Source organism: Schistocerca americana, chromosome 8 (genome assembly GCF_021461395.2).
Source record: "Schistocerca americana isolate TAMUIC-IGC-003095 chromosome 8, iqSchAmer2.1, whole genome shotgun sequence".
Classification (NCBI taxonomy): domain Eukaryota; kingdom Metazoa; phylum Arthropoda; class Insecta; order Orthoptera; family Acrididae; genus Schistocerca; species Schistocerca americana.
This window is the reverse complement of record NC_060126.1, coordinates 373,700,361-373,844,539: the sequence shown is the minus strand read 5'-3', so window position 1 is coordinate 373,844,539 and position 144,179 is coordinate 373,700,361. Positions and strand designations below refer to the sequence as shown.

General features: G+C 42.7%; 1 protein-coding gene across 1 annotated transcript; it reads left to right on the top strand.

Moving 5' to 3' along the window:
- Positions 1-30,086: 30,086 nt before the first annotated feature.
- Positions 30,087-134,673, top strand: LOC124545162 (UDP-glycosyltransferase UGT5-like). The gene is made up of 8 exons (XM_047123995.1): positions 30,087-30,202; positions 40,196-40,336; positions 70,502-70,771; positions 82,456-83,033; positions 105,133-105,355; positions 112,505-112,724; positions 133,283-133,532; positions 133,611-134,673. Exons 3-8 carry the CDS (start codon positions 70,513-70,515, stop codon positions 133,704-133,706), a joined length of 1,626 nt encoding a protein of 541 aa, XP_046979951.1. The 5' UTR covers positions 30,087-30,202; positions 40,196-40,336; positions 70,502-70,512; the 3' UTR covers positions 133,707-134,673.
- The last annotated feature ends 9,506 nt before the right edge of the window (positions 134,674-144,179 follow it).

Below are 144,179 nucleotides of genomic sequence, written 5' to 3'. Positions count from 1 at the left end.
TCGTTGTAGCATTTAAACTGTTCCGATCAAATGTTTCTTTACAAAAAATGGGGCAGCTGCAGATGCCTAGCTCATTCCCGGCGCCAAGCTGGAGCCTTGGCTTCCAATTCACTTTTTTCAGTTATCTGAAAAACCGAATTGACGAGAAGGAAAAAGAACAATACCGGCTCGCTGGCGGCAATTTGTTTCGACAAGAATAGCCTGACTCTCGCAATTAAAACCAATATTTCGTCGCTTTAACACAAAAAGTAGGAACAGTGAAATTAAATTCACTGTATCGTTCACATAGTCACGGGACGGGTCACATTTGAGAAGGGTGCAGAGAAATGTAGCTGCCAGGCGTTACTGCTTCTCCATTCCGGATATTCAGCCCATCAATTCTTTTATTATACCTAAACAATGCGCACCCACATCGAGTAACAATGGCTCTAGGTTTATTATTAAAAACTTGACGTATGCAGAAACCTATCGTCCTCTTATTCAGGTTTATTCGTAAATGTCTCTGGCGTTTTACCATACTATTACACAATAAGTAAAAAGGATAATTAAAAGACGCGTATCAGTCGACAGAGATTCTCTTTAAAATTTTCGTTCTTAGTCCCCACGTTAGCACAGTTTGAGAGCCCAGTTCGAGGCAGCTCTATTAAGACACGCGAATGTGTGTACGACAACATGCTTTCCTGTGTTCCATGAAATCACTAAATACAAGTTAACTGTCTCATTTGAGTGGAGATGTACAAGCAAATCAGATGACATACTTATTTGCTTTATAAGATGCTAGACTATGTTAATTGAAAGGGACTTAGTAGCGAAGGCTAGAGTTCTCTCGAAAAACTACTCCCAACAAATGGATGTCAGGGCAAAAGCTGCAAAGATAAAACCTCTCATGGTGTCATACAGACAACTTTTCATCTCACATTAAATCCGTGAATGAACCCTCCGGCAAAATGTATCCTCCTACTACAGTATTAAGACGCATATGAAATTATGTACTTTGTGAAAACTGAAATTTATTTACTAAAGATAGCCGAGTCTGTATTTTCCTTTTATCCAGTGGATATGGTGTCGCTAGCTTTCATTTCTATCCGCCCATGTTGTATTCCTTCATATGTGTTCGTATTCCCAAGCAAGCGTATCAATTATTTATTGCACAAGAACCAAACATTGCGCAGATATCATACATATGTCATTTTGAAGAGAAAGATAAGTGAGTCAGCTGTTCCAGCAAGTTACAGAAATGCTTTGCTCTTAGCAAAATACCTGCGCCCATTGACGTATGCCTAGTTAGTAAGGGAATGTGTGGTAATTATAGCGGAAAATTTGTGCACATTTCGAATACATCAGTTTCGGATGGTGCCATTGTCCAACATGACCACTATGCGTCACGTACAGGTCATCACAGACAGCGTCCAGAGCCAGCCGACTAATATTTGGAAACATTTTGCGCCAAGTTCTCTAGTCTGGACGAAAGTGCTGATATCACATTAACATTTTGGGTTCGTCAGCTGGAAAAAAGAAATCTAGCTCGATGTCTCATCGTAGTCTAAACTGCAGGCTGCGTCTGCAACGCACAAAAAGAAGCAGTTGTTAAGGGGAGATGGTGTAAGAGAATTAAGAATCCTACGTCTTAACGATTTAATTTTTGTATAACAGCTCACATAGTACACTAAGGAAAATGTGAAATTATACTTCAGTAAAATTATGTGGTGTACTGTATATTTTTATTTCCTTTATTTGTACCAATAATAATTCATCTAGGGTTTTCCAAGCATTTGGCTGCGGATTTAAATCGACTGATGAACATGAGATGGCAATCGCCCCCAACCGACTCGCCAGTAACCCCCCCTCCCCCTCCCACGCTCCACCATGTGCTGGTAGCGGTAGTGGAGTTACAGTGCCCGCCGCTCTACGTGCTTGCGCCCTGCTCCTCACAGCTTGCTCCGCCTGCGTGTTTGTTGTGAAGAGCTGATCTAGAGCATGTAACATATGTAAATGCACATATTTTTATATACAGTAACTTAAGTGGTGGTGATTAGTGTTTAACGTCTCGTCGACAACGAGGTCATTAGAGACGGAGCGCAAGCTCGGGTTAGGGAAGGACTGGGAAGGAAATCGGCCGTGCCCTTTCAGAGGAACCATCCCGGCATTTGCCTGAAACGATTTAGGGAAATCACGGAAAACCTAAATCAGGATGGCCGGAGACGGCATTGAACCGTCGTCCTCCCGAATGCGAGTCCAGTGTGCTAACCACTGCGCCACCTCGCTCTGTTGCAGCAACTTAACATATACAACTGAAGCTTCCTGGCAGATTAAAACTGTGTGCCGGACCGAGACTCGAACCCGGGACCTTTCCCTTTCTCGGGCAATTCTGGTTAACATGTACACATACTGCATCGTTATGTTGGTTGTTTTTTCCCTGCATTGAACTGCCTTCCTTACCATGATGACACAAAATTTACCACCTGATGTTTTCTACACGGTTGTAGCTACACCACGAAGTAGCCTAGGCCTGCCAGTATAGACTTCCCATTTTGCGTCTACGTGTCTACACTGCAACACCTGACCTGTTGCCCAGTATTTAGCATTGATGCATTACGGCTTGTTGTTGCCACATGCTCTTAGAAGTACTACCCAACCTAAAAACATATGACTTGTAATAGCTACAATAATCAGTCTGCTAATGAGGTAAATACTGCTGCAATGTTGTTCAGTACGTCGCCCTCATTCATTAATAGAAACATCGGCACTTATGCCCATTGTACCTTGTATAATAGCAAAACTTTTCTTGACCGTGACGAATCCATACAGTAATAATCTTATGTTGCTCTCTTTTGTATGCTGACTACTCAATAGATTCAGTCATCCACAAAACTCTATATATCTGTAATTTTTATACAACAAAATTCTTACATTGAGGAACATTTAAAACTTAGAGATAATATATTGATCTAAATAGCTATATAAATATAATTTTAATTTCATATTTGTACCTGTTTCATAAAGTGTTAGTGCGTGTGCGTGTGCGTGCGTGTGTGTGTGTGTGTGTGTGTGTGTGTGTGTGTGTGTGTGTCAAGTGAAAACAAGTGGTCACTCTAGTCATTCTGGCGCACTTCAGTGGCATCAAAAGCATTATTCCACCGTCATTAACTTGGTCCATCAGTATCAGTCAGCATATTAAAATTATTCATCGCCTTAGACTTGCCTGGAAGCTTCACTGAGCTGTTTTCCTTCCCTATTCTTAGGACACGTTTCAGATTTCAGGATACGCCCTATGACACTGTTTTCACCTGAATTCCAATACGAGGCACGTATCAGGTGTGCCCCTGTGGTTGTTAATATGTGTGACGGGAGTGCCGGAAGAGAGGGGTGAGTATATCTGACACACAGATCGAAAGAGGGAGAATGTTCTAGAGATGGTGCAAAGGGACAGGGGAAAAAGGGAGAGAGGTGTATGGCGAGAACTGATGGGCCATCCGATTTCCATAATTCCACCATCGTGAACACGACTGTGAGGCAACTTATTGAGAAGGTTCCTAGTTAATTAAGCTATGAATGTACGCAAGAGGCGTTTCTCTGGTGAGGTACAATGGCGGTGCCATACATAACAAATGGTTCAAATGGCTCTGAGCACTACGGGACTTAACATCTGTGGTCATCAGTCCCCTAGAACTTAGAACTACTTAAACCTAACTAACCTAAGGACATCACACAACACCCAGTCATCAAGAGGCACAGAAAATCCCTGACCCCGCCGGGAATCGAACCCGGGAACCCGGGCGTGGGAAGCGAGAACGCTACCACACGACCACGAGCTGCGGACACCATACATAACAGCTCTCCTGGGCAGCCCATAAGCCGAATAAAAGTTTAGTGCATTGTTACAGTCAGACACAACGTATTTGTTTTAATAGTTCAAAGCTGCTCTGCCTTTTTCTACAGGGAACTGGTACAAGAAAGTACCAAAGTTAGGAGGTATCGTTTCGTGGTGACAAAGATGTGTTGGTAATCTCCTCTACGCGGCGTTTCAATGTTCATGTTTAGATTAAAATCGGCATACATCGGGGATACAGTCGTTCTCCCCTGATGCTCAGCTTGTACAACGAAGAAATAATGATAGAAGTAAAATAAAGTTTTGGAAGAGGAATTTAAATTCAGGGTGAAAGGATATTGCATTACAGGATACATCGATTATACAGCTACCCACAGTGAAAATGAAGAACAAGAGCAGGACATACTGAATAGAATGAACAGTCTAATAGGCAGAAAATACTGATTAAGAGTAAACCAAAGAAAAAGTAGTGAGAAGTAAAAGAAACAAGGTTAGCGATAAACTTACCGTCACCATTGTGGACCGCACAATAGAAATTTAAGAAGCTGATTTTAACAACTAAACAGGGCATTCTTCGCTAAAATAAGCCTATTATTATAATCAAACATGGGCTTTAATTTGAGGAAGAATTTTCTGAGAATGTGCACCTGGAACACAGTATTGCTTGGAAGAGAATCATGGATTGTGAGAAAACGAGAAAAGAAGGGAATCGAAGTGTCTGAGACGTGGTGTAACCGAAAGATGCCTAAAATTAAGAGCACTGAAAGATATGCGATGAGGAGGATCTCCACCCACATGTATATGCGGGCAAACTGCCTAAGCTCTAGTAGAAGGGACAAGATGACATGAATCAAGACATCAGGGAACAACATTCGTTGTACTGGAGGGAGCGATAGAGAGCCAAAACTGTAGGCGAAGACAGAAATAGAAGTGTATCATACTAATAAGTGAGGGCCTTGTGTGCTACTCTGAGTTGAAGAGGTTGGCATGGAACATTGTAGAAGAAGAAGTGGTGGGTCACATCAAACAATTCATAAGAATGACGTAAAACAAACAAACGTATTCTGTAAGGTGTGACAGAGAAATCACCAGTGTAATTAGCAATTTACTTTACTTACGGTGATCAGTAATGGGTACGTTAATAGAGAAACTGGCCAGAAGAATGAGACTGAAGTGTATTGAAGAGGCGAGCTATCTGCTTGCAGTCGGTGGCGCTGGTTACTCGAAAAAGTCCCACGAACGGAAACATAACGGTGGAATTTTTAAAATCTTCAAACGCTGCTCGTCCAATACTGTGATGCGTGGCATTTTGCGTGCTATTTTTATTGATGCTTATCTTGTTTTCCCCTTGAGCTGCTTGTACATATGTGTTGTTATCTGTTGCACTCCGTACTAGAGTAAGTTCCTCTTTAGCATTAAGAACAGTTCGTCGCCTGTAGTCAAAGTATCCCATATAGTCATTTTTAAAGGTACGCACGCGGTACATCTCTTTTACTTTTCCATTGTTTTAAGTACTGCCTCGTCAATGAACCATCCAGAATTTTCCCATTCATTTCAGAGGCAGAAGCAGAGGCATACATTTTAGAAGTTAATGTCATGCCTACATTGTGTCTACGGTCAATTTAAGTTTATGTCATATCTCACGGAACGGGAATGCTTAAGCATTACGCATAAGGTTCGATGCCACTGTGGCAATACCACCCCTTTTCGTAATGATACATCAACATGCCCAGAAGCGCGAAAGAAACTGGTATACGCATGCGTATTCAAATACAGAGGCTTGTACACAGGCAGAATATGGTGCTGCTGTCGGCAACGCCTGTTATAAAAGACAAATGTCTGGCACAGTTGTTAGGTCGGTTACTGCTGCCACAATGGTAGGTTTTCAAAATTTAAGTGAGATTGAACGTGGTGTTATAGTCGAAGCACGAGCGATGGGACACAGCATCTCCGAGGTAGCGATGAAGTGGGGATATTCCCTTACGACCATTTGACCATTTCACCAGTGTACCGTGAATATCAGGAATCCGGTAAAATATCAAATCTCCGACATTGCTGCAGACTGAAAACGATCCTGCAAGAACGGGACGAACGATGACTGAAGAGAATCGTTCAACGTGACAGAAGTGCAACTCTTCCGCAAATTGCTGCAGATTTCAATTCTGGGCCATCAACAAGTGTCAGCGTGCGAACCATTCAACGAGCCGAAGGCCTACTCGTGTACCCTTGATGACTGCACGACGCAAAGCTTAACGCCTTCCCTGGGCCCGTCAACACCGACATTGGACTGTTCATGACTGGAGACATGTTGCCTGGTCGGATTACTCTCACTTCAAATTGCATTGAGTGGATGGACGTGTACAGGTATAGAGACAACCTGATGAATCCATGGACCTGCATGTCAGCGGGGGACCGTTCAAGCTGGTGAAGGCTCTATAATGGTGTGGGGCGTTTGCAGTTGGAGTGATGTGGTACCCCTGATACGTCTAGATACGACTGTGACAGGTGAGACATACGTAAGAAGCCTGTCTGATCACCTGCATCAGTTCATGTCCATTGTGTATTCCGATGGATTTGAGCAATTTTAGCAGGATAATGCGACACCCCGCATGTCCAGAATTGCTACTGAGTGGCTCTTCTGAGTTTAAACACTTTCGCTAGCCACCAAACTCCGGAGACATGAACATTATTGAGCATATCTGGAATGCCTTGCAACGTGCTGTTCAGAAGAGATCTCCACCCCTCCTGCTCTTACGTATTTAGGGACAGACCTGCAAGGTTCATGGTGTCAGTTGCCTCCAGCACTACTTCAGGCATCAGTCGAGTCCATGCCACTTCGTGTTGCAGCACTTCTGCGTGCTCGTGAGGGCCCTAGACCATATTAGGCTAGTGTGCCAGTTTCTTTGGCTCTTCAGTGCATATAGAACTCTTGCATGGGTTAATTAAATCTAACGACGTCATTGCATCCCTGCAGACCTACTGATTTAAGAAACTCATAGTTTGCACATATTATCACCACGCTGTTCTATGGCGCGAAGTGCCGCGTTCCACGTTTTGCACTTTGGCTTCACACCTACGCCCATTCTGTCTTCGTTGACAATACGGGGACTTTGCGATCCCTGACTGCTTGAAGCTCGCCGCCGACGCTTCCGGTCCCTCAAGTTAAAGGTTTTCGTTTCTGCCTCCAACAGGTCCCGTCTGATTGAAGACTGACGACGCTTCTGGGCCTCTGCACGTTCAAGGTCACTGCTGGTTCTGCTTTAGATGTAACCGTACAATGATTTCCTCGCCGCGAAAATCCACAGGCAGACTATACTGGTCCACGGAATGCAACTCCTGATAGTCCAAGGCTTGAACCATAACTCGGAGGTAAAGAGCTTTGGTAGGGGTCTCAACGATCTTATAACCTGTTCCCATTGATGGAAAGAACGTAAATTGTATGAATCAATCTGTTGCTGATATAAGAGTTTGTTGCATTGTTACACTCGACACGGATTGTACTGATAAGGAGTATATCCACCAACTGGTCGGGTTTTTAGAATTTATCAGAGCTTTTCTGAAAAACATGTCCTTTTATGAAACCTAGTAGCTGTCCTGTTGCTCCTTTCTGGTTGAAATCAATCGTTACACTCATTGTCTTTATTTCAGATTTAAGTATGCTGAGGTTTGCACATAGCGCAATCCCTTTCCCAGACTGTTCTAAATTCCGTTCAAATCATCAATATCATGTGTACCAGGTTCTATTTCCACAATTTATTTTACACCATTAATTTCCAGATGAAGTTTATTGACAGCCTCTGTGATATTCGGAATGCTGGTGTAAGTCTCCAATCCAATCAGCGCAGTACTCCACTTCCTGTTGCTTAACTCAATCAGTGGAAACCAATTCGCGCCTAACACTGACGATCGTTCTTTTAAAGTCAGGTCATATGACAGTGCTCCTGAATCTCGACTGATGGCTGGATGCTTATTGGACTGATTTGATTTGTGCTGTTTCTACAAATAAAGTTACCTTGTTTTTCACTGTGTAAGACTGACTCATTAGTATTTTTCACTGAACAAAAGATTGTTTTGAGACGTATGCGTAGGTAATCCTGTAGATAGAAGATAGTAGCTCATTGTAGTGACTAGTTGGTGATGGGAGTAGACTTAGACCAACGTTTAGCTGTGCAATATGTGGGTAACCTTAATGTAATGCGAGAATTGTTTTAGTGTTCTATGCGTGATTCTTGGAATATATTCACTATAATTGTCATTGTTTTCCGAGTCTGTGGACTGGGACAGGCTGATTTCACTTCTGTATAAATTATATTACATTGTGTTGAAGACATTTTAATTGTTCTTCTCTTGTTCAAACCTCGGTTTCAATAATTGTTGTTGTGTCTAGACAAGACAGCCTAGGCACAATGAGAGGAAGCCAAAAGGCACGCGCTAAGCCAAAGCATGGTGCGTGAGGTCTGAAACAGGATACGTTATGAATGCTATAAAGAAAAGTACGTAGCTTCTGGAATACTTAACTTTAATCCATCCTTTTGGTACATCTGGAGATTGTGGCGATACAAGTGAGACTCTTTAGATACATGCAATGTTACTAATGGCGCCTTGCTAGGTCGTAGCCATGGACTTAGCTGAAGGCTATTCTAACTATCTGCTCTGCAAAGGAGCGAGGCTTCGTCAGTGTAGTCGCTAGCTACGTCGTCCGTACAACTGGGGCGAGTGCTAGTCAGTCTCTCGAGACCTGCCTTGTGGTGGCGCTCGGTCTACGATCACACAGTGGCGACACGCGCGTCCGACATGTACTAATGGACCGCGGCCGATTTAAAACTACCACCTAGCAAGTGTGGTGTCTGGCGGTGACACCACAATTGTATTGAGCTGAAAATTAAGTTCTGTTTAACTGTCACTTTTCTGTTTCCAGGAAGATTTTATATTTATTAAATCAATTGTTAAACAGAACGTACATCTGCAAAATCTCGAGCTTAAATCCCACTTTGACCAAACCTTACACTACATATTTCTATCGGCCCACAAATGCTAGGAAGGAATCATATTATTTCTCCATTCGGCCTCCATTACTAAATGCAGTACTACTCTTGTATCTTTTCCCTTTCTTGAACAAAATTGATACGCGTTCAGAAAGTCCTCAGTAATGCTTCCACTCTTCTGTTTACAATTCTAGTAAGTAGGTTATAATAGTGAGTGGTTTGGTAATGTGGTAATGCTTTTATGGTGATTTTATAGTAAGTAATAACTCTTTGTTATGGAGATATATTTTGTTGTATTAAAAAACTAGAAACCCGCCTCGATTGCAAAAAAACACCTAGTGTTAACCTATGTTTCGGCGTAGATAACTACACCTTCTTCAGAACAATAAAACCCACAAGTGCCTAAGAAGACCTTTGTCAGTGATTAAAAGAACACCATAGCTATACATTTATAAACGAAAGAAAGGAAAACACAAACAGTACATATGTACAAATTCTAAACCTTTACTTGACTCAATGGTGTAACCTCCACCTCACACCGGCCTAGTTCGATGGACCATGACCCGCGATGTTGATGGTTCTTATATTGTGTTGTATCGAACTTTCGATATAACTGCGGAAGGATATTTTACTCGTCGTGCCATCTGGTTCACAGGTGTCAACCGCGATCCTGGCTCCTGGCTGCGTGCTGAATTTTCAAAACAAAACACAGTGGCAGGCTCACAGAGTCCCAGAGGGCGAAGCGGATTCAGGTGATCCTGTAGGGGAAGAAACTAAGAACATGTTGTGTCTAAGGATACGCTAAGGTCCGCTGATGCCACCCCTGTCTGGGCTAGAAGGTCCTGAAGAGCACTGCATCTTGAATCAGGAAACGAGAATCTTTGTACTGTCTGGTACTCCTCTTTGGTGGCTGCAGCAGACCAAACAGGATGCGTTGCCGGCAGAGTACATGAGGTCAGCTGGCGAAGTTCCATCTCGAAGCATTACACGGTAGGTGGACAGGATGAGCTGCAACGCTTGCTCCCATGAGTGAGTCAATGGAATTTACTCATCTGCGCCTTGAATGTTCGTGGAAAGTGTTCCGCTTCACCATTTGATTGTGGATGGAACGGCGCTGTGGTCACATGTTCAGTACCATTCGCTATACTAAATTGTTCAAATTCCTGTGAGGTAAACTTCTGTCCATTATCAGACACTAATGCTTCCGGCAAGCCCTCAATGCAAAAAATTAAATACGTGTCTTGACAATACTGGCCAACGTCGTAGATTTCATCGAAACCACAAAAGGTAAAACGACAGAAGGGGGGGGGGGGGGGGAGGGGAGAGTTGGGTTGTTTGGGGAAGACCAGACAGCGAGGTCATCGGTCTCATCGGATTAGGGAAGGACGGGGAAGGAAGTCGGCCATTTGCCGGGAGCGATTTAGGGAAATCACGGAAAACCTAAATCAGGATGGCCGGGCGCAAAACGACAGAAGGCATCCACTACAACAAGCCATCATGTGTTCCAGAAAGATACAGCAAATTCAATGTGGATGCGTGTCTATGGACCGCAGTCAAAAAAGCGTTGAGGTGCAGCCACCTTTTGTAACATGCAAGCGGTCCAGCGTGACGTCATATCTTAACGTGGGCGTCCATCCTTGGCCAAGACCAGTGACGTAGAGCAAGCTGCTCTATCCTCACAATACCCCAGCGTCCCTGATGCAACAACCATGAAACATCCTGCACGAGGATGTGTGGGATGATGACCCAAGCCTGGTCATTCTCAATGTATAACAGTAAAACACCATGCTGCACTGACAAGGCTTCACAGTGACCCAAGTACTGACATACTTCCAGCCAATCAATATCTTTCACTCTCCTTGGCCACACTATGCTCATGTAATTCAGCACAGCGCATAAATTTGCATCCGCAATCGTCTCCTGTGCTATGCGACGTAAGTTCATGGGAAAATTGTGAACTGCTGAAACGTCCAGAGCATCTACCTGGCAACACGCTTCAGAAAAATCGAACTGATCATCCTTTCTCACCGGTAACCTTGACAACACATCAGCGTTGGAATGTTCAGCCGATGGTGGTACAAGATTTCATAGTTGTAGTTCGACAGCAATAAAACCCGTCGATGCAGTTTCTGAGCCATGTGTAGTAGAACAGATATGATTGGGTGGAAGAGTCAAGGGAGTGGCTTATGATCCCTGACCAAGTGGAGCTTCCTTCCATAGTAGTAACGATGAAACTTGGTAACACCATAAATGATATTCAATACTTCTTTTTCAATTTTATTTCAATTTTCCTGAGTCTTAGTCAGATTCTTGGAGGCAAATGCTATTGGACGATCCGTTGATCCCACACGATGCGACAGAATGGCGTCTAGGTCAATAGAAGAATCATCAACCACTAGCACGCCTGGTTTAGCCAGATCAAAATGTACGAGGTATATGTAGCAAAGTAGCGCCCTTGACCATCACTAAACTGGCACACAATGTTTTTAGCGCAACGCAGTCTGACTTTCAATAATCCCTACAAAAGAATAGCCCTGGCTAACTATTACCTATACCCTTCATGAATCACTTACCTCACAAAAACCTTCCGTTATTCGAGCTACTGCAATACAGCGAGCGCCAATACTGCCAGCTAAATAAAAGATTCTAACTAGTGAAGGCACTAACTACTGATAGGCATATAGTTAGCAAATGAAAGATTTTGATAGAGAACAAACAATTTATTTACCTTAATGGTGTTGGCATCCAACTGCCCAACACTACACTAGCGAATATTCCAACAGTGAGTCCAGCCAACCACAGACTGCACACAGCGCAGTCAGCGATTATCATACAGAGCGCTACGTGGCGTAACCGACATAAAAACATAAACAGCCTACTTACAAAGTTTGCTAAGGATGACAAATGGGAGGACCACTGACTTGCAATGATTGACTTGATGACTCCATCAGCTTGGCATTGCCGTAATTGTTCAGCGACGTGATTGCTAATGGCAATGTGCGCTTGGCTCGACAAAACATTGGCTGCATTGTCTTTGAGTGACGCAGGAGCTAAACAATTGTTCGCAAAATCGAGGCTGTTGCTAAAAAGTTCACTAAATTTGTCGCGCAGAGCTTGAAGCTTGTCTTTTGGCACATCTTTTCAAATTTGTAACACTGACTTGTGGACTGATAATCCGAAAATGTCAGAAGCATCTAAGGCAAAAATATTTTGCGAAAATTTGGCAGATACACAACTGCCTTCCTCACACTTTGAAAAGTAGCTGGTATACTGAAAGTTCCAAGAAGTGGAATTTCCTTTCTGTTATAAGCTGACAACACAAATAAGTGGACTCAGTATCGGTGAACCTAATCGTTCATAAGTGATAAACCTAAAATGGCTCCTACTAGGCTTTATTGCGATGTTCATTTGCAATCATGCTATTAGCTAATTTCGAGTAAGCATCTATGTCAAGCACATTTGCAACATTTGTATTCCATGTCATTTTCCAATCACTCTTAATGACAGTTAAAAAACAACCATATTATTTGTAATTAAGAGTATTCTGTGCCATTTTCAAACCACTCTTAATTACAGTTCGCTTAATCGAAATTAGCTAATCGCAAAATTAAATAAACATCGCATTACAGCCTACTGCGAATCTTGTTTACGATTATTAAGCGTCTGACGGCTGTGGATTGCCACAAATACAACATTTTAAGTTCATTACTAACCACAACATCATAATTGCCTCTCTCGTGCCTTTGCCTTTGCTAAACCCAAACTGATCGTCATCTAGCGCATCCTAAACTTTCTTTTCCCTTTTTCTGTATACTATTCTTGTAAGCAACTTGGATGCATGAGCTGTTAAGCTGACGGTGCGATAATTCTCGCACTTGTCAGCTCTTGCCGTCTTCGGAATTGTGTGGATAGTGCTTTTCCGAAAGTCAGATGGTAGGTCGCCAGACTCATACATTCTACACACCAAAGTGAATAGTCGTTTTGTTGCCACATCCTCCAATGATTTGAGAAGTTCTGATGGAACGTAATCTATCCTTCCACCTTATTTCATCTTAAGTCCTCCAAAGCTCTTTTAAATTCTGATTCTATACTGGAACCCTTTCTCTTCTAAATCGAATCCTGTTTCTTCTTCTACTACATCAGACAAATCTTTCCCCTCATTGAGGCTTTCAGCGTATTCTTTCCAACTATCCGCTCTCTTCTATGTATTTAACACTGCAATTCTCGTTGCACTCTTAATGTTACCCCCCACCCCCTTAGTTTTAATGTCACTGAAGGTTGCTTTGACTTTCCTGTATCCTTAGTCTGTCCTTCCGACAATGAAATCTTCCTGGATGTCTTCAGATTTTTCCTGCAGCTATTTCGTCTTAGCTTCCCTGCACTTCCTATTTATTTCATTCCTCAGCGACATGTCTTTCTGTATTCCTTAGTTTCCCAGAACATTTTTGTACTTCCTCCTTTCATCAGTCAATTAAAGTATATCTTCTGGTACCCATGGTTTCCTCACAGTTACCTTCTTTGTACCTACGTTTTCCTTCCCAACTTCTGTGATTGCCCTTTTAGAGATGTCCATTCCTCTTCAACTGTACTGCCTACTGAGCTGTTCGTTATTGCTGTATCTATAGCTTTAGGAAGGTCAAGCGTATCTCGCCATTCCTCAGTACATCCGTATCGCACTTCTTTGCGTATTGATTCTTCCTGACTAATGTCTTAAACTTCTTCATCATTGCTATATTGTGATCTGGCTCTATATCTGCTCCTGGGAACGCCTTACAATGCGATATCTAGTTTCGGACTCTCTGTCTGACCATGATGTAATCTACCTGAAATCTTCCCGTATCACCTGGCCTTTTCCAAGTATACTTCCTCCTCTTGTGATTCTCGAACAGGGTACTCGCTATTACTATCTGAAACTTGTTACAGAACTCAGTTAGTCTTTCTCCTCTCTCATTCATTGTCCCAATCCCATATACTGCTGTAAACTGTTCTTCTACTCCTTCCCCACAACTGCATTTCAGTCCCCCCATGACTATTAGATTTTCATCCCCCCTTACATACTGTATTACTCTTTCAATATTCTCATACACTTTCTCTATCTCTTCATCTTCAGCTTGCGACTTTGGCATGTAGACCTGAACTATCGTTGTCGGTGTTGGTTTGCTGTCGATTCTGATAAGAAAGAACCTGTCACTGAACTATTCACAGAAACACACTCTCTGCCCTACCTTCCTATTCATAACGAATCCTTCTTCGGTTATACCATTTTCTGCTGCTGTTGATATTACCCTATACTCATCTGACCAGAAATCCTTGTCTTCTTTCCACTTCACTGACCCCTTCTATATCTAGACTGAGTCTTTGAATTTCCATTGTCAGATTTTCTAGTTTCCCTATCACATTCAAGCTTCTGACAGTCCACGGCCCGACTCGTAGAACGTTGTCCTTCAGTTGGTTATTCAATCTTTTTCTAATGATAACCTCCCCTTTGGCAGTCCCCTCCCGGATATCCGAATAGGGGACTTTTCTGGAATCTTTTGCCAATGGAGAGACCATCATGACACTTCTTCAATTACAGGCCACATGTCCTGTGGATACACGTTACGTGTCTTTAATGCAATGGTTTCCATTGCACTCTGCATCCTCATGCCGTTGATCATTGCTGATTCTTCCGCCCTTAGGGGCAGTTTTCCACCTCTAGGACAAAAGAGTGCCGTGAACCTCTGTCCTCTCCTCCACCCTCTTTGACAAGGCCGTTGGCAGAATGAGGCTGACTTCTTATGCCGGAAGTCTTCGGCCGCCAATGCTGCTTATTAATCAATATTAATCAAAATTTAAGTAGCGGTGGGATTCGAATCATGGAAACTACCCCTAGACCACGGGTGTATTGTCTTACTTACAAAAATTAAAATGGTACGTCCACAGTGTCTTAATATCTTTCCCATACGGCACATCCAAGCATTGTGATGGTTAACTCATTTTTGTCAGCACATCTTTGCTTAAAATTCTGGGGAGTAGCTGAATACCTTGAGCCGACATTGTCCTGCCTTGACACAGTACATGAGCATCTGAAAGTACATCCTCAGGAAAATGGCGAGAGGCTGCTTCAATGTGCTATTTTTTTTATGGGCAACTTGTTTCCGTCAAGCGACCACGGATTAACATTACATTAAGCTAAAGGAACATAACATTAGGCAAAACACACTGAAAGACAAGAAAAACGACAAATCACGAAGGAGTTACAGGAATGGGATGGAAATCGGTAGATATGATGATATAATGTACATGTCGCCCCCCGTGAATAATGGACCTTGCCGTTGGTGGGGAAGCTTGCGTGCCTCAGCGATACAGATAGTCGTACCGTAGATGCAACCATAACGGAAGGGTATCTGTTGAGAGGCCAGACAAACATGTGCTTGCTGAGGAGGGGCAGCAGCCTTTTCAGTAGTTGCCGGGGCAACAGCCTGGATGACTGACTGATCTGGCCTTGTAACACTAACCAAAACGGCCTTGCTGTGCTGGTACTGCGAACGGCTGAAAGCAAGGTAACTACACCCATAATTTTTCGCGAGGGCATCCAGCTTTACTGTGTGGTTAAATGATGATGGCGTCCTCTTGGGTAAAATATTCCGGAGGTATAATAGTCCCCCATTCAGATCTCCGGGCGATGACTACTCAGGAGGGCATCGTTACCAGGAGAAAGGAACCTGGCAATCTACGGATCGGAGCGTGGACTGTCAGATACCTTAATCGGGCAGGTAGGTTAGAAAATTTAAAAAGGGAAATGGATAGGTTAAGGTTTGTAACCTCCCCACACAATAATAATTAAATGAATTTTAAATATTGTACCCTCTGAACAAAAGTTGGTTGCGATGTCTTGCTGATTGTTGTTAAGAGAACGAGATAGTGCGTCTGCTACAATATTTTGTGTACCGGGAATGTGAACAATTGTAAACTTAAATTACTGCAAATAAAGTTTCCATCTACTTAATCTGTCGTGTGTAAATTTAGCTGAAAGTAAAAACTGTATCGCTCTGTGATCTGTGTAAACGGTAGTGTGTCTTCCATATAGAAAATGCCTAAATCTCGTAAAAGCCCATACAACACATAATGTTTCAAGTTCTGTAACAGAATAATTACGTTCAGCAGGTGACAGAATGCGACTTGCAAAAGCGATGTTTTTAATTACTGTACAACCATCTTATTCAATTTCCTGAAAAATATGTACGCCTAAAGCGGTGTTAGAACTGTCGGTGGCAATGGAAAAATTTCTGGTAAGATCTGGGTGCGATAAAAGTGGTGCATTCAACAAGGCTTCTTTCAGGTTCACAAATTCAGAATGTGCTTGCCTATCCCAGGACCAAATAGTGTTTTTACCTGTCAATTGACATAATCTAGGGGTGTCTAAAGCAGAGTAATGAATAAATTTACGAAAAAAGTTAATTAAACCCAAAAAACTGCGTAGTTGTTTCTTCGTAGTAGGAACAGAAATGTCACGTAAAGCTTGAAGTTTTTCCGGGTCAGGCGTAATGCCCTCTGCTGAAATTACATGTCCAAGAAATATTATAGAAGTTTTACCAAAGTGCGATTTACTGAGATTAACTGTGAGTCCTTGTGCACGAAAAGTTTGCAACAGTCGTTCAAGAATCATATTGTGTTCAGACCAGTTAGCTTCGTCTACGTACGTTGTGATTCTGTCTTTAAGTTCTGTCGGAAGTATTGTATTCAAACCGCGAATAAAAGCTGCTGAAGAAATTGTTAAACCGAACGGTAATTTACAAAATTGATAACATTCACCAAAACAGAGAAATGCTGTGTACTTTCTGCAGTTCGGATGGAGCTGAATTTGCCAAAATCCCGATTTCAAATCTAATGTGGAATAAATAGCAGTACCATGAAATTTCTGTAGAAGTTCTCCTAGTGTCTGTGGGCGATCTGTTTCTTTAATAATAATGTCGTTGATGCGACGCGAATCAAGTACGAGGCGAAGTGAGCCATCCTTTTTCTTAACAATATGGAGCGGGTTTATGTACGGACTAACTGCCGGTTCAATAATTCCTTGGTCTAGCATAGCTTGCAATTCTTTCTTAACTTGTTCTCATGAATATATGGAATGGGATAATGCTTGGCTTTAAATGTGTCGTGCTGTTTAACTTGAAATTCATACATAAAATCGGAGCTTGCTGTAAAAGAATTTTGTGTAGTTGCGTGCGTTCGTCGTCTGTATTTGCACTGCTCTGTTTAACTTTATCAGAAATCGTCTGTATAACGTCATAGCCGGCTTCGTCTGGAGTATTATAGTTGTGTACGTACGTATCTGTGAACAATGTGGAATTACAGTCTATGTTACGTGAATGAATTTTGAAAGTCAATAATTGCGTCGTGTTGTACCAGAAAATTCGTACCTAAAATAACGTCTGTTGTCAATAACGGAACAATCCAAAAATTTGAGTGAAATGTGTGACCTGCAATACAAAATGATAAATGTGTCTGTAATTTTACATCCACTCCTTTACTCGATACTGCTCCTTTTACTTTAGTTTTGCCTAATGGTAACGTAGGATAGGTATTCTCTTTGTTACACTCGTTGAAAGTTTCTACATTTATAACTGACATAGGTGATCCAGAATCGATTACTGCTGAAAATTTCGATGATCTAATTTTAACTTCGATGACAGTGTGTGAAACGGTTTTTTGAACAACTGGTCTTTCCTGCAAAAGAGTGTCTCGGATGTCGTCAAAAATAATAACATTTTCGTGAACAAGATTCTGTGTATCTGAAGTATTGCTTACGTTGCTGGAAGGTGCAACCTGTACTGTATCTAGTCAAATTCTATCTGACGTGTTATTATTTTCAGGAGGATGCTGTGGCATTTCCACTATTTGTACTGTTCTATTATTTCTTCCTGACGTAGTACGTTCGGGATGATACCTACTGTCTGGTTCATTCATGATAATATGTTGTTGCTGATCCTCTTGCTGCTGATAAGATCGACTGTTATTAAATGTACGCTCAAAATTGTGCTCATTATTTTTACGTCTGTCATGATAATCATTTCTATACGGCGCATTGCGATAGGAATTGAAATGGTGTGGTTTTTGTACGTAGTGATTTCCTTGTTGCGGTTCGTTGCTATTTGGTGGAGCTGACGCTATACGTGCAGGCGGCGAAACATTAAAGCTTGGTTGACCTTGTACATTACATTGTTGGTTAGGCATGCTAACCGGTTGGTTTTGTTGCTATTGCGGTGAAAAACCTCTATTGTTACCAAAATGCGTTCGCTGTTGCAGATAATTTTGACGATTGCTGAAAATTCTGAACATACTGATGATTTCAATTTTATCTGTTATTAAAATTCTCGTAGTTTTCATTTCTGGAGCGTCTAATGAAAACTGTCACTTTCGGTAAAACTTGTCTTATCGGATTTTCTTTACTCATTCTTAATCCTAGATAGAGCGATAGTTGAAGAGCTGTTTTAATAGATATAAAGGATAGTAGAAGAGAAGGCAGCAGTGCAGAAAACTAAAGATGAAACAGCACTACTACGGCACAGAGCCCTGTGCACGCTACGGCACGTATTCATCGAGGCGTAATGAATCCCCTGAGGTTTATTAAGCGCTGCAAACAAATTTAACTTTTGCGTTATAGGCAATGCCGGTGAAAATTCAAAAACAAATTGCTGTATCCATGCCAATGCTAGTTTCTGCATTACAGGCAATGCTGTTGAAAGTACAAAAATAAATTGACGTATCCAGTTCAAAGCGTGTACCTGTGCTCTGTCATTTTCAAATACCTTAGACTTTCTTGCGGATAAAAATTGCTTATAATCAACGTTATCGTCACTCAATTTGTGAACAGATTCACGATTGCATAAGAATCTGTTTATCTGTATCCTTTCGGATTTTAAGTCGCGTAGTCTCTGTAAATTACCCAAGTTATACTGGCTGTGTGAGTGTGAGAAATGTTCGGAATGTGGCGTATGCTGTGACATGTTATTAACTGAAATATTTTTTATCTCTGTAACCTCTTGCTGTAAAGTTGACAATTTTCTATGTAATGTATTATTAGACGAATCTATCTCACTGATTTTCTGCTGTAGATTTTCAAATTCAGGTGTTTGATTAAATGAAATCGGTGAAGTATCGTCTGATTTGCTGTCATTATTACTTTCAATAACGTCAATGCGACTGGCCAATTCATCATATTTTTCAGTTAGTATTTTCACCTGATCATCGTTTTTAGTGTCACAAGCATTAATTTGTTTTTGTATTTTACGTGTGGTTTCGTTCAATTTTTTAACGTCTGCTTGGATGACATCGGGATCCTGTATTAGTTTTAATTGTTCAAGTCTGTCGGTCACTGTCTGAAAGTCTACTGTGTGTGTATCTGTTTTTTTATTTAAGATCGGAAATTTCATCATGCAATTCGGTTTTCAACATTTTGATAGTGTTAATTTCGTCTGAAACTGTAGCAATATTGTTGTCTACGTATGTTTTTGCTTTCGTAAACAATTTACGTTTATCTTCCATGACTTGTCGCTTTACTTTATTCTGTTCCTGTATAAATTTACGGAAACGCGTTTCACTGTTTTGTAGGTGATAATTAAAACGTTCGTCAATTTGACTGTTCTGTTGGTCAAATTTCGCGTCTACTTTTGCATCCAGTGTGCGTGAAAGTTCTGCTGACATTAATTTAAACTCGTCGCGTAACTGTGTTGTGTTTTCAGAGCATTGTTTAGCGACTGCACTAATTTCGTCTCCAAGTGATTCTGTTGTAGCTGTTTGCATATCCCTTAATTCTTGAGCACAGATCTAATTTCTTCACTACTTTTCCTAGCACAAGCCTCAATTTCCTCACGTAACTGTTCTTTAGTACCATGACACTGCGCGGAAACGGCTGTAATCTGTTCACTAAGCTGTCTGGAATTGTTGTCTAATTTTTCATTAAGGTTGTCATGTTTTTCATTAAGTTGTTTAAAATTTTCATTAAGGTTGTCTTGTTTTTCATTAAGTTGTTTAAAATTTTCATTGAGATTGTCTTGTTTTTCATTAAGTTGTTTGTTCTGTTCACTAAGTTGTTTGGAGTTTTTCGACTGTTTAAGACTTTCATTAAGTTGTTTGAAATTTTCATCAAATTGTTGTAGCAATAGTGCCATAATTTGATCCAAGCCAATGTTACCTACTCTATTCTCTGTGCTGTATGGTGTATCTGCAATTGTCACGTTTTGTGTATACATTTGGATATTCTGTGATTCTTGAAAATGTTTGCTAATCGGATGTGCACTGTTAGTCACTACCTCGGAATCAAATAAATCTGTCCTACTTTTAGTATACTGTTCATTTTCGTTGGAAACAATTATCTGTTCGCTACGTAAATTTTGCAAATCGGGCGTGTCGAACTGGGCAGCCTTCATTGTAACAGAACGTCCCGCGTCATCAATTAACAGACGCACAATCGAATTTGTTTGCTCATCACTAGGATAAAAATCAAAATTAGTGGTCGGTACGCACTGATTGTCTGTAAATGGAGGATTGTCATCATTACACTGAGTGTCGCAAGTATTATCGGTCAAATTATTAGAGTCGGCTATTTCATTCATTGCACATCGCGATGTACTGTTAGCAGTTTTTCGCGGCATTTTTCATAAATCAAAATTATTCACAAACCAAACAAAGACAATGCAAAATGCAACAAAACACAAATACAACAAGAGCAACAAATTGCCGACGATCTGTGAAAGAAAAAGTGACAAATTAGTAAATGCGTTGCGCCAGATGCAAACTACATTTAAGTAAATAAGAGCAGATATATGACTACTTATCAGAAGATTCACAAAGAAATACGATCCTGGCCGGATGTCGCCAAGTATAACCTCCCCACAAAAAATTGAAATAAAAAATTAAAATGAGCTAAACGTAACCTCCCCAAAGAATTGTTTGTATTTACAATTATGAACCAAGTGTAACCTCCCCACACAATAATAATTAAATGAATTTTAAATATTGTACCCTCTGAACAAAATTGGCTCCTATTTATTGTCTGTGTGCAAAATGCATTCACATTTAATGTCACCACAAAAATTTTTTCTCATTCAATGTCAAGTTCGAAACAGAAAAATTCCTAAACACCAAAATAATAAAAAAGTTTAGTAACCTAATGAATTTTGTGAGGACAGCAGCGCTGCCCTTCGGTCCTGTATTCTGAATAAAAAAAGCAAAAATTCTTACCTCAATAAAAACTGCAATTATATCTGCTCTTAATTAGACATTTTTCGACACAGCTTTGTGCAATGCTGGCATATATATATATATATATTTTTATTCTTGGAAGGAATGATCATGCGTTGGAAATATTCTTTAAATTGAAGTGAATGCTTTTCTTTAAATGAGTTACTTTATATTATAAAAGTTATTATTGGGGCATTTTTTGGAACAAATTAAATTACAATTAACATACATTATTAAATATGCGCAATGCTGCTTCTTTACCTTCTACAACAATACTTATCCTCCAGAATCCGGACCAGAGTCGCGAGCAGAGCACACAGCCGACGCATGCCAACTCCCGCCGACTCACGCAAACTACTGTCGACTCGCGCAGATAAGCGCAGACAAGCCACAAGCAACAACTAACGGTAAACTACTCTCTGGTCAGAGATTCTGTCATGCCTCGCCCATCGCCGGCAAAGCATACGTCTTACAAGTTAGATATAGTGGGAATTAGTGAAGATCACTGGCAGGAGGAACAAGACTTCAGGTCAGGTGAATACAGGGTTATAAATACAAAATCAAACGTGGGTAGGTTTAATAATGAATAAATACAATAGGAGTGCGGGTAAGCTAATACAAACAGCATAGTGAACGCATTATTGTGGCCAAGATAGACACGAAGCCCCCGCCTACCATAATATTACAAGTTTATATGCCAACTAGCCCTCCAGATGACGAAGAGATTGTTGAAATGTATGATGAGATAAAATAAATTATTCAAGTAGTGAAGGGAGACGAAAATGGGTGACTGGAACTAGATAGTGGGAAAAATGAGAGAAGGAAACGTAATAGGTGAATATAGATTGGGGGGGGGGGGAGAAATGAAAGAGGAAGGCGCCTGGTAGAAATTTGCACAGAGCATAACTTAATCGTAGCTAACACTTTGTTCAAGAATCATGAAAGAAGGTTTTACAGATGGCCTGGAGATACTGGAAGGTTTCCGATGGATTATGTAATGGTAAGACAGAGATTTAAGAACCAGGTTTTAAATTGTAAAACATTTCCAGGGGCAGATCTGGACTCTGACAACAATCTATTGGTTAGGAACTGTAGATCAAAACTGAAGAAATTGCAAAGAAGTGGGAATTTAAGGAGGTGGGACATGGATAAACTGACAGAACCAGAGGATGTAGAGAGTTTCAGGGAGAGCATTGGGGAACGATTGACAGGAATGGAGGAAAGAAATACAGTAAAAGTAGAATGGGTACTTTGAGGAAAGAAATAGTGAAGGCAGCAGAAGATCAAGTAGGTAAAAAGACGAGGGCTAGTAGAAATCCTTGGGTAACAGAAGATATTTTCAATTTGTTTGTGGAAGGAGAAAATATAGAAATACAGTAAATGAAGTAGGCAAAAAGGAATACAAACGTCTCAAAAATGAGATCAACAGGAAGTGCAAAATGGCTAAGCAGGGATGGCTAGAGGACAAATGTAAGGATGTAGAGGCTTATCTCACTAGGGGTAACATAGATACTGCCTACAGGAAAATTAATGAGACCTTTGGAGAAAAGAGTACCACTTGTATGAATTTCAAGAGCTGAGATGGAAACCCAGTTCTAAACAAAGAAAGGAAAGCATAAAGGTGGAAAGAGCATAAAAAATGGTTCAAATGGCTCTAAGCACTATGGGAATTAACAGCTGAGATCATCAGTTACAACTAATTAAACCTAACTAAACTATGGACATCACACACAGCCTGCGACCGTAGCAGCAGTAGTATATAGAGGGTCTATACAAGGGCGATTTACTCGAGGACAGTATTATGGAAATAGAAGAAGATGTAGATGAAGATGAAATGGGAGATGTGATACTGCGAGAAGAGTTTGACAGAGCACTGAAAGCTTGAGTCGAAACAAGGCGCTGGGAGTAGACAACATTCCATTAGAACTACTGACAGCCTTGGGCGAGCCAGCCTTGACAAAACTCTACTATCTGGTGAGCAAGATGTATGAGACAGGCGAAATACCCCAAGACTTCAAGAAAAATATAATAATTCCAATCACAAAGATAGCAAGTGGTGACAGATGTGAAAATTACCGAACTATGAGTTTAATAAGTCACGGCTGCCAAATAATAACGCGAATTTTCTACAGACGAATGAAAAAAACTGGTAGGAGCCGACCTGGGGGAAATTCAGTTTGGATTCCGTAGAAATGTTGGAACATGTGAGACAATTCTGACCCTACGACGTATCTTAGAAGATAGATTAAATAAATGTAAACCTACATTTCTAGCATTTGTAGACTTACAGAAAGCTTTTGACAATGTTGACTGGAATACTCTCTTTCAAATTCTGAATATGGCAGGGATAAAATACAGGGAGCGAAAGGCTATTACAATTTGTACAGAAACCAGATGGCGGTTCTAAGAGTCGAGGAACATGAAAGGGAAGCAGTGATTTGGAAGGGAGTGAGACTGGGTTGTAGCCTATCCCAAATGTTATTTAATCTGTATATTTAGCAAGCAGTAAAGGATACAAAAGAAAAATTCGGAGTAGGTATTAAAATCCATGGAAAAGAAATAAAAACTTTGAGGTTCGCCGATGACGCTGTAATTCTGTCAGAGACAGAAAAGGACCTGGAAAAGCAGCTGAACGGAATAGACAGTCTTGAAAGGAGGATATAAGATGAACATCAACAAAAGGAAAACAAGGATAATGGAATGTAGTCGAATTACGTCTGGTGATGCTGAGCGAATTAAATTAGGAAATGAGACACTTAAAGCAATAAATGAGTTTTTGTATTTGGGGAGCAAAATAACTGATGATGGTCTTAGTAGAGTGGATATAAAATGTAGACTGGCAATGGCAAGGGAAGCGTTTCTGAAGAAGAGAAATTTGTTAACATCGGGTATAGGTTTAAGTGTCAGGAAGTAGTTTCTGAAAGTATTTGTATGGAGTGTAGCCATGTATGGAAGTGATACATGGGCAATAAATAGTTTGGACAAGAAGAGAATAGAAGCTTTGGAAATGTGGTGCTACAGAAGAATGCTGAAGATTAGATGGGTAGATCGCATAACTAATGAGGAGGTATTAAATAGAATTGGGGATAAGAGAAATTCATGGCACAACTTGACTAGAAGGGATCGGTTGGTAGGAAATATTATGAGGCATCAAAGGATCACCAATTTAATATTGGAGGTCAGCGTGGAGGGTAAAAATCGTAGAGGGAGACCTAGAGATGAATGCATTAAGCAGATTCAGAAGAATGTACGTTGTAGCAGGTACTGGGAAACGAAGAAGTTTGCACGGGATAGAGTAGCATGGAGAGCTGGATCAAACCAGTCTCTGAACAATCATGTTGGTATTCCTTTGCCGTACGGAGCGTCTCCAGACCTTGTTCGGCTTGGGATCTGTCTGTAGTGGAATTGCCTTCAGTGATGAGTCCCGCTTCGAAATGAGATCCGATGACCAGCGAAGACGTGTCTGAAGACGCCTCGAACAGCGATGGGATACCAGCCTGGCTGTCACCATGTGGACCAAAAACCAGGGAAGATTTGCGCGTATGACCCCAGCTGTTTTTGGGCCCTAAAGTAAAGCAAAACAAATCAAAATAAACCAGGGAAGATTCTCTGGGGTGACATTTCATTTTATAGTCATCTGGCATCCTTATAGCACAGCTGTACGTCGAAGATAGTGACTTCCCGTGTTGTTTCCCTTTATGGCAAGCTAGTCGAGACAGCTAGTACAATGGGACGTAGTCTATGCCATCATCTCAATTTGCTTTGCGAAATACTGACGTAGATGAAGATATGAAAGGATATTATCATTCAGTATTTAACCGACAAAACTGATTGTTATAACTTACGTGATTGGCACTTTACACGTATCCTGTTTCTGTTAATAGATTCTCCCATCAAGACGAGACAGGATTCGGCTGAGACGACCACATTTGGCATGTTGTACTCGCCAGCGGCTACAACAGAGCTTCATCCCGAACTACGTGTTCCTGGCTTGGTCTGTCTGTCTGTGAAACATCCATCCTCAACCGTTCGGTAACCAACCTGTTAGGTAATAATTTACTTCCTTCATCATCTACATGGTTACTCTGCAGTTCACAGTTAAGTGCCTGGCAGAGGGTTGTCAATGTCGTAAACTGTGCTATTACTGTTACGCCTTGTGTGTTTAATACTGTATGGACCCCCTGCTGCCAGAATTTGAAGACAATGGAATGCAAAGGGAAGGGGAAGTAGTTAAAGGTTAGATGGGACGGATGATTTTGCGAGAAGAATTAGACACACGACTGAACGATGTGGCAAGAAAGAAATGTGAATAGATATCATTCCCCGAGAATTATTGAGATCCTTGGAAGATACATAACATGAAAACCCTATTCCACCTGGTAAGCAAGATATATGAGACAAGTGACATAACCCCAGACTTTAAGAAGGATGAAATAATTCGAGTTCCAATGGATGCAAGTGTTAAAAGGTCTGAATATTACCAAATGATCAGTTTCATAAGGGATGGTGGCAAAATATTAACACGAATTATTTATAGACGCAGGAAAATATTAAAAAGGCCACGTCCAGTTTGGATTCTGTAGAAAGATATGAATACGTGTGGCAATGCTGACCCTACGATTTGTTTTATAAAAGCAACTGAATAAGGTAAATTCTGTAATTATAGCATCTGTAGCGATAGAGAAAACTATTGACAATGTTGGTGGAGTACACTCTTGGAAATTCTGAAAGTAGCAGAGATAAAATACGGGAAGCGAAACATTATCTACAACTAGTACGGGAAACGGATTGCAGTTGTAAAAGTCGAACCACATGAAGGAAAGGTGGTGATTGTTGAGTTAGTGAGACAGGGTTGTAGTCTATCCACCACGTCACTCAATCTGTAGATTGAGCAAGCTGTAAAGTAATCCTAAGGGGAATTTGGAAAATCAAATTTGAGGCAGAAGAAATAAAAACTTTGACACGTGCAGAAAGGAAGAGGAAAGAAAGCGAAAAGGAAGAGGAGAAACAGAGGAAAGAAAGAGGAAAAGCATAGGAAATGAAAAGGTACAGCGGAGAAAAGGAAGAGGAAGCAAGAGGAGAAGAAGAGAAAAGGAAATGGAAAAGAAGAGGAAAGGAAAGGTTCGAATACTAAGTTGTGTCAGACTAGAAAACTGAAGAATTTTATTCATTATTCAATAGCTTTTCGGATTTGTTTCTGTTAATTATCCCTTCTCTTACTTTGCATGATATTTTGTATGCAACAACAACACACCAAACGCCAACAACAACCACTACCATATTTAATATAGTGTAGGAAATACTTTGGCGTGCAAAATAGCTTCCCGTCGTCTCTGAATGAATAAATACAGATCTTCTACAGTTTTCAAGGGAATCTTATACCATTCTTCCAGTAAAACAGTGCCAAGTTCAGGTGGCAATAACAGCGGTGCATGGTGATCTTATCTTTTGGGGAACAGAAACTTCCTGTATAAAAAATCAACATGGATTCCGCAAATAGGAATCTTGTGAAATTCAACTCGCTCTTTCCCTGTCAGTAGCGCTGAAGACAACGGCGCCCATGTTGATGCCGTATTCCTTGACTTCAGGAAGGCATTTGTCACCGTCTGGCACTGCCGTTTAATGAAAAAACAACTACGAGCATATCGAGTATCGGACCAGATCTGCGACTGGATCCAAAACTTGTTTGTCGGTAGAAGATGAGGCTCTGAACGGTAAAGAACAGCCAGCTGTAAAGGTAATTTCCGGAGTATCTCCTGAAAGTGTGACAGGACCGTTGGTGTCTGCAGCGTATATGAATGATCTAGCACAAAGACTCGAAAATTCTTTACCACTGTTAGCAGATGATATGATGTCTATAAGAAAGTAGCGACGTCGGAAGACAGTATCGATTTACAGAATGACCTGCAGAGGACTGATGAATCGGACGTAAATTTAACATCCTGCGCATGAATAGGCAAATAAATCCACTACTGTACCACTATACTACTGATGAGAATCTGCTTTAAACAGTATCTACCGTAACATATATATGAGTGACTATCCATGGCGAACTTGAGTAGAAAATGGCTCTGAGCACTATGGGACTTAACATATATGGTCATCAGTCCCCTAGACCGTAGAACTACTTAAACCTAACTTAACCTGAGGACATCACACAACACCCAGTCAGCAAGAGGCAGAGAAAATCCCTGTCCCCGCCGGGAACTTAAGTAGAAAGACGACATAAAACAAACAGTAAGAAAATCAGATGCTAGACAGATTCTTACGAAGAATCTTAATGAACTGTAGCTTATTCATGAAGGGAGTGGCCTACATGGCATTTTTTCGACCGAATCTTGGGTTTTGTTCATCGACAAGGGATACTTATCAGGTAGGACTGATACAAGAGAGAGAGAAGAAACAACGATGAGCAGCTCGTTTCGTCACGGGATCGTTTAGTCGGCGCGAGAGCGTTATCAAGATGTTCAACAAACTACACTGGCAGACGTTACAAGAGAGGCGTGGTACACCACGGAGAACTTTACTACTGAAAAAACGAGAGAGCGCTTTTGGAGAAGAATCGTTCAACATATTACTTCCTCCTACGTGCATCTCGCATAATGACTACGACGAGAAAATTCGAGAAATCAGAGCTAAAGCAAAGGCTTACCGACAGTCATTCTTCCCACGCGCCGTTCGCGAGTGGAACAGGGTACGGTGGGGGGGGGGGAATCAGTTAGCTATAGCGGAAGTGCCCTGCTCCACACACCATTAGGTAGCTTGCGGAGTATCACATACATGTAAATCACGCTTCCTTCTCTCCAAAGCAGACCACAAAGGCTCAATAATATTGATATCGGTTCACTGTGATGGCCAGGGAAAATTGGGAGTATTCATAGTCTTCCTCAGAAAACCAAGCCTGGAAGAAGCGACCTGTGCCAACATTGGCATGTCGTCTCAGAACGCAGCATCACCATCAGGGAACGAATTTGTGCCATGGGATTGATCTGATCAGCCAAAATGGTAATGCTACCCTGCACAGTAACCATGCGGCCCATGATGTACCACGATATTGCTGCCTAAATGATAACTGAACACCCATCATGTTTCACTCCTGGGATGTAATCTCCCCAGAAGTTGCAAACAGTGCGCAACAAGACTCATCCGACCAAATGACTTTCTTTCACTGATCCACACAAACTCCAGGTCTTATGACTGCGGCAACACCTTTCTCTTTTACGGGCATTTTTATCACTGATGAATGGTTTTGCGATTCCAGCTAGCCCTGGGATTCCTTGCTTATGGCGCTCATTTCGTGCTGTTTTGGTGCTGACAGTATTCGCGAGAGTGACCCTCAGTTGTGTAGGTACTTTTGCAGTTTGTTTCAATATGTTTCGTCACAGTGCTCCTCAATGACCATCTGTCACGATCGACCAACACACACTTTCGTCCGCGTTGTGACTTAGCTGATCATGTTTTTCCGCTTTCCCTGTATCCGGTTATAGATCTTGGATACGATGCGCCTCGTAACACCGAACACTTGAGGTTCTTGACTACGGAAGCACCCACCGTACGAGCAGCAATAATTTGTCCACGTCTGAATTCGCTTCTCTACGACATAATGCACCCACAATTACAGGAAACTATGTGCTGATCACGACTGACGCTCGCAACGTAACGAGGTCAGAACGCAAGTGTCGTTCTTGGTCAAATGAAACCTACAGGCTTGGCTGGCATGTACATTAATTACGTTCCAGCATGCATTTTGCGCGATGTTTTTATATTGGGTCCAAGCTTTGTATATGAGTCAAGCCATGTTTCACCGCGGTTTCGGAGTCCACTCTGAACTATGACGATGATGAGGTCCCATACTCCGAGGAGCGCAGGGGACGATGCGTGAGACTCGCAACGCTGTACTAGACAAGGTCCTAGTGGATTTGGTTTGCCATTGCCTTCCTCCGACGGTAATGGGGATGAATGGTGACGATGAAGACGACACAACACCACCCAGTCATCTCGAGGCAGGAAAAATCTCTGACCCCGCCGGGAATCGAACCATGGACCCCGTGCGCGTGAATCGAGAACGCTACCGCAAGACCACGAGCAGCGGTCTGAACTATAGGACGCCTTATAACTGATTGAGTGAGTAAGCTCATACCCCCAGAAAGACGAACCCTGTAAAGCACTGTAGCGTGCAAACTAAATCGAACGTTGAGAGGAGCTTTATCATTTATTATTCGTAAGACGTCTGACTACGACGATAACTGGCAAGCGAATTTATTGAGGTGTTGAAAAACCGGAGGTCCTGCAGCTTTTTTGGTAGTGCGATTACTTCAGAATGTATCTCCTGTAGGCAAAATTTCCAGTTCTAACAGTATCGATAAAGATGCGAAAATTGGTCAAAACTGGACAGTCCGTGCACAAAAAAAAAAAAAAAAAGTTCTTGTGTTAGACACACAGCAATGAATTTTTGCTCAGGCCATACGTATTACAGAAACTTTCTTTTAACTAATGTTCGATAACTTCGGCTTGAAGCCATTTTCAAGGTGGCGTATGCAATGTACGTTACCAATCAATTACAAGACAAACTCTCTTGACCCATCTACACAGATAGAGTAAAAATAGACAGCACAATAATCTACTAGTGAATCTCACACAGTTATTGTTCCAGCAAAAATTTTTAAGACAATGCCAGTATGATTGTTTTGGAAACGAGCCCCGCCACTAGACAAGGCTGTGCTACGCTGCCCCCTCCCTCCCCCCCCCCCCCCCCCCCTTCCCGACCCATGTTCGCGTCGTCGACGGGGTGATAAACTCTAATCTCCCCACAGTTTATTTTTCCTGTCACACGAGTGTTGTGGAATGTTTACCTATTGCACTATCTTTCACCTTTAATTGTTTGCGTACTGCGCACAGGCACTACAGGACCTACAACACAATTTTTTTCCGTTCGCTTGAAGATAAACTGCACGTGTTCTTGTCAGAAAGTACAGGTAAATTGCTAAATTAGCTTATTGCGTGCATAAATAATGGGGTAACTGGTGCATGACATTAGCGAAGGCTCGGGAAGTGGGAGTGAAAGCTAGCAGGTAGACCACGAGCACGGAGGGAACTTGAGAACAACCGTGGTGACAACACAGTTAGCAGAAGCACAATTCGGTTGAGCAGTCCCGTCTGTCTGGTAAGATTTCTGTAAATTACCGTCTGTCGAGATGTTCTAAACATCGAGATGTTCGATCAAACTATTTGTCAAACTACCTAACCTGTCAAATTATTTGCCAATATGTCACCGTGTTTGAAGTTTTGTACATAAATTTTGATTGACGGCCGATTCGGCAAGGTGTAGGACGTTGCTTGTGTTGCTGCTCCACCGTGCATTTTCAGCGAAAGAGAGCTTTTCTTACTGTGCGGGCCGGCCGAAGTGGCCGTGCGGTTAAAGGCGCTGCAGTCTGGAACCGCAAGACCGCTACGGTCGCAGGTTCGAATCCTGCCTCGGGCATGGATGTTTGTGATGTCCTTAGGTTAATTAGGTTTAACTAGTTCTAAGTTCTAGGGGACTAATGACCTCAGCAGTTGAGTCCCATAGTGCTCAGAGCCATTTGAACCAGCCATTACTATGCCGCGAGTATACACAGTTGTGGCTACTACGATCAAAAGAGTATATGGATAAACACAAAATAGTTCTGGCTATTACCACAGTGGTAGAGTGGTCACGTCTTTCCCAGTCATGTACAACATTACGCAGAAGCACGTTAAGAAGAAAACACACTCAAAGACAAAAAAAAAAGGAACATCACGAAGCAACCATCCGAATCGAACGGAAATCTGTAGATGTACATGAAAAGATAAACAAATGAGAGAAGTTTACTTGGATGAGTTATTCAGGAGAGAGAGCTTCAAATCTAATGGTTCAAATGCCTCAAAATGGTTCTGAGCACTATGGGACTTGACATCTCAGGTCATCAGTCCCCTAGAACTTAGAACTACTTAAACCTAACTAACCTAAGGACATCACACACATCCATGCCCGAGGCAGGATTCGAATCTGCGACCGTAGCGGTCGCGCGGTTTCAGAATGAAGCGCCTAGAACCGCCCGGCCACACCGGCCGGCGAGAGAGCTTCACAAACATAGCAGCTCAGTAATGCGGTGGTTCACCTCTGGCGCTTATGCAGGCTTGTTATTGATTGATAGAGTTGTTGGATTTGCTCCTGGGAGACACCGCGCCACATTCTGTCCAATTGGCGTGTTAAATCGTTATAATCCCGAGATGGTTGGAGAGCCGTGCCCATAATGCTCCAAACATTCCTAACTAGGAAGAGATCTGGTGACCTTTCTGCCTAAGGTAAGGTTTGGCAAGCAAAAATAAAAGCAGTAGAAATTCTCACCGTGTGCGGTAGGACGCTATCTTACTAAAATGTAAGCCCTGGATGGCTTTCCACGAAGGGCAACAAAAGCGGCGTAGAATATTTTCGACATACCACTTTGCTGTAAGGGTTCTGCTGGTGACAACCAAACGGGTCATGTTATGAAAAGAAATGGCACCCCAGAACATCGCTTCTGGTTCTTCTGGCCATATGGCAGGTGACTGTCAGGCTTATTTTGCACATGTGCAACACATCTACCGGTTTCCGTGCCATTCGGATAATTCCTTCGTGGACTCTGTTTATTATTATTACGGAATGAATTAATGTCGTGTGACGGGGACCTCTCGGCGGGTAGGCCTGATCGCCTGGTACAAGTCTTTTGAGGTGACGCCGGCGACTTGCGCGTAAATGGGGACGAAATTATGATGATGGACACGACACAAAGACCCAGTCCCTGAGCAGAGAAAACTTCCAACCCAGTCGGGAACCGAACCCCGACCCCTCTCCCCCCCCCCCCCCCCCCGGGCATCATGCATGACAAGCTGGCGCCCTGTATACTCAGCTACGGTGGCGGACATAATTATTACTATTACTACAATTATTATTAGACTGTATTCTGTTCAAAAAAAGGTGTCCGAAGATACGCGTACACGGAGATTTTTCTGACACATCCGTTTCCCAGAGGGATCTACCCCGCCTCCTTCCCATCCTTTCGGCCACTGTACAACAACAGTTGTTACTCATGGCCATTTTTCTGAAACTTCACTCTTATCTACCAGGTTAGATAAATCCTGATTAACATTGCCACCACGAAAATGCTACCAAAAATGACATAGTGGTGTTTAACATAAAAAAGACAAATTGTTCAAATAATAGTCCATGTTTTCTCGTTCATAAACAAGCGACTAGCGTTATTTGGCCTCACAATATTCCTGATATAGCATACTTTATGATACATGTATGTCTTCGTGCTACACATTTAAAACAAAACTGCAGTTCCTCAGTTGGGATTTCTTGCACAGTATTTTAACACAGCTGCAATAATAATTATATTCAGCACTTCGTAATGAGGTTAGCAAATGATTCTCTTGAACATTGCTTTCATTTCAAACAGTGAAACTAGTTTCAGCTTGTCGACTTGAATCACAACAGTATTCCACATTGCAGCTGCAGAAAATTGCTTCTACTTCGAACAGTAGTTCATACTTACACAAAAATTGATAGTCTGTAAAATGCGCATGAGTCTCATGAGATTATCACAAATGACTGAGGTATCTCTACATACAGCATTAGTAATACTTCATTACTTGCTTATCAAAATGTGAATCTGTATATATTTAAGATTTGCCCTTAGTAACTTATATCTGCTTATTGTTCTACATTAGTATTCATCTTCATGCTATACAAAATAATAATCATAAAACAAAAAATAGCGTCTTTGCTTTTTTTGGCTAGAAACATTATTACCTGAGCGATGTAGTTGCTTTGCAGGTTTTCGTGACAGTTTCACTGCTAGCATTTGCTGATAATATAACACTGAACATCACTCAAGTGGCTTTCCTGTCGCCGTAAATATCAGCTACTCCAACACTTTTATCAGTTTCAATTACCTCTATAATTACCACTTTATGTTTCTCAGTTCTGTCATGTGACATCATAAATAATTTTTCATGACTCGCAAGAGACATGGGCTTTTAGCGAGCAAATTAGCATGGATTATTTCGTTCCTTTCTCTCAATCATTGATGTATTTATTTTTTTTTGTTATTAATTTTTTGACAATCATGCTTCATCGTTTGTCAACATCTTCGCTTCTTCAAATCGTATTGCCAAATGAAAATACTTGTGACGACGCTCGCCTGCTTTTTGTCTCTTCGTTGATTGTCCTCGGTGTCGACGTACTGCTGCTACACTGGCTGAAAAATGGGTTGTGGAAGTACAACTACTGCCTACTGTAAATGATGTAGCCAACAGGTGCACAGTTTTGTTTCACAGTCTTTTACGCTCATAGTTCACAACCCCCAATATTATATACAGTTATATGGCCAGTGCACTATTATTTAACTTTCGATAAGCCTCATTAATAGTTTGCAGGCGAACATCCACACACTGCTACAATAATTTCCTGTTGAACATCTACGAGCAGTAAAAACCTAACAACAAAGTTCACAGTTCTTGAAGAATAGAAAGTACGTATGGAGCAGACACTGACATTGTTTTAAGACACGGCCTAATTGTGTAACACTTATTTCACAGTGAAACTGTAGCATTGTTGTGGTTCTAACTAACACACGTTTCTCGTCTGAAACTCGGCCATGGACTGACTGTCTCGTGACCAAAAATCGGGCCCTTATATATCCTCACAATAACAGGGACCGAAATTACACATTGTTAGAAGTTAAATTAACAGAAATTACAATTAAAACTTAACTCATTAAATTAACTGAATACTTCGAAAACTTCTGTCTTTTTAACAGTTTCTTCTATTACAGGAGTTAGGCCGAATTATTTGTTTAAAGGATGAAAACAAATATAGGTACGCATAAAATACTTTTGACAAAATTGTTAATTACTTTGGAATTAATTAAGGGATGACTTCCCTAACATGTTTTCGAATAGATCCAGATTGATTAAGAACATTAGCATTTCATCATCCAAATATTTACAATTATTACAGAATTTATATTTGTTTATATGTCAACAATACTGACTAGGTAAAGTCAAAATAACTTCGAAAATCAATTACATAAAACTAAGCACTAAATTAGATCTGGTGTTAAATTCTTTAAAACTGAGGGCCAACCTTTCTCTTATATGAAAATGCAGATTACACTCACGTATGTTACTGGTAATTAGTTCAAACTGAATTTTAAGGACGCAGATGGCGAAACAAGAGGTGAAGTAAGAATATCCCAGCTAGCTTCGTCACATACTGACAAAAAAGTAGGTGGTGTGACGGTACCGGAAAAATTGTATCCACCAATCAACGGCAAACCCTGCAGTATGCATTTCTGTGTACCGTATTTCTCTAGCATTCCATGAAATATGGAAACAGAAGTTCTGCAAAATAGAAAAATGGAAGCACTCCAGTACCTTACGAACTACATACACAAATCAAAAATAATTTTGCATCACCTCGGTTCCGAGAGTTCCGGAACTTGTAAAGAAAATTGGAATAGAGGTCAAAATAAACATCATTTCCGCCCTTTTTATTGCTCACGAAAACCACACATTGCATGTTGTACCACCATACAGCGAGACATTCAGAGGTGGTGGTCCAGATTGCTATACACACCGGTACATCTAATACCCAATAGCACGTTCTCTTGCAATGATGCATGCCTGTATTCATAGTGGCATACTATCCACACGCATGTCGATAGGGTTCATGTCTGGAGAACATGCTGGCCACTCTAGTCGAGCGATGTCGTTATCTTGAAGGAAGTCATTCACAAGATGTGCACGATGGGGGCGCGAATTGTCGTCCATGAAGGCGAATGCATCGCCAATATGCTATCAATATGGTCGGAGGATGGTATTGACGTATCCTACAGCCATTATGGCGCCTTCCATGACCAGCAGCGGCATACGTCGTTCCCACATAATGCCACCCCTAAAACAGCAGGAACCTCCACCTTGTTACACTCGCTGGACAATGTGTCTAAGGTGTTCAGCCTGACCGGGTTACCTGGAAACACATTTCCGACGATTGTTTGGTTGAAGGCATAAGCGACACTCATTGGTGAAGAGAATGTGATGCCAGCCCTGAGTGGACCATTCGGTATGTTGTTGGGCCCATCTGTACCGCGCTGCATGGTGTCGTGGTTGCAAAGATGGATCTCGCCATGGACGTCGGGAGTGAAGTTGCGCATCATGCAACCCACTGCGCGCAGTTTGAGTCATAACACGACATCCTTTGGTTGATCGAAAAGCATTATTCACCATGATGACATTGCTGGCAGGGTTCCTCCGATCCATAATCCGTAGGTAGCGGCCATGCACTGCAGTGGTAGCCCTTGGGCTGCCTGAGCGAGTCATGTCATCGATAGTTCCTGTCTCTGTGTATCCCCTCCATGTCCGAACAACGCCGCTTTGGTTCACTCCGAGACACCTGGACTCTTCCCTTCATGGCACAAAGTAACAATGCGGATGCAATCGAACCGCGGTATTAACCGTCTAGACATGGTTGACCTACAGACAACACGAGCCGTATACCATCTTCCTGGTGAAATGACTGGAACTGATCGGCTGTCGGACCCCCTCCGTCTAATAGGCGCTGCTCGTGGGCGGGTTTAGTGACATCTCTGAACAGTCAAAGGGACTGTGTCTGTGATAGAATATCCACAGTCAACATCTATTTCCACAAGTTCTGGGAACAAGGGTGATGTAAAACATTTTTTGATGTGTGTATAAACACTAAGACGCAAAATTCGCGCCATGACAGTATCACCCGAATGGGACGGAAATCGATGGATGTACTTGTACAAACAAACAGATGATTACAATTTCACGAACACTCGATCATTTATTCGGGAGAAAGAGCTTCAGGAACTGAGCAAGTCAGTAAGACACTGGTCCAACTCTGGCCCTTATGCAAGCAGCTATTCGGCTAGACACTGATTGATAGAGTTAATGGATGTCCTACTGAGGGACATCGTGCAAATTCTGTTCAGTTGGCGGCTTACGTCGTCAAAGTCCCAAGCTTGTTGCCGGGACCTGTCCATAATGCTCCAGACGTTCGTAATTAGGGAGATATCCAATGAGCTTGATGCGCGAGGTAGAGTTTGGCAAGCACGAAGATAAGCAGTAGAAACGCCACGTGCGGGCGGCCGTCATCTTGCTGAAATGTAAGCCTAGGATGGTATGGCGTGAAGGGCAACAAAACGAGACGTAGAAAATCGTCGACGTACCGCCGTGATTTAAGAATGTAGCGGATGACAACAAAACGGATGCTTCTTTGAAAAGGAACGGCACCACAGACCATCAGTCCTGGATTCCGTGCCGTATGGTGGGCGACTGTCTGGTTGGTATCCCTGGGGCGTCTCCAGTCCCGTCTTCGGTCTGGACTCTCGTTGACTGGAACATAATTGTTTTCAGGAATGAGTCTCGCTTCTAATTGAGTCCCGATGACCAGAGAATGCGTGTCTGGAGACGCCCTGGACAGAGGTTGGACACAAACTTGACTGTCGCCCTCCATATGGCCCGACAATCAGGAGTAATAGTCCAGGTTTTCATTTCTTTGGGTATCAGGAGGCCTTCTGTTATCATTCGCCGCACCCCTACAAGACAGTAATATGTCGACGATATTCTACGTCCAATTTTGTTGCCTTTTATAGCGTGCCATCTTGAGCTTACGTTTCAACAAGATTACACCCGCCCGCACACGGCTAGTATTTCTACTGCTTGACTTTTTAGACGTCCCGTCGACAACGAGGTCATTGGAGACGGAACACAAGCTCGGATCAGGGAAGGAAATCGGTGGTGCCCTTTCACAGGAACCATCCCGGCATTTGCCTTTTAGCGGTCTAGGGAAATTACAGAAAACCTAAATCAGGGTGACCGGACGCGGATTTAAACCGTCGTTAGGTTTACCAACCGCTCCGCCATCTCACTCAGTAAACTGGAAACGCACTCCAATGATGAAGTAGTGGGACAGAACTATTCTTGTTGATAAAACTTCTACATTCCAAAGTGATTCAACGTGAAATTTCGGTGGTATATGGACCAAAAGCAAATGTCGCAACCAGAAGGAAGTACCAATGTTTCACCACGTCAATACAGACGTCGGTGATACTGATCGGTAAGCCCACGTCTTGCACCAGGCAGTTTACATTTTTTCGGCAAGCTGAAACAATGTCCAGGAACAGAGATTTTCCGAAGATGAGGACCTTCGAAGAACAGTTCTCGAATGGTTCCACGACCAAGGTGTGGATCGCTATCAGCGAGAAACGGAATGACTGGTAGGACGTTGCGACCGTTGTTTACGGAGACTTGGTAACTGAGCAGGAAAATAGTGTCATGTATCTGTGTCACTTCGTAGTGTATTGCAGCATTCAATAAAAGTTACTTGGCCTACCATCATAATGTAACTTTTTGGAGATCCGTCTTAGGTCTGAACAATTTGTTCGGATTTGAGTCACAAGCTCGTTAAGTCAGATTTTGCACAGTGAAATCAAAATTTTAGTATTTCGTCATTGGTCTACACCAAATTCTTAATCCAAATGTCGTAAATGATTTGGCTGGGAGAAGCATCAAGCAACTGAAGGACTACAACAAAACGAAGAACAGAAGCAGCACATAGGTTGTATCTCACGCCACAAGCTTCCAAGGTATAAAAATCGTATCAGAAATGAGAGTTCTTAAAATAATTAGGTGTTTTTTCCTGATATTTGTTTGACAGATGTTGTGCGTAGTCACTTTATAGAGAGAGCATTAATGACATTAATGTAGCAATAACAACAATTACTTTGAAAGTAATAAATTAATTAGCTAACCTTCTTCATTTGAAGAATAATTTTAAAAATTGAAAAATCAGTTGGTGTGATTTTCCGTTCCTTCATGTTCATGGTACTACAGCACGCCTTTCGTATTCCTGTTGGGCCTATATCACATACAACTTATTTTTATTTTTTATTTTTATTTTTATTTTATTTATTTATTTATTTTTTGCAATGGAACCCAGGTCTGGAGAACCACAAAAAGGTCAAACTTCAGAAATAAGAGCCTGTCATTGATACACGTATCAGTTGGGACCTACATGGAGCGTAAATCATAGGCAACGCAGGTCACAGTTAAGTTTAACTGGCGAGAGAGTAACGTAAATGTTGACGAATCTGAAATGGGGAACACGAACAATAAGTCACTGTAATCTCGCAATAATGTGCTCGCAAAACTTCAAGAACTGCCTTTAAGGGCAGAAACTACTAATGTTCCTCACCGTCTCCGATGGAGATTACGAGGATAAAATTAGAAAATCATTTGGTTTCCAGGGGTTCTAGCAGGCCGTATTCCCACTCTGCATACGCGAATGGTATTGGATAAAATTTTAATATACACTGGTGAACAAAATTCAAGGACGAAAGTAGCTTTCGCGTGCTGTGTCACTGCCAAGAAACATAGGTCGATAAAATTTCGGCTACAGTACAGTGCAGAAGGTAACAGAAATGGCCGCGCGGGATTAGCCGAGCGGTCTAGGGCGCTGCAGTCATGGACTATGCGGCTGATCCCGGCGGAGGTTCGAGTCCTCCCTCGCGCATGGGTGTGTGTGTTTGTCCTTAGGATGATTTAGGTTAAGTAGTGTGTAAGCTTGGGGACTGATGACCTTAGCAGTTAAGTCCCATAAGATTTCACACACATTTGAACATTTGGTAACAGAAACAAATACACAATGAGACGAACAGGAATTACACTTTTGTTCAAAGGCACAGCGATTTATGATGTCACCCTCGATTTTCAAAAGCTGGGACACGGTTCTGAATAGAGCGTGTGATCGATCACCACGGACGGCAATGTATTCTACGCAAAGTGTTTCTGGCCACAAGTTTGGTAATGAGTTGTCGTAGTAGCGTGTTTGACAGCTGCAGGATTGTCGTTGGTGCATGCAGACCTGATGCAACAGGAGGTTCTCCACCTGCGCTGCTCAATGCGATCGCTCATCGTCGTCCCTAAAAGTGAACTCGCGGGCTAATGCACGCCTGAAAATACGCACATGGGGAAGGGGTACGCTACCACAATAACATTAGCCGGTGACTGTACCGTTTTCAAAGAGTGGGAGGTCAGTACGTCCACGCAACATTACGCCTTCCCACACCATAGTATCTGGATCACCAAACGATCATGTTCGACATGGTTCCTGAGAGAACTAAGTGTTTCCATCTCCAGCCATGTGAGTGTACGTCCAGATTAGCTGCTCAGACTGAGTTTGCTCTCGTTCGACAAGAGCACCACTCCTCGGAGGTCCAGCCGTATGCTCTCGGAAACATGGCAAATGGTGTCGCCGATGCGCGCGTGTCAATGAAGCTGCAGCTGCGCCTACTGACTGAAGTGGGTGTGTTCTTGGCCGTTGTATAATATTGTGATCATCTGCGGCTATAGCTGACCATGTTATACCACCTCCTACTCTCCAAGATGTTACTCCAGTATGGTGTAAAACTGAATGTACGCAACGGAAAATACTGAACGCGAAAATTAAGATTTCGCCCTATCTGACTTCCCCCAGAGGATCTCTTATTGGTGATATTATTTCCTCCTTCTTGCTCTTTAACATATAAATTACAACACGAGACATAAATGAATGATTAAGGGAACTAGTAACTACCAAAGCGTTGTTTCTGCTTATACATTTGTTGTAGATTAAAACCCCTCTATATACCACAAATGTTTGTACATCAAAGTCCAATTGACATAAAGAGATAGTAATGAGTTTCCTAAATAATATTACTGATGAATTTCCAAAATCTGCCCTTTTTATGGTTACGCCACCTAATATAAATAACGCGAGACGACTGACATCATCTAGGCACCAAATACCATAAGACACTATTTTCAAAGATGATCTGCAGTGGTGTGCAACCTCAGTGGAAATAAAGTTACGTGATGACAGCTATTTAGCTTTATAGCCCTAATAAGCCGAAGCGGTTAGCAACATCACCGTATCTACTGCGACAGGTGCGTCGGAGTGATGGTTCTCGTACACGTCTGCATCGATGGAAGAAAATATCGAAGAAAATCCTCATTCAAACACTAGGACGGCTGAAGGCGGTCCTCTGACTAGTATAATCTAATACTTTCTCCTCTCTGTGTTCCACAGACGAGGAAAGCAAACTCACAGCCACAAGGACGGAATTCAAATAACGCCTCAACGTGAGAAAGGACAGAAGAAGTGCTCTCAATCACTGAACGCTGCGTACTCAAGGACGACTTCCTATACGGAGGCGAAGTCCAGAATCTTGTAAGTTTGCTACACTGCATTGCCCAACCGTTCACTAATTATAAAATCTCCTGAGAGCAAAGACAGCGAGTCCGTCTGTACCAACAAAAGCTGATACTGAGCGACCGTCAAACGCGGAAATACTCATTCCCATTAATTAGGAATTCGCACAAGAGCACGGAAATAACCCAGCCTGCGTGATTTCCGAGATAAAGCTTCCTCGTTACTCTCTGTCGCGTCCACAGTTTTCAGAATTTCCGAAGTATTATCCGATTATCCTTCCAGCCTCATTACAAGACGGGCCGCCGCTCTATTGTGCTTCAGCACTCATCCCAATCGTCCATCTTGGGCTACTTCCTGTGTCAAGCAGGACCAACACATCTGTGCGGGTTTCTCCACCCAGGACCTTAGTTACGCCTGGTGTTTCGTTTCTACTGGCGTTGCAGCCTCTGCTAGTATAAGCAATCATTCATTACGCTATATTGGTAATTAAGACAATCCATCACCTTTCATGCAATAAGCGTTAACAACTATTTACAAGGTGTACTTGACAATGTCAGTCTTATTTAAATATTCATATATACGATGTGCAACTTACCAAATGATACCTAATTCTGGTTCTAAATCACGACACAATCTTGTAAGGTGCGAAATTGCAGCCACCATACACCTCTTGTAGCAGCAGTATGTGTGGTTCGGAATGCTCCCCAAGCACTTGAAACTATGCTGTGAGTAATGCAATAGTCCTGGGCTACACTCATCACACTTCGTCGTTCTTCCAATTTCTCCATGTTTCTTTCCCATGTAAAGTCCTCTATATGTTGACTCTGGGCCATGCTGGAATCAAGGCCACCACCGCAATTCACTGTAAGTGCACGTTGTTTTCCTGTGTTGTGTAGCCAGCTCTATTTGGCTTGATAGTCAGTTTGATCTCACACCATGTGACATCAAACGTCTTGGGCGAAGCTGGGAGATCTCTGTCAACGCGTTCCCGTACTTCCATTCATTTTCTCAGAGTTCTTAATATGATGCGTTGCTCTACCTAGCTCGTTCTTAAGTTATGCAGAGATAAATAGAAATATTCCACAGCCACACACTTTGCAGTTATTTGTAGATTTTTGCATCACTGAACAAGTACTTCGATAACAATCTAAGTCTTCTCCTGCTCGTCTGTATTTCGATTACATGCAAATACATATCATAAAGATTTACTGAATAAAGCTGTGTTCTAAGGTTTAGATCCAGAAACGATACTTTTGTAAAGGAATACAATTAGAGAAAGATAGCAATAAGTTACTTTGTGCAACTTAATAATAGTGGGTAGAATGAACATTTGAGTGAAATCTACGAGCATACTGTCTTCTGATAGGTTCGTAGCCTGATTTCAACATCATGTAAATAGTTCTGCTTGTAATCAAGCTATGCACAGTGAATGTGGTTGACTCAATCCGTTACACTAGCTTTTCTATTTATAAAATTGAAGTTCAAAGACACGAAGCACTCACGTCGTTTATAAACTAATGAATCGCCCGCTCTCTATCTGAAACTCCATCCTCACAAGTACCTCCTACCCTGTAAAACATGGAATGAAATAGACGAAGCTTACTTCTGACTGCAGTTTTAAGAAATGGATTTGCTAATTGCAATAATGGTGCAGGGAACTTCGTATATGTGCTGGAGGCAGAAAATGAGCAACATTACATGATGCGGCTCGATGCCGAAAGCAGAATGCATACTCAGATATTAGAATTTTAAAGCAGTAGCAAGAATATATAACAGCATCTAAACCACAATTATGGCTACCATGATGCATACAGCATCCGTTTATGGGACACGCGGTGCAGTACTAACGCAAGATTTAATCAGTAAGAATTAGAAATGGTTTAATAAGTACTGAAAAAGGCTCGGATGGGCTAAGGTAAAACCGATTCTGTGCAGTGCTTCGAAAACTACCAAGCACAACAAACGTTGGACGTAGAGTAGAGATAAGTGCTCGTTAAAGATCTGGCACTACTATAAATACCGTTGCATCGGGCCTTGAAATGCAAACCAGAACCTTGGCAAACATTTACAACACGGTATCTGGTGACAAACAATAGACACCGACTTCAATTCTACATATATCTTACTCAACCATAGCAGTCTTTGCACACTAGCGCAAGCAGACACTTTGTGAATTGAAACTAAACGTTTCCCGTGAATTACGCAGTGTGGGGTCGCCATAACCGCCATTTTTCCCTTTATTGTTATTTCATCTCCCTCGTCCCAAAGGGTAGGACGTGGGCTGCCAGCGATATAATATGCCGCTTTCAACCAAGGGCATTTGAAAATGCAGTAATACGAAGAAATCATTAGCACTGCTCTTCTATTTTAAATTAAAAATCAAAAATAGGCAGCTAAACGATATAATTATTTTGAAAACGATCGCCATTGAAATTCCCCTCAGAAAGGAAAAAGTCTGAAGCACCGCACTTTCACTTAAAAATTCTGAAGAACCTGCGCTGGGCAAGAAGTATACACATCAAAAACGTTTTTCCATCACCTCCTCAATTCCCAGAGTTCCGGAACCTGTACAGAAAATTGGAATAGAAATCAACATAAACATAATTTCCGCACTTTCTATTGCTCATGAAAACCGCACATTGCCTATTATACCACCACACAGGGTGATATCCAGAGGTGGTGGTCCAGATTGATGTACACACCAGTACCTCTAATACGCAGTAGCGCATCCTCTTACATTGATTCATGCCTGTATTCGTCGTGGTACACTATCCACAAGTTCATCAAGGCACTGGCGGTCCAGATTGTACACTCCTCAACGGCGATTCGGCGTGGTTGGTGAGCCACGTCGTCCATAAACGGCCCTTTACAATCCATCTCAGGCATGCTGGATAGGGTTCCTATCTAGAGAAAATGCTGGCCACTAGTCGAGTGATGTCGTTATCCTGAAGGAAGTCATTCACAAGATGTGCACGATGGGGGCGCGAATTGTCGTCCATGAAGACGAATGCCTCGCCAGTATGCTGCCAATATGGTTGTACTGTAAGTAGGCTGTTTAGGTTTTTATATTGGTAACGCCACGTAGCACTCTGTATGAAAATCACTGGCTGTGCTGTGTGCAGTCTGTGGCTAGTTTGCATTGTTGTCTGCCATTGTAGTGTTGGGCAGTTGGATGTTAACAGCGCGTAGCGCTGTGCAGTTGGAGGTGAGCCGCCAGCAGTGGTGGATGTGGGGAGAGAAATGGCGGAGTTTTGAAATTTGTAAGACTGGATGTCATGAACTGCTATATATATTATGACTAATGAACACTAGTAAGGTAAATACATTGTTTGTTCTCTATCAAAATCTTTCATTTGCTAACTATGCCTATTAGTAGTTAGTGCCTTCCGTAGTTTGAATCTTTTATTTAGCTGGCAGTAGTGGCGCTCGCTCTATTGCAGTAGTTCGAGTAACCAAGATTTTTGTGAGGTAAGTGATTTGTGGAACGTATAGGATAATGTTAGTCAGGGCCATTGTTTTGTAGGGATTTTTGAAAGTTTGATTGCGTTGCGCTAAAAATATTATGTGTCAGTTTAAACACAGTCATGTATAATTGTCCTAAGGGGACGTTTCATATGTCAACCCTTAGCCGAGGATACCTCACTGGAATCTTCTGATTTTTTCTTGTAGTTTGTGTAATTAGTGTATATTTTGTTTATTGCTAGCGCGTAATTGAAGAGAAAATCTTCTTTGTAGTTGCAGTCTTTCATTATTCTACAGTAAAACAGTTGTGGCATGCATGTAGATTGGCACCAAGTATTTCGCAGCTGCGCTTGCGATTAACTAGATATTATTTTCAATGCTATGTTAATGTGTTTTCTTATTTTGCTCTTCAAATTGTGCTTTTCTGTGTTATCGTGTGAAATATTGCGACCATAATGGCGTGTGAAAAATGTAATGCTAGGCTCCAAAGTAAACTGAGAAATGACAGTGAAGACGTAAGCAGTGTGTTAGCGCCACCGTGTAATGAATTAACTAATGTTCAAAGTAGTAATTTGGCAATTGTACATAAGGAAATGGAGCGGGCTGCAAATAATGGCGTAGACAGTGAAACAATTAGTAAACAGGGTAGCATTATCGATCGATCGGTCGGCAACAGCTCGCCTCAGGAATCCGAAATGACAGGACACAATCTCGCAAATACTGTAGATTCAGGTTTTGGGTCCTCACCGTTTTCTCAAATAAGTCAAGACACATTTTCTGCTTGTCAAAATGTGAATGTTGCCGGTGCAAATTCACTGCCGAAAAGCACTGAGGAACATGTTTCAGACACCAGTGCATTGTTATCACAATTAATAGAACAAATAGGACAAACACAGCAAAAGCTTCAAATGTTAGACACAATGGAACAAAATCTTCATAAGTTAGACACAATGGAACAAAATCTTCAGAAGTTAGACACAATGGAACAACACCAGAGACAAACACAGCAACAGTTAGATGCAATGGAACAAAATCTTCACACCACGCTTGAACAAACACGTGAAGATTTAACTACTGAGTTACATAAAATAGAATCGAAATGTCAAAAAGTCTGTAATGACGTAAAAACACAAATTTGTGAGCATTTCCAACCTATTTTTTCGCGTCATGAAAATGCATTACAGAATCACGAAGCAGCCATAAAAGAACTGCAATCTATTGTTCATGAAAATTACGACACCTTGCAAGCTAAAATTGACTCAGTTGCATCTACCGATTCGGTTACGCAACTTGCAAAAACTCAGGAAAACTTAAAGGACACAGTAGATACGATTTCAACACAAATGGACACTCTCAAACTTGGTTCAGAAAAACACACAGAGAAAATAATTTCACTATCGGATAATACAGCCGAACTTTCAGATCAGTTCACTAACTTAAGGTAGATGATGATCTGAATGACACAAGACCGGTAGCCTTCACGGACACTGAAGAGTATGAACAAATTAGAAAATTCAAACAAAATCAAAATCAAATCAATACACAGCACAAAAGAGAAACCCGGGAAGTACTACAAGATCAGTTGGCACAAGTAATACAAGAATTACATATTTCAGAGGACACTAGCGCTCCAGTATGGGAAGAGGGACATAGAAATACGGAACAACCACAATATAATAACTCAGGGCACTTCGGAAATTATGAAAGAAATTGGCAAGGTACATCGAATTTTGAGATGGAACCACCGAAACGACGTAACAGTGACCGACATGCGACTCGCCGACATGATGATTTTGACTATAAGCTGTTCATTACTACACGTAAATTTACAACATTTAAGAATTCTGGCAACGACATTCATCCACAAGCGTGGCCCCATCAATTCTCTCATTGTTTTCCTCCCAACTGGTCATTAGAGCACAGATTAGAATTTATGTGTGGCTATTTAGAGAATGAACCAGTTGTAAGAATGCGATCCCTCATTCACGATTGTCACAGTGAAGGAGAATTTTATCATTTCTTCCTCTCAGCGTATTGGTCTCAAGCTACACAAAACCGAGTAAAACATAGCATCATAATGATGAAACGTTTCAAACAATCTGAATTTTCCAGTCTTATGAAATATTTTGAAGACATGTTGCACAAGAATCAGTACCTGTCAAACCCATACAGCCCCTCAGAACTCATCCGCATTTGTTTAATCAAACTACCTGAGCATTTACGACTTATTATTTTGGCAGGACGTTGCAATGATGACATTGAAGCTTTTCAGGGACTGTTACAAGAATTGGAAATTGACACTGACAATCGCGGAACGCGAAAACAGGAACACAACAATTACAGGTCACATCCCTCGCAATTCTGTGATGAAAGAAATAATAACTGGACACGACAAGGCTACTCTCACAACACAAATCGTGACCAAAACAGACACCACCCGTATGACAACCACTGGCAGAATAATAGTTACAGAGAAAGATCGCATTTCCATAGTAATGAATATGACAGAGACAATCATAGAAACAGACAATATGGCAACCAGAACTATTATTATCACGGGAGACACAATAACTTCAGACGCAACAGTTCAGCGCGCAGTTACGATTCCGGTAGAAATTCTCCACCACATGACCGACAAACAAGAAACTATGGAATCTACCGACATGACAGACGATATAATCGTAACGACAGATCTGAATTGCATCAGAACTGGCGAGCTTCAAACAGGGCAGGGCCTTCTCGTCAAGGTGAATTTATAAAAGTTAGGTCTCCTAATCCCAATAAAGACGCACGCCAACAAAGAGATAGCAGACTATGACTCGCACTGCAGGCAACCACGTGCGCCCGCTGGCTCCGAGAAAAATAACATAAGACGCTAGCCTTGAGAAAAATTTTAGCATTCCTTACCGACGTATACAACATGATAATTGCTTTGAAGTTGAAACTCTGCGCACTAGCGAGTAAAGGTTTACACCACATTCCTCATGTAAAACCGTTTATTGAAAGATAATCTGTTTTTTAACTTTGTCTTTGCCATAAAACTTTTCACTTCACATTTCTAGTATGCATTGTCAGACTTAGAAAATGTTACCATGCAACAATGTTTGAAGTTAAATATCCAATCAAGAACAAAGAGAACTTATTTAAACAGAAATTACGAATGCATTGTTATAGTGAACAGCTGACACAGTGTTATTGTACGTGTACATTCTTGCTTGTTAGTTGCATGATTATGTAATGACTATAAGGCTCACATACTTAGAACATTTACCAATACTGCTAATGAGATTTTCATGCAACATTTTGGTTTACTTGAAAAGACATTCTTTATTTGAAGTACTTTCTGTGGGATTAAATATGACTTAGCCCTTTGTTTCTTTGACAGCTACACAATTATATCACGACGCTACTAATGTGTGACACAACTTACATTGTTGCTTTTGTGCTGTATCTCATATCTGCACAGTTTTTCTGAATTCTTCTGGAAAGTAAAACATGTTTAATAGTAACTTTGTGGTATAGATACGCAAAGCATTTCACTTTTGTTTATCATGAGGTAAGTACATTGGCTTCTGCAGAACTTATCTTTCGGAAGACAATCACTACGACACTTCCACAGAGATTATCATACAGCAAGACGCACATTTAGCTCTACAGGACACGTATTTGAGTGATTAATTTTGTACTTAAATCAATTATTTTTAAAGATACTTGAAGTACAATGATACAAAGGTTTTCCGTGATACATTTCATTCCATTGTTGTAATCTGTAACACCTGAGGGTATAATTACATTAATCCTCAGGGGGGTACACTATTACTTTGTGTACCATGTGTTTGGCAAGCACAAGGAGCCCTGGCTAATATGGTATTTGCTTATACAACTTTACACATCGGTACCATATTTCTCTGACACACAAATTACACAGCTATCTGATCATTTAACTGAGAGAGACAAATATTTATTTTACTACATCAGTGACAGATGTTTACGTAATTACACCGTTGGATAACTTCACACTTACGAAATTGTATTTTGTGTATACTTTGTGAACTGTTCATATTTTTTTGGAACCATTGTGATACTATGAGAGCTTTGAATGATGTATTTGGTATGGGATCATGATTTTTAAAGTACGTTTGAGGTGGATGACACTACTGAAATGAGCAGAGAATTCTTTTTAGGTTTTGAAATTATTGCAGAAAGCTACGACGATTTTGGGATTTGGCTGAGGTGTTATGATGTTATTATTATGACAACGATGTGTATTATGCTGTTGAGGTATGTTTATGATCAATAAGCTGATGCTATATGAGGAATCTGATTATGCTATGTATTTATTATGATGAAATATTGAAGTGTCGTCGCAAGATTGACGTGTCGACGAATATGTTCATGTGTAATAAGGTAAGGAATAGGGAGTAGTGGTTAGGAACTCTGATTTATGAAAAGGATGTTGGAAACCAAGAAACGTACTTTAAGAGTTATGAAATGTGTGTGTATATGCGTGAATGTATCACAACGCCGGCGAAAATTTTTTGCACACTGTTATATTTATAGGATTTTGTTTCTACACATTTGCAACGCAGATTCTCGACCTGTGAAATTTTTATATGAGACTGTTACTGTAGTGCAAACTGGTGTTGTAAATATTTCGGTAAGAAAGTTAAGTGACCTTCACATAATGCGACATGGGCACGATGCATTGCATGGGCAGCTGCGTGACAGTCGCATGGAGAAAAAGCCATTAGTGTGTACCTTTCAGAGGCACAGGTGGAGAAAAAAGGAGGCCATTATCCTCGCCATTGACATTTCTTTGTAGAAAGCATCGCAAATACGACACGCTCAAACTTGGAAACATGATTACACTGTAGAGTTCTTAATTTATGATATTTACTGAAATGAAATGATGAGAAACATTTCATGTCTATTGTCTTATATTAGTTGTAATATTGCAATTGCTTTGCCAATTTGCATTTTTTTGCCCTTGTGGTTTGTGTTAATTGTTTTGTACTGCTGCATTGCCTTGTCCCTTAGTTTAGCATCTGAGCTCAGTAGATTTAAGTTAGCTTAAGAGGGGGGAGATATATGTGAGAACGAGTTGTGATGAATTGGAAGAAATGCATAGAGAAGCTATAAGAAAATGGTTTGGCCAAAACAGCATTTTGAAAGAGGATATGAACAAAAAAGTAGGGTTTATGGACAACAGCTTTAGGTAGGATTTTCTTGGAAATAAATGATGAGGTAAGATAATGGAAAATAAATAATGAGGTAAGAAATATGTGAACATATAAATACAGAAAGCATGCTTGGATAGGATTTTTTTGGCTGGAGCAAATGTCGAAATAAGAGGAACAATCAAGGGAATGAAGTTTTGGGTTGGACTGCAGTGCCAAATGTTACACTGAAAACAAACCCTGTCCTTTCCTTTTGTGTTATCCCACTATGTGTTTGTGTACCCTTGTGTATTTGTTTTCTTCCTGTCTCTGTGTAGTTTCAAAGAATTTTTTCTTCTTCTAATACTAAGCTACATTCACTATGATGAGGAATACTGTTATCCTCAAATATAATGGGCATTAATAATATGTTATTTACCTTGTAAATATGCTTTGATATTATTTATTCTGTTCTGTTTTAATGCTCATGTGTAAAGTTGATGTTTCAAAAGTTATTCCGATCTTTTATGTATGTACTTATGTCATAATTCTTGTAATACTGATGTACATGTTTATTTCTACTCTTTTGTAAAGCCTGTTTTACTACAAATGTTATCTGTATTATTATGTTCTTTAATGATGTATTTCGTACCTTTGTAATTGTATTCTTATGTTGTAAATTTATAATTGTATAGACACCAGTTCTTCAAATTAAGTTACATTTCACTGCACACGTTTCTGTTGGTCATAGTAATGCACAATATGTGAGAAGTAGGGACTGTTAGTGTTTGCACGTGCGTTAATAATTCAGCAAGGGACTGGATAACAGCATTGCTGGTTCTAAGGACAATTCCAAAAACTTTTTGAGTGCACAAGTGGTGGTTATGGACTTGCTATATTATCCGCAAGACTCTTCAATGGTGATTGTGCACCTGCACAGTCACAACAGATGGCTGCTGGCCATCTCTACAAGGACTACAGTGGGTCTGCATCTTTGATGACCCACCAATACCATTATTTCTACAAGGACTACAATGGGTCTACACCTTTGCTGACTCACCAGTACCACTATTTCTACAAGGACTGCAGTGGGTCTGCACCTCTGGTGGCCCACCAATACCACAATCTCTACGAGGACTACAGTGGGTCTGCACCTCTGGTGGCCCACCAATACCACAATCTCTACCAGGACTACAGTGGGTCTGCACCTCTGGTGGCCTACCAATACCGTAATCTCTATCAGGACTACAGTGGGTCTACTCTGTGATGACCTACCTACCAATATTCTTCAAAACTTCGAATGACTCTGCTGTGGGTTTGCTCTGTTGTGGCCCATTACCTGTCAGCATGTCAAGAGTCAGCACTGTCTTTCCGTTGGAAGGACTACACTACTTCTTCAAGTCTGCATGGAAATCCACTACTTCTGTGTGCATTGTCTTTTACTGCTCAGACTTTGAGAAAAGAAACGGCAGTTTTACTGTGATGAATGATCAGGACTGTCTTTATGGACTATGAGAAAATTTTAGCTTTTGACAAACATTGTATTAATAAGTGTGTGCATTTGATATTTTTCTTACTGTAATTATGAAAAGTTTTTTCAAATCTGTATTGGCCAGTGCCCAAAACAATTTGTAAAATTTTTTGTGGGGAGCATGGGGGCTATGTAAGTAGGCTGTTTAGTTTTTTATATTGGTAACGCCACGTAGCGCTCTGTATGAAAATCACTGGCTGTGCTGTGTGCAGTCTGTGGCTAGTTTGCATTGTTTTCTGCCATTGTAGTGTTGGGCAGCTGGATGTGAACAGCGCGTAGCGTTGCGCAGTTGGAGGTGAGCCGCCAGCAGTGGTGGATGTGGGGAGAGAAATGGCAGAGCTTTGAAATTTGTAAGACTGGATGTCATGAACTGCTATATATATTATGACTTTTGAACACTAGTAAGGTAAATACGTTGTTTGTTCTCTATCAAAATCTTTCATTTGCTAACTATGCCTATTAGTAGTTAGTGCCTTCCGTAGTTTGAATCTTTTATTTGGCTGGCAGTAGTGGCGCTCGCTGTATCGCAGTAGTTCGAGTAACCAAGATTTTTGTGAGGTAAGTGATTTGTGAAACGTATAGGTTAATGTTAGTCAGGGTCATTGTTTTGTAGGGATTTTTGAAATTCAGATTGCGTTGCGCTAAAAATATTATGTGTCAGTTTAAACACAGTCATGTATAATTGTCCTAAGGGGACGTTTCATAGTACTGTCAGTCGCCTGATGGCATTCGCGTATCGTACAACCGTTACGGCGCCTTCCATGACCATCAGCAGCGTACGTCGGCCCCACATAATGCCACCCCAAAACAGCAGGGAACCTCCAACTTGCTGCAGTCGCTGTGCAGCGTGTCTAAGGCGTTCAGCCTGACCGGGTTACCTCCAAACACATCTCCGACGATTGTCTGGTTGAAGGCATATGCGATACTCATCGCTGAAGAGAACGTAATGCCAGTCCTGAGCGGTCCATTCGACATGCTGTTGAGACCATCTGTAGCGCGCTTCATGATGTCGCGGTTGCAAAGATGGACCCCGCCGCGGACGTCAGGAGTGAAGCTGCTCATCATGCAGCCTATTGCGCGCAGTTTGAGTCGTATCACGGCGTCATGTGTCTGCACGGAAAGAATTATTCGACATGGTGGCATTGCTGTCAGGGTTCCTCGGGGCCATAATCCGTAGGTAGCGGTCATCCACTACAATAGCAGCGCTTAGGTGGTCTGAGCGATGCATGTCATCGACAGTTCCTGTCTCTCTGTATGTCCTCTATGTCCGAACAACATTGCTTTCGTTCACTCCGAGACGCCTCGACACTTCCCCTGTTGAGAGCCCTTCCTGGCACAAAGCAACAATGCGGACGCGATCCAACTGCGATACTGACCGTCTAGCCATGACTGAACTACAGACAACACGAGCCGTGTACCTCCTTCCTGGTGGAATGATTGAAAGTGATCGGCTATCAGACCCCTTCCATCTAATAGGCGCTGCTCGTGCATGGTTGTTTACATCTTTGGGCGAGTTTAGTGACATCTCCGAAGTGACTGTGTCTGTGATACAATATCCACAGTCAACGTTTATCTTCAGTAGTTCTGAGAACCGGGGTGATGCAAAACTTTTTTTGGTGTGTGTGTATTTTTTGGGGGAGGGGATGTTCTATTGAGTTCAGTGGAGTGGATGGAAATGATCGGAACAGTTAGTTAGAAAACCATGGAGACAAGGTATGGTTTGGAACTGGTAGTGTGGATACAGAAGGTGGAAAACACACAGATTGTGGAGGAATTGATGCGTAAGGATGAGGATGCAGGAGAGGGAAAAGGCGGGAGGAGCCTTGATCGAGTAGGATCGGTGTGGAAGAGTTAAGGTTGGTTGGAGAGATAAGTATCGTAGGGGAACTCGTTGTCTGGGGAAGGTAGTTGGTTAAGTTTCGCTGGGATAAGATATGGAATGTGTGTAGGTGCAGGGTGGGTGGGATGAGTGTGTAAAGGCCGGAAGCATACCTAGGTTGATGATTAGACTGAGACATTGGTGTTATTGGGATCTAGTTTCCGAACAGTATAGGAGAGTAAGGGTTTTCGACGTGGGTTAGGGAGAGTGCGTCTTTGGTGAAATGGTAAAGGGCCCATGTGGGGGAAGGTAAACAGATGTGGAAAGCAGGATGGAGTGCATGTCGTTCAATGGTTTGGAGCAACTTATAGAACTTTGGATGGGTGGATATCGATAAAACATTAACATAGCAGTGAATGGGTCGCATCAGGATTTTGTAAGTGTAGAGATTAGTGGTGGGTTGTAAAACCAACAATCGACCAGTTAGTAGTTTGTAACCGCTCGCCAAAATGTTTCCTAATATATCTCCGCTGAGTGTGTCAAAGACACCTATGCGATCAGAGTGCGATTACTCGGCACAGAAACATCTTTGCAGAGCATCTGCGATTTTATAATACGTGAAAGAAAAGACATTGCTAAAAATTTTGGTTGTGACAAACAAGTTTCAAACTTAGCAGTGAAATTTGCAGTCGGGTACCTCACAAAAGGCATTGGCTCCCAGTAGCACCTGAGGCTGCAATCTTCAGTGGTCAAACAACAGCTGGACCATATCTCACTGGACGTGGTGGTGTTTTCCTGCGAAGTCCGATTTTGCCTCTTTTTTCGGATGGTATGAGATGTCGTGCCCGCTGATGATTCACTGATCCAGCGTGCGAATGGTGTACTTCAGGTTCTGTGTTGTTTTTCGTATCGTGACTTGGGTCCACACACTAAGGTTACCATGAACATGGCTCGGGCAGGATGTTTTATTTCAACATTTTCGGTGACCAAGTTTTCTTCTAGATCGTCAGGATGAGTTCGCCGTGCACACTTTAGTCTTTGAAGACGACAAGAGCCGTGTTCACAGGGTTCCGTGCTATTGTTCCTGGTTTTACGAACAGTCAAACTCCACATGTTCCTCGTCTGGCCCGCGTAGCCCCCTGCTCTTAATTCCGCAGAAAATGTCTGGGACCGGGGCCAACAATTGGTGAAACGTTAACGATCAACCTTACTGTAATTTTTTAGCTCTGTGTGTTCCAGTCGTTCATAAGGGACTTCTGTTGTATATGGTGTAGATGAAGAAACTCGTGAGCTCCGTTCCTTGACGAATTTAGTCAATCCCAAGGCTGTGGGCGGGGGTTACTCTGTACTAGCGCGCGTCTGCTGAGGTACGCGACTGATTTCTTGTTCAGTGTGGTTCAAAGCACTGTGAAACCTGGATCACTGCGAAAGCAGAGTGAACTCTTCTGAACGTATGTTTTAGTGCAAAAATAGATTACTTTTACTTAACATGCATTCATGTAGTACAGTCTAAGACACCTAAAGCGAGGAACCACGAAGGGTTTATCTGAATTGGACGGAAGTATGATGTACATGCACAGACAAACAAATGATTGCAATTTCAGAAAAGCTTGATAATTTATTCAAGAAGAAGAGCTTCTCAGATTGGGCAAATCAGTAACGCATTGGCTCAGTTAGGATCGCTACACAAACAGTTATTCGGCTTGACCTTGATTTACACAGTTATTGGATGTCCTTCTGAGAGTTATCATGCCACATTCTGTCCAACTGACGTGTTCGGTCATCAAAATCCCGAGGTGGTTGGAGGGCCCCGCCCATAATGCTCAAAAATTTCTCAACTGGGGAGAGATACAGCCACCTTGCTGGCCAAGGTACGGTTTGGCTACCACGACCCTCTCGGCGTGTGCGGGTGGGCATTATCTTACTGAAATGTAAGCCCAGCATTATTTGCCATGAAGTACAACGAATTTGGGCACAGGAAAACGTCGACGTACCGCTATGCAGTAGGGGTGCCGCGGATGACAACCAAAGGGATCCTCTATGCAATGAAATAGCACGCCAGACCATCATTAATGATTATCCGGCCGTATGGCAGGACACAGTCGGACTGGTATTCCACCGCTGTCCAGGGAGTCTACATACACGTCTTCGCTGCTTGTCGAGGCTCAGTTCGAAGCGAGACTCATCACTGCAGACAACTGTACCAAATTCAGTGAGAATCTAAGCCGAAGACAGCGATGGAATACCAAACTGACTGTCGCCCGGCATCAGCCAGATAACCAGGAGTGATGGTCTTGGGTGCCAATTCTTTTCATAGCCGGACCTCTTTGGTTGTCATCCGCGGCGCCCTTGCAGTACAGCGTTACGTCGACGATATTCCACGCCCCGTTTTCGCGGCCCTCGTGGCAAACCGCACTGGGCTTTCACTTCAGATGGATAATGCCTGCCAACACTGGGTGACTTTTCTACTACTTGTCTTCGTGGTTCCAAAACCCTACGTTGGCCTGCAACGTCGCCAAATATTCCCCCAATTGAGAGCGTCTGAAGCATTATGCTACAGCAACTCGGGGATTTTAACGATCGAGCACCCAATTGTTCAGAATTTGGCACAGGACGACGTCCAACAACTTTATCAGTGCCATGTCAAATAGCTTCTTTCATGAGGGCCAGATGTGGCTGAACACGTTATTAATTTGCTCAATTTCTGAAGTGCTTTTGCCGGCCGTTGTGGCCTAGCGGTTCTAGGCGCTTCAGTCCAGAACCACGCTGCTGCTACGGACGCAGGCTCGAATCCTGCCTCGGGCATGGGTATGTGTGATGTCCTTAGGTCAGTTAGGTTCAAGTAGTTCTAAGTCTAAGGGACTGATGGCCTCAGATGTTAAGTCCCATAGTGCTTGGAGCCATTAGTTTTTAAGAGCTTTCTCTTGAACAGGTCGTCAAGTTTTTCTCAAATTGTAACCATTTGTTTGTCTGTACATGTACATCACGCCTATTGATATCTGTCCCTCTCGGATAATTGCTTAATTTCTTCGTGGTGCATTATTTGATTGTGGAAGTAGTTTAGATGTTACAGCTTGTTGACTGGAACCGTGTAACGAGGGAAATATAGAGCTCTGTAGGAAGAAAAGAATCGACTAGTATACGAATTGCCAACGGCCTTGTCGAAGTGGTAACACCGGTTCCCGGTTCACCGAAGTTAAGCGCTGTCGGGCTGAGCTAGCACTTGGATGGGTGACCATCCGGTCTGCCGAGCGCTGTTGGTAAACGGGGTGCACTCAGCCCTTGTGAGGCAAACTGAGGTGCTACTTGATTGAAAATCAGCGGCTCCGGTGTCAGAAACTGACATATGGCCGGGAGAACGGTGCGCTGACCACATGCCCATCCATATCCGCATCCAGTGACGCCTGTGGGCTGAAGATGACACGGCGGCCGGTCGTAACCTGTTAGGCCTTCACGGCCTGTTAGGGAGGAGTATAGTTTAGTTAGTATATGGATTTGTCGTCGATGAAGAGTTGCTTAATAGACGCGCCGATGACAACATGCAAAATGACAAGGTGAGCTTTAACCCGTGCGTTTGGCAAATCGTCCTGAAACCCCTTCATTGTGCGCTAAAACTGTTGATTTAGCAGCACACACAGCTGCGGGTGTACTCAGCGAAGGTTATTCATCTATTCTGAAGACCATGAACGTGTTAGGAATCGTCATAGGGACGAATAGCGGAAACTTGGATGAATTACCTGACAGGAAACGTGTGGCCGCCGCGCAGCAGAGAATGTCCCAGTTTGTCAAAAGAGCGTGGACTGAAAAAATACAGCACCACATTCGGAACCAGATGATGTTTGAGAAGGATGTCTCTATAGTCCTGGGATCTCCAGATAATTGTGTTTTGAAAGGATTTTTCTTTTTTTTATTAAGCTTGAAACGCGTTTTTCGCGAAACAGCATTATTCAGCGTGCGAAGCGCTCTAGAGGCTCGACAGATTAACAAATTCATTTTTTACGTAAACTCCCCCCGAACAGTCCATGAAGGCCCAATGGTATCAACCGCCCGCCGTGTCAATCTCAGCCCATAGGCATCACTGGATGCGGATATGTAGGGACGTGTGGTCAGCACACCGCTCTCCCTGCCGAATGTCAGTTTCCGAGACCGGAGCCGCTAATTTTCAATCAAGGAGCTCCTCAGTTTGCCTCACAAGGGCTGAGTGCACCCTGCTTGCCAACAGCGCTCGGCAGACCGGATGGTCACCCATCCAAGTGCTAACCCTGCCCGACAGCGTATAACTTCGATGAGCTGAGGGGAACCGGTGCTACCACTGCAGCAAGGCCGTTGGCACGATTCAATTGTTAATGAAAGACAATTAACTTTGGGGGGCATAGAATCTTTTTCACTTTTGATCTTAGAAAAATATGCCAAGAGATCGATATGTTTTTCAAACATGATAAGTTCTCAAAAGAAAAATTGCGAAAGAACACTTTGTGTATAGATGAAGTCTTTATTCAAAAGCAATCACCAGACGCCTGAGCACAGCTATCCCACTGTTTCACGAGCGGATGGATTTCCTTTTCCCTGAATTATTGTGGCTGTGACAGAGATATTTTTTTAGTGGACCAAAGGTTTTGAAGTCACAGGGTAACGTGTCTGGCCTATAGGGCCTATGTTCAAGCCGTTCCCATTTGAACTTTGCCATTACACTGTGTATGACCTTTGAGACATGAGGACGAGTGTTATCACGAAGCAGGATCACTCCTTCCGTGAAGCAGTCCAGGCCGTCTGCTCTTGGTGGACTTGCTTAGGCAACGGAGTGTCTTACTGTGCACGTCAATGTTAATGGCTTTTCATGGTCATGGAGTTCGGTAACTATCGGACCTCGAACGACGAAAAAGTCGGTGAGCATCACGTCGCCTGCTGAGGGCAGAGATTTGAAATTTTTAGGCGGAGGTGCTGAAACTCCATTTGCATCTCTAGATGTCTCACTACGTTATCCCAGCGAAATACGAGATTTCAACCGGTTTGGATATTACGACGTTTCGTAACTTTTCCTTTGGACACTCCTTATATCCGCCATTTGTTTTTCGAGTTATTTTACGGAGTCCCGCCGTGATGGTACCTCAGATTGATTTTAGTTGGATAATTTTCAAGAGCTGCGGCAGCCATTTTTAACTTGTTGCGAGATACAGAAAGTTTTCTTACGCGAATGTCTCTGTAATAAAGTGGTAAAACTCACATTTACATAAAAGCACTGTTGTATGAAGAAATAATTCCAAATTTCAACCATTTTTCGTGCCTCTCTACCAGAACCTGTCCTAATAAAAGTGGGAAACAGAAAGTTTCTTCGCCTGTATTAACTTTTCCTTGTAAGAATGACGTCAGTCGCTTCAGTGCTTTGTTTTTCCGCCCACATATGTAAGATAAGGTTGCAAAACTGTGTCGTGCGTAAGAAATGAGTACAAAAGTTGATAAGAGTTGCATTCAGAATTTGCAGATGTTTCCTTACTTAGAAATAGGCTAATTATCGGGACGAGTAAAAAAGTGAGATAGCTGAAATGGATAGCGTCGACTGTCACGTTTACGGAACGGAGCGACAACAACCGACTTCCGAACTACGCGGTCTCCTTCCCGGCTTTTATGGTTGGGTTGACAAGTGCACCGAAGAAGCAATTAGTCATTACAAGGAGGAAACACGCTAATAGTCTGTAATGGCAGCAGTTCGACGATTCCTCACTGTTTCAAATTGTCCCAGACCGTTTCCTATGGAAATAATCTCGTAAGGTTTAGCGGGCCGATCGAGTTACGACCGCATGCCCGTGTGTTCCTCAAACCAGGAACGTATGTGTTGAGCCCTGTGAAGGCGGATGTTGTCATCGTGGAAGACGGTGATGTCCACGGTCTATTCATCATGACGAGTTGGAAGAAAGGACGAAACGTTTGGTCACCGACAATGCTGAAATGAGTGGACCCAATTCAGGGTACCTCACAGAACTACCTCTTATAATAAACGAAGATTCATCAAGTTACCTTCCACCAGGAATGTGGGTGCACTCAACTACTGTGATATGACTTTCAAATGATAGAGCACAGTAATCAATCATCCTTTCAGGGGTTAATTGGCAAACCTAGATTTCGGCTAGTGCCCTAGCTATTATAAAAGCACTGTTCCATAGTATCAACGCATGTCCTAACATCTCAGTCCCCTGTTGTTCGGGCTTCTGTCACAGTTCGTGGATCATCCGAAGGTTGCGATTCCATCTTCGCATCGGTAATGTTTATTTCGACTTCTACCTGTAAAGTATGAGGGTCATCTTTCTCACATAACTACGCAGTAGACTGGTGCTTTTAAGAAATGTTACGCCATTCCAAATGTGTTCATAACGTAACATTTTTATATTTCTGCGTGATAATGTTGTAATATGAAAGCTAGTCAACTTACATATTTCACTTTACAATAACCTACATTCGAAATAGAGTACCTGGCTACATAAAACGTAGTCTGATTTAATTTTTTTCCATAACATTCCTAAGTAATGCTACGTGGGCATTATTATTTTCCAAATTTAATTTACATAGTGAAAGAAATTTATTGTTCGTGAAACTAAGAATCATCATTATATTTCAAAACCACATTTAACGTCTTCAGAAATAAATTATCTTGATTTAAGAGCTAAATATACACAAACCTTGTGACATGGTATATTTTGAAACTGTTAAATTTATTTTCGTACGTATTCCTCATATTTCATTGTTGAATGTGCTTACTGTCCGTTTTATCTGCAGAAACTATATTGTCTATAAGAAGAGCCAGAAAAGTACATAATTTTTATGAAAAACGGCGTAAATTTCTAATAGAATTGGAAAGTGGACCCATTTCACTGTATCTTAAACTGAACCATTGAACGCATATCCGTCGATGCTCTAGACGCCTTGATCCATTTGAAAAGAGGCAATATTACGACTTGTCAGACGGCACAAAATGCTTCCAGTCAGCTACCGTTCAAATTTTGTCCTTCGTTAACCCATTGAAGCCGTTCAGTTTTATGTCCCGCCGTGAGGAATTGTCGCACACCAGATACCTGATTCCAAATGTCCATTTCATGCAATTAGCTTCGGAACCTACCCTCGGAAAATGGTTGAGACTGATCTAAATTCGCTGCAGCACCAATTCCTGTCCAATTCCAAAACCGATTGACATTTAGAAGTTGTATCACTTATCTTCGATCCCTGCGATTAGAAAGTATTACATAATGCAATATTTACGAAACTATAAAGATTAAAAAAAGAACTGTAAAATCAACAAATTCTCATTTAATATAAATTGTGAAATTGATTCCACATTCTACCGCTACTTGAAAAGTTAATTTGAATCATATGACGACGAAAACTTAGTGTAAATGATCAGTATCAAGAATAGACTTTTTTAACAGGTTTTCACATTAAAATACTTAAAAAGATGTAAATTCCAACTTCCAGTCACCAATCTTCACAGTTCAACACAACACAGAATATCAGGTACCTAATGCACCACCTTAGCACTACAGTGCTATGGAGTCTGCTTTCTACACATAAATGTATCACCCAACTTCTTTCGCATCAGAACTTAAACAGCTTAGCGCCCCTGAGGAAAGATATATATTGAAATAGACCAGCTTAACAACATCCGATTTGCATAGATACCACTTACGATATCATAGAAAACTAGCCTAAGGGAGCGTACACTACACCTAAGTTGTAATTAGGGGACAGCTCTGTTTGGTGCAAGGAAATTCCTAATACTCGTTTTTTTTTAATTACACACCGGCAACCACTATCAAAAAGCCACGCCTTGTTCCTTATCACAAATTACCAAATCATCAGTTCTTTCTTCACACTCAAAGTGGCAAACCGCCAATACACTTCCTGGTACATTTCACCAAGAATACGTAAGGCGTGTAATACTTTCACAGGCACTGCTGCTAATGGAGCAATCTTCCGTTTTTATCTCGCGTGTAGCGCTGTGAAAACAAGCCAGAACAAGAATCAGAATAGCAATGTTGCATGATCAGCTCACATGCATAAATCAGTAACCACGCCCCAACAGGGGGTGTAAAACGTCAATACTTACAGCACTGAATTAACGGCCCACTGCTTGCTACTAACCTCAAGCCAGTCAACCGCAATAGTAGCAGTACACTGCGACAAGGTTGGAACGACTGCTATCACGTGGCAACAGTCACAGACAACAATGGCCCTTTGTATGTCCATTCTTTCGACTGGAGGTCTTGGGGACCACGGTCGTTGACTACTGTAAGAAAATGAAACGCCTACAGCCATCCCTGTGATCTTACTTATTGTGTAGCTGCCAGTTGGTAGCTTCAGCCCATAGTTTATGCTGAAAGGGTTATCACGATCCATATATACTCTCCAACAGTGGCCAACATAATTGGTTTACACAGGCTGTGATGCACTCCAACCAACAACTACCAACAGTTGATATCACAATTACAGATAATCTACGTTAACCGGTAATGTCGGCCACTGATGCAGCATATATATGGATCGTGATAACCCGTTCAGCATAAACTACAGTCTGAATATAGCGCACTGAAGCGCCGAAACTAGTAGCTACAAAATAAATAAGATCATAATGGAGGCTGTAGGAATTTCATTTTCTTACGGGAATGACCTTGTTCCACGTCTGTTGATGGTGTACATAACTCACCACACAGAGATCATAGTTAATTTGTAGCGTCTGCTGTCCAGGAGCTTCCACAGAATCCCACTCGTGGTCTATGCACACCACTCACAATTTCGCCGATTAGAGGAAACTGTTACCTTCTTCGGCAGTCACGCTAAACTAAATAAATTCAACATGATGAATAGTCTTGATTCAATAACCAAGAGTCTGCCTTTTGCGTCAACGACCCTGTATACTGTTACAGTACCCTTCTATCAAATTGATAATTCAATCATGCAGAAACCCACCACCCACTGCCGTCACGGCTGCACAGATTTCGCTTCGCCCCCCCCCCCCCCCCCCCCAACCCACCACCACCCGGCAGAGTAGCTGATCTCAAAAGTTTGTATATATACTGTCCCGGCTAGTTAAGAAACATTAGAACCATTCCGTGCCGTGTGGGTCGGTCATAAAACATCTCTGAATAACGTCGTGGATCTAATTGTGCGAACTAGTAGTTGAAAATTGATCTCGTTTTCTATTTCCAGAGATATTTCATACACTTTCAACCACTAACGATCCAAAGATAGTGATTTTATTACTCGGGAATAACATAGCAATCGAGTTCCAGTTTATTTTTCTAATTTTTGTTTCCCAAATGATTTGATTAAGTTACCTTCGTAGTCAATATGCCTTCGCTAAATCCTATTATCTCTTTGTAACAGGTTGATGAGCTTTTCTCAATAACCCCTGAATATTCACAGATATAATTGTCTATGTACTAGCTTATTTTTGGGATTTAGAAAGCACCGAGAAAGTCTCGTATATATTCAATTTTATTGACACATTCCATTTCTTAAATTAATGAGAGATGGCACTGGGAAATTAATGAAGAAGGAGTAGATCCAAGTGTGCATCGTTTTGGCATAATAACAGTGAGTTCGTATCACATTCATTCGCGTTCCCATCATCGAAGACTGAGTTCCCATGAAACTGTCCTTTACTATTAATACACTCCTGGAAATGGAAAAAAGAACACATTGACACCGGTGTGTCAGACCCACCATACTTGCTCCGGACACTGCGAGAGGGCTGTACAAGCAATGATCACACGCACGGCACAGCGGACACACCAGGAACCGCGGTGTTGGCCGTCGAATGGCGCTAGCTGCGCAGCATTTGTGCACCGCCGCCGTCAGTGTCAGCCAGTTTGCCGTGGCATACGGAGCTCCATCGCAATCTTTAACACTGGTAGCATGCCGCGACAGCGTGGACGTGAATCGTATGTGCAGTTGACGGACTTTGAGCGAGGGCGTATAGTGGGCATGCGGGAGGCCGGGTGGACGTACCGCCGAATTGCTCAACACGTGGGGGGTGAGGTCTCCACAGTACATCGATGTTGTCGCCAGTGGTCGGCGGAAGGTGCACGTGCCCGTCGACCTGGGACCGGACCGCAGCGACGCACGGATGCACGCCAAGACCGTAGGATCCTACGCAGTGCCGTAGGGGACCGCACCGCCACTTCCCAGCAAATTAGGGACACTGTTGCTCCTGGGGTATCGGCGAGGACCATTCGCAACCGTCTCCATGAAGCTGGGCTACGGTCCCGCACACCGTTAGGCCGTCTTCCGCTCACGCCCCAACATCGTGCAGCCCGCCTCCAGTGGTGTCGCGACAGGCGTGAATGGAGGGACGAATGGAGACGTGTCGTCTTCAGCGATGAGAGTCGCTTCTGCCTTGGTGCCAATGATGGTCGTATGCGTGTTTGGCGCCGTGCAGGTGAGCGCCACAATCAGGACTGCATACGACCGAGGCACACAGGGCCAACACCCGGCATCATGGTGTGGGGAGCGATCTCCTACACTGGCCGTACACCACTGGTGATCGTCGAGGGGACACTGAATAGTGCACGGTACATCCAAACCGTCATCGAACCCATCGTTCTACCATTCCTAGACCGGCAAGGGAACTTGCTGTTCCAACAGGACAATGCACGTCCGCATGTATCCCGTGCCACCCAACGTGCTCTAGAAGGTGTAAGTCAACTACCCTGGCCAGCAAGATCTCCGGATCTGTCCCCCATTGAGCATGTTTGGGACTGGATGAAGCGTCGTCTCACGCGGTCTGCACGTCCAGCACGAACGCTGGTCCAACTGAGGCGCCAGGTGGAAATGGCATGGCAAGCCGTTCCACAGGACTACATCCAGCATCTCTACGATCGTCTCCATGGGAGAATAGCAGCCTGCATTGCTGCGAAAGGTGGATATACACTGTACTAGTGCCGACATTGTGCATGCTCTGTTGCCTGTGTCTATGTGCCTGTGGTTCTGTCAGTGTGATCATGTGATGTATCTGACCCCAGGAATGTGTCAATAAAGTTTCCCCTTCCTGGGACAATGAATTCACGGTGTTCTAATTTCCATTTCCAGGAGTGTATATGATGAGTCATAATTTTTTTTTATATCTATCCTTGTAGCAGAAGGTCTCTGGGACGACGCCGTTTACTATCGTGACAAAGAATAGAAACACCTACAGCCTTCTTTATGATTGTAATTTATTTTGTCGCTACCAGTTTCAACGCTTCATTGCGTCATCTTAAGGCTGTCATTGACGCGGTACAGGTTGATGGGATCCCCATCAGTTAACATTACTGAGTTGGTACTTGATGGTTGGAGTGCTGACACATTTATGCGTATCCGGTAATGCTGGCATCTGATGGGTTATGCGTGGGGATGATATCAATCTGTACCGCATCAAAGACAGCCTGAAGATGACGCAATGAAGCGTTTCAACTGGTAGTGACCAAATAAATTAAAATCATTAAGATGGCTGTAGGTGTTTTTATTGTTTGTCACGAATCATAAATATGTCTCTGGCCTTACAATGTCTAAGCTTCTTAATTGTCACAACACGATATTAATTATAGGTTCGAGTTCTTTCAATGTCTGTTCAGCACAAATTCAGTCTTTTCACTGCCACTACATCTCAGGTCTCGTTTATTAGCATAATTGCCTTGACAACCATCGGCAAAGATATTGGTATGAGAAGGTCCAACTATTTTCTGTCCCAATAACTCAAAATAATCTAATCACCACCACTCTAGTGTCTAATCCAGTTATCAGAATGATATTTAATTAGGCTTACAATCCCTAACTTTTAGCCGGCCGATTGGGCGAGCGGTTCTAGGCGCTACAGTCTGGAACTGCGCGACCGCTACGGTCACAGGTTCGAATCCTGCCTCGGGCATGGATGCGTGTGATGTCCTTAGGTTAGTTAGGTTTAAGTAGTTCTAAGTTCTAGGGGACTGATGACCTCGGAAGTTAAGTCCCATAGTGCTCAGAGCCATTTGAACCCTAACTTCCAACTACAACGGAAGACTGCGAACGGGCACCATTGAAAACAAAGACTCAAGAGAGCTAACAATGCTGCGCATTGGTTTATATATTATATTCAAAACAAAACTCAGCTCTTTTATATCTGCCTTGGATTCCCTTTGTAATACTTTGCGTTATTCTATTTCAAATATATACTCTTTGTAAAATTTTAACCAACAATTATTCCGAAATACAACTATCGTTTTTTGGCTCTTGGTTCATTACAGAATTTTAATCTATTATTCGTTCCTGAATACCCACTCTCTAATGAGCGGTTACACCACGGACATCAGCCATTAACATTTTATCCTATTCTGCCGGGCCAGTACCACACGGCTTCCATGATGAACAGTGAGGTCTCACTTCCACTAAGACACGGGACCCACGAAGAGCTCCTTGCCTCGGCTGTTCCGTGCGTGTTCGCCATAGAGGGTGGGCGCTCCATGGACAGCCTACGTTAACTGACGATCAGCGCCCCCATGTGCAGCAGCTGCCACACAGACGTGCGAGTTTAGATCGCCATTTGGCACAAGAGAGTATGTGAAATAAACTATTCCACTTCTTGTAGCAGCGTACCATAGGTCGCTCGTGAAGCGAAGCATTTCTAATGACTGGGAAAAAGCTGTCACTCCAGCCGTCAAAAAGGGCCGTCAAACAAACGCACTAACATTTCTGGATACCGAAAAACTGCTCTGTGGGAATCAACATACACGTCGAAAACAAAGATCATTAGTAACCCAGCCCGCTCTTTTCGTCCACAAGAAAGCACTCCATATGATCGCCCTAGTTGATGCAGTATACCTTGACATCCAGAAGGTGTACGATATAATTCAACGCTGACGCATAATGAACGAAATATGAACGTATGGCCTGAACAGCTTCTGACAAACAGGCCGCAGAATTATGTACCCAACGGAGAGCCATCTTCAGACGTAAAACTCCCTTCAGCCGTACCCTAATTCTCTACATCTACATCTACATGATTACTCTGCAATTCACATTTAAGTGCTTGGCAGAGGGTTCATTGAACCACAATCATACTATCTCTCTACCATTCCACTCCCGAACAGCGCGCGGAAAAATCGAACACCTAAACCTTTCTGTTCGAGCTCTGATTTCTCTTATTTTATTTTGATGATCATTCCTACCTATGTAGGTTGGGCTCAACAAAATATTTTCGCAATCGGAAGAGAAAGTTGGTGACTGAAATTTCGTAAATAGATCTCGCCGCGACGAAAAACGTCTTTGCTTTAATGACTTCCATCCCAACTCGCGTATCATATCTGCCACATTCTCTCCCCTATTACGTGATAGTACAAAACGAGCTGCCCTTTTTTGCACCCTTTCGATGTCCTCCGTCAATCCCACCTGGTAAGGATTCCACACCGCGCAGCAATATTCTAACAGAGGACGAACGAGTGTAGTGTAAGCTGTCTCTTTAGTGGACTTGTTGCGTCTTCTAAGTGTCCTGCCAATGAAACGCAACCTTTGGCTCGCCTTCCCCACAATATTATCTATGTGTCTTTCCAACTAAAGTTGTTCGTAATTTTTACACACAGGTACTTAGTTGAATTGACAAGCCTTGAGAATTGTACTATTTATCGAGTAATCGAATTCCAACGGATTTCTTTTGGAACTCATGAGGATCACCTCACATTTTTCGTTATTTAGCGTCAACTGCCACCTGCCACACCATACAGCAATCTTTTCTAAATCGCTTTGCAACTGATACTGGCCTTCGGATGACATTAATAGACGGTAAATTACAGCATCATCTGCGAACAACCTAAGAGAACTGCTCAGATTGTCACCCAGGTCATTTATATAGATCAGGAACAGCAGGGGTCCCAGGACGCTTCCCTGGGAAACACCTGATATCACTTCAGTTTTAATCGATGATTTGCTGTCTATTACTACGAACTGCGACCTTTCTGACAGGAAATCACGAATCCAGTCGCACAACTGAGACGATACCCCATAGCCCTGCAGCTTGATTAGAAGTCGCTTGTGAGGAACGCTGTCAAAAGTTTTCCCGAAATCTAGAAATACGGAATCTACTTGAGATCCCCTGTCGATAGCGGCCATTACTTCGTGCGAATAAAGAGCTAGCTGCGTTGCACAAGAACGATATTTTCTGAAACCATGCTGATTGCGTATCAATAGATCATTCCCTTCGAGGTGATTCATAATGTTTGAATACAGTACATGCTCCAAACCCCTACTGCAAACCGACGTCAGTGATATAGGTCTGTAGTTCGATGGATTACTCCTACTACCCTTATTAAACACTGGTGCGACCTGCGCAATTTTCCAATCTGTAGGTACAGATCTGTCGGTGAGCGAGCGGTTGTATATGATTGCTAAGTAGGGAGCTATTGTATCAGCGTAATCTGAAAGGAACCTAATTGGTATACAATCTGGACCTGAAGACTTGCCCATATCAAGCGATTTGAGTTGCTTCGCAACCCCTAAGGTATCTACTTCTAAGAAACTCATGCTAGCAGCTGTTTTATGAGGCCATTACTTCTCACAATATGTATAAAGTCTTAGTAGATAACATCAGATGTTTTATGAAGCTTTTCATGGGTAATGCTTTTGTACACAGAGAAGTCACAAAGCTAGGAAATTGAAGCGAAATCCAGGGAGGTCTGCAGAAGATCGATGCCTGGTGCAGGCACTGGAAATTGAGCCTCAACGTAAACAATTATAACGTACTGTGAACAAATAGGAACGAGGGGTGTATTACTGCTCTGTGTCACGATTGTTGCCCCACAGAATACATCAAAAGCAAATGAAATATTTTCTTGCAGTTATTCCAGCCATCACTAAGTCAAGTCAGACCAGGCCAGAGTACCGTGTAGCAATGACAATCACAAACAGGCAGCTATTACTCCACCTCGCCCGAGGAAGAAGTCTGAACAGTTAAATCAGCAACGAGATCTCACTGAGGAGGGATCATAACGTCATACTGAAAGCAAAGCACGATGCACCAAAATCGAGTAAAAGTTCCACAAGAATACCTACCAGCCTGCAGACGTGGCAAAAAAGTACAAAATTGAAGCACTCAGAACCAGTGCTGTGATACTGAGGCGTGGCGAACAACGCTGATGAACCCAGGAAATGAGGGCACATGCAGTCTTTCACAGGGAGACCCGATTCCATTACCTCAGACTGTCGGCAGTAAGTTCTCAGGCATCCAAGTCTATATGCTATTCAGTTACAGCGAGCCAACTATAATGCAGACCCTATTAGATGCTTCCTGCCATTCGCCCTACCACCTTCGAGATTGCTGCCCACCTTGTCTGTTGAACCTGGTTGCTACGAGCTGCAAACAACTCATATGCTGATGTGAATCTTCGGGACTTCCACCTCTTGTTTGCTAAAAGCTCAACTGACGGTGTTTGGTTCACAGTCAGCCTGTCACTGTATCCAGGAGGTGTGCCGGAAGGTGATTTGCATCTGCCAGCAGACGCTGGCGGTCAGGGCCTACCTCTGATGGAGGCCATGTCGTAACTCTGCATTACTATCCCCGTGAAGAGCTACTGGAGTTTACTCCGACACTCAGCCGATATACACAAGAATTCCCTAATAAAAAGCAGTCGACGATCTGGTGGTCGACACCGTATACAAGCTATGAATGCCACCTGCTGCCCTGCAGGCTGCCAAGGCGTCACTTAAGCAGCCATGAGAGAGGCAGTGACCTGAAATATCTGCTGAAGTGGATGAGTCAGCAAATTCAAAAGCTGAGTGCTATGTCCGCTGCCCTTGCCATGGCTGTGGAGAAGAAGATTCAACTTTAACACCTGAATCGAATACATGAATGTCCTGCAAATGGTATATCATTAGCACACAAAGCTCCATCTCGAATTCGCCACCATACTCCACGCTTCACCATCCTGCAATTGTAAGGGTTTCAGCACAGGCTCTTACACGACTGAAGAACCAATACTGAGAGTGGTCAGATCCACAAAATGTTACATTTAAATTGGAGCAATCACATAAAACTAATCGCAGCTATGGCAGAAGCCAGATATAGATTCATTGCAAGAATCCTTAGAAAACGAGGTCCACATCTAAAGGAGCTAGCTTACAAAACACTCGTTCGACCAGTATTCGGATACTGCTTGCAGTCTGTGATCCATACCAATAGGATTAATAGAGGAAATAGTGATGACCCAAATCATATAAGCTTGTTTCAGTACACGTTCATTTAATAAGCATGAAAGTTTCATGGAAACGTTCCGCCAACATCAGTGGCATGTGTTTCACGAGAGCTGTCCTGTTCCACAGTGTGCTTTACTGTTAATGTTCTGAGAGTCTACATTCTTAGAAGAGTCAACCAATATATTGCTTCCTCCTAGGTATAATTGACGAAAAGGTCATGAAGGGAAAATTAGATTCCAGCTCACACGGAGGTTTTCTAGCACTAGTTCTTGAAACATACTCACGAGTGGAACGGAAAAAGAACGAAGTGACAGTGGCAGAGTATCCTCGGCCACACACCGTAAGGTGACTTGCGGTGTATAGACGTGGATGTACAACATTCATTGTAGACATGTTGGAAAGTCCTCTTTGGCAGACCAATAAACTGGACAAGTTATGTCACTTTGAGGTCATAGGCTTGTCAATCCACTAAAGCACCTTTCTGTCATTCTTCCAGGTGTTCTGGAAAACATGTTATTGCACTGATTCTACACAACCGACCTTTTTGAAGTTGGCGAGAGATTTCACCAGCCGCAAAGCAATAGCAACATGAGCAGTCTAACTCACTTTCGTGTTAACATTACAGTATTTGATGTTGTTGAGGGATACTAGCACTCAGTTTCACTTTCCCACTTGGTTGAACCGCATTTCATCTGTCTGTTTCGACATGTAATACATTCCTTTTGTGCCTACACCAGATAAGATGGTGCTAGACTTTAGTGTATTCCATCTATAGGGGATGGACAAAAATATGGGAACACAAAATCCAGCACATTACCACGCCTAATATGGACTAGGAACAGCGTTGGCGTTCAAAATAAGCTTCCAGTCATCTCGGAATGAGGCTGCGGTATTTAAGGAAATCGTACACCATTCGTCCTTCAAAACAGCGGGAAGTTCAGGTAACGGTAATGGAAGTGGAAAGCAATCACGGTCCCTTCTCTCTGAAGTAGACCACAAAAGCACAATAATACTGAGGTCTGTTGACTGTAGTCACGGGGAGAGATGCAAAAATTTCATCCCTGTGCTCACGAAAGCAGCCCTGGACGATGCGAGCTATGTGAACAGGAGCCGTGTCATCTTACTACGCACCATCAACATTTGGGAACCAACATTGTACAACTGAATGGACCTGATCAGACAGAACCACTACATAATCTTTTACGATAATGCGACTTTGCATAACGCCAATGGGGTCCACGGAATACCATGATACGACTGCCAAATCATCACGAAACCCCACAATATTTCACTCTAGGGACGTGAACTCGGCTAGAAATTGGAAGTAGCATGCGACAAGACTCATCCGGCGAAATGACTTTCTTCCATTGTTCCACTGACCATGTTTCCTGGGTTCAGCACCATTTTCTCCTGTTACGGGCATTTGCATCACTAATGAGTGGTTTTGGAATTTCATTTCGCCCTGTAGATCACTACTTCGTGTTATTCTGGTGCTGACAGCGTTTGTGACAGCGTTTTATTTGTCACAAATCTCTTCTGTGATCATCTGTCATGACCACTCAACACATACTTTCGCCCGCGTTGTGACTTAGTGATGTTCTTCCGCTTTCCTTGTATGTGGCATAAATCTCCGATACGAGCACCAGTCATATGCCCACATTGGATTCCCTTGACATAATACACTCACAATTACGCTGAACACTGTTCTGACCACGACTGATGCTCACAACGTACTGAGCGCATTTCACAGGTGCCATTAGTGGCCAAATACAACAGGGTAACCTGCAGGCTTGGCTAACATCTGCACTTATGTCCAAACATGCATTTCTCGCGGTTTTCCCATATTTCTGTCCAACCACCCCTCCTCGCCCGGTATATGTCACCTTAATCATGCTGAACAACTCATCTTTCCATTTTTCGTCCAACATATCTTCCGAGTTTTCGTTCAAACCGTGTGTCTGGGTGTTGCAGTTGTCTAATTTTTAGTGTCATGTACCATCCGACGTTCAACGGAAGATACTGTGTGGCAGGTACCGCGGCGATGTGTGGTATTCGCGCAGTAACGCTGCTGCTTACCTTGGTGGGAGCGGTGGCACTGGTGGCGGCGGCTCCTGGAACCTGTCGCGTCCTGCTGATCTTCCAGATGGGCGCGCGCAGCCACTGGACCCTAGGGAGGGCGCTGGCGGCGGGTCTAGCTGCCCGCGGCCATCACGTCACAGCCGTCACGCCCTTCTCGGAGCAAGGCTCCTCGGACAATTGGACACACGTGCCGGTACCCAACACTATGCATCTCTTTGGAGGTAAGTGGCTAACCTACTCGTAAAATTACAAACATATGACGCCAAAACACGTTGACAGATATGAAAATAAATAAGCGTCCACTTTATAATGCACCGAGCTGTTAAGCAATGGTGTCCGCCACCGATACGAGAGTACACGGTAGGGATCATGTATGCGCTGTAGGAAGCCGTGCCGCTGACGTCAGAGTGAACCCAAACAGCGCTCAGAAACCCATAGTTGGTGTAACGTATTCTGCTCTAATTGTGTTTACGAGCGACAACGAAGTAACTTACGACAGTGCAAAGTTTTATTAATGACTGGTGGTTGAGTACAGAGTTGCGCTGTAATCATTGCGGAATTGAGGGATTTTAAACTAAGTTTTTAAGCGAAAGATAATGATTTTCTGCGCGTCTTAAAATCAGTCAGACAAAAGGAAAATGTGTAAATGTTTGTAAACTTGCAAATTCTGTTTCAGTTGAAAATGCTCATGACAGCTCCCTATATTTTACTGCCTCATATTATGAAAGGGATTTGTAAAGAACTGTTGAACATTCCTTCGAAACACAAGCTGATGACTGACTGATGCTGTTCCAACTCTAAATCTACCACCCTCTGGTGATGATTTAGGAGATAGTAAAGACCTTAATAATCAGAGAAATATTTGGGCCCACAAACGAAGCCAGCGTATTCAAGTAGAAGACGCAACTAATGAAGAAATTTATACTAGAGAAAACGTCAACCATGAAAATAAACCCTGCTGTGAATGCGACAATGCGTGCTTACGCCAAAAATTAAAAATTAAGGAAACATAAATGAAAGACATTAGACAAAAAAATATTTACAGGATCGTCTCTCTTAGTTTAACATGTTTTAAAGCATGTTAGAAGGTGATTCTGGGCTCTTTTTCTGACTTTTAACAACAAGTAGCTGTGAAAGGACGGTGAACTATCTGGTCATCTGAAGATATTGTAAAGGCTACGAATTTTCGTTGCCTCTCTTACCAAGCATCATCATTTGTCGGAACTTCCCTGTAATGTTTCGTAAGGACACACACTGTCTTCAGAATGAAACCTATCAAAAAGGAAAAAAAAATCGAAGGTAGTAAGCGAACTAAGACAGAGAAGGAAAAAATGAAAATACACTCCTGGAAATGGAAAAAAGAACACATTGACACCGGTGTGTCAGACCCACCATACTTGCTCCGGACACTGCGAGAGGTCTGTACAAGCAATGATCACACGCACGGCACAGCGGACACACCAGGAACCGCGGTGTTGGCCGTCGAATGGCGCTAGCTGCGCAGCATTTGTGCACCGCCGCCGTCAGTGTCAGCCAGTTTGCCGTGGCACACGGAGCTCCATCGCAGTCTTTAACACTGGTAGCATGCCGCGACAGCGTGGACGTGAACCGTATGTGCAGTTGACGGACTTTGAGCGAGGGCGTATAGTGGGCACGCGGGAGGCCGGGTGGACGTACCACCGAATTGCTCAACACGTGGGGCGTGAGGTCTCCACAGTACATCGATGTTGTCGCCAGTGGTCGGCGGAAGGTGCACGTGCCCGTCGACCTGGGACCGGACCGCAGCGACGCACGGATGCACGCCAAGACCGCAGGATCCTACGCAGTGCCGTAGGGGACCGCACCGCCACTTCCCAGCAAATTAGGGACACTGTTGCTCCTGGGGTATCGGCGAGGACCATTCGCAACCGTCTCCATGAAGCTGGGCTACGGTCCCGCACACCGTTAGGCCGTCTTCCGCTCACGCCCCAACATCGTGCAGCCCGCCTCCAGTGGTGTCGCGACAGGCGTGAATGGAGGGACGAATGGAGACGTGTCGTCTTCAGCGATGAGAGTCGCTTCTGCCTTGGTGCCAATGATGGTCGTATGCGTGTTTGGCGCCGTGCAGGTGAGCGTCACAATCAGGACTGCATACGACCGAGGCACACAGGGCCAACACCCGGCATCATGGTGTGGGGAGCTATCTCCTACACTGGCCGTACACCACTGGTGATCGTCGAGGGGACACTGAATAGTGCACGGTACATCCAAACCGTCATCGAACCCATCGTTCTACCATTCCTAGACCGGCAAGGGAACTTGCTGTTCCAACAGGACAATGCCCGTCCGCATGTATCCCGTGCCACCCAACGTGCTCTAGAAGGTGTAAGTCAACTACCATGGCCAGCAAGATCTCCGGATCTGTCCCCCATTGAGCATGTTTGGGACTGGATGAAGCGTCGTCTCGCGCAGTCTGCACGTCCAGCACGAACGCTGGTCCAACTGAGGCGCCAGGTGGAAATGGCATGGCAAGCCGTTCCACAGGACTACATCCAGCATCTCTACGATCGTCTCCATGGGAGAATAGCAGCCTGCATTGCTGCGAAAGGTGGATATACACTGTACTAGTGCCGACATTGTGCATGCTCTGTTGCCTGTGTCTATATGCCTGTGGTTCTGTCAGCGTGATCATGTGATGTATCTGACCCCAGGAATGTGTCAATAAAGTTTCCCCTTCCTGGGACAATGAATTCACGGTGTTCTTATTTCAATTTCCAGGAGTGTAGTTGTAACGTAACTTTACACAATAGAAAAAAACCTTAACATACAAAAATCAAAAAAAGTTTCATTCACCCCGGCTGCCAGAACTCCACGTTGACTGTGGATATTGTATCACAGACACGGTCCATTTGGCTGTTCAGAGATGTCACTAAACCTGCCAAAAGATGTAAACAACCGTGCATGAGCAGATCCTAAAAGACGGAGAGAATCCCACAGCCGATCACTTCTAGTCATTCCACCAGGAAAGAAGTACACGGCTTGTGTTGTCTGTAGTTCAACCATGCCTAGACGCTCAAAAAATGGTTCAAATGGCTCTGAGCATTATGGGACTTAACATCTGTGGTCATCAGTCCCCTAGAACTTAGAACTGCTTAAACGTAACTAACCTAAGGACATCACACACATCCATGCCCGAGGCAGGATTCGAACCTGCGACCGTAGCAGTCGCACGGTTCCGGACTGAGCGCCTAGAACCGCGAGACCACCGCGGCCGGCTAGACGCTCAATATCGCGGTTCGTTCGCGTCCGCACTGTTGCCAGGAAGGGCTCTCAACAAGGGAAGTGTCGAGGCGTCTCGGAGTGAACCAAAGCGACGTTGTTCGGACATGGAGGAGATGCAAAGAGACAGGAACTGTCGCTGGCATGTCTCGCTCAGCCCGCCCAAGGGCTACTACTAAAGTGGATGACCGCTACCTATGGATTATGGCTCGGAGGAAACCTGACAGCAACGCCACCATGTTGAATAATGCTTTTCATGCAGCCACAGGTCGTCGCGTTACAACTCAAAGTGTGCGCAATAGACTGCATGATGCGCAACTTCACTCCCGACGTCTATGGCGAGGTCAGTCTTTGCAACCACGACACCATGCAGCGCGGCACATGTGGGCCCAACGACATGCCGAATGGACCGCTCAGGATTGGCATCACGTTCTCTTCACCGATGAGTGTCGCATATGCCTTCCACCAGACAGTTGTCGGAGACTTGTTCGGAGGCAACCTGGTCAGGCTGAACGCCTTACACACACTGTCCAGCGAGTGCAGCAAGGTGGAGGTTCCCTGCTGTTATGAGGTGGCATTATGTGGGGCCAACGTACGCCGCTGGTGGTCATGGAAGGCGCCGTAACGGCTGTAAGATAAGTGAATGCCATCCTTCAACCGATAGTGCAACCATACCGGCAACATACTGGCGAGGCATTCGTCTTCATGGACGACAATTCGCGCCCCCATCGTGCACATCTTGTGAATGACTACCCTCAGGATAACGACATCGCTCTGTTAGAGTGGCCAGAATGTTCTCCAGACATGAACCCTATCGAACATGTCTGGGATAGATTGGAAAGGACTGTTCGTGGACGATGTGACCCTTCTGAGGATCCTACGCTGAATCGTTATTGAGTAGTGGGACAATCTGAACCACCAGTCCCTTGATGAACTTGTGGATAGTATGCTACGACGAATACAAGCATGCATCAATGCAAGAGGACGTGCTAATGGGTATTAGAGGTACAGGTGTGTACAGCAGTCTGGACCACCACCTCTGAAGATCTCGCTGTATGGTGGTACAAAATGCAATGTGATGTTTTCATGAGCAATATATGATGTTTATGTTGATCTCTATTCCAATCTTCTGCACAGGTTCAGGAACTCTCGGAACCGAGGTGATGGAAAACTTTTTTGATGTGTGTATACGCAGGGTAAAGAAATAATACCGCACGTGGACGTTAGCATGCGATTTCTCATCCAGATTCAAGACGAAAGCTTACCTACGAAAATCAGATCTGGTGAATTTTGAAAACGCTTGTATGAAAACGACAAGCTGACAACACAGAGCATCGTAATGTACAGAGGAACGCGCGTCACTCCACTTAGCTGTACGAGCCGTGGTAGCTCAATGAGAAGATTGGATGGACATCAAACCCACATCAACCTTGGAGCTATGGTCCGCATCCTTGTCAGGTTTCTTTTTTTATTTTTTAGACATCCGTTCCCCAGATCTCGTCGTTTATAAGCGGGACAGTGGGAGCCAATAAATTGCATGCACGTGTCTACTAATAGCGCAGCCCACAACCATTACCGGTCCTGTCAGTTTGTGTATGGCGACTTCCCGATGGAGTTCACAAACAGGTGTTGGGTGCATCCGATAACCAAGCTGCTGCTGCTGCTCTTGCGTATTCTTCACGATACCCTCAAAGGCGCCATCCCAATGAGGAAGTTTTTCGTTGCCTGGAGCAACGTCTTCGTGAAACCATCAGTCTTCGTCCAAAAGTAATGGACAGATGTCCTATAAGCACTAGACGTACTACACAAACCCGTGATATCGCAAGGCAAGTCCAAATATCTCAAAGAGTGGTTGCTGAAGAGTTGTGCAATGAAAAACTGCGTCCATACCATTACACGTTAGCTGAACACCAAGGGCCACAGGACCGCATTCGATAAGTATAGTTTTGTGAATGGCTTTTGCACCAGGTTGAAGATAACGAACATTTTATAAATAATGTGATATTGACTGACGAATCTAGCTTCACTCGTCAAGGTATTTTCAACCTCCTCAACAGCCATTAATGATCGTAAAACAACCCACATTTCACCCGCGAACGTGGCTTTCAGGCACACTTTGGCATGGGCCTACACGCTAGAATCGAGGGAGGAGTGCTTTGGGTCTTTCTGTATTGTCGGACAAGTCGAATCTACCCCTGCATCGCACGTTTCTTTGCATTATTTTACCTGATGTAATATAACATATTCCAATTGGTGTCTAGCGATAGCTACGGTTTCAGGATGATGATACACCGCCACACTTTGGAATGAATGTGCGTAACAATTTAAATAAAGTGTTTCCAGGAAAAAGGATTGTTTGTGGAGGTCCAATGTAGTGGCTTCCACCTTTCCTGCACCTTAATGTACTAATCTTTTGTTTCTGGGGACGCTTAAAGGAGCAAGTCCAACCATGGATGTGCACGACCAAATAACTCTTGTGCATGCCACTTCGGCTATGCTGGATGTAGGTGTATTGCGCTGAGTCCTGCAGAGTAGATCCAGCGAGTGGCGAAGTGTTTGCAAATACAAGTTGGTCGCTTTGAACATTTTCTCCAAAGTAAAAGTTGGTCGTACATGTACGTATAGTTTCTGTGAAGATAATCCTGATAGTCGAACATACAGAGTAATATAACTGAATAGCGTAATGTTCAGCATAGTGTAGCGTACGTATTGTGTTTTTTGTACTTCATCGGATACAAACGATGTTACTGTATCCAACAACCAGCCCATAGGAAAGATCCATAAAAGGACGAGCAAACACCAGTTTTCTCGCCTAAGCTCTTATTAAGTGCAGCTGGCTGGCTATGAACAAGTTCAGAAAAAATGAAGCTTTGGCTTGAAACAAGTAACTTCGTTTTCCCCTTACGCGTTTACCACTCTGCTGATACTCAGGTGCAGAGGGCGCCCGAAGTAGTGGCTGAGAATTCTAAGTTTAGCCCCAGTATTTGTCCTGACATAAGCTCTGAAGTGGTGCCTCACGAAAAAGAAACGTATTCCTTCATGCCCTAACATGAAGTGTCTTTCTCCTCTCCTCCACAAGATCTAGCTCGTTCTGCCATGCCAGGATCTCGGTAGCCAATCGCAGTATACATTCCGAGACCCGACCAATGAAAATTTTATTACAATTCCAACAATTTCCCCACTCCAAACTAAACTGCCGTGGTTAACCAAACATGTTCAGTTCTCTCTCGGAGAAGGTGGCAGAAGACAGAAAATCTGTCTCACAGTGTGTGTGTTTTCGCGTTTGCTCCAGTCAAAACGTTTGCATGAATGCACTTTGAGTTCTTATCCTTGCTGCCAAAATAATTGCTATGAACCAATCCAAGGCTTCCTTACACAATTTAACCACCTACCCCTGTGACCTCCTTCGATCCGCAACGTCCATCTCCCAAGCTGAGTGTGTCGTATTTTCCTCCTGCCGTTGCAGATGTAACCTTTTCTGAAGGGCATTCTGTAAGCTCCTCACTTTCTGAAACACCAACTGATGTTTGCGCGCCTGCTGAAGAAATAGCTCTTTGTTCCCGGCCTATACCTGCCCGATTCCTGGTGTTCAGCGGAAACGTTGTTTTTGTCCAGCTACCGAAATCTCCGTAAGTGCACTTGTCTGTTCCCTATATCTGGCTGGTCGTCTCAAGTATAAGAAAAACATTACAATTACAAATGGTTCAAATGGCTCTGAGCACTATGCGACTTAACTTCTGAGGTCATCAGTCGCCTAGAACTTAGAACTAATTAAACCTAACTAACCTAAGGACATCAAACACATCCATGCCCGAGGCAGGATTCGAACCTGCGACCATAACGGTCGCTCGGTTCCAGACTGTAGCGCCTATAACCACACGGCTACTCCAGTGGGCTTACAATTACATGTCACCGTACAAGAGACAAAGAAAACATTACTACTTACACCTGACGTCATTGGTATTGGTTTTAATTGAGTCCATACTTCCATGCAGCGTTAAAAACTGAAATCTATTGAGTTTCCTTATCTGAATACTCGAAATTTGGAAATTTGTGGTAAGCTCCTATGGGAGCAAACTGCTGAGCTCATCGGTCCCTAGGCTTTTTTTTTCTTTTTTTTCTTTTTGGTCGTCTACTGACTGGTTTGATGCGGCCCCCCATGAATTCCTTTCCTGTGCTAACCTCTTCATCTCAGAGTAGCACTTGCCGCCTACGTCCTCAATTATTTGCTTGACGTATTCCAATCTCTGTCTTCCTCTACAGTTTTTGCCCTCTATAGCTCCCTCTAGTACCATGGAAGTCATTCCCTTATGTCTTAGCAAATGTCCTATCATCCTGTCCCTTCTCCTTATCAGTGTTTTCCACATATTCCTTTCCTCTCCGATCCTGCGTAGAGCCTCCTCATTCCTTACCTTATCAGTCCACCTAATGTTCAACATTCGTCTATAGCACCACATCTCAAATGCTTCGATTCTCTTATGTTCCGGTTTTCCCACAGTCCACGTTTCACTACCACACAATGCTGTACTCCAAACGTACATCCTCAGAAATTTCTTCCTCAAATTAAGGCTGGTATTTGATATTAGTAGACTTCTCTTGGCCAGAAATGCCTTTTTTGCCATAGCGAGTCTGCTTTTGATGTCCTTCTTTCTCCGTCCGTCATTGGTTATTTTACTGCGTAGGTAGCAGAATTCCTTAACTTCACTGACTTCGTGACCATCAATCCTGATGTTAAGTTTCTCGCTGTTCTCATTTCTACTACTTCTCATTACTTTCGTCTTTCTCCGATTTACTCTCAAACCATACTGTGTACTCATTAGACTGTTCATTCCGTTCAGCAGATCATTTAATTCTTCTTCACTTTCACTCAGGATAGCAATGTCATCAGCGAATCGTATCATTGATATCCTTTCACCTTGTATTTTAATTCCACTCCTGAACCTTTCTTTTATTTCCATCATTGCTTCCTCGATGTACAGATTGAAGATTAGGGGCGAATGGCTACAGCCTTGTCTTACACCCTTCTTAATACGAGCACTTCGTTCTTGATCGTCCACTCTTATGATTCCCTCTTGGTTGTTGTACAAATTGTATATGACCCGTCTCTCCCTATAGCTTACCCCTACTTTTTTCAGAATCTCGAACAGCTTGCACCATTTTATATTGTCGAACGTCTTTCCCAGGTCGACAAATCCTATGAAAGTGTCTTGATTTTTCTTTAGCCTTGCTTCCATTATTAGCCGTAACGTCAGAATTGCCTCTCTCGTCCCTTTACTTTTCCTAAAGCCAAACTGATCGTCACCTAGCGCATTCTCAATTTTCTTTTCCATTCTTTTGTATATTATTCTTGTAAGCAGCTTCGATGCATGAGCTGTTAAGCTGATTGTGCGATAATCCTCGCACTTGTCAGTTCTTGCCGTCTTCGGAATTGTGTGGATAATGCTTTTCCGAAAGTCAGATGGTATATCGTCAGACTCATATATTCTACACACCAACGTGAATAGTCGTTTTGTTGCCACTTCCCCCAATGATTTTAGAAATTCTGATGGAATGTTATCTATCCCTTCTGCCTTATTTGACCGTAAGTCCTCCAAAGCTCTTTTAAATTCCGATTCTGATACTGGATCCCCTATCTCTTCTAAATCGACTCCTGTTTCTTCTTCTATCACATCAGACAAATCTTCACCCTCATAGAGGCTTTCAATGTATTCTTTCCACCTATCTGCTCTCTCCTCTGCATTTAACAGTGGAATTCCCGTTGCACTCTTAATGTTACCACTGTTGCTTTTAATGTCACCAAAGGTTGTTTTGACTTTCCTGTATGCTGAGTCTGTCGTTCCGACAATCATATCTTTTTCGATGTCTTCGCATTTTTCCTGCAGCCATTTCGTCTTACCTTCCCTGCACTTCCTATTTATTTCATTCCTCAGCGACTTGTGTTTCCGTATTCCTGATTTTCTCGGAACATGTTTGTACTTCTTTCTTTCATCAATCAACTGAAGTATTTCTTCTGTTACCCATGGTTTCTTCGCAGCTACCTTCTTTGTACCTATGTTTTCCTTCCCAACTTCTGTGATGGCCCTTTTTAGAGATGTCCATTCCTCTTCAACTGTACTGCCTACTGCGCTATTCCTTATTGCTGTATCTATAGCGTTAGAGAACTTCAAACGTATCTCGTCATTCGTTGGTACTTCCGTATGCCACTTCTTTGCGTATTGATTCTTCCTGACTAATGTCTTGAACTTCAGCCAACTCTTCATCACTAACATATTGTGATCTGAGTCTATGTCTGCTCCTGGGTACGCCTTACAATCCAGTATCTGATTTCGGAATCTCTGTCTGACCATGATGTAATCTAATTGAAATCTTCCCGTATCTCCCGGCCTTTTGCAAGTATACCTCCTCGTCTTTTGATTATTGAACAGGGTATTCGCTATTACTAGCTGAAACTTGTTACAGAACTCAATTAGTCTTTCTCCTCTTTCATTCCTAGTCCCAAGCCCATATTCTCCTGTAACCTTTTCTTCTACTCCTTCCCCTACAACTGCATTCCAGTCGCCCATGACTATTAGATTTTCGTCCCCCTTTACATATTGAATTACCCTTTCAACATCCTCATACATTTTCTCTATCTTCTCATCTTCAGCTTGCGACGTCGGCATGTATACCTGAACTATCGTTGTCGGTGTTGGTCTGCTGTCGATTCTGATCAGAACAACCAGGTCACTGAACTGTTCACAGTAACACACCCTCTGCCCTACCTTCCTATTCATAACGAATCCTACACCTGTTATACCATTTTCTGCTGCTGTTGATATTACCCGATACTCATCTGACCAGAAATCCTTGTCTTCCTTCCACTGACCCCTACCATATCTAGATTGAGCCTTTGCATTTCCCTTTTCAGATTTTCTAGTTTCCCTACCACGTTCAAGCTTCTGACATTCCACGCCCCGACTCGTAGAACGTTATCCTATCGTTGATTATTCAATCTTTTTCTCATGGTAACCTCCCCCTTGGCAGTCCCCTCCAGGATATTCGAATGGGGGACTATTCCGGAATCTTTCGCCAATGGAGAAATCATCATGACACTTCTTCAGTTACAGGCCACATGTCCTGTGGATACACGTTACGTGTCTTTAATGCAGTGGTTTCCATTGCCTTCTGCATCCTCATGTCGTTGATCATTGCTGATTCTTCCGCCTTTAGGGGCAATTTCCCACCCCTAGGACAAGAGAGTGCCCTGAACCTCTATCCGCTCCTCCGCCCTCTTTGACAAGGCCGTTGGTAGAATGAGGCTGACTTCTAATGCCGGAAGTCTTTGGCCGCCAATGCTGATTATTTATCAAAATGCAGGCAGTGGCGGGGATCGAACTCGGGACTCAAACGTTTTTGATTATGATTCGAAGACACTACCCCTAGACCACGGGCAACAGCTAGACCGAAGGCTTACACACTACTTAATCTAACTTAAACTAACTTACGCTAAGGGCAGCTCACACACCGGTGCCCGAGGGAGGATTCGAACATCCGACGGGGCGAGCTGCGCGAACCGCGGACAGGCGCCATAGACCTTGCGGCTACCGCGCGCAGCATCTAAATAATGATTTATTAATACGGTTTTGGATTAGTTTTGGGAAAACTGTTCCGTAGTAGTGGTACTGACCAAGCGTGTGCTGTTTTGAAACTAGATGGAAAATTTGAAATGTGTTCCAGATTGGGTTTCGAGCCCGTAACCCTGCCTACTGCATACAATACTTTTGTCGAGTGAGATATCCAGGTACGACTGACCATCCATCGTCACAGATTCTGCTCTGAAACCAATTTTTGAGTTCTTTCATGTTAAGTAAAATGCGATCATGTGTGACTAATAATCTGTCTGACATATGGTATTTTGACATCCTGCTTTGACTGAAATACTTCATTTACTACCACCGACCTTTTTTTAAAGTAAAAGCATTAAGTTTAGTTCTTTCGTAATAGGTTTGGTGGCACTAGCTTGCGACGGAAGGTATCCTTCAGGAAACCTTTATTTCAGTGCGACTAAAAGGACGTTCTGACAGCCAATAAATGTTAAGTATAATGTCTAAAAACGAAATTAAAAGAGGAAACTTGAGTCACACAGTGACAATTGATTGTGCAAGTATCATGTCAAAACGATAGGCACAAAAAGAACACAAAAATTGCAAGCAGTATTTTACTTGGTAGATGAAAGTGATTTATATGTAACAACGTAACTCAGTATTCATCATCACCACCATCTTGATCAGACTCCTGTCCCAGGCTGGGTCTGTTTGGAAGACTCGCCATCGAGTCCTGTTTTCCCACCATCTTTCTGTGTTCACTCAATATTGATCCCCATATTTATATTATAAAGTTCAGGTTAAGACCCATGAACATTTGAGTCAGAATCAGTTGATCAGATGTAGGGAGAGGTTTTGCAATAGACCTTTTAATGCTGAGAGACGTACTTTCAGAAGTAGTAGGTACCAACTCTACCCAGGTAAAATGTCCTATAGGTCTGAGTTCTAATAACGATCCGGCTCACGTTTGTTACTTGTCACATTCATTTCTTTAGATATAATTTGTTTGGAAGAGAGAAAGAGCTTCGCTGTGACTAAATACGTGTACCTCTTTTGTCTTACAGATACCAACATGTTCTCACTCGGTGAACGTGGCGCATTTGGACTGATCATGACTCTCTTCCGTTTCGGAGTGAGTTCGTGTGAAATTTTCCTCCAGACAGAGAGCGTCCGGCGACTGTTCCTCGCCGGGCACAAGTTCGACGTCATGATCATCGAAGAGTTCTTCAGCGAGTGCTTCCTGCCGCTGGCTCACAGGCTGCGGATCCCCGTCATCGGTGTGGCGACAATATCGCCGACCTCTTGGATGGCGGATATCGTCGGCAGCCCCAGTCCGTACGCTTACGTTCCGGACACATTCCTCTGGTACACGGACAGGATGCCCTTCTTGCAGCGACTCCACAACGCGGCGTTTGCGACTCTGTCTAAAGTCGCTCGCGAGATGTATTACAAGCCGAGATTGGAAGCCGTTTTGCGGCAGTACCTGAACAGCACGGCGCTGCCAAGCGTGTCGGACATGGAGAAGAACACCTCCGTCCTACTTTCAAACACTCATGTGAGCATGTTTTTCCCGCGTCCCCTGTCGCCTAACTACATTGAAATCGGAGGGGTGCACATAAGGCCCCCGCAAAAGCTTCCACAGGTGGGTCTTTGTAATATTTTCCTAGAATATGATATACAAAGTGCGTCCAAAAAGGAAAGATGACGTAAGCGGCCACTTGAAGCAAAGTGGCTCATAGTTGACCCTCGGAGAAGTATTACGTTAATTTTTATCAGCATGTATAATTCTATAACAATATAACTTTGTTAACATTAATAATAGAACTGTAGAAAGGTCTGTCTGTTTAGAGAAGCTACTCTCAATGGCTACTAGGGGAATTTCATGGAGTTTCCATAGCTAACTTGAGCGTAGCGTCGGACGGCATATCTGTTTTATTTGACCAAAATCGGATCACGGGAAATCAGATAGCATAGTTTTAAGAGTCTGCCCAGCTTATCAGTTCGAATATTTACCTTAGTGACGGCTAGTACAGCAAAGAAGCAATAGATGGTAATGTTGGTTTTCTTTCTTTCTTTTTACCACAATGACAGAAGTATTTTCGGAAAGTTACGTCAACGACAGAGTTAAGTGCCGCAATCTTTTCTTTACGAATACAAACTAACACTGATTTTACTTGCCCAGGTTTTATGGATTTAATAATTTTGCTTTGTTTGTCGAAAATTTAATGAAACAGCTCTGCTTCATTTGAAGTGTTTGATTTATGTTGAATTGTTGGGAAGAAGAAAAAGGAATTTATTGACAAAGTTATCCTATAACTGTGCCGTTTCTGCCGATAGACCTATGGAAACCAAAAAGCGACGGTACAAAGGGCCCTCTCTTCAACTTCCATTGGGAAGCACGGATGCATAGCTAGTTATACAATAGTTTAGCTTCTTCGTGTCGTCTTTTATTAACTATTATTTGGTTCGGTAAATTAAGTAAATTTTTCGAAACTAATCTCTAGGGAAATCACAAACGCACACTGATGAGCCAACGTAGAGGGTGTTTCCATCAGAGAGTGCAAAATTGTGACAGGACATTGTGAATGCTCCCTTGAACAATTTGAGGTAGGAAACCTTGGGTCAGAGAAGCCAGCTTAACGAAATTCGGAAGTAAACCTGTCTACGGCTTTGTCTAACATTACTGTTTTCCAGCTTATTTACAACTACAATGCGTACTAGTTTACTCGTACTGTGGTGTTTATTTACATGTACAGTCATGCTCAAAAGTATCCGAACGACATGAATTGCATTTCGCCTGATTCGCATGCAACACACATAACCCAGCTGTCTAGCAGGTCCTCTAATAGCTCCTTGGTACAGTCGTTTGACTATTGAAAATGGTTCCAACAAGTCACCACTACAAAACACTGCACTGTACCGCAATAGCTCAAGATGTAAAATAAAACCACGATACTACAAATATCAGGGAACACCTTATCACTGATAAGACTGTCCTTAAGGCTTGTAAGCTCTCATTTATTGCAAGAAATGACATACCTGAAATGTTACCACTCTCATTATTACGTCAAATAGGTAATGTACGTAGTAAGTTCGTCGTATTCACGATTTCCTTTTCAAAGTAACATACCGTACTTGTTATTTAACACAAAGTGACATCAAAAATTTAAGTTATTCACGAGCAGCTAGTTGAGAATATGTATGAACTTCAAATGACACGACGAACCGTCTCGTTCTGCATATGGATTCAAACCCAGGTCATGCAGACTAAGATTTCGTTACTGACGGAAACTAACAGTCACTCATGACTAGGCATACAGAGAGTGATATACCTCGATTTTAGACAGTATCAGTTAGCAAATATCAACTTTAAATTACATAACGTAAACGTTTTTAACGGACGCGAATTCCCACCCAGTATCTATTGTCCCTGTTAACGAACTACGACAGATGTTAAATTTTGCTTCATCACAAGTAACTTACTTGAAATGCCGTGAGGTAAAGCTTTGCGTTGGACAGCGATTCGAACCCAGAACCTAATCGGATTGATATCGAAGCAGAATCAACTGTGGCATATCGGATTTTCTCGGGAGTAGCTAGATGTTTTAACTGAAATGACGTGACGAAACGTCAATTTTTTCATTCCTAGGACTCCAACCCGGCACCTATCGCTGTTATGTTCTATAGAAAACGAACGTTAAATATGGGTTTGTTACACCAGCAGCGACATGTGAGCATGTTTGAACTAGAAATAATATGACGAAAAATTCAGTGCTGACTGGGAATCGAACCCCACACATATCGTTGTTGACTGCACACAAATATACGTCAGGCACCGAATTTTTGTCCACCAGCAGCTCGGAATAACATCCTTGAACTTACTGTGACCTCGCAAATTGTTCTATGTCTCACTGGGAGTCAAAAACGTCATTAATCGTTAGTGTTAACAACGAAAGAAAATGCATAAATAATCAAAATTATTATCCACCAGCACATTGGTGTTCTCATGCTAGAGCTTGATAATACGTAAGGAAAACCTTAGTGCCAGGCCTGGATTCGAACCCATTCTCGCGATATGTGAAGATGTTGAGGAATCTGCAAAAAATGGTTCAAATGGCTTTGAGTACTATGGGACTTAACTTCTGAGGTCATCAGTCCCCTAGAACTTAGAATTACTTAAACTTAACTAACCTAAGGACATCACACACATCCATGACCGAGGCAGAATTCGAACCTGCGACCGTAGCGGTCTTGCGGTTCCAGAATGTAGCGCCTAGAAACGCGCGGCCACTCCGGCCGGCGAGAAATGTGCCGTTTTAAACAAACAACAAATTGTAGTCGAGCTGTGTTGTTACGAAGGGATCAAATTCCGCGTTAAGGGCGGTCTGAGTTGCATTCCCAGTTCAGAACCAATTTTATCGACATACAGAAGCTCAAATAAAAGATGGAATATGTGTCCTGTGACCCTACATAGCGTTTGTTTCGTCACTAGAATTAAATAACTAGTATAAGAAAGGTTACTATTGATAGAGTTTCCACATGTCGCCACTCCAGACTTTATTGTGGTTTAACCTAATGTCTACTTGGTAGAGAAGGAATATCACGTTTAATGTGAATTTCAGATCACAATGCCATTATAGCTTCTTCACTTGGTATAGCCATAAGCGAATAGAATCTGTCTCTCCCTACGAAAAATCATCAGCAGAAGCCAGAATGAAACCCAGACCATCAGTATACGAAACTATCATCAATTCAACATACCACCAAATCCTTTTCTCTGTGTCTCATTTTTCTATCATAACCACTACAGGCTCCCTGTAGTGGTTTGCAGCACGTTCAGTGCATTCATTAATTTGGTTGACCGAATCGCCGTGAACTAGCTGCCTCGGCTACCCAGTGCATACATTCGACTCTATTTTGTAATCACGGAAATAAAATAACGTTACTGCCACCTACACAGAACTGCCAACAGTTTAGGATGCAGAAATTTAAATAGGAAGTGTTCCTTTTCAATTGAGCTACTCTACTGCGTTATCTGTTTGTTGAAACCATCGTGCAGTGCAAAAGAAAAGCTGCATCTGTCTCTCAGAAGTCTAAATCCGGCCATATGCATTATCTCACAGCACTGTGGATTGCGGAAGTTCTGGAGGAACTGTTGTTCTCTTCTGGACGTGCTGTAGCACCGTGACAGCTAGTAGCGTAACAATAAGCGTCGCGCGCTGTAGCTAAGACGTTGCGAGTTCTATTACATTCGCTGCTACATTTTTTAAAACGCACATCTGCTGTCTACTGAAGTTATCAATTTAATGGAACTTTGAACATAATCCCCTTCACTTCTCAACCCAAAATAGTCGCATGTGGAAAAAGGGCAAACTTCTGCGACATTTTGTTCTTTTCGGGTTTAATAGACGGCCAGGTAGCAGATGCATCTCGAAGCCTTCGTATTATGTATGGGGAGAGCGCATCGTACCAAAATAGTCAAAAAAGTATTTTATACATTAGCTGTCGTCTGGTAGTGGCATTTTATTCTTCTTCAAACCTTGTTTAACAGCTTTAACTCAGAACAAGTTTTCTACATGCATGTAATCAATAAACTGCATGTGCATTGTCAGACTGTTACAGATAACATAAGATAATTCGCATATATCGTTGGTGATTAATTTCTCTCTCACGTTTAGTATTGTTTCAACAACACTAAAGGAAACCCTACGAAAATTGTGCACTGTATTATAAGAAATGAAATAAACTACCCACGATAACCTTACGACGAAAGTCTGTTTTAATAAAACTGAGTAACTGTACACAAGTGTGCCTCTATCGGCGCGAATTACTAAAATACTACTCACCTAGATTTCGATTCATTTCTTATAATACAATGCAATGTGTTGTTTTCATGAGCAATATATGATGTTTATGTTGAACTCTATTCCAATCTTCTGCACACGTTCAGGAACTCTCGGAACCGAGGTGATGGAAAACTTTTTTGATGTGTGTATACGCAGGGTAAAGAAACCCTACGAAAATTGTGCACTGTATTATAAGAAATGAAATAAACTACCCACGATAACCTTACGACGAAAGTCTATTTTAATAAAACTGAGTAACTGTACACAAGTGTGCCTCTATCGGCGCGAATTACTAAAATACTACTCACATAGATTTCGCTTCATTTCGTATAATACAGTGCACAATTTTCGTAGGGTTTCCTTTAGTGTTGTTGAAACAATACTAAACGTGAGAGAGAAATTAATCACCAACGATATATGCGAATTATCTTATGTTATCTGTAACAGTCTGACAATGCACATGCAGTTTATTGATTACATGCATGTAGAAAACTTGTTCTGAGTTAAAGCTGTTAAACAAGGTTTGAAGAAGAATAAAATGCCACTACCAGACGACAGCTAATGTATAAAATACTTTTTTGACTATTTTGGTACGATGCGCTCTCCCCATACATAATACGAAGGCTTCGAGATGCATCTGCTACCTGGCCGTCTATTAAACCCGAAAAGAACAAAATGTCGCAGAAGTTTGCCCTTTTTCCACATGCGACTATTTTGGGTTGAGAAGTGAAGGGGATTATGTTCAAAGTTCCATTAAATTGATAACTTCAGTAGACAGCAGATGTGCGTTTTAAAAAATGTAGCAGCGAATGTAATAGAACTCGCAACGTCTTAGCTACAGCGCGCGACGCTTATTGTTACGCTACTAGCTGTCACGGTGCTACAGCACGTCCAGAAGAGAACAACAGTTCCTCCAGAACTTCCGCAATCCACAGTGCTGTGAGATAATGCATATGGCCGGATTTAGACTTCTGAGAGACAGATGCAGCTTTTCTTTTGCACTGCACGATGGTATCAACAAACAGATAGCGCAGTAGAGTAGCTCAATTGAAAAGGAACACTTCCTATTTAAATTTCTGCATCCTAAACTGTTGGCAGTTCTGTGTAGGTGGCAGTAACGTTATTTTATTTCCGTGATTACAAAATAGAGTCGAATGTATGCACTGGGTAGCCGAGGCAGCTAGTTCACGGCGATTCGGTCAACCAAATTAATGAATGCACTGAACGTGCTGCAAACCACTACAGGGAGCCTGTAGTGGTTATGATAGAAAAATGAGACACAGAGAAAAGGATTTGGTGGTATGTTGAATTGATGATAGTTTCGTATACTGATGGTCTGGGTTCCATTCTGGCTTCTGCTGATGATTTTTCGTAGGGAGAGACAGATTCTATTTGCTCATGGCTATACCAAGTGAAGAAGCTATAATGGCATTGTGATCTGAAATTCACATTAAACGTGATATTCCTTCTCTACCAAGTAGACATTAGGTTAAACCACAATAAAGTCTGGAGTGGCGACATGTGGAAACTCTATCAACAGTAACCTTTCTTATACTAGTTATTTAATTCTAGTGACGAAACAAACGCTATGTAGGGTCACAGGACACATATTCCATCTTTTATTTGAGCTTCTGTATGTCGATAAAATTAGTTCTGAACTGGGAATGCAACTCAGACCGCCCTTAACGCGGAATTTGATCCCTTCGTAACAACACAGCTCGACTACAATTTGTTGTTTGTTTAAAACGGCAGATTTCTCGCCGGCCGGAGTGGCCGCGCGTTTCTAGGCGCTACATTCTGGAACCGCAAGACCGCTACGGTCGCAGGTTCGAATTCTGCCTCGGTCATGGATGTGTGTGATGTCCTTAGGCTAGTTAGGTTTAAGTAATTCTAAGTTCTAGGGGACTGATGACCTCAGAAATTAAGTCCCATAGTACTCAAAGCCATTTGAACCATTTTTTGCAGATTCCTCAACATCTTCACATATCGCGAGAATGGGTTCGAATCCAGGCCTGGCACTAAGGTTTTCCTTACGTATTATCATGTTCTAGCATGAGAACACCTATCTGCTGGTGGATAATAATTTTGATTTTTTATGCATTTTCCTTCGTTGTCAACACTAACGATATATGACGTTTTTGACTCCCAGTGAGACATAGAACAATTTGCGAGGTCACAGTAAGTTCAAGGATGTTATTCCGAGCTGCTGGTGGACAAAAATTCGGTGCCTGACGTCTATTTGTGTGCAGTCAACAACGATATGTGTGGGTTCGATTCCCAGTCAGCACTGAATTTTTCGTCATATTATTTCTAGTTTAAACATGCTCACATGTCGCTGCTGGTGTAACAAACCCATATTTAACGTTCGTTTTCTATAGAACATAACAGCGATAGGTGCCGGGTTGGAGTCCTAGGAACGAAAAAATTGACGTTTCGTCACGTCATTTCAGTTAAAACATCTAGCTACTCCCGAGAAAATCCGATATGCCACAGTTGATTCTGCTTCGATATCAATCCGATTAGGTTCTGGGTTCGAATCGCTGTCCAACGCAAAGCTTTACCTCACGGCATTTCAAGTAAGTTACTTGTGAAGAAGCAAAATTTAACATCTATCGTAGTTCGTTAGCAGGGACAATAGATACTGGGTGGGAATTCGCGTCCGTTAAAAACGTTTACGTTATGTAATTTAAAGTTGATATTTGCTAACTGATACTGTCTAAAATCGAGGTATATCACTCTCTGTATGCCTAGTCATGAGTGACTGTTAGTTTCCGTCAGTAACGAAATCTTAGTCTGCATGACCTGGGTTTGAATCCACATGCAGAACGAGACGGTTCGTCGTGTCATTTGAAGTTCATACATATTCTCAACTAGCTGCTCGTGAATAACTTAAATTTTTGATGTCACTTTGTGTTAAATAACAAGTACGGTATGTTACTTTGAAGAGGAAATCGTGAATACGACGAACTTACTACGTACATTACCTATTTGACGTAATAATGAGAGTGGTAACATTTCAGGTATGTCATTTCTTGCAATAAATGTGAGCTTACAAGCCTTAAGGACAGTCTTGTCTGTGATAAGGTGTTCCCTGATATTTGTAGTATCGTGGTTTTATTTTACATCTTGAGCTATTGCGGTACAGTGCAGTGTTTTGTAGTGGTGACTTGTTGGAACCATTTTCAATAGTCAAACGACTGTACCAAGGAGCTATTAGAGGACCTGCTAGACAGCTGGGTTATGTGTGTTGCATGCGAATCAGGCGAAATGCAATTCAGGTCGTTCGGATACTTTTGAGCATGACTGTACATTCTCTATTTCTGCAAGGAAACAAGGGGGGAGAAGCCTGATTTCTTTGAGGTCATGATGCAGGTTTTCTTTTCTTTATTGTATCGTATTTACATTGTCCCCTTGGCTGTTCGTGAGAGGATGTGAACACAACACGACGGTTCACCACCTCACTTCATTGTGAATGTTCGCAGTTATATCAACGCTTTATTTCCGGGCCGCTGGAGTGGAAGGGGAGTCCTATTCCAAGACCTGTGAGGTCACCTGACCTGAATCCCCTTGATTATATCCTATGGCTATATCTAAAGTCACTTGTGTATGTGACCCTAGTGGATACAGAGATGAAATTAGTTGCCAGAATTGTAGCTGACTGTGATGTGATTCTAAACACCTGGGAAATTTGTCAGGGCCGGCCGCTGTGGCCAAGCGGTTCTAGGCGCTTCAGTCCTTAGCTGCGCTGCTGTTTCGGTCGTAGGCTCGAATCCTGCCTCGGGCATGGACGTGTATGTTGTCCTTAGGTTAGGTTTAAGTAGGTCTAAGTCTAGGGTACTGAAGACCTTAGACGTTAAGTCTCATAGTGCTTAGAGCCATTTGAACCTTTTTTATATATAATTGTCAGGCTGCGTCAGAATCTTGTTCACCGATCTCATGCTGGCATTGAGGTTGATAGTCGTCAGTTTCAGTACATTTTATAAGACACAGTAAAACTGGTAGGTTCACTGTGTCAGTGATGGGACTACTAACGTAGACAGAAAAGTACACGGTAATGTCATTTTATTCCTATTATGTCCTTAAACTGGCTTCTCTGACCCCAAGTTCCGTACCTCAAATTGTTCAGTGAAGCATCCTCTACGTCCTGTTAAACTTTTGCAAACTCTTACAGATACACCCTGTATAATGACCAACAGCCACACTGAATCCGGCCTATTGGCGTTGCGGCACGAGCCAACACCCACAGACACAAAACACCGGCTCGTAAATGACGGGAAATGCGTAAACGTAGCGCAAACCTTTGGTTGTACATATCTCCAGAAAGCGACAAAGGGCTTGTCGGATTGATGCAACGCGGAATCGCTACAGCGTTGCCTTGAAATGGTGCACCAGCACGCTATTAAGAAGATGTTAGTCATATGTTTGGCTTGTCGGTTGTAAGTAAGGCGGCATTAAAGTTTATTACTACCCTCTACATATTCAAGTGTTTTTGGAATATCGTCGTCATTGATAGCATCATTCATGTGATATTCGGTGCTGGATAAAGGCCTCCTCTGAACTTCCCTGAATTTTGGCTAAACATATCCGTTATGCTACTTGTTATTTTCTAGTAGCCGGCCGCGGTGGCCGTGCGGTTCTGGCGCTGCAGTCCGGAACCGCGGGACTGCTACGGTCGCAGGTTCGAATTCTGCCTCGGGCATGGGTGTTTGTGATGTCCTTAAGTTAGTTAGGTTTAAGTAGTTCTAAGTTCTAGGGGACTTATGACCTAAGATGTTGAGTCCCATGGTGCTCAGAGCCATTTGAACCATTTTTATTTTCTACTATCACGTCCCGTCAGTCCAAAAAAGTTTGAATTAATAACAAAAATAGAAAAGTTAATAAGGGGTTTGTAATGCCTCAGGTGTTTTTGCTTAGGTTCCCTCCACTTGAGGACCACGCACGAACTTTCCTACAACCAGAAAAGTTCTTTGTAGTTCAACTCGCCCGTCACATTGGCGCTAATGTTATGTCGTCAAAGTGTTGACCTTTCATGTGAATTTCTGCGTATTTGTTATTTTGTGACTGGTTCGTACTGATAACGAGGTGCTTTTTTCCAGAAGGAAAAAGTTGTCCGTGTTTTGCACTTCAATTAGACTTGATGATCCCAAACAACGATTGAATTTTTGTGGATGACAATGTGCGATGTCACCGGGTCGCTGTTGGTCGCTATAGGTTTGGAAACATTCTGGACAATTCGAGTGATTTGGTCACCCAGATCGCCCGACACGAACCCCATCGAGAGTTTATCGGACGTAATCAAGAGGTCCGTTCCTGCACAAAATTCTGAAACAGCAACTCTTTTGTAATCATGAACGGCTATATAGGCAACGAGGCTCAATATTTGAGTAGGGAATTTCCGACGACTTGCTGAGTCCATACCGCGTCGAGTTGCTGCATTACGCCACGTAAAGAGGGTCCGACTCGATATTAGGAGGTGTTGGTCACCTCAGTGTAGTTAGATTCTCATGCCCTGGTATTACTTTGATGTATAGACATTCAGTCACTATTACTGTTTAGTTCTTGTAGTGCAAATATGCACCTGCTGATGTGGTTTTAAGCTACGAAACCGATAGTATCTGGTTCAAAATACAGATTTTTGCGAATTTATGACAAAAAATGTATAATACAGCTGCGGATGCCCCGACCTCACAGTCGCTTGCGGAGGTCGAATCATTGGGATGAGCGACATGTCAGCAACATGCGGACAGTCGCTTGGCTACAGTTCAATAGCTGAAATCTTGAGTTGTCATGCGTCGTTTACAGCATTAAAAATTAATATAAAAATACTGAGTACGGACATAAGCAGAGACATGTTTGGAGTAGAGAGATAGTCAGTTGGGACACTGACAAGGGAACCTCCCCATCGCACCCCCCTCAGATTTAGTTATAAGTTGGCACAGTGGATAGGCCTTGAAAAACTGAACACAGATCAATCGAGAAAACAGAAAGAAATGTTGTCGAACTATGAAAAAAATAAGCAAAATATACAAATTGAGTAGTCGATGTGTAACATAAGCCACATCAAGGAGCGTGTGATCTGAGGAGTGCCGTGGTCTCGTGGTTAGCGTAAGCAACTACGGTTTGACAAGACCTCGGTTCAAGTTTTCCCTAGAGTGAAGATTTTTAACCTTTTTATTTTCTAGCAATTGACGTGTGTCAATTATCAAAGTTCAGGCACTCACACAATCAACTTCGCTCTCGAAAATTCCAGGACATGTTCAGATTTGCTTGGACATATGCAGGATTTGACGGTCTACACACGGAAAAAATTGTAAATCGTTAAAAACATATGTTTTGACAGAGCACAGGGAAAACTGTGTGACTGTGAAACTGTTGCATTCATTTGTTGCAGTTTATGTGACAAACTCTTATGTTTTCATCACTTTTTTGGGAGTTATTATCACATCCACAAGAAAACCTAAATCGGGCAAGGTAGAAGAATCTTTTTACCCATTCGCCAAGTGTACAAGTTAGGTGGGTCGACAACATATTCCTGTCATGTGACGCACATGCCGTCACCAGTGTCGTATAGAATATATCAGACGTGTTTTCCTGTGGAGGAATCGGTTGACCTATGACCTTGCGATCAAATGTTTTCGGTTCCCATTGGAGAGGAACGTACTTTCGTCTACTAATCGCACGGTTTTGCGGTGGGGTCGCAAAACACAGACACTAAACTTATTACAGTGAACAGAGACGTCAATAAACGAACTGACAGATCATAACTTTGCGAAAGTAAATAAAGTAAAATTCTCACCCGAGGGAAGACTTGTACCAAGGACCTCTCGTTCCGCAGTTGTTCACGCTAACCACGAGACCACGGCGCTCCTGAACTGACACCATGCTTGATGTTGCTTATCTTGCACATGGACTACTCAGTTTGTATATTTTACTTATTTTTTTCATAGTTCCACACAATTTCTTCCTGTTTTCTCGATTGATCTGTGTTCAGTTTTTCAAGGCCTGTCCACTGTGCCAACTTATAACTAAATCTGAGGGGGGTGAGATGGGTGGGTTCCCTTGTGAGAGGAATTCTGTGGTCTTCGGCGTTCAGCCCCGCTTCTGTTTGTGGTCGTCACTTCCACGCCAACCTGCAGCCGACCTGACGGAAGCTCGCGGGAAGCAGTAATTCTCGGTACCAATAGAGCAGCAGGAATCGAGGTGTGTGGAGCTGTTTTTAATATGACTACAGGACTGTCTTGGTAACTGTTGAACGCGGGCAAAGCGCTCGACCGTATGTCGCAAGCGAGGTAAGTGCTGGTGCTGCATCAAATGGCTCAAATTGCTCTGAGCACTATGGGACATAACGTCTGAGGTCATCAGTCCCTTAGAACCTAGAACTACTTTAACCTAACTAATCTAAGGACATTACACACGTCCATGCCCGAGGCAGGATTCGAACCTGCGAACGTAGCAGTCGCGAAGTTCCGGACTGAAGCCCCTAGAACCGCTCGGCCACAACGGCCGGCGTTGCTGCATCCTGCATACCAAATACCAGGTGCCAAATTCCAGAAGAATCACACAAAATCTAACTCTGCGATTCGCACCACAAAATGCCTTGTGAATGTATGGATTCTTATCTGACATGCCATGTCCTCTGATTTATCACAGACACAGAGTGTCTGAAATGCGATGAGGAGATGTATACTTTCCCACCAGCTTCTAGCTCGTAATCTTTATGAAGTTGCACGAGATATTTATTCCTAATTTCTTTATTGTCAGCTTCCTTGTGACAATGGGGCCAAAAACTACTTGGTCTTAGAACTGGTCAGTACATGGTTTACAGAATACAGATTAGAAAATTTATGAACAAAAAATTAAATAATTGGTAAAAAACGAAAGAAGAAGATAGACACTGTACGAAGAACCATTACAGAGAAAATTCAAATACTGCGAGGAGCTCCTGTTCTGGATGCAAAGAGTGTGCCACAGGGCACGTTTCAACATAAATATGAATACTTGGAATTTATGGATGAATTTTTTGTTTTGTTTTTCTGGAAGCCTTTAGGAAATAGCTCTAAACAGCGCACAGCTTTATGTATAAAGTTTAAGCGGATGTTATCCAACTGTATATTATTTTATACTTCAGTGTTCACTAAATAAAAGTTGCAGTTTCTTCTTAATGTTTCAACTTTGTCAACAACAAAACTCACTATGGAATACATCTACAGGGACGGCAGAGTCAGAATTCCGGAACAACTGAAGTTAGTGAACCAACATCGCAGATCAGTCTGATAGCCCGTTTCTGGACTAAATGCAATCTTGGTGAATGCTCAGAGCTGTCCCAACATTTAATAGTGTGGAAGTAAGATGGGCAGAGACAGTGGAAATCATTCTTAGAGCGACGACAGCAGCACTCAGTTTCTGAAAAAGATTTTGAACGTGATACTTCCAAGAGAATCTTCCCTCTACCCCCAGTACTAAGATCCGAATATGGTGGACCACCTTGGGACATGGAAAATTACTTTTTCGGGCATTCCGTGTCAGTAAATGTACGCAATGTGTTTTGTTCCAGTTAAGCGTTTATTTGTTCTCCGAGAGACAGATTCCAATGTTACTGACGGCCCTGTTAGCTACATCGTTTATATTAAGTTTAAACCTTTCACAAAAACACTTCCATCCCCTGCAAATAGTATAATTGTTCTTTCGTCAGTAGTGTTTAGTAGCAGATCAGTTACGCATATCAAGAAAAACATTACACGCAAACCAGAACCGCGTCACACCCACCACTTGAGATGACCCCAGTCAGATTCAAACCTCCTCTCTGTTTCATGAATGGAGGACAGTCTTCTGCTTCCTACTTTCCAGACATCAAGTAAATCATTGCTCAGCTTTTTTCCTAATTTCATCATATTCGAACTAATGTTAAAAGGACTCCCACCGTCTTGCGGCGGGACTGTATTTCGCCTTGTACAAGGGATTTATCGCAGCTGAGAGCTATCTGTTGCACAAGTACCACACTTACCAATATCTACCTATCCCTGAAGACCAAGTTAACTGAAGTTCTATGAATATTAATCGACTATAGCCCTAGTTTTATCCCAAGGAGGAACCCGCGTAGCTTAAATTGTGACGTCAGAGATTACAGGAGGAGGGAAGGGGTGCTGGTATGAACTTTGTACCGAAGTTTAAAGAACAAGTAGCTGTATAACTACCATTTAGTTAATAGATGAAGTGCAGTCCTGAAACTGCATGTAAGTGAAACACACAAAAAATAGTACTCATATGGCTCCACACAAGCAGATGACTATAACGTACCGATCATCTTCACATACAAAGATTCAAACTAATGGGTTAATCGAAAGCAAAGTTCACGACTTTTCATTAATAACTGAATGGTCGAAGCTGGCTCACGTCTAGCAGTGAAAGGAATCATGAAAGTTTACTGGTCACTTAATATGTCAAGTGAATCGTGACCGATAAGTAAAATGTTCAGCTCCATCAGAATTCTTAAAACAATACTGAAATGATCACAATTGAGAATTCTGCAGTGGTCCTTATGATTAAGTTTGTTATAGAGGATTCAGACTCAAAATCGAGCAAACTTTCATCCAAATACCACTGTTCTCGTGTCCACGGAACCAACACGTCATACGTACTTCATCATGGACCAGCGATTGAATGCGGTCTAAGAAACCTAACCTCCCTCGTCTCCGTGCACAGTGACCAAACGAAATTTGCAGTAGGCGAACAGATTAATCAGTAAGACGCATTTACCATGGCTTCTAGGCATTGCCTCCAATCATAAGACAGGAGAGTAGCACTTGATCCTTCGGTCTAGAATTCTTCATCCAGTTTGATGCCTGAAAATTTGAAAAAGATGTCCCTACGCTTGGATTCGAAGTGCCAATCGCATGGTCGCACTTTAGGTTCGTGCCGTCGAGTAAGGCGACAGAATTTCGTAGTGGACAATCTTTTCCAGAGCTATCTGCGAAGATTACATTCATTTGCCTTCCCTTGGGGCTAGTGCGAAAATAAACCAAGAGTTTACACGTGAATTTACCCTGTTGCATGCGTTTTGTGATTAGACCCACATTTATTCAAAAAGATCGATCATCCATGCTTAGGACAGGTGGTTAAACGTACATGTTGTGCTGGTAATTAATTATAATACACTCTAAGACAAAAAAAGCAAAAAATACACCCCACGAAGGAGTTATGCAAACTGATCACACATTAATATTCATGCAGGTATCGATGAAAAATGACAAACTGTGAACTTTGGCTGCCGATGGATCAGTGTGTGACGCTGCAGTGAAGTTTCACTGCGCAGCTGGTAGGAAGAGTAAGGAGGAGACGTGTTGCTACCAGGACATAAGGTCTTTGAGAATTCCATTCTGTGTACTCCACTGGACACTAACTGTGCCTCGCAGACAGGCACGTGAACAATAAGGCAGATGTCAGCGTCTCAGAGAGAGGACGTGCACTTGAGCTCAAAGAAACCTCTTCGAGTAATTGGCTCGCTCGTCATTTCAGTAGGAGCGACGCCATTATTCGACGATGTTGGCAGGAATGGGCTAACCATGACCGAACACGGCGTCAAGATGGAAGCGATCGAGCTAGAGAGACAAAACGTGAGGTTCGAGCAATTGTCACAGGGACACTCATATCCCCGGATCCATTATTGTTGATCCGACGTGCCATCGGTGCTTCAGTGATTACAAGGACCATTCACAGGCAGCTCAGAAAGGCATCTGAGCTCACGGCACAATTTGAGCCGACTGCCACCACCTCCGTACACGAAAAAGCCCGTTTGCCGTGCTACCGGGTACATTTGTAGCGAAATCTCTTCGAATGGAGTAGAACTGTCTTCATTGTGGAGTCCCGCTTCGAAATGAACCGCGGAAATCGCGAAGGCGTGTCTGGAAACGTCCAAGAAAGCGGTGGTATATCAAACTGATTGTCGGGCGCCATATGGCCCGACAACCAGCACTCTTAGTCTGTAATGCAAAGTCTTTCCATAGCAGGACCGTTACTCTTGACATCTGTGACACCTCTAGAGCACAGCGGTACGTCGATGATATTCTACGCCCCATTCTGTTGCCGTACATGACGAGCCATCCTGGGCTTACATTTCAGCAAGATAATGCCCGTCGCCTCACTGCAAGAGTTTCTGCTGCTTGTCTTCGGGCGCGCCAAACCCTACCTTCGCCAGGTACGTCACCAGATCTCTCCCTAATTGAGAATGTATGGAGTGTTACGGGCAGGGTCCTCCAGCCAGTTCAGGGTTTTGACGATCTAACGCTGCTATTGGACAAAATTTGGCACGATATCCCTCACGAGGACATTCAACAACTCTGCCAATCAGTACAAAGCCGAATAACTGCACGCATAACGTATAGAGGTGGACCAAAGAGTTGCTGACTTTTTAGATCAGTGAAGCTTCTTCTCTACAATAAATCATCCAATTTTTCTGAAACTGTTATCATTTGTTTTTGGTACATCTACACCACATCGTCCGAATTCAGTCCAATTCGGCTAATTTCTTTATGAGACGTCTTTATCTTTTTTATAAAGGAAAAAAGTATACATCTAAATAAAATGACGATGTAGAGTAAGCATATACTGTATTGTGCACTACAAGGTGCAATTTTCGTCTATTACCTTTTTTTTTATATATATAAACACCTGGGATTATTAAGACATTCCTACAATAGCCCTATATCAGAATTTTACAAGTGAGAGATGTCTTCATAATAGTCATTCTTCTTCTTCACCATCGATTTCCCTCTCTTATGACTAGTTTGTTTTTCCGTCGTGTTTCTTCAGTTTTTTCCCCGGCGTATTTCTTCCATTTAACCCGGCAGTATGTCTCGTCCTCCGTCAGTTATTTCTTTGCTGGTCTTCACAAATACAGTTTATGTATCTGCTCTTTAGTCTGCCTCTCTCTTCCAACCAGTACACAAAAACATCTGGGTATACGTCTCCTCCAGCAACTACCTACGAATGAGTAACCAAAATCCATGCAAGAGAGAGCTCAATCGTCATCAGTCACCATCCGGACGTACGAGATCCTCATCTGTCCCACTTTCAGGTTTGTAAATCTGCATAAGTCTCCATTCCTTCAAGTTTCTGTTAACTCCATTAAGCTTCGCCGCACAATACCTTTCTCAATACTGGATTGTCCCTCTTATCCATATCTTGCAACACCTCGTTAAGTTCTCATGTTGTTTATTGTGGTCTTCGGTCCTGAGACTGGTTTGATGCAGCTCTACATGCTACTCTATCCTGTGCAAGCTTCTTCATCACCCAGTACCTACTGCAACCTACATCCTTCTGAATCTGCATAGTGTATTCATCTCTTGATCTCCCACTACGATTCTTACCCTCCCCGCTACCCTCCAATGCTAAATTTGTGATCCCTTGATGCCTCAGAACATGTCCTACCAACAGATCCCTTCTTCTAGTCAAGTTCTGCCACAAACTTCTCTTCTCCCCAATCCTATTCAATACCTCCTCATTAGTTATGTGATCTACCCATCTAATCTTCAGCATTCTTCCGTAGCACCACATCTCGAAAGCTTCTATTCTCTTCCTGTCCGAACTATTTATCGTCCATGTTTCACTTCCATACAAGACCACACTCCATACAAATACTTTCAGAAACGACTTCCTGACACTTAAATCTATACTCGATGTTAACAAATTTCTCTTCTTCAGAAACGCTTTCCTTGCCATTGCCAGTCTACATTTTATATCCTCTCTACTTCGACCATCATCAGTTATTTTGCTCCCCAAATAGCAAAACTCCTTTACTACTTTAAGTGTCTCATTTCCTAACCAATTCCCTCAGCATCACCCGACTTAATTCGACTACATTCCATTATCCTTGTTTTGCTTTTGTTGATGTTCATATTATATCCTCCTTTCAAGACACTGTCCATTCCGTTCAACTGCTCTTCCAAGTCCTTTGCTGTCTCTGAGAGAATTACAATGTCATCGGCGAACCTCAAAGTTTTTATTTCTTCTCCATGGATTTTAATACCTAGTCCGAATTTTTCTTTTGTTTCCTTTACTGCTTGCTCAATATACAGATTGAATAACATCGGGGAGAGGCTACAACCCTGTCTTACTCCCTTCCCAACAACTGCTTCCCTTTCATGTCCCTCGACTCTTGTAACTGCCATCTGGTTTCTGTACAAATTATAAATAGCCTTTCGCTCCCTGTATTTTACCCCTGCCACCTTTAGAGTTTGAAAGAGAGTATTCCAGTCAATATTGTCAAAAGATTTCTCTAAGTCTACAAACGCTAGAAATGTAGGTTTGCCTTTCGTTAATCTTTCTTCTAAGATAAGTCGTAAGGTCAGTATTGCCTCACGTGTTCCAGTATTTCTACGGAATCCAAACTGATCTTCCCCGAGGTCGGTTTCTACTAGTTTTTCCATTCGTCTGTAAAGAATTCGTGTTAGTATTTTGCATCTGTGGATTATTAAACTGATTGTTCGGTAATTTTCACATCTGTCAACACCTGCTTTCTTTGGGATTGGAATTATTATATTCTTCTTGAAGTCTGAGGGTATTTCGCCTGTTTCATACATCTTGCTCACCATATGATAGAGTTTTGTCAGGACTGGCTCTCCCAAGGCCGTCAGTAGTTCCAATATAATGTTATCTACTCCTGGGGATTTGTTTCGACTCAGGTCTTTCAGTGCTCTGTCAAACTCTTCACGCAGTATCGTACCTCACATTTCATCTTCATCTACATCCTCTTCCATTTCCATAATATTGTCCTCAAGTACATCGCCCTTGTATAGACCTTCTATATACTCCTTCCACCTTTCTGCTTTCCCTTCTTTGCTTAGAACTGGGTTTCCATCTGAGCTCTTGATGTTCATACAAGTGGTTCTCTTATCTCCAAACGTCTCTTTAATTTTCCTGTAGGCAGTATCTATGTTACCCCTAGTCAGATAAGCCTCTACATCCTTACATTTGTCCTCTAGCCATCCCTGCTTAGCCATATTGCATTTCCTGTCGATCTCATTTTTGAGGCGTTTGTATTCCTTTTTGCCTGCTTCATTTACTGCATTTTTATGTTTTCTCCTTTCATCAATTAAATTCAATATTTCTTCTGTTACCCAAGGATTTCTTCTAGCCCTCGTCTTTTTACCTACTTGATCCTCTGCTGCCTTCACTACTTCATCCCTCAAAGCTACCCATTCTTCTTCTACTGTATTTCTTTCCCCCATTCCTGTCAATTGTTCCCTTATGCTCTCCCTGAAACTCTGTACAACCTTTGGTTCTTTCAGTTTATCCAGGTCCCATCTCCTTAAATTCCCACCTTTTTGCAGTTTCTGCAGTTTTAGTCTACAGGTCATAACCAATAGATTGTGGTTAGAGTCCACATCTGCCCCTGGAAATGTCGTACAATTTAAAACCTGGTTCCTAAATCTCTGTCTTACCATTATATAATCTATCTGATACCTTTTAGTATCTCCAGGGTTCTTCCATGTATACAACCTTCTTTCATGATTCTTAAACCAAGTGTTAGCTATGATTAAGTTGTGCTCTGTGCAAAATTCTACCAGGCGGCTTCCTCTTTCATTTCTTACCCCTAATCCATATTCACCTACTATGTTTCCTTGTCTCTCTTTTCCTACTCTCGAATTCCAGTCGCCCTTGACTATTAAATTTTCATCTCCCTTCACTACCTGAATAATTACTTTTACCTCATCATACATGTTATCAATTTCTTCATCATCTGCAGAGCTAGTTGGCATATAAACTTGTACTACTGTAGTAGGTGTGGGCTTCGTATATATCTTGGCCACAATAATGCGTTCACTATGCTGTTTGTAGTAGCTTACCCGCATTCCTATTTTCCTATTCATTATTAAACCTACTCCTGCATCACCCCTATTTGATTTTGTGTTTATAACCCTGTAGGCACCTGACCAGAAGTCTTGTTCCTCCTGCCACCGAACTTCACTAATTCCTACTATATCTAACTTTAACCTATCCATTTCCCTTTTTAAATTTTCTAACCTACGTGCCCGATTAAGTGATCTGACATTCCACGCTCTGATCCGTAGAACGCCAGTTTTCTTTCTCCTGATAACGACATCCTCTTGAGTAGTCCCCGCCCGGAGATCCGAATGGGGGACTATTTTACCTCCGGATTATTTTACGCAAGCGGACGCCATCATCATTTAATCATACAGTAAAGCTGCATGCCCTCGGGAAAAATTACGGCCGTAGTTTCCCCTTGCTTTCAGCCGTTCGCAGTACCAGCACAGCAAGGCCGTTTTGGTTATTGTTACAAGGCCAGAGATGAGTCAATCATCCAGACTGTTGCCCTTGCAACTACTGAAAAGGCTGCTGCCCCTCTTCAGAAACCACACGTTTGTCTGGCCTCTCAACAGATACCCCTCCGTTGTGGTTGCACCTACGGTACAGCTATCTGTATTGCTGAGGCACACAAGCCTCCCCACCAACGGCAAGGTCCATGGTTCATGGGGGGAGGTAAGTTCTCATATTTCCTCTAATAACTACATAAGTTTCACCTCTATTACATCTCTCTTAAATTTTAATCACAACATTAGACTGTATTCCAACCTTCCTTGCATCTACACATCTCGTGCAATTGCTGATGGAAATTGGAAATGGGGTCATAACATATTTGTAGCGGAATTGCCCCTGAAACACATCGAAAGGTCGCTTGTGGAGTATAGGTGTAGAGGTAGATGATTTAGAAAAGCTTCACATCGAGACCAGGATATCAATGCAATTAACCCATCCTACCACTGGCATTCCACCCTACCAATCGTAGCCGCAATGGGCATCCTAAAGTAATGAAAATAAACGAGGCAATAGACTCTTAACATCTCTTTGACAACGAGACTGGGCAAGAATATGGCACAAGATTGACTATGGCCCTTTTCAGAGGAACTACACTAGTTGTCTGGAGTGATTTCGGAAATCGCGGAAAGTATGCCCCAGGATAACCGGCCTCTTTTTGTTCTACCTGTCAAATGCAGTACTTTTGTATCATTCTCCACATCTAAACCAAACCATTTACAAACGACGTATTATCGTCCTGAGTCTTCCATGATAATTTAAATTATCAGCATCCCATCACACATCTCATCATTATTTTATCGTGATCACAGTTTATTCCTAATTTTCAGCTAGCTTATTGCTGAGATTGAAGTCAGTAGCATAGCTTGTGCCTATGTTCCTAAGGCTGGACAATGTAAATGACAAAGTGTAGGGAAGCAGCCTACTCACGCCTTATAAAATTCGCATCAGTCTTTCCACTGTGTGCCAGCCCAGTCCACTGTAACTAGCTCTGACGTCATAAATGTTGCGCAATACTTTAAAAATCAAGTAAATAACCTGAAACATTTCTAGCATGTCAGGAGTAACACTAAATCAATATGTGTTGAATATCAGTTCAATAACTTTAACCATTTTCGAAATTTGGATGTTTTTCTGTAAAAATCTTTGGCGCAACAGAAAAGAGCCAGAAACTTAAAAATTTATATTTTGATTCCTTTTGAATAATAATTTAGTAGAAACAGTATTCTGGATCTCACAAATTAAAATTTTAGTTGAAATTCATGATTTTCTGGTTTTTATCTTAAAAATTAAGGAACCAAAATAGATTAAGTAGGCGAATAAAAAAAGCTAGGATGTTTCAATTTAAGTAGAAGGGAGATCCGCTATAATCATAAAGATGTGAGAAGTTTCAACTGAATAACAATAAAACTATATCTCCAAAGGGCAAGTTCAGAGCTCGTCTACTGCGTGTGGTGTAATTAAATTAATTATCTCGCCCAAAATATTTGACTTAGCCACGTCAGACTTTTATTATGATTACTTACCTGTGTGCTGATTGCACATTTCAATTGAGAGCTTCATCGACCATCAGCAAAGGAAGCAATGATGTATTCGATAACTTAAAGTTGTGCATTATTAGCCCAGCGGCTAATCGGGAGAGCAGATTTGATCAGGCGGCCTTATATGTAAGAAAGCGGCGTGAAAGAAAAAGGCCCCAGTTCTCTTCAGACCCTGATTAGCGCACCACCTGTGCTGGAAGTCGCGTCGCATCGGTATTGTTGATATAAACAGCCTCGGATGCAGTAATAAGTTACTCGGAATACGCGTAACCATGAAATCGTTTTCGAGTGAAGTGTTAATTTTGGGATGACGTTAATGATCTATCTTTAGTTTGCGTATGTCGTATTTTCACGTGCCGCCGCAGGACAGACATTCTACCATTATTAGCGTGGCGTTTGATGAACATTATCATCAAATTATGGCGAGCATTCACTTAAACATTTAATTTGAACAGTTATAGTTGCATCAGCGCATTAGACTCTGAACTGCTCTGGTAGTTGGATTGTGTGGATTCTTTTTGGTCTGTGACTTTCAGAATATATTGAACATTTTATAGAGAATGGTTTTTGATTATGAATCCCAGACAATCTCCTAATTTCTCAGATCTATAAGCTGTAGCTATAAATGTATTTCTCAGATGAAGTGGGCAGTAGGAATTCTAATGACAGGCTTCACGTTTTGCTAATCACTTTCTGGTTGCCAATATTGTAGTTAGAGAGCCAGTGTTGAGAACGGCAAACAACAGCATTAAATAAATAATAGGAACAATAACAATTATTCCACCCGCCGCTCCACAAAAGTAAATTTCAGAAATAATGTGCGTAGCTTACAACTAAATTCAAACAATGTCAGAAGTCGTATATTCTTACTTCATACAACTGTTGGTGTTGCTAATGCAAAATTGTTACGTGTTTCCTGGAAGTCATAAACGAAATTTACTTTTCCGGTTATCAAGACCAAATTAACTTCAAAATAAAGTTAATTACAATATTCTCACAACAAACTGTTTCCTGTCTGCAGTATTTTCAGAAGCTCCTGGATGATGCCAAGAATGGAGTAATACTTTTCAGCCTTGGATCTAATCTTCGCAGCTCTGACATGCCTGAAGCTAAAACAAAAGCATTTTTCGAGACATTTTCTAAAATGAAACAAATTATTCTCTGGAAGTGGGAAACAGATGAACTGGAAGGAAAACCAGAAAATGTAAAAACTGAAAAATGGCTGCCGCAGTCAGATATAATGGGTAATAGTCTTTTGACTTTTAGTAAAAATTTCGTAAAATAATTACCTGCATATTGAAATTCAAAATTTAATTGTTTTTGTAGCTAATAGGGAATACCTTTTGCTGTTACGTGGATGTTTTTGTAATTGTCAACATTTCTATTGGTTCGACGTAATAACTCATATATTCTGCACGATTCTGGTCTATCTAGGCTCTACTGTATATCATTTAGTTGAGCCACTATTTGAGTGTTTGAATAAACACTGTTTGATAATTCAATTCCTGGACCTGCTAGTTATTTTATTTTATTTATTTATTTTTTTTTCATTTCGTCAATACCTGCATCAGAAAAGAGTGGATAATAAGCTACAGCCTTGTTTAACTCCTGTATTTCCTAAATGTGTTCACGTCTTTTAATTGGTGTTTGTATGATAAAATTGATATTCCTATACAGACTCCTTATTACTAAAATTTGGTTTGGAAGATACACCTCATTATCTACTATTTGCCAGAACATTATTTTGCGGTTCTAGGCGTTCAGTCCGTAACCGCGCGACTGCTACGATCGCAGGTTCGAATCCTGCCTCGGGCATGGATGTGTGTGATGTCCTTAGGTTAGTTAGGTTTAAGTAGTTCTAAGTTCTAGGGGACTGATGACCACAGATGTTAAGTCCTATAGTGCTCAAAGCCATTTGACCATTTTTAGAACATTATTCGATTTATCCTGTTTATTGTCTTATCAAAATCAATAAAAGGGAGATGTGTTCTCAGATCATTTCCTATTCTTTGTTATGTCATTTATATAATGGTGAAGTCATTATCCATGCGAAATCTCCCTTTCCTAAATCCAGTTTCTCTTCTCCTAATAGACAATCTGCAATAGTGTTTAATCTGTTATGTATTATTTTAGTATAGATTTTGTATCGTATATTCAAGAGACTAAATTTTCTCGTAATTTTCACAGTTATTGCGATCTCCTCTTTTGACTAGATTTTTAACTAGAGCTGTCGACCAAGAAAGAGGTACGAGTGAGTATCTTACAGTTTTCCCTGCATTTACTGAGCAGAATCTAAATTCTTAATTTGCATGTTATATACCTTTATTTAACCTTTTTCACTCTATCGAATCCAGGTATCTTCCTATGTTTTACATATCGCAATAGTGTATCTTGTTCTTGTACTGTTATAGGGTCTAATTCTGGAATCTTACTAGGTTTGTGCATAAGTTCGTAGTGTTTTTGTTTTACACGCTGGTATTTCGGTTGCTATGGGTTTACTTAGGGACTGTCATTTTCATTTGTAATTCACTGTTGCTATTTGAGTTTACAAATTGTCATTTTATCGTTTGGAGCTAGTAGTTGGAGCTGTGAACGCTAGAAATGGAGTGTAAAGCGGAGAAATCGGAATATTTCCGACATAATTTTTCTGTTTGAGTTCATTAGAGTGGTGACAGCAGCGAAGGCAACCAGAAACATTTGCGCCGTGAATGAACATAATGTCATTGGACAGAGCACTGCTGGAAAATGGTTTTCTCGTTTTACGGAGGATCGTTTTGACACTTGTGACTCTTCACGATCAGGAAGACCTTCATGGATTGATGAATATCGTTTACACGCATTAATTCACAATGGTCGAGGTCAGTATTGGAGAAGTGGCAAAGGTGGTGAACCTTGATGATTTCACTATCGTGCGACAGTTGCATGCAGTGGGGAAGGTTCTAAAATCAGGTATATAGTTACGTATGCTCTAATTCAAAATCACAATATTCAGCAGGTGGCCACATGTGGATCTATTCTTGCTCGTCATCAATTGGCTCGTGAGCAACGCTAATCATTCCTATCCTGCATCGTTACTGGTGATGAGAAATTGTGTCTTTACGCTAATATAAAAGAGAGGAAGGAATGGCTAAGCCCAGGCGAAGCACCATCTCCCCCTACAAGGATCTGCACTTATCGACCAAAGATAATATTGTGCATCTAGTGGAACAACTACGTTGCGGTGTACTACTAATTGCTTTTCCCAGGGATAACCATCCCTGCTGACGTTTATTCCCAGTAACTGAGACGTCTTTCAGCCGCAATCCAAGAACAACGACAAGGCAAAATGCATGAAGTGATGCTATTCCACTGTACAGTAGTTGGGTTGGGAAGTCATTTCGCAGCCACCTTATTCACCTGATCTCCCGCCTTCAGATTTTCACCTTTTCCGTTCTCTACCGAACAGCCTTCACGGAACTTCCTATCCGGATGAAAATGTGCTCCGAATATGGCTCTACGTGTTCTTCGTCTCAAAACCACGTGCTTTATACAGTAGCGCAATCGAAAAGTTAAACCAGCGTTGGCAGACTTTTGTAAATAGTGAAGGAGAGTATATTATTGATGACTAAAGTCTCTGTTATGTGTGTCTGTTGTGTTTATTAAACTTACAGAGAAACTGTACGAACTTGCGCACCAATCCAACTCATCTATGGGACCTGTCTACTTCTGTGTCACTCAGTTACTCATTATACCACAGCCGTTAATAATGTCTTACTTATTGTTGTTCGCGTATTAACTTTAATTTCGCAGTATCTTTTTATGACTTATTTATGTGCTAATTTAGTTGAAATCCAATTAGTTGCCTTCCACGTACATCGTACCCTACTTCACATATAAACTTTTTCCATGTTTCCTCGTGGGCCTTTACATACTTCATAAGATACATCAGTTTTATTTTCTAAACATATCTTGTATGCTTTATGTCGTCTAATTATAACGACTGTATTTCTCGAATCGTTAGTCGTACTGGCGTCACTGTTTCTACGATTGCTTTCAGACTCGGCTGCTGTAGCTTAGAATTAATGCGAGATATACGTTTGTGCACAGCCTTCAGCTGCCATACAACACCGACACTATTCCGTGGACGTTGTTCTCAATGCAGCGCCCGCCACTACCACTGTTCCCTGCCTTACCCTGCCGACTACACGGTTCAAGGTGTTAACACTTCATAGAGCGGTTCAGACACTAATTACAGCGCTTCTTACGACAACCAAAGGGTTATGATTAGCCGGCCGCTGTGGTCGAGCGGTTCAAGGCGCTTCAGTCCGGAACCGCGCTACTGCTACGGTTGCAGGTTCGAATCCTGCCTAGGGCATGGATGTGTGTGATGTCTTTAGGTTAGGGGACTGATGCCCTCAGATGTTAAGTCCCATAGTGCTCAGAGCCATCTGAACCATTTTGATTACGATTGGCCAATCCGCTGTTTGTGTTCGAAGTGTTAGCTGTGCTGTTATTAGCTAAGTATTTGAATGGTAAACGTGCACTTACGACGAGGGCAGCTTTTCCGTGACGTGCAGCTGTTGGTAATGGCCCGATGAATCGTGGGAAATGAAGATTATCAATTACGAGTCAGATGTTGATAGCCAGTGAGGACGTTGTTTTTCATTTGTTTCGCTGTGTAAATAACCGTAGCTGCACAGTTAGCGGATAATTCGTTTCTCTCGTAGGAATTTCAAAGAACTTTGTTCTTCATTTCATTAGCTGTGTTAATAAACGTAGCTGCATAGTTATCTGACACTTTGTTCCTCTCGTAGGAATTTCAGTTGTGCTGTTACTAGCAAGCGTGATAACAACATCTTCAAAAATCGTGACGTGTTTGGAGGCAATAGCCACATATACTTGAGAACCTACAAACTAAATATGAGAAACCGTGATTCAACTCCCGGCAGTCGTGCAAATTCAATTGTTGCATGAGTGGCTTTTCCACGGCATGATCATTTGCAATACAGCAGTGCCTTGTACCTAAATGTTGCTGCTCGTTTTGCTCGCAGCGATCTAAGCTGTGCTCGTAAGTTCCTCCCTAGCCACACTTCAGAAAATATCAGCTAACTTTATCAAAAAAGCGAAATAAGTGAAGAACAACATTCCCACTGGCTATCTACAGCTGACTCATTATTCACCGACTTGACTTCTCGTGATTCATCACGTCGTTACCAACAGCTGCACGTCACGTAAAATCTGCAAACATCGTAAGTGAAAATTCACTTTCAATTTTTCGGGAAGTTTTGTGTAACGAAACATAAATTAAACACGCCTGCAGTGTGTTCAGCATTCAGTGCCACTAATCGAAGCGACTAAACAGCAAATATTTCATTTTAAAGGCGGTACCCATTCACTCTATCCGGAACGCATTTCACTGACGGTATTCGCATATGCCGCTGAACGCACGTAGAAAAATACATCATTGCATGACACGAATTTCAGGAGATATGACGTAGTAAACACTGAGATGCGTTAAACACTGATGAATCATTAATGATTCAAATGGCTCTGAGCACTATGGGACTCAACTTCTGAGGTCATTAGTCCCCTATAACTTAGAACTAGTTAAACCTATCTAACCTAAGGACATCACACACATCCATGCCCGAGGCCGGATTCGAACCAGCGACCGTAGCGGTCCCGCGGTTCCAGACTGCAGTGCCTAGAGCCGCACGGCCACTTCGGCCGGCGAATCATTAATGACGTATTGTTTTGTTACTTCTGTATCACTAACTCTATTCACAATACACGTTGTATAGGGTAGGCATATATACCACTGGATGTACCTACAAAATTATATCATTGCACAGATCATAGTTCAGAAGTTACGACGTCATAAACATTAGAAAGCGAGGAAATGAAATTGAAGGGTAAAATTTGCTAGACACACAGGTGAAATATGTGTATATATAAGTGTTCAGTTTGTGTGAAATCTATTTGACATATGCGTATCCGAGTAAAACCACGGGTAAAAACTCATCCTAAACCGCTGGAAAGATTTCAGTCATATTTGGTTCACATGTTGGTTACAGTTTGGAAAGGAATACTTTGGGGCTAAGAAAGACAGTGAGTGTGATAACGGGGAGAGAGAATGGAGGACGAGGAGATGGACAGGCAGCTCGGGGGAAAGGAAGAGATAGGTACAGATGGGAGGAGGATATGGAGAGAGATAGAGGAGGGGCCGGCAGGGTTGGCCGAGGGGTTCTAGGCGCTACAGTCTGGAACCGCGCGACCGCTACGGTCGCAGGTTCGAATCCTGTCTCGGGCATGGATGTGTGTGATGTCCTTAGGTTAGTTAGGTTTAAGTAGTTCTAAGTTCTAGGGGACTGACGACCTCAGCAGTTAAGTCCCATAGTGCTCAGAGCCATTTGAGACGTAGGAGGGGGAAATGGACAGTCAAAGGGGAGAGAAGAAGATGGACTGAGGGAGAAGTTAGCAGGACGCGGATTAATGTAAGACTGGAATAAATAAATAACCGTGCAACCTTGGGTTTCTCAGCTAGTATTACGATAAATAAAATACGACACTCAGGTTTTAACGTTATTAAAGAGCCAACGACTATACTGGAATTATAACTATGTGAAAATTAAAATTTTCCCGGCGAATTAAATGTTGGAAGATGTATCGGGACTGTAGTCGGTCGTCGTAAACTTTACTCCACGATATTTCAACTGGACACCTGCCACTCATCTCTAGGAGAGCCATCGATGAGTGACGAAGACGTTCTCCAGAGACGTTCACACGGAGAAGATGAGTTAATGGAGTTTTTACATCATCTTAACTCCATTCATGAGAACATTCGAATTAGTACGTAATTTGAGGAAGATGGCTGTCTCCTATTCCTGGATGTTTTGGTTAGATGAAAGAGTGACGACTCTCTGGGACATTCTGTTTATAGTAAGCCCACTCACACTGATTTGTACCTCCATTCTTCAAGTTGCCGTCACCCATCCCAAACCTTGAGAGTGCTTAAAACCCTTCTTCTCAGGGATGCAGATAGTTTATCTAAAGAGCTCGCACATTTAAGGACAGTGTACAGAGAAAATGGATACTCGACACGTCAAATTAACAGGGCATTCTCAGCTAAAACTAAGAACCGGGAAGTGGATAAAGGGCAGAACGCGCCAGTAAAGCTCCCAGCTTTTCTTCCATTTGTTGGAAATATTTCCTTCACTGTAGCAAGAATCCTTAGTGACTTTCGGGTGAAAGTGATTATCCCCCCACCAGCTAAGATTTCGGACCTGCTGGGATCAGTGAAGGATAACTTATTATTGCGGAAGACGGGAATTAACAAAATACCTTGCTAGCGTGGTATGGCCTATATATAGGACAAACAGCACGTACAGAGGAGGAACGTTGCACAGAACATAAACACTACACTTGCCTTCTGCAACCCAGTAAGCCTACAAGTGCGGAACATTATATCTCCAACAGACATTCAATAGAATATGACAAAACATTAGCCGGCCACGGTGGCCGAGCGGTTCTGGGCGCTTCAGTCTGGAACAGCGCGACTGCTACGGTCGCAGGTTCGAATCCTGCCTCGGGCTTGGATGTGTGTGATGTCCTTAGGTTAGTTAGGTTTAAGTAGTTCTAAGTTCTAGGGGACTGATGACTTCAGCTGTTAAGTCCCATAGTGCTCAGAGCCATTTGAACCATTTTTGAACAAAACATTAATTTTGACCACAGCAACATCTTTTTTCGACTCCACCATAAAAGAATCCGTTGCAATACTCTTCTCTATATGCGTGGAATCCAGTTATCTCTGAGATTTGCTCCAAACGAAGACACCAGAGTACTCCGATGAGTGCGTCAACGACACAGACAGCTGATACTTACCGAGCGAGGTGGCGCAGTGGTTAAGACGCTGAACTTGCATTCCGGAGGACGACTGTTCAATCCCGCGTCCGGCCATACTTATTTAGGTTTTCCGAATTTCTCCTAAATCGCTCCGGGCAAATTCCGGGTTGGTCCTTTGAAAGGGCACGGCCGACTTCCTTCATTCCCTAATCCGAGGGGGCAGATAACCTCGCTGTTTGATCCGCTCCCTCCCCCTCCCCACTTCCCCACCACGCCCCGCCCAAAATCAACCAGCTGATGCTGGCAGTTCCACTAGCGATGACGCTGCCGCCGGATGGTGTGGTCCGTTTGTCACTTTGACTCTGACGCATCAGCGCGCTATATAAGGCGGAGTGGAGGACGTCTTCGTGATTCTCCGATGGATCACCTGAAGATGATTGGCAGGTGTCCACTCGAACTACCATGGAGTGAAGTTTACGACGACTGGCTGCAATCCCGAATTCTCTTCCAACAATTGTAATTATAAATTTTAACGCGTTGGTGCAGTTACCTTTGTGATGTCGGTGTTCCAGCTCACGATAACGTGCGGCTGTTCATCACGCACGGCGGCTTGTTGAGCATGACAGAGGCCGTGCACCACGGGGTACCGCTGGTGGTGGTGCCGTTCTTTGGAGACCAGCACTTCAACGCCAGGCAAGCCGAGCGCCTCGGCTACGCCGTCAGGCTTGACTTCAGTAACATCACAGCGGATTCACTCACCTGGGCACTTACAGAAGTGCTTAACAGCCCTAGGTAAGCTGGACACAACACGCATTCTCACTAACGGCAGGACTCGTTGGTGTCTTTATACAAGTGCTGTTCAGTATAGAACAGACATTCTCGCGCTACAATCTAATTTTAAGATATTCTGTTAGCTTAATGTGTAACAGAAACGTAGCATTAGTTTCATTGTTGACAATGGTTCCCGCCTGTCAGAGGTGCGCAATTTGAGACATACATTATGTGATCAAAGGTATCCGGACACCTGGCTTAAAATGAGTTACAAGTTCGTGGCGCCCTCCATCGGTAGTGCTGGAATTCAGTATGTTGTTGGTCCACCCTTAGCCTTGATGACAGCTTCCACTCTCGCAGGCATACGTTCAATCAGGTGTTGGATGGTTTCTTGGGAAATGGCAGCCCATTCTTCACCGAGTGCAGCACTGAGGATAGGTATCGATGTCGGTCGGTGAGGCCCGGCACGAAGTTGGCGTTCCAAAACATCCCAAAGGCGTTCTATAGGATTCAGGTGAGGACCCTGTGCAGGCCAGGCCATTACAGGGATGTTACTGTCGTGTAACCACTCCGCCACAGGCCGTGCATTATGAACAGGTGCTTGATCGTGTTGAAAGATGCAATCGCCGTCCCTAAATTGCTCTTAAACAGTGGGAAGCAAAAAGGTGCTTAAAACATCAATGTAGGCCTGTGCTGTGATAGTTTCACACAAAACAACAAGGGGTGAAAGCCCCCTCCATGAAAAACACGACCACACCGTAACACGACCGCCTCAGAATTTTACTGTAGGCGCTACACGCGTTGGCAGATGACGTATACCGGGCATTCGCTGTACCCACACTCTGCCACCGGATCACCACATTGTGTACCATGATTCGTCACTCCACACAACGTTTTCCCACTCTTCAATCATCCAATGTTTACACTCTTTAAGCCACGCAAGGCGTCATTTGGCGTTTACCAGCGTGATGTGTGGCTTATGAGCAGCCACTCGACCATGAAATCCAAGTTTACTCACCTCCTGCAGTGGATCCTGATGCAGTTTGGGATTCCTGTGTGATGGTCTGAATAGATGTCTCTCTATTACACATTACGATCCTCTTCAACTGTCGGCGGTCTCTGCCAGTCAGTAGACGAGGTCAGCCTGCACGCTTTTGCGCTGTACGTGTCCCTTGACGTTTCCCCTTCACTATCACATCGGAAACATTGGACTTGGGTATGTTTAGGAGAGTGGAAGTCTTGCGAACAGACGTATGACACCAGCGACACCCAATCACCTGACCACGTTTGAAGTCCGTGAGTTGCACAGTGCGCCCCATTCTGCTCTCTCACGATGTCTAATAACTACTGCAGTCGCTGATATGGAGTACCTGGCAGTGAGTGGCAGTACAATGCACCTAATATGGAAAACGTATGTTTTTGGGGATGTCCGGATACTTTTGATAACATAGTGTATCAGAGTGGTGTGGCGGTGTATGTCCAGGCCAAAAATGCTGATTCATTATCTGCCAGCACTTTTTTTTGATCAATGTTGTCATATTACAGCTGAAACAATTACACATGTCATTTGCTGCTGGTATCACTATCGGCATTTCCTTACCTGCAAGGTCATACCAGAAATATTGACATCCTGCCATTTAGCAAGGTCAAGGAGTGAAGGACCTCCCCCCCCCCCCTGCACCTCTGCAAAATCAGCCTGAAGCACACACCCCCTCCTCCCCCTTCGCCTTGTGCGCCATTCCCACTGCACTGTATGCGTGAACGCGAGACTCGACTGGAGTTAACATTGTAAAACAAACTGTAAAACAATTTAGGAGAAATATCGGAATGGTGCGAAAAGTGGCAGTTGACAGTTGACCCTAAATAACGAAAAGTGTGAGGTCATCCATATGAGTACTAAAAGGAACGCGTTGAAGTTCGGTTACACGATAAATCAGTCTAATCTAAAAGCCGTAAATTCAACTAAATACCTAGGTATAACAATTACGAACATTTTAAATTGGAAGGAACACACAGAAAATGTTGTGGGGAAGGCTAATCAAAGACTGCATGTCATTGGCAGGACACTTAGAAAATGTAACAGACCTACTAAGGAGACTGCCTACACTACGCTTGTCCGTCCACTTTTAGAATACTGTTGCGTGGTGTGGGATCTTTACTAGATAGGACTGACGGAGTACATCGAAAAAGTTCAAAGAAAGGCAGCACGTTTTGTATTATCGCGAAATATGGGGGAGACTGTCACAGAAATGATACAGGATTTGGGATGGACATCATTAAACGAAAGGCGTTTTTCGTTGCGACGGAATCTTCTCACGAAATTCCAATCACCAACTTTCTCCTCCGAATACGAAAATATTTTTTTGACACCGACTTACACAGGGAGGAACGATTACCAAGATAAAATAATGAAAATCAGAGCTCGTACGGAAAGATATAGTTGTTCATTTTTCCTACGCGCTATAAGAGATTGGAATAATAGAGAGTTGTGAAGGTGGTTCGATGAACCCTCAGCCAGGCACTTAAATGTGATTTGCAGAGTATCCATGTAGATGTAGGTGTAGCTGTAGAACGTTCTTTTAATTAATAATAAGAGAACTTTGCGATTACGTTAAATGAAGTCTGAACTGTAGAATGGATGCAAAACTCGAATTATCGTGTAACGTGTTGCAACTGCAAGTGGTGTTACGGTTGGCTAAGTATTACACAAATCGATTGGGCTATGCAACTCCCAATATCGATAAAGAAGTACAGTCAATACAAAATACAGTCAGCTCCCTAGGCACTGAATCCTCTGACCCTGTTCAAACTGATAACTTTGGTCCCTGTGCACATAACAAATAAATTGAATTGTCTAACCTCTAGAGCAGCAACGGAGTAACGCGATATATTCTGGTCTCTCATGAAAAACAAAAATATGCTAGCTACAGGCTCAGCAGTGTGCAATGCTGACAGTAATATTTTGCAATGCACCTGTAATTCTTTTGGCTGATAAATGAACACATGTATGAGAAATCCAACTTCCTGGAAAAATATATGACCTGGACAGGAAGGTGGTACAGTTTATGATGAATTACTAACACTGTATTTTTCTTAGCAAAATTGTATTGTAAATTAAGTTTAGCTTTTCGAAAGGAACATCTGACAATTGAAGTTACATTACTCACAACTGATTCACAAACAATGATATTTAAACAGCATATATTATCTAACCTCATTAAACCAAATGCAAATCATCAAATTACATATAGCTCTGTTAATAAATCTTAAAAGCATAACAAAAATGAAATATCTAACTAGCCATTCTATCAAAACCGTCCACGTACATTCTGTGGTTACTCAACAATTACAAATTATCAGCCAACTGATCTATACTAACGCGCTGGCAAAACAAAATCATAATTGTTGAACATCTTTACCTTGCTTGCATGAAGACTTCTGCTTCCATGGTCAACAATATTGGCATACTTAAATTAATCTAACACTTGGTGGCTTCACACACCACGCCGAAAAACTGCCTACTACATCGTCTTTCCCTCACAGACAGCTAGTTACAACCGTGCGCCGAGAGCTCTCTTACTGCAACACTGTAACAATTTCAACCAAAAACAGTATCTTTGGCTCTGCGGTCGTGCACAGTCAGCGATCCGCGTTATCGAGCCTACCAGAGACATACATCGTTTATAGCATACTAGTTTCATTTTAATTTACAGTGGAATATCAGGTCTTTTAAACATGGAAACAGAAAAGATTGTAACAACTACGGAGGTATCTCTTTAATCAGCGTTGTGGGTAAAATCTTCGCAGGTATTGTTGAAAGGAAAGTGCGAGTATTAGTTGAGGACCAATTGGATGAAAATCAGTGTGGGTTTAGGCCTCTTATAGGTTGTCAGGACCAGATCTTTAGCTTACGGCAAATAATGGAGAAGTGTTATGAGTGGAACAGGGAATTGTATCTATGCTTTATAGATCTAGGAACGGCATATGACCGGGTTCCTAGGAGGAAGTTATTGTCTGTTCTACAAGATTATGGAATAGGAGGCAAACTTTTGCAAGCAATTAAAGGTCTTTACATGGATAGTCAGGCAGCAGTTAGAGTTGACGGTAAATTGAGTTCATGGTTCAGAGTAGTTTCAGGGGTAAGACAAGGCTGCAACCTGTCTCCACTGTTGTTCATATTATTTATGGATCATATGTTGAAAACAATAGACTGGCTGGGTGAGATTAAGATATGTGAACACAAAATAAGCAGTCTTGCATATGCGGATGACTTAGTTGTGATGGCAGTTTCGATTGAAAGTTGCAAAGTAATATTTCAGAGCTAGATCAGAAATGTAAGGACTATGGTATGACGATTAGCGTCTCCAAAACGAAAGTAATGTCAGTGGGAAAGAAATATAAACGGATTGAGTGCCAAATAGGAGGAACAAAGTTAGAACAGGTGGACGGTTTCAAGTACTTAGGATGCATATTCTCACAGGATGGCAACATAGTGAAAGAACTGGAAGCGAGGTGTAGCAAAGCTAATGCAGTGAGCGCTCAGCTACGATCGATTCTCTTCTGCAAGAAGGAAGTCAGTACCAAGACTAAGTTATCTGTGCACCGTTCAATCTTTCGACCAACTTCGTTGTATGGGAGCGAAAGCTGGGTGGATTCAGGTTACCTTATCAACAAGGTTGAGGTTACGGATATGAAAGTAGCTAGGATGATTGCAGGTACTAGTAGATGGGAACAATGGCAGGAGTGTGTCCACAATGAGGAAATCAAAGAAAAACTGGGAATGAACTCTATAGATGTAGCAGTCAGGGCGAACAGGCTTAGATGGTGGGGTCATGTTACACGCATGGGAGAAGCAAGGTTACCCAAGAGACTCATGGATTCAGCAGTAGAGGGTAGGAGGAGTCGGGGCAGACCGAGGAGAAGGTACCTGGATTCGGTTAAGAATGATTTTGAAGTAATAGGTTTAACATCAGAAGAGGCACCAATGTTAGCACTGAATAGGGGATCATGGAGGAACTGTATAAGGGGGGCTATGCTCCAGACTGAACGCTGAAAGGCATAATCAGTCTTAAATGATGATGATGATGATGATTAATACTCTTATCATAGTCTGGTGCCATATACAAGTGTGATCCAGTAGATTCCTTTTAACATTTATGTCATATTTCGCTGAAACCAGCACCCCTGTACCCATGAGCTCTACTCTAATTCATGTCCAATGTAGCGTAAATTTGCATGTGTGTGTGTGTGCGTGTGTGTGTGTGTGTGTGTGTGTGCGTGTGTGTGTGTTGTCAGCATGAAGCACCATCCCACCAACCCCAAACCTCGCGTGCCGCGTGCGCGCGAGGAACGCTTTGTATCATACACCACACTCGTGTTACACTTCTCAGCAGCACTTTCTCGTCATTGCACGAACACAAACACAGTGTGTCCACCTCTCCTGCCACCGCTACGCCCCACGGCGGCCTCCTGTCGACGTCATCGTCAATGGCGGGGTTCCCAACTTCTTTCGAGCAATTTGTTCAGGGCTCGAGTATTTGTTATAACGAGAAATTGATTTAAAGTACTCGATAAATATGACGCCTCCGTATCAGCGTAAAATACACAACTTGACAGAGCTCGGGTATTTGTTATTACAAATTATCTTTGTGAATTAGCTCGCACGTTACGGTTTATTGATACACAGTCAGCACGGAATGAGAAAACGTTGTTTTTGTGAAATACAACTAACTATTTGTTCGGGCAAAGTAATGAGTAATATCGGCAAGGTATCTCAAACTGACTCTGTATTTCTAGATTTTCAGAAGACTTTTGACTCCGTTCCACAAATTGTGTGCCTGTGGGGTATCGTTTCAGTTGTGCGACTGGATCCGTAATTTTCTCTCAGTAACCGACGGAAAATCAGCGAGTAAATCAGAAGTGATGCCCGAGGTTGGTCGACCAGCGCTGCAAACCTAAACAGTCTCCCGTTTCATGCCGACATACACAGAGAAAGCACGCACGCACCGTACAGTGGCTCTGAAATGCTAGGGTGATAATAGATGGCCAGAACGAGCAGCTATTTTCGGGACTGTAATTGCCTTGACATAGCTGCTTCGTGTCGCATAACCAATAAAAATTATTAACAACTGTTCCTGTAGAGTATTAAAACCAATGTAAAATACCTTTCGTAAACATCTATATGGCAGTCTTGCAAGAATACGGACAGTCTCACGCAGATATCGAGATTGTAAATGTGCCATGTCTTCGTTTTGCTCTTCACAACTATTAAATACTTCTCATTTGTCCCGATGAAGGCTGCGACGAAAACGGACACTAGAGATAATGGCCGCGGACGCGTACTACGATTTTTTATGTAATTTACAGAAAAATTGAAAGTAACATCCTGTGCCTCCCCGTCCTCCCCCACCCAAGGACACGTAACTGCAGCACTAATAGTTTAACGGTCATTGGGTCTACGTACATCACGAAAAAAAATAGTTCTTATGCTCGTATTTTCGTTATTACTCGACAGTGAGATAATTGTCAAATTGTGCTTGTAGGACGGATCGTCGTTGGAGGACGGTAAAAAAATGGAGAAATTTCCTCCTGGTGCGATGATACACAAATCTTTCTAAATACAGATAAGACTAAAATAATGCGCATTGACTCATTTACATATCAGGAAGCCATAAATTTTTCGATACCTTTGCCAGCAAACACAGAAATCGTAGCTTCTGTTGTTATTGTAGTAATTGAATTAGGTACCGTTGTGTGCCCCTACACGGCACCAAAGTCAGCTTCAGTTCCTCACTTAAGTATTAAAAGCAGACAAGCTGAATTTGTGGTAAATCGAGGCAATTTTCTGCTCGTCTAAAATTATGCCAAGCCGGTGAATGTGAGCCGCCCAACCCCCAGCTTGTTACGACATGTCGAGACGGCGAAAAACGAAAATATTTACATGTGAAAGGCAGCACCAGCTGTGGGTACGAGTCAGATATCTGACGCGTTTCACCTGTTGAATATAGTGCTGCTATGGGAGTCAGCGTGGTTTATGAAAGCTGTATATGGGCAGGGCATAATAATATTATGTGATTCTTGAGTTTCTCCCGGCGTATTTGATAATCAAAATATCCACGGGTATGCTGCCGGTCTATAGTGTCCAATGGGCACAATATTTCGGCGATCAAACATGTCGCCATCATCAGGTGAACTGATGGACTGAGCTCCTGTGAACGTGCCGGCACGGAGATCCGTACGCTATGAGTTCCCTCTGAGCAGCCATAGCGTACGGATCTCCGTGCCGGCACGTTCACAGGAGCTCAGTCCATCAGTTCACCTGATGATGGCGACATGTTTGATCGCCGAAATATTGTGCCCGTTGGACACTATAGACCGGCAGCATACCCGTGGATATTTTGATTAATAATAATATTGTTTGACGGGATGGTTTACCCTGTGCACGAGTAGACAAATCACAGAGAGTTGTCAAACACAAGACAGCAGCAGTTCCGTAAGGTGTTTGTTACCCGACACCATATTGAAGCACGCTCTAAAACGCCAGTTACTAGCGTTTAAAACGCTTATACGTTCTGGTGCCTATCGATAATGTCGTTCACCCCTATGCTTGCGATTTACATATAAGTATACTACGTAGTGCGTGGTGCGGCGGGGCGGCGTCGGTCGTCTTCGTCTACTCTCTCCCTCTTTCTCTCACTTATCGGAAGTCCACCTACCTCGATATTCCTTCCGATGTCCTTTCACTTTATAGTAGCAGATACGTGCTAGGCAGTGTAAAGCAGCGTTGATGAAACCACTACCTAATACCTACCACACAGAGGCCGCGAACCGCGAGACCGCTACGGTCGCAGGTTCGAATCCTGCCTCGGGCATGGATGTGTGTGATGTCCTTAGGTTAGTTAGGTTTAAGATGTTCTAAGTTCTAGGGGACTGATGACCACAGATGTTAAGTCCCATAGTGCTCAGAGCCATTTGAACCATTTTGAACAGAGGCCGCGTAACTGGGGTTGAAAGTCAGTTCCTGGATGTTCATATTCCAAAAATCGGGCATTCGGAGGATGCAGTCTACTTGCCGAAAGCATTTAAAATTAGATTGAATCTGCTTTTTATTCATATGGAAAACTATTAAATGGCTATCAAACCCTTATTTAATATGGTAATGCTCTGTCATTCCTAGTTCACTGTCTGTACAACATACACTACTGCCTACTAAAATTACTACGCCATGAAGATGACATGCTACAGACGCGAAATTTAACCGACAGGAAGATGATGCTGTGATATGTAAATGATTAGCTTTTCAGAGCATTCACACAACGTTGGCGCCGGTGGCGACACCTACAACGTGCTGACATGAGGAAAGTTTTCAACCGATTTCTCATACACAAACAGCAGTTGACCGGCGTGGCCTGGTGAAACGTTGCTGTGATGCCTCATGTAATGAGATGAAATGCGTACCATCACGTTTCCGACTTTGATAAAGGTCGGATTGTAGTCTATCGCGAGTGCGGTTTATCGTATCGCGACATTGCTGCTCGTGTTGGTCGAGATCCAATGACTATTAGCAGAATATGGACTCGGTTAGTTCAGGAGGGTAATAAGGAACACCGTGCTGGATCCCAACGGCCTCGTATCACTAGCAGTCGAGATGACAGGCATCTTATCCCAATGGCTGTAACGGATCGTGCAGCTACGTCTCGATCCCTGAGTCAACTGATGGGGACGTTTGCAAGACAACAACCATCTGCACGAACAGTTCGACGACGTTTGCAGCAGCATGGACTGGTCTCGGAGACCATGGCTGCGGGTACCCCTGACGCTGCATCACAGACAGGAGCGCCTGCGATGGTGTACTCAACGACGAACCTGGGTGCATGAATGGCAAAACGTCATTTTTTCGGATGAATCCAGGTTCTGTTTACAGCATTATGATGGTCGCATGCGTGTTTGGCGACATCGCGGTGAACGGACATTGGAAGCGTGTATTCGTCATCGCCATACTGGCGTATCACCCGGGATGATGGTATGGACTGCCGTTGACTACACGTCTCGGTCACCTCTTGTTCGCATTGACGGCACTTTGAACAGTGGACGTTACATTTCAGATGTGTTACGGCCCGTGGCTCAACCCTTAATTCGATCCCTGTGAAACCCTACATTTCAGCAGGATAATGCACGACCGCATGTTGCAGGTCCGGTACGGGCCTTTCTGGATACAGCAAATGTTCTACTGCTGCCCTGGCCATCACATTCCCCAGATCTCTAACCAACTGAAAACGTCTGGTCGATGGTGGCCGAGCAACTGGCTCGTCACAATACGCTAGTCACTACTCTTGATGAACTGTGGTATCGTGTTGAAGCTGCATGGTCTGTACCTGTACACGCCATCCAAGCTCTGTTCGACTCAATGCCCAGGCGTATCAAGGCCGTTATTACGGCCAGAGGTGGTTGTTCTGGGTACTGATTTCTGAGGATCTATACACCCAAATTGCGTGAAAATGTAATCACATGTCGGTTCTAGTATAATATATTTGTCCAGTGAATACCCGCTTATCATCTGCATTTCTTCATGTCGTAGCAATTTTAATGGCGAGTAGTGCAGTTTCACTCGGAAAGCAGCCAGAATTTTTGCAAGTCCGACCCGACTAATTTTCACGATATAACAGTCATAGATCCAGCACTCTTCGCTAGTTAAACGTTCGGTCGTGCCAGTGGTCTTCTTAGTAAGAAGTATTCGCCAAAGTATTCCGTACAGAGCACGAAATAGGCCATGCGGAATTTTTACTGTGACCAAAATGTTCACACGCTGATAAATCTCCAACTATTTCAGAAACACCAAACTTTCATTAAAATGTTTGTAACTCCAGTTGCTTCAGTCACGACACGCTCTAACCGAAATGAACTCGCTAGTTCTTCATCTTACAGGCTACTTTTACCGAGCTATCTAACATGGTGCTATCCGTAGGCCGGTTAGCAAACGACTATCTCGAACTATTCTATTCACTGCCTACTCTATTATATTCGAGCGGAAACAGCTTAATTCTGATTGGCTGTTGATCTAAACGACCAATCAGAATATTCCTTTCAGATCATTCTCGCGGCAAAACTTGCCTTATCCAATCAATAATCTAATAGTAAGAACCATAATTAAACCTTCAGTTTCTAGTATATTGTTTAATCAAATGAAGTGAAGTTCAACATATTCCCCAAATTGATAAATAAACTTATTCCATCTCTTTCTTTCTTGCTGCTTTTATACAAAAGCGAACTCACAGCGACATACGTCATCTGAATCGTGGTTGACCATAACTTTCCCACGGGTCGTTTGTACAAGGTCTTACATAAAATGACATATTAAGTACCACATACACTCTCTCGATCATTCTGACGCACTCACACAGCAAAATTATAAGTCTTGAGCGATTTTTGTATTACGTAATATAAAGTAAATAAAGTTTTGGAAAGAAAATACTAATTAATTGATTTTACGCTCTCATAACTTTTTAATGGCTTCAAATGATAATGAAAGTGAATGTGTTATTGTTTCTAACTGGGTTTTAAAACATTAGCGTCAGTTTTAGGAGTTTTAGGTAATTTTCATTATCTCCGGAACTATAATAAATAAATGTCTGAAATTTCGACAGCATCATTCCATTACGATCAAAAGGCTGTGTACCAAATTTGAACAAATTCGAATAAAACTAATATGGATTATTTAGATATGTAGATGGTATTAATTTTTCTACCGACTCAGTGTTACTCTATGCAGCAAAGCGAAATAAAGAATGTAGTCATCCTGCAGCCACCGTACCAAACGGTTGCCTGCCTTACTGCAACGAATGTCATCTCGCAATAACTTGCTACGTTATAGTGGTCTTCAATTAGAGGTCATCCACGTATGTCACCTCCAAGTGAATTTACGCTTCGTCGAGGAAAGCAAACTGTTTACGTTGGAAGTTACCTTAGAATTCGCTTACCATAACGTAAGCAGTCATGTGGCAATTTTGGAGATGCGCTGAACCGTATCACTGTCCAAGCAACTTTAATATACCGCTTCTATGCCATATCAGCTATAGGTAGTGTTTTATTAAAGCTCTATGCAGACAAACACGTATGCAGTTCGCCGAGTACGACGTGCTGTGTGAATTGTGCTTATAGCCTGTTAAAAACTACTTATTTTGCAGTTCGGCAGGAACACTTGGAGGTGCTACGTCTCTCGCGCAATCTAACATTTCATTCAACTCGTCAATTACTAGCGCTATAAATAAGGAAGAGCTGCACTATGTCTTTATTTTAGCTTTACCTGTGACAGCAAATTACTTACGGACAGTTTGCAAAAATATATTTTTTTTCTGTCGACGTTTCCGACTTTGCAACATGCGGGAGACTTTTTTATTATTGAAGTTAGGTGGATGCATTAGGGAATGTAATCTCAGGAACACATCAAATTTTCAACTACTCCAAACCGGAACTCTGTCCGAGTTTTTCCAACACGAGATAATTTAAGTTAAATATAGTGCACAACTTTTCGCACGTGCGTCAAGCACTAAGCGCCGTACGTATGGTTTAGTTACGAGAAAAGATACTTAGATTGTAATTAACCTATTATTAATTATTTCTGATCCACCTGTTTATTTAAAAAATTATGCTTGTTTATCGTCGTGAGATGACGTATCGTAAATAGTCGAGAAAGTACCTGCGAAATTGGTAAGGCTATTGCCATCCGACAAACAAATCCAATATTGTACGTTAAATGAGACCGTATGAATGTACCCTTGCAAATATGGATATCATCGAGAGAATGGTTCAGTTACACACAGCCTTGCCCAGCAACATACTCATACGCCAGACAGTCTCTGCAAAGCAGGAATGAAAGGCAAGTGTAGCCCCGACTAGCATACCGTTCTCGTCGCTAAAAAGTGTTAATATAAAGCAGTTCTTCATCGTCACCATAGAATTTATCCTCGACGATACTAGAACTCATAAAAAAAACATTGTGAGCATCAGATGTGTCCATCTTTCTTTTATGAATTGCGAAGACGTTCAGTTTACAACGCAAAAAGGTGACGATACTCACTGATTTCAATATTCTGCGAGACTTTAATGTTCACTGTTCGAGATACTGAAACATGTGAACGATGATCGCGCCACTAATGATCCAAAAATTCCACATATGATTCAGCCCCCATTATTATAGATATCATATTCTGGTAAAACGGCTTAACCCATTTCACTTTCTCGAAGTTCTACACGGAAAAACGTGACTTGACTGTAATAACTGAGCTTATACAACTCAACATCATCTCCAATGGCATGACAGCTGAGTCCATACTGTGCTGGTGGTGATTCACCATTTTGTAGAACCTACGTCCACGTCATGGTAGACGGTTGTGCGGCCAAACGTAGAAACACCGGATGCCATCACACTACTGCGATCGTCGTCATCCAGCATCTGAAATGCTGTTTCTTTTGCAACAATCTGTAGTCCGAAATCCCTGTAAATCAACGAACACGTCGTACATGGTTCTACTTTGAGAGTAACACATGTGCTGGTGCTGCTATCAGACTATGGCTCTGAGCACTATGGGACTTAACATCTGAGGTCATCAGTCCCCTCGAACTTAGAACTACTTAAACCTAACTAACCTAAGGACATCACACACATCCATGCCAGAGGTAGGATTCAAACCTGTGACCGTACCAGTCGCGCGGTTCCAGACTGAAGCGCCTAGAACCGCTGGGCCACACTGGCTGGCTATCAGACTATGGCTGCTGTGCTTTTGTACCTGGAAAGCTGAGTACATATGCGGGAGCGTGCCGAAGACCGCTTGCTCCCTATTGGTTTGTAAAACCGGTGGGTGGGGAGCGGGTGGGGGGGGGGGGAGGAGGGCGTGTCCTTCCGCCACACAGATTCCGCTTCTATGTGCATAATGCTTATGTAGGTGACAGAAGCTTGGTCGTGTAATTAGACGCTGACACACAGGTAAATAGCAAAGCTGAGCGGGGTCGAATAACAACAGTGGTTTATGTACAATCGTAGAGTTGTAGTCCAATATTTTGCAAACAATCCTGTCCTGTAAACCTTATTCAGCCTGTATTTCATCAAGTCCAATAGGCACAAACACATACATTGGAATACCATTTGCAAGCCCAGTCTCTATGCACTTGTTGGGCTCAACACTTTTGGTACTCGAGGAGTACAAGTACTGATGCTTTGCTCCAATTGGCCTGTAATTACACTATTGTGCAAAAGCATGATGAAATTATAGTACGGTCTCTCATATATGGATGCCAGTTCGTTAGTCTATCTACTGCAAATGCTAGTGCACTATAGAGATCATATATATTCAGAACACTCGAATGTTTTAGATAAATGTGCACATCCAAAGATGCTAATTCAAGCATTGCCTCACCTTGTGCATCAACTACTGAAACCTTACATCCAATCATAGGAACATCTATAGCCATATGAGAAGGGTCATACTCGTCTGTTATTTTCTTATCTGTATACTTCCTCATGCTGCAAAGATAGCCCCACTCATGCCATGAAAACTACGCTTTAGCCCAGACATGTTGTGCATTTCCTCCATCTAAAATTACTTCAAAGTCATTGCCTGGTGCTAGACCTATATTTATATGTTTTGACACACTGGCAATTAAATTGTACGTATTGGCGAGCAGTAGTATTCTGAGAGACTCAGGTCCAGACTGTGCTACGGCATAGTCAGATGACACCAGGTCCAAAAAGTCAGGAAGATGTCCAGTCGGCTGCAGTTGGGTGTCTCCATGCAGCACTGGATCAGGCACTCACCGTAGTTGCTGTGCTAGTACTAACAGCTGCCGCTTTGCATCCGTAACCGTTAAAGCAAAAAAGGCTAAGTACAATGAAGCACACACTCTTAATACTAATTACAGAGAAACTGATGTAATATACAGGGTGAGTCTGGAGGGAAGGTACATGGTTTTGAAGGGTGATAGTGATCCTGAACAAAAGACTTCATGTGGAAGTATGGCCTACTCCGAATGGTTTCCGAGATAGAACACATTTAATATCACTTTTTTACGGTTTTCTCGAATAACTCGAAAACCGCACCCTCCAGCGAAACTGTGTCTCAGCACAAAATTATACTATATTAAATTTCCTACAAAAAATGTCCTATTCCTTTTTTGTCTCTAGAACTAATGGTTTATGCGAAGAGAGAAGTTTCCCGACTTGATACACCGCAAGTGTCCCGTATCAAACTGTTCGTCTCAACCTACTACCTCAATCTACATCTACATCTACATCTACATTTATACTTCGTAAGCCACCCAACGCTGTCTGGCGGAGGGCACTTTACGTGCCACTGTCATTACCTCCCTTTTCTGTTACAGTCGCGTATGGTTCGCGCGAAGAACGACCGTCTGAAAGCCACCGTGCGCGCTCGAATCTCTCTGATTTTACATTCGTGATCTCCTCGGGAGGAATAAGTAGGGGGAAGCAATATATTCGATACCTCATCCAGAAACGCACGCTCTCGAAACCTGGACAGCAAGCTACACCGCGATGCAGAGCGCCTCTCTTGCAGAGTCTGCCACTTGAGTTTGCTAAACATCTCCGTAACGCTATCACGGTTACCAAATAACCCTGTGACGAAACGCGCCGCTCTTCTTTGGATCTTCTCTATCTCCTCCGTCAACCCGATCTGGTACGGATCCCACACTGATGCGCAATACTCAAGTATAGGTCGAACGAGTGTTTTGTAAGCCACCTCCTTTGTTGATGGACTACATTTTCTAAGGACTCTCCCAATGAATCTCAACCTGGTACCCGCCTAACCAACAATTAATTTTGTATGATCATTCCACTTCAAATCGTTCCGCACGCATACTCCCAGATATTTTACAGAAGTAACTGCTACCAGTGTTTGTTCTGCTATCATATAATCATACAATAAAGGATCCTTCTTTCTATGTATTCGCAATACATTACATTTGTCTATGTTAAGGGTCAGTTGCCACTCCCTGCACCAAGTGCCTATCCGCTGTAGATTTTCCTGCATTTCGCTACAATTTCCTAATGCTGCAACTTCTCTGTATATTACAGCATCATCCGCGAAAAGCCGCATGGAACTTCCGACACTATCTACTAGGTCATTTATATACATTGTTAAAAGCAATGGTCCCATAACACTCCCCTGTGGCACGCCAGAGGTTACTTTAACGTCTGTAGACGTCTCTCCATTGATAACAACATGCTGTGTTCTGTTTGCTAAAAACTCTTCAATCCAGCCACACAGCTGGTCTGATATTCCGGAGGCTCTTACTTTATCAGGCGACAGTGCGGAACTGTATCGAACGCCTTCCGGAAGTCAAGAAAAATAGCATCTACCTTGGAGCCTGTATCTAATATTTTCTGGGTCTCATGAACAAATAAAGCGAGTTGGGTCTCACACGATCGCTGTTTCCGGAATCCATGTTGATTCCTACAGAGTAGATTCTGGGTTTCCAAAAACGACATGATACTCGAGCAAAAAACATGTTCTAAAATTCTGCAACAGATCGACGTCAGAGATATAGGTCTACAGTTTTGCGCATCAGCTCGACGACCCTTCTTGAAGACTGGGACTACCTGTGCTCTTTTCCAATCATTTGGAACCTTCCGTTCCTCTAGAGACTTGCGATACACGGCTGTTAGAAGGGGGGCAAGATCTTTCGCGTACTCTGTGTAGAATCGAATTGGTATCCCGTCAGGTCCAGTGGACTTTCCTCTGTTGAGTGATTCCAGTTGCTTTTCTATTCCTTGGACACGTATTTCGATGTCAGCCATTTTTTCGTTTGTGCGAGGATTTAGAGAAGGAACTGCAGTGCGGTCTTCCTCTGTGAAACAGCTTTGGAAAAAGGTGTTTAGTATTTCAGCTTTACGCGTGTCATCCTCTGTTTCAATGCCTTCATCATCCCGGAGTGTCTGAATATGCTGTTTCGATCCACTTACTGATTTAACGTAAGACCAGAACTTCCTAGGATTTTCTGTCAAGTCGGTACATAGAATTTTACTTTCGAATTCACTGAACGCTTCACGCATAGCCCTCCTTACGCTAACTTTGACATCGTTTAGCTTCTGTTTGTCTGAGAGGTTTTGGCTGCGTTTAAACTTTGAATGAAGCTCTCTTTGCTTTCGCAGTAGTTTCCTAACTTTGTTGATGTACCACGGTGGGTTTTTCCCGTCCCTCACAGTTTTACTCGGCACGTACCTGTCTAAAACGCATTTTACGATTGCCTTGAAATTTTTCCATAAACGCTCAACATTTTCAGTGTCGGAACAGAAATTTTCGTTTTGATCTGTTAGGTAGTCTGAAATCTGCCTTCTATTACTCTTGCTAAACAGATAAACCTTCCTCCCTTTTTTTTATTCCTATTTACTTCCATATTCAGGGATGCTGCAACGGCCTTATGATCACTGATTCCCTGTTCTGCGCTTACAGAGTCGAAAAGTTCGGGTCTGTTTGTTATCAGTAGGTCCAAGATGTTATCTCCACGAGTCGGTTCTCTGTTTAATTGCTCGAGGTAATTTTCGGATAGTGCACTCAGTATAATGTCACTCGATGCTCTGTCCCTACCACCCGTCCTAAACATCTGAGTGTCCCAGTCTATATCTGGTAAATTGAAATCTCCACCTAAGACTATAACATGCTGAGAAAATTTATGTGAAATGTATTCCAAATTTTCTCTCAGTTGTTCTGCCACTAATGCTGCTGAGTCGGAAGGTCGGTAAAAGGAGCCAATTATTAACCTAGCTCGGTTGTTGAGTGTAACCTCCACCCATAATAATTCACAGGAACTATCCACTTCTACTTCACTACAGGATAAACTACTACTAACAGCGACGAACACTCCAGCACCGTCTGTACCTTTGTAAAAATTTCGGCAGAATTTACCTCTGGCTTCAGCCAGCTTTCTGTACCTATAACGATTTCAGCTTCGGTGCTTTCTATCAGCGCTTGAAGTTCCGGTACATTACCAACGCAGCTTCGACAGTTTACAACTACAATACCGTTTGCTGCTTGGTCCCCGCATGTCCTGACTTTGCCCCGCACCCGTTGAGGCTGTTGCCCTTTCTGTACTTGCCCAAGGCCATCTAACCTAAAAAACCGCCCAGCCCACGCCACACAACCCCTGCTACCCGTGTAGCCGCTTGTTGCGTGTAGTGGACTCCTGACCAATCCAGCGGAACCCGAAACCCCACCACCCTATGGCGCAAGTCGAGGAATCTGCAGCCCAGACAGTCGCAGAACCGTCTCAGCCTCTGATTCAGACCCTCCACTCGGCTCTGTACCAAAGGTCCGCAGTCAGTCCTGTCGACGATGCTGCAGATGGTGAGCCCTGCTTTCATCCCGCTAGCGAGACTGGCAGTCTTCACCAAATCAGATAGCCGCCGGAAGCCAGAGAGGATTTCCTCGGATCCATAGCGACACACATCATTGGTGCCGACATAAGCGACCACCTGCAGATGGGTGCACCCTGTACCCTTCATGGCATCCGGAAGGACCCTTTCCACATCTGGAATGACTACCCCCGGTATGCACACGGAGTGCACATTGGTTTTCTTCCCCTCTCTTGCTGCCATATCCCTAAGGGGCCCCATTACGCGCCTGACGTTTGAGCTCTAAACTACCAGTAAGCCCACCGTCTGCTACCTCAAATTGGCCTACGAAAACTACGTACGCTACAGCGCATGTGCGTCGAGCGAGTTTTACAACTTTTCGCGCTCTCTTTGCACGAACCGTTAGTTCTAGAGAAAAAAATGAATAGGACCTTTTTTGTAGGAAATTTAATATAGTTTAATTTTGTACTGCGACACGTTTTCGCTGGAGGGTGCTGTTTTCGAATTATTCAAGAAAAACGTACAAAAGTACTGATAAGGACACGCAGGCGACCCTAAAGCAGACTATTTTGACAAGGACAATGAATAAAGGTATTTAAAAAAAATACGATCGTTCTTTACTGAGCAGCCTTCGAACAACTATTCTGGTAATCTGAAGACCAGCATATCTTATTTTTTCGGCACGTTTGGATCCTGTCTGTTTGTCATCAGTGGTTTGATGCGGCATGCCAGTGAAGATGGAAATTAATCCTTGATGCCCTAAGACATGTCCCACTATCCCGTCTCTCTTCTAGATACAGTTTTTCACATTTTCCAATCCTCGTAAACACCGCAGAATACTTCCTCATTTCTTATGCCGATCTACCAAATTTTCAGGACCCTTTTGTTGCACAACATCTAAAATGTTTTTGTTTTTTCTTTTCCAGTTTTCCCACAAAGCATGATTCACTTTCATACAGTGCTGTGATCCAAGACGTTGAGGAGACTGTATTAGCTGGAAGTTAGCGTGGCTATGAATACATGATGTTTCCTGGTTCGTTTTCGTTGTAGGGACCGATTTTAAAAATCACCTGAAGGAACAGGCATTAGAAATCACCTTCGGCAGTTTCCACAGTTTTCTGCTGTATTTGTTGTTGAGAGATTTGAGGATGTTTATTGTGTAGCGTTTTTAAATATTGCATTCGAGTTCTACATATTTAAATGTTGCGTTATATATAAAGCTATACGCCGGATATCTTAAATTCTTCAGTTACAAAGTGTTCTCGTGTGTAAAATTCTGTGTCTATGAGGGAGGATCGCAATGCAACGCACTATATTTTTTTCTCCCCTGGTATTCCAGCTGTAATGTTTAAATTTAACGGCCAAAGGGAAAACCTGAGTGAAATTCGCTGCGACAGATGTGGCATGCATACCTTTTAGCAATGTCTCCAAGTGGTGTGCATTTTCCAAGAGGACCGTGTGAATTGAAAAAGATACCACAATGGTGTACATAAAAATGGTTCAAATGGCTCTGAGCACTATGGGACTTAACATCTGACGTCATCAGTCCCCTAGAACTTAGAACTACTTAAACCCAACTAACCTAAGGACATCACACACATCCATGCCCGAGGCAGGATTCGAACCTGCGACCGTAGCAGTCGCGCGGTTCCGGATTGAGGCGCCTAGAACCGCTTGGCCACCGCGGCCGGCTGGGCTACATAAGTTGAGAACATTGGTGACTCAGTAGAAAAGTAGGTAAATGAGGTCAGTTCATTTGTGACTTTTTTGTTTTGTTATGTATTACACTTTCTGGTAATACAGTAATTGTGCCTCACTTTCCGATCTTTCCCCGTATTTAGTCACGTGTCGAATGGGTGGTTAAGCCATACTTTGTCAGTTGTGCACTGTCTTGTACCTTGAAACGAAAGGTTTCTACCATGAAACACGAACATTTTAATTTTACCTGTCTTAAAAATGGAAATATTTGTTATTTGGGGATTCAAACTCGGATCTCCTGCATACTAGCATAGCAGGAGACCCGAGTTCGAATCCCAGTCTTGCACAGATTTTCAATTTTCCCCATTAATTTCAGTCAACGCCCGCTTGCAGCCAATGTCTATAATTCCTTTGTGTCTGAATTCATAATGGCTGCTAGACCTTTCGAACATGTCCAAAGAACAGACACCACACACTCAGACACACACACAACCTTGCATATTGTCCATACGTTATATCCATTTTTGGATAATTTTAAGCGTCTTGCACCACTTTACGTTGTCGAACACTTTTTCTAACTCGCCAAATCGTATGAAGACGTCTTGGTTTCTCTTAATTCATCCTTCGATTATCAAGCGCAACGTCAGGACTGACTCTCTGACGCCTTACCTATTCAAATCCCAAACGATCATCTAACAGATCCTCCATTCTCTTTTCCATTCATCTACGTACCATTATTATAAGCGATGTCGAAGCAAACACTGTGAAGCATATATTACGACGGTTTTCTCACTTACGTGGCCTTGCTATCTTTGCGATCGTGTGGATGAAATTTTTTCGCGAGTTTGGTGGCACGTTTCCAGTTTCGTAGTTTCTACGCACCAACTTAAATAGTCGTTTAGCTGCCGCTTCCTACCAGCGATTTTACAAATTCCTATGGATTGTCATAACATTCCTACAGCATAAAACAATTTTCAAGGACTGGAAAATAAAGAAAATACTCTGGTTGACCGTCATACCGGTAATTCGAGTTGTGTGTCATAAGTAGTGGCCTAGCATAGGCTTTTCATCGGAAGGTGCTGGTAGGCAGCCTTTGAAACAGAGAGCGAACTATGAAGGAGAGAGGGGTGACAGACATGTATGCAAATCAGACCCCCCCCCCCCCCCCCCTCTTGTGTGGTAAGAAAGATTTCAGTTAGGCCAAACCTTACAGCCGCTAAACGAATTTGTAATGTTATAGATGGCAACTGTCAGTCTTCCGTACCGAGGTGAAAGTTGCAAATTTCACCAGTGCTAATGTGCGCTGAAAAAATAGAGAGAGACTAATTTTCCAATATTTCAGTGATAAGACAACATTCAAACGGTGACTGTAATTCATTAGGAATGTTTCAGATGTGTCAGCCCTGTTGCAAGATGTATCTCTTTAGACCTGTTTCTGTTTAAATTCACATCAGTAATAGTTTTTGCTCAGATTGAGAGATGAGACAGTTGATATAACAGATATTGTTAACGCTTGCAGCTACCGTATGAGGGCCCGTGAGGTGTCTCGCATCTTCCACGATCGTCCTCGCGCGCCGCTGGAAGAGGCCGTTTGGTGGACGGAGTACGTTGTCAGGCACCGCGGTGCGACCGCCCTGCGCTCTGCCGGCCAGGACCTCTGCTGGTACCAGATAATGCTGCTAGATGTCGTCGCTGCTGCGCTGGCCGCGCTCTGCCTACCGTCGTTGGCAATCTGGGCTGGTTTCAAAGCATTGTCCGCAAAACGTGTAGTGAGTGACGTGAAAAAGAATGAGTAACGGCAGCAGCAGTGTTGTATTTGTAATTGACACGACAAAACCTTTTAACAGGCTTGTATGGTCGGCCTTGAACCCAAATGCTTAAGCAGCCTGAACGTAAATTGCCGACACAGTCCTAATTCCGTAAATGTAGTTCAAGAAATATGAGGACCTCCGTCGGAAACTTCGTCACCCTTGTCATGGGATTAAGATATGTTGAGATATCCAACCTTATCCACAATATATATGTGGAAGAAACTCTTTGCCTATAGTAAATGAAGTTATTGTTAGCAATGTACTGCAATAGAAAGCAACTGTTGGATGCTGAGGCAGCCTTCCTTAAGGTCTAAAAACATTTTAAAATGATTCTGACGACAGCGAGAATTTATTTAACTTTTTTCGCATGTTCGTGTAGATTGTTCATTGTTCTAAGTTTTTAGGATGCTCTGCATGATGGAAACTTTTGACAGCCAGGACTCTGGTTAGCAATATTTGACAAAGAATGAGCACAGATATTTTGGCAGTTAACTTGTTCCTGAACCACAAAACACATTGATGATAATCTTACGAAATTATGTGTGTCATTGAAGAAATATTTAGTCAAGAATTTCAAATCTGAAGATCAACTTCCAATGCCAACAGTGTCTGGGGTACCTCTTTGCCTAAGTTCCGATCTAAAATTTAAATATCTTTGAGAAATAATTGACTCAGGTCAGATAGATAAAGGAGATGAAGATCGTGTGATGAATTTTGTAATGTAAAGGATATTTAGAAGCAAGGGATATCCGTGGAAGGCAATGCAAACAGAAAGTTTTATGTTCTCTGTATCCTGAGAGCCAAAACCGTTCAGGTTGTTAATTTGATGACTGTAGTTAGGTTTGTATTAAACATTCCTGTTTCAAATTATGAGTCAGACCTTTTTCTTCCCTAATGAATGCAAATGGTCAGAAGTGTGCAACAGATGTAGCAGCGGGTTTGCAGAAGCAGAATTGTAAGTAGCAGTGAATTTTAACTGTACAGAATTCTTTATATACTTATATACCTTTCTAGTCGAAGCAATATTTGCAAAAAGAAGGAAAATCTGTAAAAAAATATAGGCAATAATGTAAAATAAAATATGCATGTACACTTTAAATACAGGGTGTTTCAAAAATGACCGGTATATTTGAAACGGCAATAAAAACTAAACGAGCAGCGATAGAAATACACCGTTTGTTGCAATATGCTTGGGACAACAGTACATTTTCAGGCAGACAAACTTTCGAAATTACAGTAGTTACAATTTTCAACAGCAGATGGCGCTGCGGTCTGGGAAACTCTATAGTACGATATTTTCCACATATCCACCATGCGTAGCAGTAATACGGCGTAGTCTCTGAATGAAATTACCCGAAGCCTTTGACAACGTGTCTGGCGGAATGGCTTCACATGCAGATGAGATGTACTGCTTCAGCTGTTCAATTGTTTCTGGATTCTGGCGGTACACTGGTCTTTCAAGTGTCCCCACAGAAAGAAGTCACAGGGGTTCATGTCTGGCGAATAGGGAGGCCAATCCACGCCGCTCGCTGTATGTTTCGGATAGCCCAAAGCAATCACACGATCATCGAAATATTCATTCAGGAAATTAAAGACGTCGGCCGTGCGATGTGGCCGGGCACCATCTTGCATAAACCACGAGGTGTTCGCAGTGTCGTCTAAGGCAGGTTGTACCGCCACAAATTCACGAAGAATGTCCAGATAGCGTGATGCAGTAATCGTTTCGGATCTGAAAAATGGGCCAATGATTCCTTTGGAAGAAATGGCGGCCCAGACCAGTACTTTTTGAGGATGCAGGGACGATGGGACTGCAACATGGGACTTTTCGGTTCCCCATATGCGCCAGTTCTGTTTATTGACGAAGCCGTCCAGGTAAAAATAAGCTTCGTCAGTATACCAAATGCTGCCCACATGCATATCGGCGTCATCAATCCTGTGCACTATATCGTTAGCGAATGTCTCTCGTGCAGCAATGGTAGCGGCGCTGAGGGTTTGCCGCATTTGAATTTTGTATGGATAGAGGTGTAAACTCTGGCGCATGAGACGATATGTGGACGTTGGCGTCATTTGGACCGCAGCTTCAACACGGCGAACGGAAACCCGAGGCCGCTGTTGGATCACCTGCTGCACTAGCGGCGCGTTGCCCTCTGTGGTTGCCGTACACGGTCGCCCTACCTTTCCAGCACGTTCATCCGTCACGTTCCCAGTCCGTTGAAATTTTTCAAACACATCCTTTATTGTATCGCTTTTCGGTCCTTTGGTTACATTAAACCTCCGTTGAAAACTTCGTCTTGTTGCAACAACACTGTGTTCTAGGCGGTGGAATTCCAACACCAGACAAATCCTCTGTTCTAAGGAATAAACCATGTTGTCTACAGCACACTTGCACGTTGTGAACAGCACACGCTTACAGCAGAAAGACGACGTACAGAATGGCGCACCCACAGACTGTGTTGTCTTCCATATCTTTCACATCACTTGCAGCGCCATCTGTTGTTGAAAATTGTAACTACTGTAATTTCGAAAGTTTGTCCGCCTGAAAATGCACTGTTGTCCCAAGCATATTGCAAGAAACGGTGTATTTCTATCGCTGTTCGTTTAGTTTTTATTGCCGTTTCAAGTATACCGATCATTTTTGAAACACCCTGTATATTTCTACTGTTCTTTTAGAAAACATTATTTGAAGTATTTATTTTGTAGTCTTCCTCCTCGATCCCTTACTTTCCCAGTAAAAAGTTGGCAACCCTTAAGGGAGTAGTAGCTTCTGAATTAATGCGTGAATTGTAAATTGAGTTGGTTGAGGTATCTCAACTGCCCAACTTCCCTCTTCACCATCCTCTACCTCTACCCCAACTCCTCTCCCTGCCTCCTCCACAGCTATCCGCCACTCTATTCTTCCATTTATCAAATTACTATCTTGTTACCTGATGAGACCAGGAGTTCAGACAAATGGAGAAGTGACATGCAATGGAACCACAAAACATCTTTCAGCATTAGTCTTCACGCACAGTTGTCCAAGGAAACTGTAGGAAAGAGTTAATCTCGCAAGAATCTTGCAAGCTTCCTGCTTTCATCTGCAATCAATACTTTAATCAAAATGGCAAAGGTAATGTTCCTCAGAACACGAGGGGGAGTTGTGACCTAAATAACAATGCATTTATTCGTTCTTAACATCACCAGACAAAAAACAACAAAAAATTGCTAAAGAAACGACACACACACTTTTTTTTAATTGGACAAACGCTTTCAATGATATGCGGTCTATGGTGAACAAAGTGATCAGCTGCGGATCAACATACGACACTAACCAGAAATAATCGCTTTACCTGCCTTTATACATGTGAACCCATGGTATGGCCTAAAAACTACGCTACTATCAAGTATCTATACTCTACTATTCCATAAATAAAAATATGGTTCCAAAGAACAGGGTGCTGAGAAGCATACTTTGGAGCCCTACGCCATAGCAACGAATACTTTACCCTCCTGCTGGTCAGGGCGGGACACCATGATGCTCTCGGCGATTGGAGTCATCGATGGCAGCAATCTATAATTAATGGCGCACGCCAAAAAAGTGAAAGTATGCGGTCTCGCATTAGGCTGATTCAGAATGCAGGTATTTCCCTATGAGCCTCTGAACCCCAGTGGATTCCTCTGTGCAGGTGGACCCATTTGCTGGTCTGCTAAACCAATTTGGCTCCATGCCACAACTATGCGTAACGGAATATGTCAAAGTTTTAGCCAGCTGACTCAAAACGAATAAGTACATCCACACATCACTTGTTGTGTGCCAGAAACAGTACCTCTGATGGTTCATATGGTGAGTGGCACAGGCTCTAAGTGGCACACTAGCAAAGGACACAAGTCTCATCGTTTAGGTAAAGATCTGCAGTTCATTACTAGTGAAGCGCCAGTACAAGAGAATAGTCTTCTCTTTCTCTCATCTTTCCTCGCCAGCTCGGTAGCCTAGCACATCTACATCTTGGACTGCTCCCACTTTAAGCCAAGCTAATCACGACCTGGAGAGAGCCACTCGAAGCTGGGAGATCGCCCCTTGCTCTGCTTACACAGATCTGACCTAACAGCGACTTTAAAAAACTAATTGGGAGAAAAGAAAAAAAGTATTCAGCTTCATGGCGTGTTTCCCACGCATTTACGCCTTATCTTTTGCTAATAGCGTGACCTGGATGGAACCACAGCCTTCCATAAAAAGATCGTTATCTCTCCTGTTGGGTCCATTTCGAACTTTTCAAAGAACGGCCACAAACTCTCTAAAAGCCTCGTGCCTTCACAGATATGTTTTGTAGCAGAGTCTGGATGTCTGGGCTCCACTGACCTGTCCCACAGAAATTCGCAGAAACACACAGTCGCCTCATCGGCTTCCTGCCTAACAAGGGCCAATCCTCTGCTTTATTGCCGGCCATCATTGCTCTGCCCATTGCTGCAGCGAGTCCTTGCCGTTAGTCAGCCTACCTGGACGCGGCCGTCGACCGACCGGCGCCATCCAACGTGTCTGGACAATGAGAGCAAGGAGCTGGGCAGTTTGCAAATGATTTCATCCAGGCTCTGCAGAAAAAACGCTCCTCTCGGCCTTCAGCCGCCGTACGATATTCCTGCAGTCGTTTAAATTGGTATCCTCTTCCTTTGAATGCAGGTAAAGCTTACAGCTATTCCTTCACTAGGACACACAGGCAAGAGCGTTAACTACTGCCAAACACTTCATCATATGAATGAAGTCAGATAGTATCCAGGTAAAGCAACCATGTAATAAAGATCAACTTCCCCAAGAACACTGCACAGCATAACATTGTATCAGAAGTGAGAGTGCCCTGCAATCTCTCAACCTCTTCAAGAAAGGATACATCTGTTCTGGAAGTGTTATAGCAAGAACAAACTTGATTTATGGGACATAGCACTTTATAGGGCCAACGTAAGATACAGTGAAGTACAGGTTGTGCGCGGCACTAAACGCACTGAAAGGACAATAGTTTACTGAGTAATTCGAGTACTAGTTCGCGAACGCTGAAACAATACTTTCCTTGGCGGCTCACCTGAGTGCGGCTGTTGGCTGACACAGGTGGCCTTTATAAGTGTGCCTGTGAACTGTATGGAGGAGCGATCTCTGAAATCCTGCATATCGTGAGTGAAGGTACGTCAGGGTGCTTCTCTTTCTCAGCTAACTATGTGCCAGCACTGGTCTTCAGACAATTCCCCCTCTGAATGAGTGGCGAAAAGTGTAAATTTTCGCTCACCACAGAGTCTCAAGCGACTGGAAGAAACAGCAAGTGACTCCAATATATCAGAAGGGTAGAAGAGCGGATCCGCAAAATTACGGTCCAATATTCCTAACTTCAGTTCGAATATAATAAACTTTCTTCTGACTGAGAAGATTATGCGCACGAATCAGCATGATTTTAGAGAGCATCGTTCTTGCGAAGCTTTTCTTGCTCTTTTCGCACGCTATATACTGCGAACTATGCATGAAGGTCAGCAGTTAGATGTCATATTTGTAGATGTCAGGGAGGCGTTCGATACCCCCACCGCAGGCTGTTAACAAAGGTACAAGCATATGTTATTAGTCACAGATATGTGAGTGGCTCGAAGACTTCTTAAGTAATAGAAGCCAGTATGTTGTCCTCGATGGCGAGAGTTCGTCAGAGACAAGGGTATCGTCAGGAGTGCCCCAGGGAAGTGGGACAGGACCGCTGAAGTATGCATAAATGAATTGGCGGACAGGGTGGGCAGCAATCTGCGGTTGTTTGCTGATTATGCTGTGGTGTAGGATAACATGTCAAAGTTGAGTGTCTGTAGGAAGATGGGAGACAACTTAGACAAAAATTTCTAGTTGGTGTGATAAGTGGTAGCTACACTACTGGCCATTAAAATAGCCACACCACGAAGATGACGTGCTACAGACGCGAAATTTAACCGCCAAGAAGGAGATGCTGTGATACGCAAATGATTAGCTCCTCAGAGCATCCACACAAGGTTGGCGCAGGTGGCAACACCTACAACGTGCTGAAATGAGGAAAGTTTCCAACCGATTTCTCGTACACAAACAGCAGTTGACTGGCGTTGCCTGGTGAAACGTTGTTGTGATGCCTCGTGTAAGGAGGAGAAATGTGTACCATCACGTTTCCGACTTTGATGAAGGTCGGATTATAGCCTACCGCAATTGCGGTTTGTCGAATCGCGTCATTGCTGCTAGCGTTGGTCGAGATCCAATGACTATTAGCAGAATATGGAATCGGTTAGTTCAGGAGGGTAATACGGAACGCCGTGCTGGATCCCAACGTCCTCGTGTCACTAGCATTCGAAACCCTACATTTCAGCAGGATAATGCACGACCGCATGTTGCAGGTCCTGTACGGGCCTTTCTGGATACAGAAAATGTTTGACTGCTGTCCTGGCCAGCACTTTCCTTAGAACTCTGACCAACTGAAAACGTCTGGTCAATGGTGGCTGAGTAACTGGCTCGTCACAATACGCCAGTCACTACTCTTGATGAACTGTGGTATCATGTTGAAGCTGCATGGGCAGCTGTACCTGTACACGCCATTCAAGCTCTGTTTGACTCAGTGCCCAGGCGTATCAAGGCCGTTATTACGGCCAGAGGTGGTTGTTATGGGTACTGATTTCTCAGGATCTATGCACCCAAATTGCGTGAAAATGTAATCACATGTCAGTTCTATTATAATATATTTGTCCAATGAATACCCGTTTATTATCTGCATTTCTTCTTGGTAGCAATTTTAATTGCCAGTAGTGAAAAATGTAAGTTACTCCGGATGAGGCGGAAGAAAAACCTGTAACGTTCGGCTAGAGTCTTCTTTGACACAGCCAAGTCTTTTAAATATCTGGGCATAGAGTGGTAAATCGAAATGAAATGGGGCAAACTTGCGAGAAGTGTGGAAGGGAAAGCGAGTGGTCGACTTTTGTTTATTGGGAGACTTTTAGGAAAGAGTGCTTCACCTGTAAAAAATGTTCAAATGTGTGTGAAATCTTATGGGACTTAGCTGCTAAGGTCATCAGTCCCTAAGCTTACACACTACGTAACCTTAATTATCCTAAGGACAAACACACACATCCATGCCCGAGGGAGGACTCGAACCTCCGCCGGGACCAGCCGCACAGTCCATGAGTGTATTACACTAATCGGCAAGAGCTGCGTATGGTCCGAAATTAATTTGACACACTTAGACGAAATTAAACCACCTCACTACATTCGATGAATATATAAATGCTTCATACCTCTTTCTTTTCCTTTCAAAGTCCATTATTTGTGCAACTTTTGGCCAATATTCGGATGTTTTCGTCAAGCCAGAGTGAGCGTCTGTGGTGTAAAGTGTATTACAGTTTTTGTTTCATTCCTTATGGTAAGTCTATGCGATAAACTGTGTAAATACCGTGCAATGCATGCTCTGTATCAGTGCAGGAACACTGCACATTTGGAGTTCCATGTATGGATTCATAAAGTATTTAACGTTGATCGGAAGCGATAGTTAAGGTCATCAGATTTAAACCAGAAAAAGTTATCGATTTTGAGGTTTCATAGAATGGAAAGGAATTGCTAACGCCGGTGTCAGCAAACGTCTACAGTTAAATGCTATTGCGAAATTTTGGAGAGAGGAACTATATTTATCTACATGTTCACTTCATAAAGAACTTCCTGACATGTTAGACCTATATGACGAACAAAGCTCAAATTCGAATCGTTGACAGTAGGTTTGAATCTTTTCGGAAACTATTTTACAGTGAAGCACCTTGGTATTTGCTAAACAGACATTCATGATATTAACATAATTTACTAAGTCGAAATTGCAAGAAGATTTATCTGTAAGGCATTCTTCAGATTTAGCAGTTTGCAAGTTTATTAGTTAAAATGGAAAATAAAAGGTTTTGTGTAGCGGCCTTCGCCGAGATTGGAACTGTCATTTCATATAGCACCAGCATCGCAACGCATAAGGGAATCGCTGAGCTAACGAGACGCTCGCGGCAACAGGCGGACTATAGTCATTGCGATATTACCTGAGCCCCAAAAACGCAACATTAAACACACAAACGGGTGTTACTTATGTGAAGAATGCCGTTCTTGGAGTCCAGAAATTAAATATACTTTCTGAATGTCTCATCTTACAGTGAATTATATCGTATGAGTCTTCGATGTGAAAAACGAAGAACCGCGCGACTGCTGCGGTCGCAGGTTCGAATCCTGCCTCGGGCATGGATGTATGTGATGTCCTTAGGTTAGCTAGGTTTAAGTAGTTCTAAGTTCTAGGGGACTGATGACCACAGATGTTAAGTCCCATAGTGCTCAGAGCCATTTGAACCATTTGTGAAAAACGAATTCCAAGTGAATTTAGCGAAGTAATGCCGGGCTACACCCGGAAGTAAATGCACTCTCATAGTGTTGACAAATACTTGCTAAGACGCTGCCAATTCTCAGCTCTCTTACGAGACAGCTCTTTAGCGAAATGCTTGTCGTAATTGTCCGATACGGTTCTTCAGAGGGGAGACGCGCGCGCACGTTTGGTTTTTATGCGGCGTTCTCCCTTGATAGTTTCTGACGTCGCCTTGTGGGCTATGTATACATTTGAGGCATTCAATTATCATTAATCCAGAATGAATTAAGTTTCAGCTTCCGGCGTGGAAGGAGGCTGTTGACGCCGACAATATATCATTACATCACAGGGAAAGCAAAACGGATGATTCAGTGTTTCTCATTCAGCATAAAGCATGTGAGATAATTCTCTGTAACGTTCATAATCATCTCAAAATACAAACGAAGTAAAAATACATCGAAATCTTATTTTAATTGAATATAACGTAAGATATCAAACACTTCGCACCTCGATGTCGAATGTGTCCACGTGCAATCTTTTGCAGCATACATGGTTACCACGAGTCTTAATAAATTTGTTAGTATGGATCGAAGCAGGAAGAGAAGCAATCAACAAATATTTGATTCCACATGGCATTCATTTCATTTGAGATGAAAGAAGAGGTAAAGCGGGATATTACTTTCGTTAACACGAAAGATATGCCGCATACATGGACAACGCGGAAATCTGTGTCTTCATAAATTTCCTCCTTGAAATTTATATGCTCTATTATATATTAAGTAACCTGATCATTGTTGGTGATGTTCTCCTCTTGTTTGGCCCCTAAACGATGAACAGATTCCAAATTCATGTCTCTGCATGAAAGTAGTTGTTCGAACGCTTCCTGAGTTTCATTCATTAAACAGACCCCCTTGAGAGTTAGGTCTCAAAACTTAACCATTTTTTATCCACTGGCATAGTATATTCAGACAGCATCAGCACAAGACATCAAACAAAGCCTTCCATTTAAAAAAAAAAATGGCTCTGAGCACTATTGGACTTAACTTCTAAGGTCATCAGTCCCCTAGAACTTAGAACTACTTAAACCTAACTAACCTAAGGACTTCACACACATCCATGCCCGAGGCAGGATTCGAAGCTGATACCGTGGCGGTCGCGCGGTTACAGATTGTAGCGCCTAGAACCGCTCGGCCACTCCGGCCGGCTCTTCCATTTACAGATGCAACACTCTAACCAGCAGCTGAACCAAGAGTAATTCACGGTCATGGTCTGAAATTAGCAGCTCTCTGCTACTGTGGCATAGTCTGTACCACAGTTTTGATTCCGCAGCACCAGAATTAGCGAGTTGGCCAGTTTATTTGTCCCATGTCGCGATCGGCGCGGACTTAGCCTCTGCAGCGGCCGCCCGCCGGTCGAGTTTTATGTCAAAGTGTGTACATCTAGAATTTCTGTGTACAGAACACAAGCAGCTGTAATGAAAGAGAGAAAGGGTAAGACAGATTGTCTGAATCTTCAGCTAAATTACTGTGAAAGATAGTGGGATGAGCTGGAGCACTATAACCGCCAAATAATACGAAGTCAAAAAGCTTCTGTCCCTGGTGACCAACAAGGGAAGAATTTCAGGTCGTACTTAAATATTACTGCCTATTAAAGCTATTGTAAAACTTCGTTATATACAACTGGAGCCACAGAGAGCACGACAAGTTTGGTTGTTGTACTCTACAGATAATCAGCCTTATTGTGGAGCACTGTGCAGAAAGCAAACTAGTGAAGGGCTGGAAAGCATTCCTAGTAGCTGATGCTGAAGTAACTCACTGTATCGATTTCTTTAGCATCTTTATCAAACAACAATTCGCGCTGTTTTTTGTGGTAAGTATTTATCAAAACATACTTTTAATGTTTGTTACTACAGGTAAATTCCCTTCTCACAAAGGAATTAAGGGCATCAGATGCCAGGGAGTATTGATTTATATTAACGGGGAAAGTTGAAAATTTGTGCTGGACTGGGATTAGAACTCTGGTCTCCTGCTTACCAGGCAGATGTGCTTGCCACTACGCCATTCGACGAGATTATGGTAATGAGCAGGGGCACTATGGTCGTAATGTGCGGTGTAAGTTGAGAATTTAGATGTGACAGGAGGAATGCTGAGGTAGTCTGGGTGGTTGTGGTGACTGCTGTGTCCACTGGCAGATGATGTGGCAGCTAATGTGGCACAACGACGACGCTGTGATCAGCTGTTCCCGCAGTGGCGGAGGCCACATT

What these genes read in the sequence shown, in the direction of transcription:
- LOC124545162 (XM_047123995.1), top strand. Translation starts at nt 70,513, where the DNA reads ATGTGTGGTATTCGCGCAGTAACGCTGCTGCTTACCTTGGTGGGAGCG. An exon ending in GCCGCAGTCAGATATAATGG is followed by an intron (nt 105,356 to 112,504) that starts GTAATAGTCTTT and finishes TCGGTGTTCCAG; the next exon opens with CTCACGATAACGTGCGGCTG. An exon ending in CATTGTCCGCAAAACGTGTA is followed by an intron (nt 133,533 to 133,610) that starts GTGAGTGACGTG and finishes ACCTTTTAACAG; the next exon opens with GCTTGTATGGTCGGCCTTGA.